At 37.4% G+C, this 144179-nt stretch overlaps 1 protein-coding gene across 1 annotated transcript; it reads right to left on the reverse strand.

Moving 5' to 3' along the window:
- Nucleotides 1-3345: 3345 nt before the first annotated feature.
- On the reverse strand, nucleotides 3346-116282 carry LOC131435606 (putative RNA exonuclease pqe-1). The gene is made up of 4 exons (XM_058603669.1): nucleotides 115458-116282; nucleotides 7907-8216; nucleotides 4754-7841; nucleotides 3346-4689 (listed from the first exon to the last, which is right to left on the reverse strand). The coding sequence occupies exons 1-4, from the start codon at nucleotides 115473-115475 to the stop codon at nucleotides 4293-4295; spliced, it is 3813 nt and encodes a 1270-aa protein (XP_058459652.1). The 5' UTR covers nucleotides 115476-116282; the 3' UTR covers nucleotides 3346-4292.
- Nucleotides 116283-144179: the final 27897 nt, after the last annotated feature.

The raw sequence follows: 144179 nt of genomic DNA on the forward strand, positions 1-144179 counted from the left end.
ATTTCGCCGAAAGCCATTTCGCCGAAAACCGTCTCGCCGAAAGCCATTTCGACGAAAGGGTTATTTCGCCGAATGACATTTCGCCGAATGCCACTTCGCCGAAAGGGTCATTTCGCCGAATCCTGAAATCGTCTTGAAATCGTAATTAGAATTGATTTAAATTGAAGATGATAGCGTTACCGCCCGTTTTGTTAACTTACAATTGTACTGCTTGAATAATGATTGATTGTTGTACTCTTGAATAAAGATTGATTCATGAACCTCAAAAAGTAGTTCCCAAGAAAACTTGTTGACTATTAGCTACTAAGCATCAAAGCAATTGCATAGTTGTATCTACCAGGCAAATGTAGGTGGTATTTTCCGTTTATTAAGTGAAAATGAAAAAATATCTAATGCGGCTACGCGAAACGACTTTCGGCGAAATGGCTTTCGGCTATATGACCCGCTCCCGTTTTAAGCACCATTCCTCACGCGCGAAAAAGTTTATTGATTAGGAGAAAATATATTCAGAAAAAAAGTGCTCTTTCCTTTCACATCTCCAACAAAAGTTACAAAAAAAACCTCATTTACGAAATGTTCATCTGTTTGAAAGTCAGCAAAACTTTACCGGTGAATAGCCTGTTATCTGCCGCGCAGTCCGAGCGGCGTGCGTCGGGGGTTGGAGGGGTGTTTCTTTTTTTCACAATTAGAAAATAATAATTTTTTTTCCTCTGTTCTTCTTCAAAATCAAAATAATCGATTTCACATTTATCGTCGGACGTTGTTTGTTAGAAACTCAAAATCTTCAGAATGTTGAACGATTTATTATTACACAAGAAACAGGACGAAATATTCGTTAATATGGCCGGTAAGGTAACGGATGTAATTTGACCACTCTAATATATATTTGGTCCGGTGTACACTCAGACAAAAAAAAACTAGCAATTTTCATTATGTTTTTGGGCACAAGGAATCGGTAAGCTTTTCATTGATTTGCCTAAAGAATTTACCAGAATTATATTTAAAGAGCATCATATTTTGTTCATTAGGTAGCCTGCAAAATGAAGAAAATAACAGCAATAATGTACATCATCACTTCGAAAGTTTAATATCACATTGACGTTGCGTTTGCCCTAATTTTTCATTACGGACAATTCGAATTCGGGCCACTACTGAAGGCTGCGATAAACTCGCTTTCATATGATGTCTCCAACTTTTTTTATATCTGAATCTGTGATTATTTATTGTTATAATATTTGTTGTTTTAATGTACTTGTAGTAAAAGTACCTTTAAGAATATCCAGGCAAATCGCAGCACAAGTCAATTTTATGAATATCATCAGTCCATTTATCTGCGTGTACATATTCCTAAATGTAATCAAAATGAGATACATCGTGTCTCAAAGTTGTAAAGATTATTCCATTCTTTAACATATTAAGTGTGTATACTTTATTTTGACTACAACAAAAGATATGAGCGTCAGACCAAAATACCTCCGTAACCCTCCCATTATTATGCATTCAAATAATATTTGAACAAGTTAAGGAAACTATCTGAACTTTCAACGCATATCGGTGAAGGGTAAGAAAATTAAGACAGAGTTTAGTACTACATTGTCGACAGTGAACTAAGTTTAAACATAGAATTTCTTTAGAAATGTTTAAAATTAGATTAGGTTAGTATTCAAGCGACGAACCTTTTTGAAATAACAATGAGTACCATTTTAGTAGTTTTAAGCATGTTCCAGAAAATATAGCGTAAGACATTCCCAAGTAGCAAACATTGTTCTTGCATTGTATTTCTTCACTCTTCTCGCAACGATTGTGTGATTGAAAAAGCGCAGTTTGCTTATATGATGTGCAACAAGTTTCTTGTTTTATATGTTTCATAGCAGTAATATTTGTTAAGTAGAAACCGAAAATGAAACTGCTCAAATGAACTTATTGTAGAATCAGTTAAATAAACCGATGTGGAACTTAATCCTTTGAGGTTTTTGATTTGGTTTCACAAGCAGTAATATTAATGATTTTCACATTTGTTACAAAAACTTGAAAAATTATTTGTCAAACATACATGACTTGAATAACCGATCTGTAGCTATTGTGAAACATGCCAATTTTCACAAGTTTTAATTGCTACTTGGGTTGACATTTTACTGTAAACGACAGACTTCAGTAAGCTTCTCATTGTATAGCTTGTTCAACGCTTCATCTTTTTGTTAATGTTACACAATAAAATTTTCCAGTTATCCTTGAAAAGGGTCTACACCAAAGACCGAGACGACGGACAATGACATTCGCTTGTATCATAACCAGAACCGATAAGTGTCACTTATTTTCAATGAATGAATACAACACAACAGCCTTATCTTCGTTTGTTTACTGTCTTACTCGTAAATGATTGCATTAAAAACAAACGAAGAGAGACAAAGCATTCCGATCATTTACTTCAACAAAAGAGAGTACCAAAATCAACGTCACTCGTTTTTCTAGGACAAGACGAAACCAAAACATCGTCTACATGGCAATTTAGTAGAATTTCAATTTCAGCAGAACAACGTCGAAAAATTGTGTACAAATGGTGCACAGAACGCGGACTGTCACTGAGAAAGATAGCAAAAATGGAAGGAGTAAGTGGAAAAGCCGTGCGAAATGCATTCAGGAAGTTCGGTGGGGATAACATCTTTGATTACAAATCCTTGCCGGGACCACAATATTATACGGTGCGAGAAGGGCAAGTGTTAACCCAGTCCGAGATATCGATTGAAGTCGAAAAATTTGGTAAGAAAGCTATGGTCTGGCAAGCAATTTGTAGCTGCGGTAAGATTTCGAAACCCTTCATCACCACTGCTTCAATGAACAGCGAAATATACATCAAGGAATGTTTACAAAAACAATTTCTACCCATGATTCAAAGCCACAAGGATCCTGTTGTCTTCTGGCCAGATTTTGCCTCTTGCCACTACTCGAAATCAATGGTAGAATGGTATACGGTAGAATGGTATACTACATGAATCCACCAAATTGCCCACAACTTCGACCGATTGAGGAATTTTGGGCACTTTGAATGTTTTTTTAATGGTTGCCTATAACACAGAGACAGCCTTTTTCAGAGAAATTTTTATTTAATGTTGTTCGAGTTTTATAGAATAAGGTTTCAGGCTTAAGTCCCCCATATGCAGTAACTGTTTCGCACGTTTTCAATTTTTCATTTTTCTCTTTTCATCAGTCTGTATTTCGTTGAGCTTTGACAAAAAAAACTGAATTGAGTACACGGTGATCGTACGTCAGAAAGCAATTGGGAACAGATAATATCAGTTCACAATTATATTTTTTGGTGATTAATTATACGAATTGAAAAAACGATTTAGTTTTTGCTACAAGTTAAATTTATTTCTATAGAAAGAGTTCGGCTGTAACAGAACTAACGAACGAAAGAAAAAAACTAGATTTTACTCGGCACTGCTAATGTCATATTGTGGCTACGTAAATTATAACACTAGTTTAGAAATAATTAATAATTTACAACGCTTCCGAAAATGCGGTGTTTTGTTTAGTCGAACCTGCTCAGCGCGTTTTAACAACATATAATTTAATTTATTTAAATAATTCGTCACGTATGATCATTACATTCTCGCTAAGAAGTAATTCTGGAAAAATTACTTCTACGGAAAAAGATTTGAATCTGCCAAATATTTGGGTTCGTTATATTTTCTTTTTTCTTCAACTACATTGTAAGGAAAATACTGTAACCGCGCCATCCGTTACGGTTTCAGACTACGATCTACTGACTTTAGTGGTCACTTGCAACTCTACCTAAGCTTGAGTTCAGAACTCTTGGTTCGCTCCTTTCGGACGTTCTAAAAACCTAATTCTTACCAGGCTACCGGGTAGAATGTCGTTTGTTATATGTCACTTATTTTCACCGGCCCCGTATTTCATGGATTCTCCATTCGAACACGCACGAACACGTGCTCTATATGGGCAGTAGAGTTTTCAATATGTACAGAAATACCTACAATTGCTATACTATTAATCTATCTGAAAAGTGTCCTGTTTTGTTTTTACTTATGTGCAGACATTTTCGCTGAGCGAAGTCGGTTTATGGTACGCTTGTCGAAATCGTTTTGAAAGAAATACTGTAGAGATTCAAATGGTCTTCTGATCGCATCCAGCAGAAGCTTCAACTTATTCGCACTCGTACTTCACACGCACACACATGCACACATCATCATCACTTTTAGTAGAAATTTGAACTATGTAGAAGACTTGATCGATTTCTCATTCGCTCATTCTCGTACGCTCCTGGCCTCCTAATTCTTGATACTGCTGTAACCGGAATTGATCTGCACACTTCGGTACTTGCTATTGATCGGATACACGTAAATGGGTTTCTGGTCAAACTTGACGACGGTTTCGTAATGTTCCGACTGTTCGGCAAGCCCATCTTCGTCTTCCAGCGAACTGAAGTCCTGTGCGCTAGTATACGAGTCCTCATCCTGGTCGGTGTTTTCGGTTGGACGCGCACTACCGGCTGTTTCCATTTGCTCCACGATTCCACTGTCAACGATGGGCATATCGTCCAGATCGTGGGTTTTGGCATTTTCTTCGGCCACCTTGACGAACGCCAACGACAGTTCACCGTTTAGATGGGTTACGCCTTTGGTCGCAATGTCGTACATGAAGATCTCCTGGTCGTCGTTCTCGTTTCTACGGAAGGAAAAATCAAATGTTAATATGATTAAGCTGAAGTCTTAAGTCTACTCATACTCACTTTGTAACTAGTAGGACAACACTCTGGAGATCGACATCGGTTTTACCTTCACGCTCCAACCACCGCTTGAAGTTATCCGTCGACGGTTTCTTGATCAACTGTTTTAACGCCTCGTCGGCAATGAACTTGATCTTGTTCGAGTCCGAGAGTGCATCCCGCTCGTACCGGGACTGTTGTTCGTCCTCCGTTTCACGTCGTTCCTGCTCCGCTTCGGCATTGATCACAAAACTATTGTTTGGCAGCATATTTTCTACCGGTGCCAGAACTACCACACTGGAAATGCGTCTACCACGCAGTTCGGGTGCATCCGGAATTGGAAATTGAGCTCCGTTGATCTTCAGCGGTAGATATCGGTTATACGCCGGTTCAGACTCGTTGGCCACATCTACCGACGGCAGAATGGTGGAGTCTTGCTTAATGTACCGATCGGTAACGTTCTTCTGGCTGGATGAATCAAACCGCACCACTTTCAGATCGACATTTTGCTTTTCCGGCATGGTCACTAATGTTGGCTCATCCGTGTTCTGTTGCCCATATTCTTCCTGATCTTCAAGTACATACTTTACTCGTTTGTCTTTTACGTCGTAATTTTTGGAGATGAACTTCTCAGCTATTTTGTCACCGTTGGGTTTCAGTACGGACACCACATTGCTTGAACTGGCCAGCTGGGATGCTCCACCGGAACTGAAGAAGTTAGCCAGATGCTCTGGGGGCAGATTCTCCAGATTCGTTCCTCCGATCTTGTCGTAATCGAGCACACTGATGTCTGCATTTTCCAGTATTCCGGACGATAGCAGATGCTGCCGAATGTCATCTGGGACCTCGTCAGGTAGATCTAGTAGGGCTTTCTGCTTCTTATCGGAAGTAATGGGGACTACCGTTGTAGTTGGAGCAGGTTGCTGAGTGGATGTGGTTCGTGCCGTTGTTGGTTGGATTGGTGTGTTTTGATAGGAGGCAGTCGTGCGGGTTCCGAAATGAGGCAGAGTTTGCGATCGAATATTGTTTTGTTGTTGGAACTGCGGCTGTTGGGTTCTTGGTGTGGTCTGGAATGTCGGTGAATAAACGTTCGGGGTGGAACGAGTTGGACCTCCGTTCCAGACGAAGGATGACTGTTGTTGTTGCTGTGGTTGAGGCTGGGGCTGAGGTTGCGGTTGCGGTTGCGGTTGCGGCTGTGGTTGTGGTTGCGGTTGCGGTTGCGGTCTCGACTGCTGTGATTGCTGAGCATAGTTAGTGCGAGGGGAGACATTGATGAAATGCGACACATGATTTGCCAATCGCAAGTTGTTGTTCAAGGGCTCCGAATTTGGAATGATTTGCGGTACTGCATTACTCACATACTGCTGTGGAGTCGGCAATGGCGGATGTGGGTAATTTTTCTGGGAATTACTTTCAACCTGTGGAGCGACCGAGTGACTGATCAGTTCCTGCGATGGGAGAATTTTGTATGCCGGTCCTTGCGCGAATTGGTGGTTCGGGCTGGAGACAAAGTTAAGTTTCGTTTGACCCTCTGTTTTAACGTGTTCGGTAATGTGACTTTCATACTTGGGAACACTTTGCACCAGCTCACCACCAAGTGGAAGAATGCTCTGCAGATTGTTCTGATGTTCTAACGCACCACTCGGTTGATCGGGAGTACGAGTGGTACCGAGATTGGGAGCGGCCTGCTGAACCAGACCTCCCTGAACGGGCCGAGGAATTTCAACAAAGTTTCCACGGTTGGCGAGAGGGCGTTTGTTTTCAGGGAAGCGCGGTTGCTGTTGTTGTTGATGTTGATGTTGTTGCTGCTGTTGTTGGTGTTGTTGCTGGTGCTGTGGTTGATATGGAGGAAGCGTTTGTTGCTGCGCTGGAGACGGGATGGGTTGGATCGAAGGTCTGGGAACCAGATGGGTTTGTTGGTGTTTGTAGAAACTGTTGAAGGGTTGATTAAACTGATTCGGCTGAGAAGCTTGGGTATACTGTTGTCTTAGCGGAGGTTGATTGTTGATATTGTGCAGTGGGATTGGGATAGGTTTTGGTTGAGTATGCTGCTGAAAGTCTGGTTGAGGTTGTCTAAGCTGTTGTGCTGAAGGAAAGTATTGCTGTTGCTGTAGCTGTTGAGGCTGTGGTTGAGGTTGTGGTTGTGGTTGCGGTGGTGGTGGCGGTGGTAGAGGAGGAGCCGCGAAATGAGCTTGTGATCGAGCCGGTTGCTGGGCGAAATGTTGGTTTTGTTGATGTGTTGTTCGATATTGTGACTGTGGTTGCACGTAGTTGTTGCGTGTTTGATCGAACTGTTGGAAACGGTGCGGTGGATTTTGAAACTGCTGATATTGAAAGTGTGGTTGGGAACGATATTGGGATTGAGATGTCGGTTGTCCAAAGTTTTGAACAAAATTTTGCTGTGGCTGAGGTGGTTGCTGCTGGTATTGAGGTTGAGAAGCAAACGGAGCTGCCGTTGGGAAGGACCGTTGTTGAACGAACTGTTGATGCTGTTGATAGAATTGATCGGCTTTTTGTTGACTAGTTTGATGGTACTGGTATTGATGCTGCTGTGCTGGAGGAGCAGACTGGAACTGATTATGTGCCTGCGGTTGAGGTGAATGTTGTCCTTGCGGAAGTGCTACCACTGGTTGCGCAACGCTCTCACTTTCAGACTCCGACAGTTGGTGGCCACTCTGATGCTTGTCCTCAACACCAAATGATATCCGGATCCCGCTATTACTGTGATATTTTTCCGAGTCAGGATTGATAATCGCTCTCAATGTGGTAGTCTTCTGCGGTGGCCCAGGTGTAACTACGATCGGTTCTTCATGCAAAGAGCTCAGATCCTCTTCCTCTTCACTCTCATCTGGTAGAGGTTTCAGAGCAGGAACAGGAGTATCCAGCACAATTCCATGCTTATCATCTTTGTGGTATTTCACGTAAAATACTTGCACTTCTTCCTTTTTCTTAGGAATCGGACTCGCTGCTTGATGTTCATAAGGAGCCGATTCGTTACTTTCCTTTATGATAATCTCGATAATTGGTTCCGGTGCATCGACGTAAACGGGCTGATGATGGTGAGGCCCCGATTGGAAGCTATTGACGGAATTGGAAATATCACTATCGAATCCTGTGAATAAAAAACAAACCAATATATCACATTCATGTTAATCAAAACCGAAAAAACAGCCCTACCATGATAGTGATGGGCTGGCGAGGGACCAACAAGCGACTGTGGGTGATGAATATAGTTGCTGGTTTGATAATAGGGTCCCGGATCTTGGTAGGCATTGGAAATTCTGCGATCTGCCCGATACGGAGCTGTTTGGTAATAATTGTAACCATGGGTTCCCAACTCCAAATTACGTTTGCCCCGATTATCTGGGTCGGAAGCCACCGGAACGGTTTTCTCAGTAGTTTCTTCCTTCTTAGGGGAAGCTTCGGTTACCTCGGTAGTGTCGTTTTTCGCTTCCACACTGTGATGCAAAGCCAGCAAGGCAATCAACTGTAAAGGAAAATAGGAGAAAAAAAAACCTTGATAGCTGATCAAATCAAAGCAAACCGAATGTTTGGACCAAAATGAAAATCAGATAAAAACACATGATCCGCTCTAATGACAGTTATCTTCCCATCTTCAATCGATCGAAGTAGCTCGTAAAGAGCCCCCCCCCGCTACCGAAAAAGCATTACATTTAAATGGGAGGAAATTTCAGTTTATCTATTTTATTAATGGCACTACAACTAACACATCGGATCATTAGATAAGCCCGGTGGTGACTCGGTAGGATCGGATGCCGGACCGCCATGATCCATTATTTCATCGGTGGATTTTCCTTCGCACACGCGGACCAATTAGATTGACTGTCGACTGTCGAATGTCGCGCCGTTAAAACATCTGCTGCAACCCCGTGTCATCAAACGAATTGACAGCCCGAAGGGTTCAACGCCTTCGGGGGCATTTAAGTCTCTTCCGATCTGAATCTCAAGCTCGGGTGCGTTTCGTTTCTGCTGGTGCGCGGAGAATGTGTGATTTTAGACAATGGCTTCGGCTGCCGATGGTTAAACGCAAGTTGCTACGGTTTTTATTGCTCTTTCTTGCTCTTTTTTTTCCATGCATGTTGTTGCCATCGAAGATGCGCACAATTTGATTCGAGTGTGTTACGTTGGAAAGGGGTTTGATTCCGGTGGTTTGGCAAATTGGGTTTAATTGCATTTTTGTGCATTCAAATGCGTGTGAATGTGCGATGTATTACCAAAGATAAACTCAAGTTTACTAGGTACTATACAAGCCAATGAAAAATTTTTGATCACATATCCGCTGAACCTTTCGCAAATATTGATTGGTAGACCCCTCAACCCTTAAGGTTCAATGATATTAATAGTATATATGGGGAACTTGTTTGGTATTTATAAATTTTCGATTTTTAACGATATCAAACTAACTAGAGATTATAAGAAGAGAAAGAATATGAAAATTATAGAGCCATAGTACTCAAGGAAGAGCAAGGATGTGAAGAATAAAGTGCGGAAAAGTGAGACGTGACAAGGGTCATTTAAGTAAGCAGAAGGCTTCTCGCATCTAAACTTTTACCTTCTACCAGAGGAGTCGAACTTAGGCATCTTAGCGATACGAGTCATCCGAGTCTCTGATATGTCAGAAAGTAAAGGCAAAGGTCGTTTGCCATTTACCCTTTTACCATTTTGCCGGTTCGGATAGTAAATGGCAAACGACCTTTGCCTTTACTTTCTGACATATCAGAGACTCGGATGACTCGTATCGCTAAGATACCTAAGTTCGACTCCTCTGGTAGAAGGTAAAAGTTTAGATGCGAGAAGCCTTCTGCTTACTTAAATGACCCTTGTCACGTCTCACTTTTCCGCACTTTATTCTTCACATCCTTGCTCTTCCTTGAGTACTATGGCTCTATAATTTTCATATTCTTTCTCTTCTTATAATCTCTAGTTAGTTTGATATCGTTAAAAACCGAAAAAAGTAAAAATTACTGACTGACCAGAAGTCATAAATAAAAAAGCAAAAAGGTATTTATAAAGCATTAAAAATTTGGTTGTGAATAACATCGTGTCTGTGTTTTGCATAATAAAAAGCATTATTCGAACAACATTTTGTAATTTTTCCGAAGACGCTTCTTAGAAATCATGATTTGCGGTGTCCACTGTTGTATCTCAGTAAATTGAATATTAAAGAACTTTTTGATATTTTTTTTCCATTGAATTCGTATTCGTTTGTACTTCTGCAGGCAAACAATTTTCACTCTCCTTTTCCCTTTCTTATTAATTTGTGTGTTAGAATAAGTGTGTCATGACTACGTCTTATTTTAGCACTCGCCCCAGGCGCAAGATTTTTAGGGAGGTGGCAAACCAAACCTCGAGACTGTTTTTTTTTGCTCACTAAACCAACGATGGGGACGGCAAATCTTATTTTGTCCCGGGCGCCAAATTTCCTCGGTACGCCACTGTAAAGAAATGAAACCTTGTACAATTCACATAATATATTAGCTTTTGAGAACAATTGTAGATATTCAGAAGTGTGAAGTTTTATTTGTATTCACGTCATTCAGTTATGTCTCTGACATTACCCACCCACGTTTTAGTATGCGATTCGACTGGTAATAAGGAGTGTATCGATAAGTAGTTAGCAACATTCAAACAGTTATTACTCTGAAATGGCTTAATTTTTTGCAGCGTGTTTTGCGGTGAAATGTTTGTTTACATGTCAATAACAGCTGCACAATCGATTGGTTTCGGTACGGTTTATCGTTTCAATGATGAGTCGAATTGATCCGGAAACGCGAAAGAAAATTCGTGGTGTCACGTACAACGAAATTGCAAAACGGGTGAAAGTTCACCACACCAGTGTCAAACATATTATCGAGAAGTTCGGTAAGACCTTCTCAATGAAGGATTTGCCCCGATCCGGTAGGAAAACGGGTCCCAGCCAGCCCGGCCGGGACTTAAAAGTGGTTGAGTACATCAGGAAAAACCGTATAACCGGATTCTACAGAATAAAGACGGATGCATTCTGATCGACGACGAAACCTACGCCAAGGAAGACTCTCGAGCGCTGCTCGGACCGCAATATTATACGAAATTGGTGTACCAGGACCTAGACGACGCTGACACCACGGTGGCGATGGAAAAGTTTGGGCAGAAGGTGTTGGTCTAGCAAGCAATTTGTACCTGTGGTTTGCGGTCGTCGATTTTCTTCACGAAGGGCACAATTAATGCCAAGTTGTACGAGGAAGAATGTTTGAAGAAGAGAATGCTGCCACTGTATAGAAAGCATAAGGCTCCTCCTCTCTTCTGGCTGGATTTAGCTTCAGCCCACTACGCCAACTCCGTTCAACAGTGGTTGTCAAAAAATAATGTACAATTCGTGGAAAAGGTCATCAACCCACCGAACTGCCCGGATCTTCGGCCAATTGAAAGGTATTGGGCAATTGTCAAGCGGCACTTTTGGAAGGAAGGTACAGTGTCCCAAAACATGCAGGAGTTAAAAAAAACTGGACAGCTGCCACCAGGAATGTTAAGTCTAAACTACGAGCGTTTCACAGAAACTAGGATTTTCTTCAATATAATCAGTGAAATGCATAAAAATGTAATTTCTCTACAATATATCGAAAACTGATGTCAAAATATGTTTATTTTTTCGCTTTTTTATTCAATAATCAATGTTGCTAACCACTTTTTGATACTCCTTATGATAACAATTTTTCTACGAAGCAAACTTTAGAATAAACGAAATCAAGAAATAGGAAAATTATTCTTTAATTTTATTTTTAAATTTAAAACGACACAATTTACAATTTTGAATCGAACTAATGTCCTGGAGGTTTACTTTTCGCTTAAATTTCTATATCCATTTTAAATTTGCCGTGTTTCACGTCGTCATTATTATGTGTTATTATGCCGAAGATCTTCTTACAGTATTTCAAGCTTTTCTTACATTATAATGAATTCAGCTCACAATAGTAATTGTTACCGATAGTTTCTTTTAGTGAATACTTTATCAGCTACTCCAGAATAATTCTCTCCAGCATTTGAACATCAGCCAGATGAAAAACTCTTTTGACTTCATCGTTATTGTATTTAAGTCGCAAGGAACAAATATGACAACCACAGAAGTATTCTAATATCAAAATTTCATCTGGTGAAGAATGTGTTTAAATGTCGACTACATTTTGTGCATGACCTAATGAAAAACAAATTTTTTCTGTTTATTACAGCAACTCGCTTCTATCACGAGACGATTCACAGAGCGTGCACAAGAAAGTTTTAGCATTCAGCGAAGATTTTATGGCTATTCGTGCTTAAAAACAATACTTGTTGTTATAAAGTTTACGTCTGTATAGTTCAAATACAATTGCATTTTTATCAAGATATTATGAAAATATTTGGAAACAGAGGTTACTGTTTTCGAGTTATTTATCGATATACACGAATCCCGTACTGCATTTTGATAGTTTCTTTCACTCAAATATTGACATGTATCAAATATTGAAACATATGAGCGATTGTATGATTTGTGTTACGATTATATTGATGTAATAATTTCTTCTAGGTCAAGACTCAAACTTACTAATGACTTGGAATGGCGTCCTACTTCCTGGAATACAAACGTAATCATCAGTGACCAAATAATTATTTCCTAGACTGCAAAGAAATTAACGGTCCTTTTCAAGACCCCAAAAGTAACACAAAGAACCTTTTTAGAAAACTATCTTAAACTGCCACTCTAGTTCCCAGAATACAAACGCAATCTTCTAAAACCGAATGGTCCTTTTCAGGACTACAAAATCTATGCCAATCTCGCGTCTGTGTCTCTGACAATACCTGCTCCAAGATTTTTGATAAGTAAAGGGTGCACGGACTAAAATTGCATCACTTTGAAATAGCTGTAGCCTTTGGTTATTTTCAATTAGAATTGTGTGAAGGTGAATGTATTATGTGATGTGTTCAAGGTGTAATGTTTACATTGTGTAAGTGACAGTAGTACACTCAAAATAAAAATCATGTTATAGTTACGTGAAAAGTTATGTGAATATTTTCCACCCCACTTTTCACGTAGGTTTTAATGGACTGGCATTTAGAAGCTGTTTAATGCATATTGCAGTAAAAGTTACGTGTTTCATAAGTAAAATGTAATGTACTGTTCATATCACATTTATCTATCAGTGCATACCAAATTTAGATACCAGAGAATTACTATTTTATATATTGGTTGAAGTCAAAAGGAAGATTCTATAAAATGAAAAATACCATGAAAAATAAAACATTTATTTCAGAAAATTAGCATAGAATTTCAATGGCTGAAAATAAACTAATTCATTACATTAAACAGCAACTACTAACGTCGTGGGATCTCGAATCGACAAGCCTTCAGAAAGCGATTTTGTTGTCACTGCCATCCAACCGAAGCCGGAATCGAAATCCGAGAACTTTTACTACAGTACCGATGCAGGTTAGGGTCGCATTACATGGATCCAGTGTCTCTAGCTTCATGCTGATTTTGAACTCGTTTTGCGGTGGACACTTTCATACTGAAATGGTCCGGTCGATATAGTAAAAAATTGTAATTAACTAACACTTCTCGCGAATATTTGCACTACTTACACTTTAAGGGCCACTGTTCGCCATTTTTAAATCGAGTTTTTCACACCGGAAATTCACGTAGATTGTTTAACGTTTGGTCAATTGACGTAAACCTTATGTCATGACTTTATTCATTTTCGGAGATGTTCGTATAACATTCATTTTCGTATATTTAATTTGAAACCATTTTACGTGATTTTTCAAGTGAATCGAGCGTGATTTTTTATTTAAGTGTAGTTTTGCAGTCGTTGTGAAGATGGAGTCGGAAAAACACCAGCGTCGTAAAACAATTTTGCGCATGGACCTTCAAAATCCGGATCTCTCTCATCGTGTCATCGACAACAAGCTGAGAATTGCACAGTCTACGGTATCTCGTGTTTTAAATCGTAATTGGAATAGGATTAGGAAGGTCTAGTCACTGGAAGGAGATTCCTCATCAAATGTTCCGGTCATCAACTAAAACAACACGCACAACATAATAGTAATACGGCAGGTTCGAAAAATTTTGTTCACTTTTACATCGCCATGTACGTATAAAACATGCTTTTAATTTTTTTTACTCCCTGTAATTCCGGAACCGAAAGTTGGATCCTATGCAATTGTAAAACATTTCATTTGAACCTAAAACAATAGACTAAAGCGGTTCGTTACTAAAACCAGATCATTGTTGTAGGGACTTTAACAAAAAATCACTATTTTCATATTTCTATTCTTATTTTTCAAGATGTTTCACCCTGACGTATATGGCGAACATCTGGTGTTGTAATAGGAAATGGAAAAAAATCGTCTCATCTCAAATTTTCACTTGGAGGACACACTCACCTTCAATCGATGAGTTGAAAACTTTGGAACATGTAGATCAATATAAAAGTGCAACGAAAAATCGATATAACCGGGACGGCACGAAATATAAATTTAAAAATGTATTGGTGGAACCGTGCTCTAAACACTATGTAGTTACGCTATTTATATAGCACTACTTCTCCGTGAGATTTTGATGCATTTGTAGCGAGGTGAACAGAGTCCGACGCTATTGGGGGAAGCATTTTGAAAACAAGTTTAAATTTTTGAAGTAAATAATGACACTTATTTTTTTCTGAATAAAAAACTTGTATTTTTTATACAGTGAATTTAGTTGACAGGTTATGTTTAGAAAATTATGAAATCTTAACTGCAATGAAACATGAAGTATTGAAAACTCAGGCGTTACAATAAACAAAAATAAACTGGATTGATAATGGCTTCAGTACCATGCTTTTTATCCAATACACCGGGTTGTTTATTCGGGTTTATGAAGAAGTCTCGCGAAAACAAAACCCGATTACACTCGATGTACATTTGCCAAAACATAACATAGATACAAACAAACACTTCGAAACGAGGAGCATCATTTGGCTCCACCGCCGAAGAGAAGAAAAGAAAAGTGCTTCAACTGTAATGATCATTATCGGCGACGCGGCGAAAGTGATGTAATGAACCGGCGTCACCGGCGACGTACGCCGCATACCACCTCGCGTCTGCTCGCCCGTAAATGTATTATCTGCTGCTCGGAGAAATAGTAAACAAAACAAAACAATGCAATACAACATATGAAATTTTGCAACACTCACAGAGCAAGATTTTTGGATTAGTATATCGACAACGATCCGTTTTTCTTGGTGGGGTCTTTCGAGTGAACACCTCGCTGAACTTGCAACCTGGTGTTGCGTGATCCGAGCACTTGAAATGGACAACAGGTAAGTAGGTCCTATAGGTCGACCGAGGCCGATTCGGTTTTTGTTTTTTTTGTTCATCATTACAAACAGGTGAGGTATTCCATGTCAGATGGTTATGGCGTCAATTTTTACAGAACGAAACTCCACAGATAACAGATATTATACACTTGCAGATGTCGCCACAATCGATACTATTTGGGGTGCTGCAATCACTACGGGTCAAATTTTTGTGTTTTGTGTAGGTTAAAATCGTCAGTTTAATTAGATTCTGTTTCGATTGGATTCACATGTGATTTAAACGACATGGGAATAAAATGCTTGCTTCACACTCGTCACATACTTATAATCGTGTGCAAAGTGTTGAAATCGTTGTAGTTTAAAGTTTCTGTAGCAGACAGGAGAACTTGCCGTTAACGTTCTTGAACAAAATGGAACGTTTCGTAAGATTGAGGCGTGAAGTCGAGAAGATGGCAGTAGTGAAGCCCGTTTTTCGAACCTATAGAAATTTTTAATTTACACTATATTTTGTAAAGTTTTATTCGAAAAAATATAACAAATCAACTTCAGAATCTCTGGTTGTGATATAAAATAAAAAATAATGTGTAGTAATTTCATATACTTAAGGGGGCACTCTATAAAATGGTAGAAAACCGGAACATTTCTTTAGGAGCGTTTGTAGATATTCGTTCGAGGATAAGAGAAACAATTTTTATGATTCAAGTTGATTTGAAAATAGTCGACTTTCCGGAACCACCTATCGTACTAGGAGAACCACCTATCGTACGGACAGCTAAAATCGGACGTTTACGATGGGCTGGGCATGTCATAAGGATGTCGGACGACAGCCCAGTGAAAATGGTTCTTGAATCTAATCCGACTGGTACAAGAAGAACAGGAGCGCAGCGAGCAAGGTGGATCGATCAAGTGGAGGGTGATCTCAGAAGCATCCGTGCCTTGAGTGGCTGGCGACGAGCAGCCATGGACCGAATTATGTGGAGACGTATTCTTGATACAGCAAAGGACACCACAGGCCTATAGCTGTTAGGTAAGGGTAAGTTCAGTTAGCTGTTATGCCCTGATATATTCGCCGCGCATGTTTGCAAATCAAAACTTCCAGGTTCGGTACCAGTCGCGTAGCTGCGTGACTTTTTATGGCAAGTCAAATCGCCTAAAAGTATGCAATTTCGTATTGCTTCTCGAAATCTAGCTGAACCGATTGTCACAAACTTAGATTAAAATGAAATGGTCTGGTCTGAATGAAATGATCTTATGGTCTAATAGCCTGCTATTGAATATTATTCCGATCCGATCTCCGGTTCCAGAAATACAAAGTGATATGAACCGAAAAAAGTGAATAAATATAGTCACTCACTTTTCTCAGAGATGACTGAACAAATTTTCACAAACTTAGATTCAAACATCTGATCTGATCTGATAGTGTGATAAGTTGTTATCAAATTTCATACTGATACGACTTCCGGTTATGGAATTACACAGTAATATGTGCAAATTTATGAGAAAATGCGCACTCAATTTTATAGGAAATTTGTTAATTTTCACAAACTTAAACGCAAATAAAAAATCTTGAAATTCTTTAAAAGTTTTCCGAATTCGAACAGGATCCTACTTCCGGTTTCGGTATTCCAGCGCGATAGGCGAAAATTTTCAATTTCATGAGTATTTTTACACAATTTATAGTGAAGCGAGGTGTAATATTTTTATAATATCAGGTGTACAACTTTGCTTCCGCCGTTTTCCGATAGGTGGCTGTACCGGCTGAGGCTGGTTAAAATACATAGATGATAATGCCTTTAAAGTGAGTGTGTACAGTGCCTAACGAATTGTCATCGCCGTTTCAGTGACAGTTGGTCTTGTTTTCGTATTATTCACGCTCGAAAATGTCTGTTTATGTGCCCAATTCTCGCCATTTGCTGGAAGTTTTACTTTCCTGTTACAATTCGTAAAAAATGCAGCTAAAGCGCATCGAATGCTCTCAGAAACTTTCAGTGATGCTGCTCTGAGTAAAAGAACGTGTCGCTGTGGCTTCATGGATAGCGTTAAAAGAGGATTCCGAATAGTAGTGAAGAAAAGCTCTAAAACCCGAGCTCGCTTTGATTTCTCAGCGATGGGCTAACCGTTTTTAACAAATTGTGATTTAAATTAAACCTCTCGTTGTCTCACAAGCTACTGTACAATTTCATCCGGATCTGAATTCCTGTTCTGGAATAACAGGTCAATGAGTGCTGAAAGTTTCAGACCGTCATATAAAATGACGAAGTAAAACCTGTACGCATCGTTACGTATTGGTACGGAAAAAGAAAACACCGCCGCCTTTGCGAACAATGTACACAGCGTACTTTGAGCGATTTTATACACGCTATGAAGAAAACCGGAAACCTACGTCGTTTGGAAAAACTACAAGGATCAGCCCCTGGGGTTGTTCGAGCCATTAATATGGAACAAGGTAACCAAAATTTCTAATGATCGATATTTTCAATTAATCGTCACACTTTTGAATCCTCAGATGCACGAGAGTCTGCTTAGATTGATCTTTATTAGGAACCAACACCGAACACGCGAACCCAGAATATAGACTCTAAGACTATTCGCAACGCGGTGATGGATATCTGTTCTAAAATGACATACTGTTGTATAATTTAAAACTGTCAAAAATAAAACTCGAGCTTGACCATCTCAACGGAAAGATTTAAAATCTGTTTTATATATTTCTGTAAATGTATTGGTGTTGTGTCTATTCACTTCACTGTTTCAAATCAGAAACAAACAAACTAAATTAATGATTTCGAAAAAGATATGCATATTTTTACAGATCATAGTGAGCTGGAGTGCTTCTAAATGAAACTGTATTATTCAGTGCAGAACATTTAACGCTTACATTAATAATTTCTGAAATGTCATTCGACGCTTTGACATCTCGTCTCTCAGATTTCGTAACAGACGCTCACGCAAAAAAAAATTAAAAGTGTTCTATTCGTGTTTCAAATATTCATTAATTTAAAACAATTTCGTCGAGCAGTTTTAAATCTGTTTCAAATTTGTACTCGAAAAATAGAACTAAATCTCAGCGTCGTGATTGACATGTTTCAGTTGTAGATCTAAAGTAGATCAGTCCATATGAAATAAAACAGTGTTGCGAACAACCTAATAGTCGTGATTTGTATTTGTTTTGTAGCCGACGAAATTACATCGATAGCGCAAATGTATGCAATTATATGTTTGTACGTAAGCATACGGATATCGATATTTAAGCTTCTCTTCGCCAAGCTTGTGTTCAAGTTTTGTACGCAAGCAGTTATTTTTATAGCGTTTCTCTACCATTACTATCCTTCTGCGATTTTGGTTGAAGCGATAAACTTTATCTCATCATCAATCGAGTTCATCCTATATAAATTAGGAATTAATCTTATGCACTTAAAATTTACCCTGGGGTAGTTGTCATTTTCTCAGGTGAAACGACATAACATGAAATTTCATCCGATCTTGCATGACACAAGATCACAGCATACCAGTTAAAGCTTCAAATCGTTTTATGGCACTTGCTGTCTAGCAACCCAGTGAAATTTGTAGACCCGCATAAGTCCGATCATCGGTCCGATTATCGGACCGATTGAGCACGATATAGGGCCGATCGTAGCGCTTCAATCGGCCCGTCATCGGACAATTCTGCACCATTTGCATCAACCGCGCTGACCTAAAAAAGCTTTATGTTTACATTATGTATCGCTAGAGAAACAGAGCGAAGGAATATCAAACAAGACATTTTTGAGCCGACGTCTTCCCGATAGGGTGAGAAAGATTGTTAAACATTTGTATCGATCATAGAGGCTTTAACCTTAAGGTAATTCGCCTGTTAGGCCCAGAAAAACTCTGGCCCTAAATTCGGGGTTTGAAATCCAACCCCGATATATTCCATCCCCCGAGTATCAGACATCCGCTCTCTGCTTTGATATATCTTCATTCTTTTGTTCTACCGATGCACTATGTAAGCTCGAAACGCAATCAAAAGCTTCCGTGCACGATGCGTCCGATGTTCGGATTTACTGGGAACAACCTACCTCTAGCATACTACGCGTAGGACTGAAACGTTAGCTATAATTTTGCTTCTATTTATAGATTCGCGTGCTTCCAACAGCTTCGCTTTTGATTCGATTGACCAATCAGAGCGATGCTTTCCCTTTGATATATCGCTTACTCCTTCAAAACCGTCGACTATGGCAGGGAAATCCGGTATGCCGGCGATTTTTTGCAGACAAAATAGGACACTACTAGCTTTTCATCAACATTTCAATGATATATAATTGAAAATACATGGCTATGTACATTCAAATCAACACGTAGAAATAATCTTAAATCTTAGTCACTTTACGGAAGTGTAGCAAAATCAATGGATTGAAGTTTAACTGAAAAGATATGCGGTGGAATCTCATGCTTCGCGATGTATATGAATCAGTCAATAATTTTTAAAATTGCTAAAGATAAAGAGAGAAATATTATTGTCCATATAACTTGATTTTTTTATAGAGCAGTAACAGAAGTACAGGTTTTCGTTTAATTGGTTCAATCGAAATAGTGCATGAAGTTCAAATCAACCTGCTTTAATTCAAATAAAATCTTTGTCTCCATAATTTACATTTAAATCGAATATTTTTCCTTGTCGTCATACAATAACTAAGTACGAAACTAGCAAAGCAGATTATAAAACTATTTCAACTTGTAGGCCTGACTATTTGATTGCCACTTTTTACGACTTTAACGATTTGCAGGTTCCGGCTCTGGAAATAAATTAACAAAAACTCCAACAAGGAACTTGCATTGATTTCTCATGAACATTTAATAAGAAAGGCATCATTACACTACTAGATGGATTAAAGCAGGTTTTTTAATCGCGTTGTAATGACGCGGTGGGGCAAATCCGAATGATTTTTGAATACTTTTTTATTATGAAATTATTCATTTATCAAATATAAATTATGCCTTTTTTTTCAGTACAATCATGAACAAAAGGCTCCAGAACGTAATGAAAACATTATTCATCAAGCAGTTGCTGCGATGCAAATGGCAATGCCTTTACGTACTTAAAACGGATGACTGATTAATTATTTAGCTATTTTCACTTTTTTCTATTCCATTGTCCTCTAAAACCATTCAATAATGTAATGTTCATTTATTTATTATTGCAAAACCACTAAATTTAGGAATATTTGTACTAAATTGATCAAAAAATCATGACGGTTGGATTTACCCCATCATTTTTCAAAATAGTAAAACTGATTTATTTCGTAAGCGCTTGTATCTCAAAATTTTTAAAACGTTTGAATAAAATGCAGAATCGTATATACAGCATATATTTATATATGTTATACAACAACGACTTGATCCGATGTAAAACAAGCATTTCATAGTCAAAACCGTTGACAATGTCGGATTTGTCCAATTTTACCCTGATATTTATGAAAATATGAGCGATATGAGAAAGGCATAATTACATCACTAGGTGTATCAATACAAGTTTTTATTTGATCGATACTTTTTGTTACAACAACTGATTCAATGGAGTTTCACATTCTCAACACACAACAGGTTCATTGTTAAAATGTGACGATACTATGTTTCAAACTTTTGTATCGATAATTAAGTAAAAGAAAAAAAACCGCAAAGAGAAATTTCTTCTTCCAAAAATTAACAACCATTATCTTATTTAGATTAGGTTTATACTGAACTATAGTAACTGATCATCATAATTTGTTTTGATTGAAGTCAAGAAAAACCTATCGAAGTTTATGTTATGTTCTAAATAAATATGAAACATTATGTAAAATTGCAGATTATCGAAAGCCCAATACATTATTTCCAAATTTTATTCCATTTACGTCGCCATTGTGGAATCAGGAAACTGAAAATTTTACTCAGCTGTCAAGTTGTCCATGGGAAACACTGAACTCAAGGATGGAAAATTGAAAATACAAACCTATGTATCACGTGTTCAGATTCAAATTTAATGAAACATACAGCCGATGTGGACGTTGACCTCATCGATATATGTACGCCCTCACATTCCAATCCGTTGTAATCTGTATCAACTGAATCATCTAATAAAAATGGATGGAATTATCACGATAGAACATCTCCACCGAAAGGAAAACATGGTTGCTGGTTTTATTTCTAAACGTCCGAGTGTGTTACCAATATACGCAATAAAATCGTACCGTGTTCTGAATCATCTCTAGACTTTCAGGAGGATCTCTAAAGAGAAGAGAACATATAATGTCTTAATTGCTTCCTTCTTTTGCTTCATCGATATTTTCGTTTGAATCTCTTTCTCCCGTTGTTAGTCTCTTTTAAGCGGGATTTGGTCGAAACTTCTGAAGTGTTGCATTGACAGTTATGTTGATACTCGTAGACTCATTTACATTCCACACCGGTTCTGACCAGATCTTGCAGATTGTCGGGAACTATTGGATGATAAGGCAAAAAAACGAAACGTCGATTGAGCTGTTAATTAAATTCTACATTAATCCCAGACAACCAATGGGAAATGGGAAGAGAAACGATCAAAACTTTGTTGAAGTGGCTTCGAGTTCCGCTGAACTTGCCCGGTCGAACTGGTCCGATCGATTGAATTATCGAAATAGTTTAGTCATGCTCGTTCGATCGACTTTAACGGGAACGGACGGAGCCGTCCAGAAGAAGTTAAAACAACTCCGTTCGTTATTCTACACGGAACTTTCACTTTCGTAACACGTCTGTCTGTCGGTTTGCCCATTCAGTTCTACTCTGTCTACTAGTTCATTCGCCGCCGGGCACACAACGGAGCGGGTTCCTTGAGGTGGGCCGTCCACAATGACGTGATTAATAGTCCTCAGAAGTCGACATCGCTTAAACGCAGCGATGAACTCGATCGAACTGCTGAGTAGTAGGAAGATTTCAGAGGTGTTTGCTGTTGGCTGCCCGATTACCCGACGACTTGCCAGTTTTATGGGAGAACCTGTATGTTCGATGGGCCTGTCATACTTAATATAGCACGTGCTTGCCTCCACTGTATTATGGAATTTAAATATTTATTTATGACATATTATGTCATCGAGGTGACCAACCGTTAATCGGCTCAGACGATTCGTTAGGCACATATTACTAACTTTCACTTGGTATGATGTTATGTTTGGGATGCGACATAACGCACCGTCGATTGCATTCTTATGTTTTACCTTTTTTTATAAATATAAAAAATAGGTATAGAATTCGCTCAAAGTTTAGAAAAAATTTTTGAATGTCATATACCAATCGATTCAGCTCGACGAACTGAGAAAATGTCCATGTGTGTGTGTCTGCATGTGTGTTGTCAACTAAGAGGTCGAGATCTCAGAGATGGCTGGACCGATTTTGATCAAACTAGTCGCAAATGAAAGGTCTCCCCGTCACCCTGAACGCTATTGAATGGTTTTGAGATAGGATGTTTACTTTTTGAGTTATTCGAAGTTTTATGTCAAAATTTTCAGTTTTTTGACAGTATCTGTCACAATTGACATTGATATCTGAATATATTTTCAGACTTAGATTCCGCACGGTAGTAGCTATCCAACAAGCCATAGATTGTTAAAATCTGTCCATTTTTAACGGAGATATTGAAATTTTTTTTTCAAGCGGCTTTTTCCCCTATTCCAGCAGTGGAAGTTTTGAGCGCTGTCTGGCAAAGAAAGGCTTGGGAGCAACATAAAACACGATTTTTTATACTGTTACATACATTCGTTTCAAAGTACCCAAAAGATTGTGTACAGCATGATGTTTTGCCTCGAACCGATTTTAGCACGGTTCGTTTTTGGCAACATAATCGTTCGAAAATGCCATATGTAAACTAGATGATAGCAGAATTTTCGAGTTGAAAGCAATTCCATAATTATATTGATTAAAACTACTTACAGCAATAAATGCTGGAAGAACATTACACCCATGTACCATTCGAATCAGTTCGTCGAAATCAGCAAATGTGTGTGTGACAAATAATTTCACTCAATTTTTTTCGGAGATGACTCAACCGTTTTCTACAAACTCAGATTCATATGAAAAGTCGTATGCTCCCAAACAAGGTCCGTGAATTATGTTTGCATCCGACTTGCGGTTCCGGAACTACAGAATGATATGTGAAACGAAATTAAAATTGTGTAACTCATTTCTCTCGTAGATGGCTAAACCGATCTAAGATTCAAATGAAAACTTTTTAGATCCTATGAAACATCTTGCTTTTCAGTCAGATCCAACTTCCGGTTTAGAGGATACAGGGATATTAGTATAAAAATGTCCATTTCATATAAATTAATCAGGTTTATCGGGTTCGCAGATTTGGATAGTCGATAACCAAATGAACTTATCTCAGTTTTAACGGTATTCAGTTTTCGATTCGGATTTAATTCGCACTATGATTTTTAAAAGATGACTACACTGATTTTCAAACATTTTGAAACTTAAGTAAACTATATAGCTACTTAGGTGAATTTATCTGACTTCGGCTACACCGATTTTCGGATTCCGGTTCCAGTATCGAATCGTTTCTAAAAGCTCAATCGTTTTCTCAAAAAATTTAAATCGACAAAGACAAAATTAATCAATTTTATCCAATTCTGACTTCCGATTCTGGAATTACAGGATGATGAATTTTTAAAATTCAAACCGGTATAGAAGATGACAATCTCGAAAAGCTTTAAAGTTGGACTCAAAACTATTGCAATTTATTCGTCATATGACCATACGAGTCGGTTTGGGTTATTGGGTTTGGGTTAGGTTAAATTACCGTAAACTCTAAAGTGAAACTTAGTTCGACATCTCACGGAATGTTCAATCGATTGTCACACGTTTAAATTTAAATTCTGATTTTCAGCTACGACATTACAGGGTAATGGGTGATTGAAATCTCAAATAGCCGCTTAAAACGACGATCATTAAAATAATGTAATGAGAACAAAAACACCGAAGAATATTCATGCAAAATACACATGCGGATTGATAAAAAAGGTATCATCTCACTGCTAGGTGGATTAATCACGTTTTTTATTATTCATATACTTATTTATATTCGTTTAGTATCTCACATTGGATATTGAATTTAGACTCAATACCGAATTAAACTGAATTGATTCAGTTTGCTGGCCGGGGATAGTCCGGACATGGGGTTAAACCGGACAGCTAAAATGTCATCTAAGACAGCGAATATTGCGATCCATGGTTGACTTTGTAAACGCGCTTACATGTGACAGATGACTCTAAGTCAATCCAGTTTGGCGTCAATCGTGTTCGTGTCAAAAAGTGTACGTTCCTCACTGAATTTTTTTTTAATTTTCAAATTTTGGGGGTATATTTAATTCCTGTGCATTGTAATGACGGGCTGGTTAGTGCTTTAAAATGTTTATTTCATGCTGAATTCAGTGTTTATGAAGTTCTTCAGATTATGTGGAAAATAAAAATATTATTTCGTCTCGAAAATGAATTGTCGGTTCTGAACTAAACCGCACAAAAAAGTGAGAAAGAGAAAAAGAAGGAACTCTTAAATTATACAAGATTAAAAAGCCGATGCAAAAACCTTGAAACTTTATAATCTGGTTTAGCCCCATAGGGAGTTCGGTTTCTCAATTTTAGAATTTGGATTGGCTCCTTCATGGTGACTTGGTACAAAAACTAATGCATGTTTTTCCATATCACAAATTGGGAATTGTAGTTAAAAGTTGAAGCTTCACAACTGGTTAGATAAATTGGCTAAATACCTGGGTTGTAATGGGAATTTTATTTCTACAAGAAGTGTTCGGTTTCGTCCCGTAGCTTCTGAAATTTTGGGTTCTTCTGTTGGTCACCTCATCGCAACTTTTTACGGAAACTAATGCATTTTTTTTCAAATTACATTTTGGAAACTGTAGTTGAAGGTTGAATCTACCCAACGGCTTAGATAACTTGGATAAACACCTTATAGTAATGGATGCTTTTTTCAGATTCCCAAAAGTGTCCGACTTGGCCCTGGTCTCCCCTACTATATATTCGTCAAGCTATGTGTGCCGATTGAATATATCAACAATAGCGGGTCTCAATTTGATGTTAACCACATGTCGATGAGTCATATGGATAAGGCATACCAGCGAGAAAAATTTGAGTAATACTAGTAAAAACTACATGTTTCTACACATATTCACTGAAATTCCGGAATTGACAGTCAGATATTGATCAAGTTCAATTGCGTTCTATGCTCGTAAACCTAATACATTTCGAATATCATATTAGTATGTTGGTATTCATTAGTTAATCTAAGCACTGTTTTTATCAAGCGAGTTTCTATTATAAATTACATAAAATAAAATACATTTATTCTGTATAACTATTATATTATAACTATTTCAGGTTTGCTTGTATCAGTTCATCACTTTTATTCAATATCATATAGTTGGCTATTGGTTGAACTCATGGAAGAGAAAACAGTCTAACGAAAAATAAAATTTAAATTGGAACCCCAATGAACTTAATGAAATCATAAAGAGGTTTCATGTAAGAAATGTGTCCTCCCCACGAGCATTTTGAATCAAAACAAACCCCGAGGAATTTGAAAGTCAAAATCTGTTCTTCCCATCATATGATGCTGAAGCTGCGCGGGATCATGCTTTCTTGAAAAGACGACCAGCTCTGTTTTCTCCGTAGAGAATTCGATACCCAGATGAACAGCACAAACAGACAAGTTATCTAAGGTATATTGCAATGGTTTTTGCAGATCAATAGCTTTGGTCCAGTAACTGAAACCACGCCATCATCTGCCAATTGTCTTAGTGTACATGGGGTTACTAGACAGCTGTCAATGTCATTCACGTAAAAATTATACAGGAGCAGACTGAGGCTTGAGCCTTGTGGAAGACTCATGTAGCTAATTCTGAATGTTACCAAATCGGCATGTGAAAAATGCATGCGTTTCTCTGACAAAAGGTTGTGCAAATAATTATTTATAACCGGTGGAAGTCCATGTTGGTGGAGCTTGTCTGAAAGAACATCAATGGAAACTGAATCAAATGCTCCTTTAATGTCTAAAAATACAGATGCCATTTGTTGCTTTTGAGCGAGGGCAATTTGGATGTCAGACGAAAGTAATGCAAGGCAGTCATTCGTCCCTTTATTTCTACGGAAGCCAAACTGAGTATCTGACAACAACCCGTTCGTCTCGACCCAAGTGTCGAGACGTCGTAGAATAATTTTTTCGAACAATTTTCTGATGCAGGACAACATCGCAATGGGTCTATATGAGTTGTGATTGGAAGCTGGTTTCCCCGGCTTTTGAATGGCGATAACTTTCACTTGCCTCCAGTCAGGTGGAACAATATTTTGCTCAAGAAACTTGTTAAACAATTCCAACAAACGTCTTTTTGCGAGGTTGGGCAGATTCTTCACCAAGTTGAATTTAATTCTGTCCAACCCAGGAGCGTTATTGTTACAAGACATGAGTGCTATGGAAAAATCCATCATTGAAAAGGGGCTATCAATGGAACCATTATTTGGAAAAGATTCCCTTATAATGCTATGCGTAGGAACAGAATCTGGACAAACTTTCCTCGCAAAATCAAATATCCATCGGTTCGAGTATTCCTCACTCTCATTTCCTACGTTACGATTCCTCATTCGTCTGGCCGTATTCCAAAGAGTGCTCATTGAGGTTTCTCTTGACAAACCTTCGACAAAATGTCTCCAATAGCTACATTTCTTGGCCCGAAGTATGCTCATGTACTTGGTTTCTAAAGTCAAGAAATTTTCAAAATTCTGAGGAGTTCCTCCTCCTCGTTTTAAAAACGTCTTGAAAGCATTTTGTTTCGCGTGCTTAGCATCTGAGCACTCTTTGTCCCACCAAGGGTTTGGAGGCCTTCTGTTAGACGATGGACCAAGAAATCGTTTGGTTTGGGCTTGTTCTGCGGCCTCCAGAATCGAACAAACGAGTGGGGGGAGCTCTTCCATTGAGTGCAAGGTACTTGAGATACTACTTTGGTATTTAATCCAGTCAACATTTTTATGTAGTGCCAGTGTTTTGCCCTGACAGTTGATCAATGAAACGGTTTTATGAAGTTTGGTTTGCACGCTTGCTGCTCTGAAAAGAAAACGGGTGCAAAATAGTTGCCCGAGAATCGCCCCGAAAGTGCATTTTTTTCGTGCGGTGCAAATCAATGAAACACAGTGCACCTGTTTTGATTGCCCGACTGCACGAAAAGTGCACGAATCGAGCAAAACGCTCCACGAGTGTTCTCAATGAAAAACGACATTAGTTTATCGAAATTTTTTTAGTCATCTCTGACGAGAACATTACAGACTTTACAGATCAAAAGCAATAAGTTTACTCATGGTAACTGTTGGAACCCGCCCTCCACATGGTAGCCATCTTGAATGATGTCGGGAGAATCACTCGATTTAAGGACGTACGACTTACCACCTCAAGCTTCAGCAATCGCGACTGTAATGCCCCGCCGAAAGGGAATAGGATACGCTGCGTGTTTGTGCGCAGTGCGCCCAGTGCTGTTCGCAGCTGTCACCTGCGAGGGGAAAGACATTTCTCGTCTTGAGCCGTGTGTACACCACCACAGTAACCTTCCTTTTCGAAGTAGTTGCTCTCGAAGTATTTAGACCAGAACTCACATTCTTGTTGAATTGTGCCCTTTTTTTCTAATAGGTGTAGCTAGGAAACCATTTTATCTACAAAAATGGTATCGAAGAATAAGTTCTAAGAAATCTATGAAACAATTTAGAACAACACATAATTTTCAATCGGACTCCGCAGTAAATGTTTTAAAAAAGGTTTTTTCTCACAAATCTAAGAATTTTACTTAATCTAACACTTCTCCACAAGGCCACGATCGTTGTTGAACTTATACTGAACATTTGGCCGTTGGTCCGATTGCTGTCCTCGGTGCTTGGTGCGTGGAGTGTGCTGATCTGATGTTCAGGTTGTCACATAATTATATACTGATAAAAGGTCGAAAAAGTTTTCAAGATGTTTTTTTTATTCTTTTTTTCAAACTTTAACTTCAAATCGACATTTGATAAAAAATTGATTAGTATAAATAAAAAAGTAAACAATGAATATAGGAGATACGCTCCAAAGTCCGAACATGAGGGGTATAACGCAAACAACGTTCAAAAGGTCGCGTAGCCCAACCTTTAGAAGGCCTTAAGACAAATTGTTGTGCGCTAGATGCAAATTTGTGGTCTAGGACGAGGAAAGTAAATTGTGCAGCACCTAACGAATGGAGTCAAACAACAGGCCCGAGGATTCACTTTAGTTAAAAAAAAAGGATCCGTAGATATTTTCTTCTGTTGACCGATTTACACACATTCCTGTTCGACCAGTTTTTACACGTGACACCCTAATGACAATTACACTTATGAAATTAATGACAAATTACACAATTAAAGCACGCATGTTTCTAAGCTATTCTAGCTGCTGAGAAAACCTTCCGATGGAAGCAACACATTAACAACATCCCATAAAAAGTATTCGTCCAATAAATCACGAATCACTGACGATCCTAATCTTCAAAGCTCGGGAGCAGTCCACCGAAACGAGTGAAACAATATTGAATCAAAAGCCGTCCGCCCTCTTGTCATAATAAAACGTTCGATCTCCGTGCTATGAGAATAACTGGCTGATTGATAGCATGTCCAGCAACAAGGCTAGATCATTAAAACCATGATCAATAAAGCAGTTATTTTTCATTTCTCTCTCTCTCTCTCTCTGTTTCTGACGACCGTTCAGTGCAATACCAACCAACCGAGTGCAGCTTCCAATCGACCGTTAAGTGGAAATGAGGAAAGTCGTCTCAATGGTGGTATTGTTTGATGATTGGCAACTTTGACCCCCCCCTATTCGGTTCGATCGATTTTCGGTTCAAGGACCCCAACAACGTGCAGCGATCGTGTAGAACATTACTTTCATTTTTTTGGTTTTGTTTATTGGGGGTTTGATTGATGTTCAAAGTTTTACAAGGCCCATTCTCAGTGAATATGATGAATCATGAGTTTTGACTAGACTTTTTGTTTCGGATTTCGGACCCATTGTACCGAGAGCATCTGTTTCGGCTAGACTATTCTAGTTCTGGAGTTTTGCCTTGCAGTCTACATAAAGCGATCTTCCTTGGTTCTCACGCTGCTTCGATTATCTACTCTTATGTGTAATGAGTAGTGAAAATCATTAGGTAAGTTTTACGAAGCTTCATTCGTTTCCAAAATTAAAATTGTACTAGATCTTTATCGTAATAATTATGACTTTTTGTACGTAAATGTTATGGATTCGACAACATATGAAAGATCATCTGAACGGTTGACTGCAAAAATCGGATAGGTGCAACTTGGGTTGGGAAAACCGTTCAAGTATTCTTGAATTAAAAACCGGATTGAAATTTAATCTATTCTTCCGAGGAAAATTTGTTAATATAGTTTTTTTTTTGTCGACTGTCGCATGAATAACAGTGAAATCAAAAAATGACACAGTTTCAGTAGCCAGAACAAATTGGCTCAAAGAGATCGGTCTCCTAATTATCGGAAGATTTGTGCCTTGTATTCAATGGATTCCAATTTTCGACGTGAATACGTTTTACTTCACTATGGGACACCTTTTCAACTTAACTTTGTACAGGAATGGGTAGAACTTACTCGCGAATACCTATTGTTGTATTCAACCATAAATGTCAGTATGTAAACATAGAATACTTTGAGAAAAAACAAACCGATTTCTAACCCTGTAGATTTCCCACTGTACGGAGAAACTAACAGCGCTTCTATTGGGAAAGCTACTGTGGTTGTGTGCCTACTTTATACGTTTATTTTAGGAGCATTTAAGCATCCATTTCTCACCAGACGGCGCTTCTGCTGACACAGACTGTTCAATGAAATTTCTATTACACCGGGGAATCTAGATGTTTATTTTAACACACTAACATATTTTTTCTTCCTTATCATAAAAAATATGGTCAGCATTTTATGATAAAATTTTCAGTACAAATAACTCAAAATTGAAATTTTCTAAACTATTTGGTATGAACGAGCATCAATGACAAAATAAGGCGCGTAAAATTTCAACCGCATGAACTGAACGAATCTTCGCACAAAATGTGCAAAACTGACACATAGAAATATACAATATTTCCAGTGATTGGTGATTTATACGCTAGTAAAACAGACACTAAGGGTGAACCCAGAGAGAAAGCGACACGCGATGACAGATCGCACGGAGTCGCGCGGCAGAACCACAAACGAATTTCCAGACATGACAGTCACGATCTTTTTTTGGCGCACATCTACGGTCCTCCGTGAAACTGGCACCAATGGTGATAAATTGGTTGCACTGCTGAGTTCCCATCATACATTAATAATGCAAATGTCAAACCGTGAGAACCCTTTCGATTCGGTAGCTCATTTGTATATATTGAGATTTTATGGCACACTTTGGTTGAAATGATAACAATGCAATTAATCTCGCGCTCCACCAAGCGGTGAGTGCGGTCATTTCAGAAGGTACCGGGAACGAACCACATTTTTCAAAAATATTTATAAGCACGTACATGTCTTCATTATTTATCTTTGGCAGAACTCCGTCCACTCAAGTTCAGCAGAAAAATGACAAGTATGTCAGAGTGAACTCGATGCGTTGCGAAGCGACCACTGACCGATCGCATCGCACTCACTCTGACATAGATACATTTTTCTGCTGAATTTGAATTACATAGCTACGCTTATTTAACTTTAGTAGAAAAATGACATTTATGTAAGAGCGAAATATCATCATCTCAATTAGCAGTAACAAAGGCATTGCTAATTCAGTTAATATTCCATATGATTTGACAAAAAATGTTGACTGTATTAAATACCAAAGTAGTATCTCAAGTACTTTGAACTCAATGGAAGAGCTCTCCCCACTTGAAGAATATGACTTGCTCGTTTGTTCGATTCTGGAGGCCGCAGAATAAGCCCAAACCAAACGATTTCTTGGTGTTCATCATAGGTTCATCGTTTGAATTGAAAAATTGCAAGTCGCCTCACACTAAACAGATTTATACAAATTTCGCTCCTAGATGCTGGAAACGCATACAGAGCAACCTTTTCAGTTCTTTTCACTGTGGAACACGTTTTTAACGGACATTTTTCATCATTTTTCAATTTTTAATTTGCAAACGCAAAACAAAACAAACACATGGCAGCTGTCAAAGATTCGTCGGCAGTTCATTTGTCATCGTGTAAAACCTAATTGCTGAACTAAAGGGCTGCGGCCAGTGTGTTTTAGGGCGTTTTCTCTGATTTTCTTAAAACCGGTGACTAATATAAAAAACCAACTGACAATCTCTAAGAAAAAAATAGTTTAGATTATCCGGTGAAAATTTCAGAATGATTCATCGACATTAGCTGTCGGGAAAGTCTTTTTTCTGAAGGAAGAATTGCTTAGCTGAAAACGCCGTCTTTCAACTTGTTCATTGAATATCTCGCCCTCAAAAGAATGGATCAAAAAGCTATCCTTACAATGTCTAGATAATTTAGTTTAAATGCGATTAGTGCATGAAAACATATATGTTATTGCGATAAAAATTGAGTGAATGTTATTTTTGTGAAGGTAAGTCCATTTCTTGGCGGCACCATGTTTTCTGCTCTTGTAGCCTGGTAACTTTATTGGATTCCATGTGATGTAGTCAAACTTGTAACCGAAAATATCAAAACATTCTTGGCCACTCGGCCACATCGAGAGTTATTTTGCACATTTGCAAGGGAGCATTGAGGGAAATGTAATACGCAGAGTGAGCCACGTGGTTATACACGACCTACTGGCCTCAGCCCTTAAATGAACGGAGCTCTGTCGCGCGACTCTTTGCGAGCTGTCAAATTTCGTATCGCTTCACTTCGCATTGCAGTCGCTTTCTTTTTGGCTTCACTCCAAGCATGCATGGTTATAAACCGTGAGTATTTTTAATTGACTAATATGAGGGAGACACATTTGTGCATATTGTACGAGACAGTTAATTTAGTCATTCAATTTATAAACAAAATACCCTTTCCAATGATTTTTTCGCCTATTGGGAATTTGTTCATTTTATGTTACAGATTAAAACTTTCACCTAGCCAATTCCAACTTTACATCATTTTATAAAAGAACTGAGTAATAATCAAACAAGATCTTTTATATAATAAGTTACAACTGGTTTGTAAGATGTTCACTGAAAATATCTAGTTTGTGAAGTGCATCACGTATAAGTATATATAAGTGAATAATTTTTAATCATTTTTCATGAATTTTTAAAGGAATTTTAGCTTTTTTTCGTCCACGCTTGGCGTGTTGATATTAATAATTTATATTTAAGAATTCTTAAAATCAAAGATTATGGCTATCGGTTCATGGATTTTTTTTTTTTGTTTCAAATCGCTATACAGTTGTATTCTCGTGACAGATTTGACATGTAAGTTTTTGAAATCGATGTCATATTAATTTCTAACTAACAATTGGAAATTCTAGTTGGCTGAAAACGAAACGTTGTGGATTTTTCAATTTATGGATGAATTTTAACATTGCACTTTTGATTTTATCAACCTTGTCCCTGTAATTTTTTGCTCTCGTGTGTTCCGCCTTATAATTGTACCGTTACAATTATGCAAGTGACGCATTCAAAGCAAAATTCACACGTGTGATTATCGATATTGAGGAAATATATGTTTGGAAAAAGAATGTCAGTTTTATCCGTATTCACGCCATCCAGTTATGACCCCAGCATTACTCTCTTGCCTTGTCACTTATTTCGTCGATCTTCTTGTCTCCTTTTTCTAGATTGATTCTCGTAAACAAAAAATCGCTGTTCTTGGGTTGTTGACAATTTTCTTACCTGAAAATAAAGAAAACAAAATTCAAACGTAAATATTAATGTTTCATACTTTCAGAATCTTGAATACACATTTTCTTTACTCTACAGAGCTATAAATAAGGTTTGAATCATTTTTCCAATAATCATGTTCCACGAATCGTTGCAAAACTTTTACAAAATCAGCATCTTCTTGAGGAGAAGGAAGACGACCTCTCAGAACTTCGATTTTCTAAAAAGTCAGAAAGTATTAGAATCGTCAAAAAGCATTAACTTTACGTCTGCTTAGCGATATGTGTCGAACACTTAGATGGTGTCAGTAGTTCAACATAAACCGCTAATGCACTGATCAGTCGAAGACGAAACATGAAAAAATGTTCGTTTTTCACAAGCCGGTTTCCGTGCAGTACTAAAACCCCTAGAACCACAGTACTAAAACCCCTAATATCTCTTGATGTACAGAGAACTGTCACTAAATTTCGTGCTCTCGAGACTACAGAAAAGACATGGCACTTCTATGCAAATTTGCAAATGGCATCAATTTTATGTCTGCTTAGCGGTTTACGTTGAATTATTAGGTGGCGTTAGCAGTTCAACACAAATTGCCAATGTACTTATGAGTCGAAGACGAAACGTAAATATAAAAACCGCTACCATTTCCATGTTAGGGCGATTCAATAAATCGAGAATATGTCTTGCTTTACTATGTGGCGTATTTTCAAAATTCGCCCTGTTGAAGAATGGGTAGAATTTAATCGTGAATATATCTAGTTGTACTTAACGCATAAATATAATTCTTTCTCCATGCCATAGAAAATATGGTCATCAATTTATTATCAAATTTTGAACAGTGTAAGATAACCATAAGTGACTCAAAAATTTTGTTTTCCTAAATTTTTGTAAAACTCACGCTTGCTTGACTTTTTCGTACGAGCAGCAACTGCAGCAAAAACAGACCTTCTCAATGGCGAGCAGTCGGCTTCAGTTACCAGCAGCATCAACAGATTATTAGTAATCGCATTAAGTTTCTGAGTATATTTATTTTAAGCTTCTGAATATTTTTGGAACTTACTTCTTGATTAGATTTCGGAATTGAATTTATTTCCTTAATTTAAGCTTGGAATTCGAATCCAGAGTTCTGATTCAGAAATTAAATTTCAATTAAATTTATAAAACGAAATTCAACATCAGAATTTTGGAAAAAAATACTCATAGATCTGAGTTTGGGAACAATATTTTATATCTGAATTTCGAACCCGAATTTTAGAACTGACTCTTAAACCAGAATTTAATTATTGTACCTGTATTCCTAATTCAATTCGGATTCGGAAAATGAGTTTATTTCCAGAATCCTAGAAATTTTTGCCCGCGTTGGCGGTTCAATGCATAGCGCACTGGTCTTTCAAGCCAGTTGTCGTATGTTCGAGCCCCGACCTGAAAGGATTCTTGGTGTCAGTAGGAGCGTAGTACTAGCCATGCATGCAATCTGCTCTGCACGCTATAAATTTTCTGCGAAGCCTGTTGAAACAGTAAGGCCAAATTCCACAAAAGGAATGTAATGTCGAGACTTTGATTTGCTTTCAGAACGCTGGAACTTAATTCATGAACTGAATTCTTGATCTGGATTTCTAACCAAAACTTTGCTTTCTGAGCATGTCCCAAGTTGCACTCCATGAATTCAATTGCAGTTCCTAAATCCTGGTCCTGCATTGAGGTTTTGGTGCAGATAAAAAAATGATGACAAAAAGTATTCAACAGTAGTATACATCGGATAAGTTTTACAAATATGTTCTTTTTAGGACCATTAGAATATTCCAAACGAACGCAAAGATTACAAAGTGTTCCTGTAAATCAACAAAAAACATTGTTGTATTTTTCACTCATTTATTCCTTCGTGGCACAATATGTTCGTGGTTAATCAGTCGAACTTTAGTGTTTACTTTTTGAGTTATGCATAGTGTCATGTCAAAATTATCAGCTCTTTGACGGTTTCTGTCGCAATTGACACAAATACACTTTTTTCTAGAAGTTATTCGTTTGGTTCAAATAATATTTCCGAGTAGATTTCATAATTAATGACGAGTTACCTAAGATGATGTTTAAGTAATAAGAGGAATATGTTTTAATAAATTCAAATCGTTGTGACTATGTTAGAATTAAATTAGGATAAGAATTTTATGTAAAAGTGATGCTACGGCGAAGAAAAACTTATGTAAGCTGCCTTAAGAAATAAACGTATTTATGGAAAAAAAAAAACAAATACACTTTTTGAAAAAAAGCGACACAAGAACGAAACAATATATGTTGTGCTCTGTGAATCAATATCATTTGAACTTTTGTTAACATATCGATAGCCTCACGACGAAAGGGCCTAACTGCAAATGACAGTTTCTCTTTGTTTACTTTTTCTTTCACGATTTACCAGATTGATTTTATATTTGACACCTTACTCTTCGCAAAAATTTCAAGTTAAAATCACCAGCTTTCGATTTTCATTTGACACTTTCAAGAAATTGCAGTAATAGCTCCGTAATAATCAAAAGAGAAAGTAAAAACGTGCTTAATCCACCTAGCAGTGAGATGATACCTTTTTTATCAATCCGCATGGGTTTTTACATGAATATTCTTCGGTGTTTTAGTTTTTGTGACATTATTTTGATGACCGTTATTTTAAGCGGCAATTTGAGATTTTAAACACTCATTACACTGTAACGTCGAAACTGCAAATCGGATCAAATTAAACTCTAAACGTGTGACAATCGATTGAACATTCCATGAGATGTCGTAGTAAGTTCCACTTTAGAGTTAACGGTTATTTAAGGTACTTCCAGAGCCGGAATTCAGGAGCCATAACCCAAAACGATTCGTATGGTCATAAGTTGATACGAAGAATAAATTGCAATAGTTTTGAGGCCAACTTTGAAGCTTTTTGAGATTGTCATCTTCTATATGAATTGTTTGAATTTTAAAAATTCATCATCCTGTAATTCTAGAATCGGAATTCAGAATTGGATAAAATTCAATAATTTTGTATGGGACCATAGGTTTAATTTAATTTGAATTTTTGATTTTGAAATTCGATTTGGTTTTTTTTATTTAGTTATCGACTATCCAAATCTGCAAACCCGATAAACCTGATTAATTTATGTGAAATAGACATTTTTATACTAATCACCCTGTATCCCCTAAACCGGAAGTTGGATCGGACTGAAAAGCAAGATATTTTATAGAATCTTAAAACTTTCATTTAAATCTCCGATGATTCTTAGATTTCATTTGAATCTTAGATCGGTTCAGCCATCAACGAGAAAAATGAGTTACACAATTCTAATTTCGTTTCACATATCATCCTATAGTTCCGGAACCAGAAGTCGGATTCAAATACAATTCAGGAACCTTGTTTGGGAGCATACGATATTTCATATTCATATTCATATGAATCTGAGTTTGTAGAAAAGAAATTTTCCGAGAAAATTAGGTGAAATTATTTGTCACACACGCATTTGCTGATCTCGACGAACTGATTCGAATGGTATATGGGTGTTATGTTCTTCCAGCATTTATTGCTGTAAGTAGTTGAAATCAATATAATTATGGAATTGCTATCAACTCGAAAAATGCTGCCATCATCTAGTTTACATATGTCGTATTCGAACGATTATGTTGCCAAAAACGAACCGTGCTAAAATCGGTTAAAGGTAAAAAGTAATGAAAAAAGATGCTGTACACAGTCTTTTTGGTACTAAGAAACAATTGTATGCATAAAATAAAAAATCGTGTTCCACGTTGCTCCCAGCGCTGAAAACTCCTACTCCTAGGGGGAAAAGTCGCTTATCGAAAAATGTCGATATCTCCGTTGAAAATGAACGGATTTCAACAATCGATGGCTTGTTGGATAGGTATTACCGTGCGGCATCTTTGAATAACTCAAAAAGTAAACATCCAATCTCAAAACCATTCAATAACGTGTTGGATGACGGGAAGACCTTTTATTGGTGACTAGTTTGATTAAAATCGGTCCAGCCATCTCTGAGATCTTGACCTTTGTTGACACACACACATACACACACACACACACACACACACACACACACACACACACACACACACACACACACACACACACACACACACACACACACACACACACACGAAGTAGTAGTTTCTACACTGAAGTTCGACTGATTGACCAGGTCTGCCTACAAATCTGCAGATTCCGTGCTGCAGACATTTTTGCCAACGTTTTGAAACTCGAGTTTCTCGCAGCCTTTCGTCAAAATTTACAGACTTAAAATTGTCGCGATTTTTTTTTTGCTCGCAAAGCCAGTTTTGTGTATCATACTTTATAAAAAAAAATTGAAGCCCGCAGACATTTTTCGGATTTACAGACTATTGCAACCATGTCTGAAGATATTTGATTTTTTTTGCTGCCATCTCTGAACAATACCATTTATTAACGTTCTCGCTGATGAGGAGCCCTTTCTTTTGCGGCTAGTTGATCAAAATCCGCCCTACGACCTCTTTGTTAACAACACACATACGCTATACTGACATTCCAACCCTTACAAAAGGCGTGTACCGCCTGAATGATGAAATAGAATAATTTCTCCGAAACAAATAATTAGTTGTTCTTATTTTCAAACAGTTTTGTTTACTTTTGTACAGACTATATTAGAATAATAGAAGTAACTGTGGATCACGTTGCTCTGAGATTTTGTCAATATCAGTATCTAAACTTTTACAACATTTGACTACGTCCTCTCATTTTTCTTACTTTGCCATAAACCCTCCACAGCCGATCCACAAAAGTGTTTTCCCATTTCGTGGTGGTTCCATTACCTGATTCTCATTCGTTGGCCCGACTGGCCATGAGCGGGCTCATATTGGAGTGAGAAATAGAGTTGCAATTCAATTTTCATCGTAATTAGCGCTGAATAAAACGCCCATAGTACAGTGGCCGATTGATCCAAACCTCGCCATGCCACGCCACGCCACGGACACGCCAATGAAAAGCAGAAAACTTTTCTCATGTGGGCAGATGGCATTCGGCATTCGGCCGGTTTTCTAGGTAAAAGCAAATAAAGTGGCGGCTAGTTTGAATGGCCCCTGCAGAGCCCCACATGTTCTAATTGGTGGTAATCCATTCGACCCCGTAATATAACCCCAGTGGGGCTTCGTGTTTGAATGGTATGAATATTAAATTACACGAAAAACGCGAGATGGGTTTTATTTGTTTGAGAACCATCGATGCGTTTTATGTTTTTGAGTTAGATTCCCACGATAGAACATGGTAAAAACTACCAAACCCAGAAGAAACGATTAAATGGACGGAGAGATCTATGTAGATATATGACAACACAAAACATGACTTGAAATAATTACTTTGCGCTGGTAAATTGCAATCAATATTCAACAGGTCACCCAAAACATCACCGCACCTTTAAAAGCCAGTTTCTCATCGAATGTTTCAATAAATTACACAGTTTTATCGTATTCTGAGTACTTCAAACTTTCCATGTCTTGATGTTTCAAGCATACAATATTCAAACTTTGACTGCCATGTGGCAGCACATTTCCATGTTCGATTCAGCTCAAATTTAACATAGACTTTTTTAGGGATGCAAAATCTATTAGCAACTACCTACTTTTGAGTAACCTCCAGCCATTACCCTATGTGCAAACTTTTCTGCTATCGATTTTGCTGTTATCGTCAAAAATTTCTGAAATTTATCTATAGTTGTAAATAGCTTGTTGTTTATATTGAGAGATTACTCTCTTCACGAAAGTGCAACACCACTCGATAGACCCAACTCCGGTCAGTTAGGTGGATTCGCTTCTTTCGGTACATCATGGACTCTATTCGCTTTATACCATTCCAAAACATCTTTGGCGTAGTGACAAGATTCCAAATCAGGCCAGAATAGCAAGAGAGCGTCATAGCTTCGTAGGAATGGTAACAATCGCTTCTTCAGGCATTGTTACCGCTATATTTCCTTGTTTATCGTTCCGGTAGTAATGAAGCTTTGGCTTGCTCGACCACAGCTGTGTATTGCTTGTCAAACAAAATATTTTTTTTGGGAAACTTGACCATATTTTTAGTCTTGAAATTCTCCTATACATGGTAGTTTAAAAACCTAAGTCCTCCAGCACATAAGTTTCGTTGTCCATTGTCACGCAGAAAAACTTTGTCAAATATTCACGATACAACTTGCAAGCCCGGGTTTTATACTTCACATTCTGTTTATGACTACGGTTCGGTTCAGTTTTCACCTTGAACGACTTGTCAGCGTTGAAAGTATGCACAAAAATTGAAGGCAGTTTCTGGTCTCTTCTTCACTATTTGCTTTACCTTTGCGTCCTTCTGGTGGTTCCTGAGATCCGTTTTTGTTCCGCTCCCAGCCTTCCTGGCTGTTGTCGAATGTGTATCAAAAGATTTAAGATTGTTAAGGACAGTGCTTGCAGAAAAACCAAGCTTTTCCGCAAGTTTTCTCACTGACAGATCCGGATTTTCATTGCCGCCTCAAACAATTGTGTTTCGCACTCGCTCTTCTTTCGACGCCATCTTCGATCTAAAAGCTTTTTGCCTTTCTCATATAGAAAGGCTATGCAATCACTGTGAAAATCGACTTTTTCACCGAGGCCCGGAGGGCCGAATGTTATATACCATTCGACTCAGCTCGACGAACTGAGCAAATGTCTGTGTGTGTGTGTGTGTGTGTGTGTGTGTATGTGTGTGTGTATGTAACAAAAATATGCACTCACTTTTCTCCGAGATGGCTGAACCGATTTTCACAAACAAAGATTCAAATGAAAGCTCTCATAGTCCCATAGCCTGCTATTGAATTTCATTCCGATCCGACTTCCGGTTCCGGAGATATAGGATGATATGTATTTTGCTATTGAATTTCATTTGAATGTGACTTCCGGTTCCGGAGTTATATGATAATATGTGAAAATTTGAGTAAAAGTTTACACTCAATTATCTCTGGAACAACTCAACCGATTTTCGTAAACTAAGATTCAAATGAAAGGTCTTATAATATCCTAAAAATTTGTAGAACATTTTATCTGGATCCAACTTCTGGTTCCGGAACTAAAGCGTGACAAGTGGAAAATTATCAATTTTATTAGTATTTTTCCACGAACGATGGTTAAAAACAGGTACAAATCCCATAAAACTGTCCGATAAATTTTTCTAGTTTGCAGAGCTTGATAGTTTGTGGGCATCAAAACTTAATTCGGCACTACTGGTCCCCTCTTTTCCTGTTCCGAGAGTACCGAAAGTGGAGAAGAAAAACTCCTAAAACTAAATTCACTTCGATTTCTCTGCGATGCTTGAACCGATTTTCACAAATCTTGATTTGAATTAAAGTTCATACTGTCTTTAAACCTACTGTGAAATTTCATCCGAATCCGACTTCCGGTTCCGCAGTTACAGGGTGATAAGCGTCAAAGTTTTCAAATCGCCATATAGATTGACAATATGTACAACACCGAAAGAAGAAGAAAACACAAAACGAACAAGGCGTGCTTTGTTCTATTTCATACACGTTGTGTAGTGATGGCAATAATAATAATAATAATAATAATAATAATAATAATAATAATAATAATAATAATAATAATAATAATAATAATAATAATAATAATAATAATAATAATAATAATAATAATAATAATCCTACTACATGTTTTGTGCTTTTTTTTTTCATAAATACGTTTATTTCTTAAGGCAGTTTACATAAGTTTTTCTTCGCCGTAGCAACATAGTCACAACGTTTTGAATTTATTAAAACATATTCTCTTATAGCTTGAATATCATCTTAGGTAACTCGTCATTAATTATGAAATCTACTCGGAAATATTATTTGAACCAAACGATTACCTTCTATAAATTATAAAATAAGCTGTTTTTTTTTGACATTTTGTTGATAATTTCATAAACCGTTTCGAGTTTGTTTGTATCATTACATAATTTTTATTCTAATTTAGCTATTGGATGAACTCATGGACGCAGCTGGGATCAGAGCTAAGTCTTAAAAGGGGCCTTTATTAAATTGAAACTCCAATTTTCTTTATGAAATGATAAATAAGTTTCATGTATGAAAGGTCACGACAAGCAAGAATGTCTCGAACTGGGATATTGGATAGTCTACCTTGGGTACGCAAAGAATTTATTAGTTGAGATCTGACATCACGATACTCCACGCATGTCCAAACGACATGATCAATATCCCGATAACCTTCTCCGCAAGCACAATGATTAGTCTCGGAGAGCCCAATTCGAAGGAGATGTGCATCTAACGTGTAGTGATTGGACATGAGTCTGGACATCACACGAATGAAATCCCTACTCACATCCAGTCCCCTGAACCATGCCTTTGTCGATATATTCGGAATAATTGAGTGCATCCACCGACCCAGATCATCTCTATCCCAAGAAGCTTGCCAGCTGGCAAGTGTTCTTTGCCGAGACGAGCTATAGAATTCGTTGAAAGCAATCGGTCGCTCATAAATTTCACCCTCAATAGCACCACGTTTGGCTAAAATATCGGCTCTTTCATTGCCAGGAATGGAGCAATGAGCCGGGACCCAGACTATAGTGATTAGATAATTATTGTTCAATATGTCGTTCAGGCACTGTTTTATTTTGCCCAGGAAAAACGGTTCAGTCTTGCCAGTCATGTTTGAGCGAATGGCTTCAATTGCACTCAGACTATCTGTGAAGAGGAAATAATGGTTTGGAGATAATGTGACGATTACACTCAAACTATAATGAACTGCTGCTAGCTCTGCTATATAAACAGATGCAGGTTCTTGAAGCCTAAATGAGGCCGAAACATTATTGTTGAACATACCAAACCCTGTCGCTTCTTCAATTCGCGATCCGTCCGTGTAAAACATTTTCTCAGAGTCAATATGCCTGAACTTACTTGAAAATATTTTTGGGATTTCCGTCGAGCGTAGATGATCCGGGATTCCACGCACATGTTTTGTGCTGCTGATTCATGCTGTTTAGCTTGACTTACATATGCAGAAGTAACAGAAACGCAGGTTCGTTCCGTTTGTTAGAATTCGTTTAATTGGTTTAATCGAAATAGAGCATGAGATAGTAAGTATAGGTTTAACTACGTTCAAAACTGTTCCAATTTGTAGGTCATATTTGTTGGTAACAATCGAACCAACTTCGGCTGTTCCGTTTATCTGAATCCGGTTTCGGAAGAATTGGATCCGAATAAATTATCCTATTTCTATTCAATAAACAGTTGGCATGAGAAAGGCATCATTACACCACTAGGTGGATTAAAATAGGTTTTTCTTTCATGAGATATATTTATTAGGGCACACTGCGGCTCTATGATGCCAAAGGCATTTTCTAATAATAAGGATTGTGTAGGTGCTGGCCTCTAATGTTTTACTGGTGACGTTACTACTCAATGGTAGTGGCCGTATGCTTGTCCGTATGGGTCCACGGAAGACACCCCCGAGTCAAAGACCCGGCCGGTGGCCCGCGTGCTAGTTATTGACAGGAGTGGTCCTCCGTTCTTGGGATCAGCCAGGTGACGTGAGAATGTATTTAAAATTGCCGCATCCTTCTGGGGGACCGCGGAAATCACCCCCAGGCTGCGAAGACCCGGCGGGTGGTCCGCATGTTAGTCATCGATTGGAGCGGCTTTCCGTGGCGATGATGGTGATGTTGCCGAATAGTATGAAGAAAAAAAAATAGAGAAGTAATTGTTGAGGAAAACGGATTGTTAAAGGGGGGTATGGAAACGAAATAACTAATAACGATAAATATTTAGTTAGTTGACATCGAGATGGTGAAGAGACTGGGGAAAGGGGAGCGAAAAGTTAGTAACAGCAAAAAGATCTTGTTAGTATCGATAAAGATGGTAGACAGACGGGGGATTGGGAGAATCGGGCGGATGTTAGTGTCGAACCTATAGGTGAAGAGTATTCTTAGTCTCGAAAAGAGTAAGGAAAACTTTCTATGCCAAATACAACGGATCACACTTGTATATTAATATGTTTAAGGTATTGGCAAATAAGAAGCATATAGGAACTATCCCGACTCGCCAACACATCCCGGAACCTCAGGCGGCCTACCTCGAGCCCTGACGGATTCCAGAAGCTCCGACCTGGCGTCACTATACTATACGCACAACCACACGACATGCTCGATGTCCTGATAACCATCGCCACAGGTGCAGAGCCCGCTCTCCACGATCCCAATACGCCGGAGATGTGAGTTGAAAGTGTAGTGATTTGACATGAGCCGCGACATAACACGAATGAAATCGCGACTTACGTTCATCCCCCTGATCCAAGGATTCGTCGATACCTTAGGGATAATGGAGTGTAGCCATCGTCCCAGTTTGTCATTCGTCCATGAAGTTTGCCAACATTCGAGAGTTTTCTGACGAGAAATACTGAAAAATTCATTGAAGCAGATTGGTCTTTCATAAATATCACCTTCTAATGCGCCCACCTTAGCCAGTGAGTCAGCCTTTTCATTGCCGGGAATGGAACAATGCGAAGGGACCCAGACTAACGATATAGAATAAGACCGTTCAGATAAAGTTCTCAAATGTTCCCGTATTTTCCCCAGGAAATATGGGGGATACTTTCCTGGCTTCATTGCCCGGAGAGCTTCTATTAAGCTTAGACTGTCCGTCACAATGAAGTAATGGTCTTTGGGCAAGGTTTCAATGATCTCGAGGGTGTACTGAATAGCAGCTAATTCTGCGACGTAAACTGAAACCGGATCACTGAGTTTGTAAAAAGCGGTGATGTTTTGATTGAAGATGCCGAAGCCTGTGGACCTGTTGATGTTTGATCCGTCAGTGTAAAACACCTTTTCACAGTTGACTGTTCTAAATTTATTATAAAAAATATTTGAGGCCACTCGAGGGCGTACGTGATCCGGAATTCCATGAATCTCTTCTTTCATGGATGTGTCGAAAAACACAGTAGAATTAGAAGTATCCAAGAAATGCGCACGGTTGGAAACAAACGAAGAGGGGGACGGGTATAGCGTGATGGGATAGTCGATGCCTATCACCCAGCCCACCTGGGTTCGATTCCCAACCCCGCACATAGGGTCAGAAAAATTTTCTGGTCCGAAGAGGCGAATGACCTTAAAGTGTTAAAACCTCTATAATTGAAACAAAAAAAAAACAAACGAAGAAGGATTAATATTTTGAGCCATGTAATCAAAATACAAGGACATAAAACGGGTCTGAGAATTGAGCTCGACCAGCCTTTCGAAGTTTTCAATCACCATCGGATTCAAGATATCGCATCGGATAAGCAATCGATATGAGAGATCCCAGAATCGATTTTTCAACGGTAAGACGCCCGCGAGCACTTCGAGACTCATCGTGTGAGTCGACTGCATGCAACCTAAGGCAATACGCAAACAACGATACTGAATTCTTTCCAGTTTAATGAAATGGGTGTTCGCGGCGGATCGGAAGCAGAAGCATCCATATTCCATTACGGACAATATCGTTGTTTGGTAAAGCCTGATCAGGTCTCGTGGGTGGGCACCCCACCATGTACCGGTTATTGTACGAAGAAAATTGATTCTCTGCTGGCATTTTTGTTTCAGATACCTAATGTGACATCCCCAGGTGCCTTTGGAGTCGAACCACACCCCGAGATATTTAAATGTGAAGACCTGAGCTATGGTTTCACTCCCTAGTTGAAGCTGTAATTGTGCTGGTTCTTGCTTCTTTGAAAATACAACCAGCTCAGTTTTCTCCGTAGAGAACTCGATACCCATTTGAAGAGCCCATGTCGACAAGTTGTCGAGGGTATCTTGCAATGGTCCTTGGAGATCGGCAGCTTTGGGTCCTATAATAGACACAACGCTGTCGTCGGCAAGTTGTCTTAGCGTGCAAGATGTGTTGATACATTCATCAATACTGTTTACGTAAAAATTGTATAAAAGGGGGCTTAAGCATGAGCCCTGAGGAAGACCCATGTAACTGAATCGTATTGTCATCAAATCACCATGAGCGAAATACATGTATTTCTCGGACAATAGATTGTACAAAAAGTTATTCACAATTGGTGAAAGACCATGCTGATGCAACTTCTCAGATAGGATGTTTACGGAAACTGAGTCAAAAGCCCCCTTGATGTCTAGGAAAACTTACGAGCAAATGCCATTTGAATTTCGGTTGAGAGCAACGTCAAACGATCGTTCGTTCCTTTGCCTCTGCGGAAACCAAATTGTGTATCTGAAAGTAAGCCATTAGGTTCGACCCAATTGTCTAGACGAAACAGAATAATTTTTTCGAACAATTTTCGGATACAGGAAAGCATAGCAATCGGTCGATACGAATTGTGATCGGAGGCTGGTTTCCCTGATTTTTGAATGGCAATAACTCGTACTTGTCTCCAGTCCTGTGGGACAATATTATCCTCAAGAAGCCTATTGAATAAATTGAACAAGCGTCTTTTGGCAGAGTCAGGCAAATTTTTCAACAAATTGAATTTGATTTTGTCTAACCCCGGAGCTTTATTGTTACACGACAAAAGTCAACAAAGACAAAAGTGAGAACTCTACCATTGAAAAAGGTGTTTCGTTTCTGTTTGATGAGGCGACGCGTATAATCGTTTATTCCGGAACAGAATCTGGACATCGAAATCGAATATCCAGCGGTTAGAATATTCCTCGCTTTCGTTCGTGGTGTTTTTGTTGCGCATTCGTCGAGGTGTGTTCCAAAGAGTGCTCATCGATGTTTCTTTTGTTAATCCGTCAACAAACCGGCGCCAGTAACCGCGTTTTTTTGCTTTGATTAAGTTCTTCATTTGCTTGTCTATGGTTGCGTAATTACAATAACTATCAGGTGTTCCATTGGTTCTAAACTGTTTAAACGCGGAGGTTCTTTCTTTTCCACGTGCAGTCCAACCGTAGTGATGTCGAGCAAAGGGATAAGTCCAGCGCACTTGGTCTTGCTGGTGGTGCAGGAATTCGTGTCATTTCTCCCGTATTCAAGATTGTCATATTGAAGTTGTCGCAAATATCATGGATCATAGCTGATCTGTTATCATCGTGAAGACAGCCCCATCCCGTACCGTGTGAGTTAAAGTCTCCTAAAACCAACGTCGGTGCAGGAAGGAGCTCTACGATATCACTGAACCGCCGATGCCCTACCGAGGCTCTTGGGGGAATATAGATGGAAGCAATGCAAAGGTCCTTGCCTTTGATTGTAACATGACATGCGACAACTTCAATACCTGGTATCGAGAGGAGGTTAATGCGATAAAAAGAATAGCACTTTTTGATCCCCAAATTACTCCTCCATAGGGATCATCTCGATCCAAGCGAATAATGTTAAAATCGAGGAAGTTTAAGGATATTTCAGATCTTAGCCAAGTTTCGCACAATGCAAATACGTCACATTTCAGATTATTTACTAGAAATTTAAAAGAATCTATTTTTGGAATGATACTTCTGAAATTCCACTGTAAAACAGTGATTAGATCCGTGACATCGGTGGATGATTTAGCCATCGAAGGATACAATCGCTGAGAGAAGGGGCCAATTTGCAGTCAACTGCTTTAAATATGTTTTTACTGTTGGCATGAAAGCAATTAAAATGCTTTTAAGAGGTTCAGAAATATTGAAAGTTGTAAAAATCCAGTCCACAACATCAGAGAACTTGATAAGCTCAGCACCTAGCTGATTCTCTGGTAGATTTTCAGGGATGCTTGGGGATTTTGTAGTCCCGGGAAGTCGTGGGAATTCCATCTCGGAATTGAGTTTTCCGAGACCAGGAGCTTTTTGCTTCGGTAGTTTGTCACGATTCCCGTTAGCTGTAACTTTCCGAAGCCCTTCGGAAGACATCTTCGAACCCTTACTAGGGAGCTTATGAGAGGATTTGTTTATTCTTTTTCTACAGCTATGAGGGACCGCCGAAGATGAACCTTCTAAAGGGTCGTCAGATTCACTCTCGTCAATTGACAAGCAGGCATATGGATTTGTTGTCTGTTTAGGAGGGGTGGCACTTTTAAGCATATCTGCAAATGAACGCTTGGAGTGTTCTTTCAGAGAACGCTTCATCCTATCTCCGCGCAGTTTGTATGCGGAACATGCCATTAGGTCATGCGAACCCTCCTTACAGTAGAGACACTTTTCAGCATTTTTACCGCAAGAGCCATCCGCATGAGCCTCTCCACAGTTAGCACAACGTGGCTTATTGCTGCAATGGGTAGATGAATGCCCAAATTGTTTGCAATTGGTGCAATTCATTACACGAGGTACAAAAAGACGAATAGGCAGACGAACCCGGTCCAAGAGAATGTAATTAGGCAAAGCCGATCCGGCGAAGGTCACACGATAAGAGTTTGATTGGGGATAAGACTTTGTTCCATCCCCTGCGATCGATACTGAATGCAATCGCTTGCAATCCAGTATCTTGACGTTTTTAAGTGAGGGGTCCTTAAAACAACCCGCCCCGTACTTAAGAATGTCCTCGCAAGTCAAACTCGGATCGGTGACCACACCGTCGATTCCTACTTCGCGAGCTGGCACGTAGACGCGGTACTCCAGCGTAAAAGGATCCTTTTGAACAAGCTCATTAGCCTGTTTTGAGTTGGTAAACAAGACCCTGAGCTTGTCTGGCCGTATTCTATCAATACTTTTTATGGTATTGTATCGCGAAGTCAGGTCTCGCGATATTTTTAGAATATTCAATTTTTTTTCGTTTGACTTGGTCCGGAAATAGACCGCATATGACCCGGCCGGAAGTGCGAGTCCATCAGGATAGTTTTTAATTCGAGTCTTGATGTTTTTGGAAGCAGTTTCCATTTCAATATCGGGATGAGGGGGGTCCATTTCAAGACGATTTACCATGTCACGGAATTGTATCCGTGCAGATACGGAAAAGGATCGTTTGGGGACAAAATATTATAGTAAATTGAAAGACGAAAGGGATTGAAGAAAATAATACTCAGCTTATAATCCTAAAACAAGAGCAGCCACCAAGGTCTGACCTTCGTGGACCGGTGAATCACCGCTTCGATATTGTGCAAAAAACCTCCGTGAGGAAAAAGCACACACCGACTAACACCGTTTTCACTAACTTATAACTTATAACAAGTCTATTTGGTTATTGAAACTGTTCACTAATTCAAATAATAACGATAGAAATCTTATTTTCAATTTTCTGTAATTAAAACGGAAAAATGACAAGCGAAAATTTTTCCCGTCCGTTCTAGAGCACAGACTGCTACGATTGATCTAAAAGCTTGTAGTATAACCAAAAATCGATTTCACACAATCAACAGACATACGTTCAACACCCTGCGAAATATTTCACGTGTTGATAAGGTATTTAAGGGTGTCCAGATTTTGTCACGGACAAGCCTTAGCTCAAAAATATATACCGTTACTAGGAAGATCAATTTTATGCCTAAAGTTGACTTTTTATACTGCATTGACTTTGAGTCGACTGATCCCAACTTTGGTGATGTGTTGCTCGACCAAACCATGTAAAGGTTCACAGGAACAATAGAAAGTCGGATGGAATAGTATTTGGTGAATGCGACTGTTTGAGTTTGATAATAATTTATTTATTCGCCTTTCTCATAATCGCTAATATGAGAAATTAATGCAAATTCCTTTTCATTTTACAAAAAGTTCAAGAACAAATTTCTCGCTTTTATGTGACTTCAATATACATAGAACTTCGGATGCCTTCAAATGCTCAAAAGCATCGACTGGAACTTTTGGCAATCTGAAACTACGATTGAAGAATAATTGGAACTATGAACCATTAAGAAGCAGAAGCTAGAAAAATTCACTCCGAAACATAAAGTCAAAGTTCGAAAGTTGTACGATGCTTGCGAACTGTATAAATCATAGACAAAGAAACCTACGTGAAATAAAATTACGTAGAATACAACATTATACGGTACATGAGTAATGAACCAATCCGAGACATCGATTTAAGTCGTAAATTTTAATAGAAAAAGAGATGGTCTGGCAAGTTATTTGTGGCTGTGGTAAGATTTCGCAACCCTTCATCACAACTGCTTCGATGAACTGCGAAATATACCTCAAGGAATATTTACTAAAACGACTTTAATCCATGGTTCGAAGCCAAACTGATCCTACCGATTTTTGTGCAGATCTTGCGTCTGGAAATTACTCGAATTCAAAAGTAAAATGGTATCCCAACAAATAATGTTGCTTTTTCCTAAAGACATGAATCAACAAAAATTTCCAGTTAATTCGAGGAATTGTAGAACTTCGAGAATTGACGAAAGTACATCTTGAGAAACAATTTCCTGATTTTCATCTGGATCCGACTTCCAGTTTCTGGAGTTATACGGTAACCGGCCTAACAAAAACCGTAAAAAAAAATCTAATTTAAACTCAAAGCTACAAAAATTGATAGCGATTATCAGTAAGCAGTTAATCAAACTGATTTTGGCTATCCTGGTTCCCGGTCTTCGATTAACGACGGGAGATAATAGTCATATGCTCAAAATTGGATCTTATTCACTTTTCTCAGAGATTACAGAGTCGATATTCCCAATCTTAGGATCTTATGGTCCTACCAAAAATTACTGCATATTTTCGGAGTCAACGAACGTTTAAATTTTAACCGTCGTTTAGAGTACGATGGCAAAATCGTATTTAATCTTCAAATAAAAACTAGTAGAGTTTGTATGTCATGTTAGTTAGTGGCCGTAAGAATTGACTTCAATTATACCGTTTCTCGGGTTCCGGTGCTGGAAGTACATATAATAGTGAACCCACGTAGTTTTCTTAAGGATGACCTACGCTACGTCTCTTTGAAAAGTCGTGGAGAAACATTTGGAATAGAATACCACAATATTATAAAGGGTGATTTTTTAAGAGCTTGAGAACTTTTTTAAACAATAAAACGCATAAAATTTGCAAAATCTCATCGGTTCTTTATTTTAAACGTTAGATTGGTACATGACATTTACTTTTTGAAGATAATTTCATTTAAATGTTGACCGCGGCTGCGTCTTAGGTGGTCCATTCGGAAAGTCCAATTTTGGGCAACTTTTTCGAGCATTTCGGCCGGAATAGCCCGAATTTCTTCGGAAATGTTGTCTTCCAAAGCTGGAATAGTTACTGGCTTATTTCTGTAGACTTTAGACTTGACGTAGCCCCACAAAAAATAGTCTAAAGGCGTCAAATCGCATGATCTTGGTGGCCAACTTACCGGTCCATTTCTTGAGATGAATTGTTCTCCGAAGTTTTCCCTCAAAATGGCCATAGAATCGCGAGCTGTGTGGCATGTAGCGCCATCTTGTTGAAACCACATGTCAACCAAGTTCAGTTCTTCCATTTTTGGCAACAAAAAGTTTGTTAGCATCGAACGATAGCGATCGCCATTCACTGTAACGTTGCGTCCAACAGCATCTTTGAAAAAATACGGTCCAATGATTCCACCAGCGTACAAACCACACCAAACAGTGCATTTTTCGGGATGCATGGGCAGTTCTTGAACGGCTTCTGGTTGCTCTTCACTCCAAATGCGGCAATTTTGCTTATTTACGTAGCCATTCAACCAGAAATGAGCCTCATCGCTGAACAAAATTTGTCGATAAAAAAGCGGATTTTCCGAATGGACCACCTAAGACGCAGCCGCGGTCAACATTTAAATGAAATTATCTTCAAAAAGTAAATGTCATGTACCAATCTAACGTTTAAAATAAAGAACCGATGAGATTTTGCAAATTTTATGCGTTTTATTGTTTAAAAAAGTTCTCAAGCTCTTAAAAAATCACCCTTTATATGAAAATGGCATCATCACACCACTAGGTGGACTAAAACAGGTTTTTTTTGTGATGGTATAGAATATTTTTGTATGCGACCATAAGAACTTTTATTTCATTCTAAGTTTGTGAGAATCGGGTCAGCCATCTTTGAGAGAAGTTGGGGCACTTGTTTTCAGATTATTTTGCACATTTAACCACATATTTCCGGAACCGTAAATCAGATTAACAAATATTATTCAGGAATTTTGTATGGGAGACTATTCATTTGAATCTAAGTTTGTGAAAATCAGTCCCCGAGAAAAGTTAGTGCAAAAAAACATTACATACACATATACACACACAAACATTTTACGTGCTCGACAACCTGAGTCGAATGGTACATAAAACTCGGCCTACCGGGCCCTTTCTATATGAGAAAGGCAAAAACATTTTAAATTAATGGAGGTGCTTCTCCACAACCTGTAACGAATTCGTCTCGGCATAAATACGACAATTTTACTTGTTCACCACGCCGTCCAGGTGGAAGTGTGCTTCCTCGCTCATCATTATGTCGGTAACACAAATCTCACCACTGCCTAGCATTTCGAGCATCTTGTTCGGGAACGGTAAACGATCTCCATGATCTGGCGGTGTAAACTGCTGGGTGGCCCGAAGGTTTTCTTTTAGTAGCAGATTCTGTTTTTACAAAACATTCAACCACTGCTTCACAGTGTTACGCTAAGCCATCGACATTTTCGGCATTAATTTAAAATGTTTTTTTTAACCCACGAATAGTTGTAACGTACGACTGATTTTTCAAAAACGAGTTATAAATAAAAACGTAGTGAGCGACACTCCATTGCTCCATGATGGAAAACTACTAGACGAAAATAATCCTTCATTTTTCTGCTTTCCGATGCCGCGTTCGGTTTCTCCCTCTCTTTGGTTGGTTCCAGTGTAACCGGAGAACAAATTGTGTCAGGTTCCTGCACGCAACCCTGTATATCGAAACATTCATATTAATATTTCATAATATTCAACTCACAGCAGTTGGAACAAAACGATGAGATTAAACTTAAACAGCTCATGTAACGACATCTACTTTGTAAGATTGGCGAAGAAGGGAAAGCAAAAGCTGCATCGAAAACAAGCAGCTTAAGCTCCTAACTGAACCCAGTTACCCCTAATGTTAGCGATTCGTACGAAGTTGCAACCCATTTAGCTGCCGACAGGCGTGCACAAGATGATATTATATGTTACAATATGTAAACCGTGCTAAACCGTAGCATCCAAACCGTACCAAAGTTACGGCGGGCTAGGTTATTCCGCATACCAATTCTACCGGCACGCGCAGCTGCCAATCTCACAAACCAAGCCACCGCCAACCCAATCTAAGTCAGACAGATGCGCTGTTTGTTTACTTGTCTTCTTGCCGCGTCGCGCTCACCCACCGTCAGCTGATCGCGTGAGATGCTGCTGCAAATGATGATGGATGCTCGTGACCACTAGATCCCCTCCTTCTCCTCCCGGGTCCACCGTTTCAATCAACCGGTTGCATCAGCCAATCGTGCGGTTGAGATGAGCTGTGCACTTCTCTTGCTGTGTGGCGTTTTGTGCTACCATCTTCAGCAGAAGAAAACGATCAAATGGGGAAGTGTTTCACGGCACGGGTTTTTAGTGGTGGTTTTCAATCATCAATGCGGCCAATGCGAACAAAACGGGGTCTGCTGCTGCACTGGGGCAATCGGCGGGCGGGCTCAGGCTTCGATCCGAGGCTGTTTGCATTGATGACGCCCGGACCAACAACGTTTGTTTACTATTATGAACATAAGTTCCCGCTTTTATGAGGTAACCGATATTTACTCGGGTATGGCTAGTCGGAAACAGTACTTACTCAATGTTGAGTATAAAGTGGGCGAAAGGCTTTCTAATCGCAAGCTGAACCGAAAAATGTGTGAAATATTTGAATTTTTTTTTCGATGAGAACCATAAGTCAGTGCGATAATCAATTGTTTTCCTTATATCATAGAAAAATAATTCCCGTCACTTTGAAAGGATGCTGAGTAAGCGAAACAAATTTTATGTTTACATCAAATAGATTCAAAGATTACAAAAAGTCAGATTGCAGATTGGCAATGAAAGATGATTGTTCTAGCCATCAAAAAATACGGACTAAAGTCGCCTGCAAATTGATTGTTTTGTTTTCCTAAAGTAACCTGCAGACACACGACAGCAGGGGCGGTAAGTTTCATGAAAAAAAGGGGGGGGGGGCTCAAAAAATTATTACTAATTTCAAAATATGTTTGTAGAGTTTTGTATTTATGTAACTTTTTGTACCTTCTTTTCGACAATAATAAAAACACAACTTTACAGTTTCCCTTGAAAAAGGCCATTAAAAAGGACCGAAACGTCGGGCAATTTAAGAATTAAATCGTTTGCCTAAGGATTTGGGACTGAGAAAGCCGTCAATACTTATATAAAATTATGACTACAGATCATTAAATCTCACAATATATAAAACATTTTTCTAAAAGGAACGGAGAGGTTAGAACAAATAAAAATCAACCAAGTAAGCAAATTTAGTTTCTCTTCCGAATGTTTTGACACAACCACAAACATTTTCCGTACTATTCCACTAATAACCAACATTCGAGAGTAGTAAGGGATAGCACATTTCACCTTGTAGTAAATTAGTCTGAAAATTGTTCTAACTTAGTTAAGAAATACAAACGATTTTCGTCTCCGTAACGGGGATAACAGAAAAAAAAGTGTTATCTCTTAAGATATTTCTAGCAAATTTTCCGATATTTATTCCAGCCAGCGACTAACACCATTAACACTCCGAATACCAAGGGGGTAAAAATATGGGAACGCTAATTTTGACTGACTATGTCTTAGCCATTTTTGGACCGATTTCAAAACTCTTTTACCATTAGAAAGATAAATTCATTCGAAATAAAACTTATTTAAAACGATGGAAAACCGAATATTCTATTCAAAGTTATTAGAAAAAGTTCCTAAACTAAAGTCTGTTCAAAAAAAGTAGGAACGCTCATGATTCATGCAAAGTGTCAAACAGGTTTAAATTTATTTTAATTTTAAAATTTCTGTGAAATATCTAATTTTTGGATTTTCTTAAGTAAATTTGAAACTTTTTTTCCCGTACATTATAGCTGGTATCAAATTCAATCGATTGGTGTACAAAAATGCTTAGCTGTATTTGGCATTCTTCGAATATTTCTAATATTCTAAAATTTCTAAGAAAACATCAAATTTTTTGAGACATTTCCAGTAAAGTTGAATTTGATTTCTTCTAAAACATATAGCTGATGTCAAATGCTATCTATTGGTATATAAAAATGCATATGTCGTCGCTTTGAATTTAAAGATATGTCGAAAATACGAAGTTTTCGATGATTTATGCTTGGACTTTTGGTTACGTTTTTGATCATAATATTCATTAATAAATGTAATTGAAAAATTTTCTGTTCCATTTATGTTGCAATAGACGTTTCTGTCTAATGATAAACAAATTTTAAAAATCGGACTTCTAATAGCTGAGATATGACCAGCCAAAGTAAGCGTTCCCACTTTTTTTCAACAGGCTTTAGTTGGAACTTTTTCTAATAATTTTGAATATAATATTCGGTGTTCCATGATTTCAAATGTATTTTATTCCGAATGAATTTATCTTTCTAATGGTAAAAAAAGTTTTGAAATGGCTAAGATATAGTCAGTCAAAATGAGCGTTTCCACTTTTCATGATACCCTTGGTAGTCCACGTAACCTTTTACCCTCTTGGTATTAGGAGTGTTAAATAAGATAACAAGCGGTAATAAATACACTCTCCTACTCAGTGGTTGAGCGAAAAATAGGTATAAAGCGAGAAGACTAGTGTTTGTTGGACAGAGAAGATGTTTGGATGTAAGGCATCGGTCGGGTGACGGCCAGGATGTAGACCATGCTCGATGTACGTTCTACTATGTCTGACTGGCATTTTAGAGTGACTTTAACAAGATTCAACGTGGCGAAATGGTAGCGCGTATGCACGGAATGCATAAGAACGCAGTTTCGAGTCCTGTCTCTGAGCGTATCTTTTTCCAATAAATCATCTTTTCTGTTAGTTTTTCATTCATTTGGCTTCTCCAATATATGTTTCCGCTCAGTCATTGCAAAAACTGAACTTAGTTTATGGTGGCTTAACGTCAAACCAACTAAAATTAATAAATCGTTAAAAAAATTAGACGACACGTTTAAATTAAAATATTCGTCAAATTCATTAAACCGTAGGCAAATGGATCTGAATGGTTCATTCTGACCATATAATGTGTTACGAGTTTCCAATAACAGAAAAAATCGATGTCGAAGAGGTCTCATGGGGGTATACAAATTAAGCCGTTCGAGTAAAACAGGGCAGTCTATACTACCCATAAGTTTCGCAGCAAATGATGCTTGAGTATATGTCTCCTCAATTCTAAAGGTTCAAGATGTAATAAACGGCAACGGTCCTCGTAAGGTGGTAGCTACGTTGCATCAAACCAAGGTAAAAACCGCAATACGTATCTCACGAATTTTCGTTGAATTACCTCAATTCTGGTAAACCAATGTGCAAAGAACTCAAAAAGAACGGAGAGAGAAGAGTGGTTCTTAGACATAAGGGAAAACATGAAACCATATGTTGATGATACATAAACAGGAATTTAATGTAAAAAACTCAAAATACTTCTCCAACCATATTGTTTACCTGTTCAAACGTGCGCTTGGTGCGATGAATTCGGTTGTGTGTTGGAAACGTTGTTGTTCTCTTTTCGGTCTCCCGTACACGTGAAATTGAAAGAAGCACGCTGTGTGGTTCGTTCGCAAAAGCGGTGGTGTTTTCTTCTTCCGTACATCAGCAAGTAGCGGTTTTGCATCATCATGTTGTTCGTTCATTTTGTATGGAAATCGGATCAGAATGTAAATGCACAGTATCTTATAAGACAAGAAGAGCTTTAATTTGAATTTTTGAAAATCGTTCGATAGTTGCTGAGCAATCGAATTGATTTCCGTTTTTTGAAGCTTTTCCGGGGACTAGTGATCTCAAAGTAGGTTTATATATCCTTCAACTATAGATCTGCCAACTATATGAATTTACCAGTAAATTTTATAAAAGTTGGCACTTCGTTTCGCCATCACTTGTGACACAATACTCATGAATTTGAAAATGTTCCACTTATTGCGCTATAATACCGGAACCGGAGGTCAGATCTGAATCTTTTCGAGGACTGTTTAAATGCTTCCGTGACCTTACATTTGAATCTTAGTTTGTCACAATCGGTTGAGGAATTTTCGAGAAAATTTAGAGCCAATTTTTTTTCTCAATTCGCGTATATTATCTTGTAATACCGGAACCGGAATTCGGATAAAGATGAAATTCAATAGCAAGCTATGAAAGCATCTGTAATCTCGACGAACTAAGACTAAGACGAACTATATTACACTCGGTTCTAAAGTATGTTTTCGCATCGTTCCTATATGAGAAAAAGCAAAAAAAACTTAAAACTAAAAGTGACTGCAGCGAATTAAAACGAGAATAATTGAATCACAAATTTTCTTCTACTCCAACATAAAGTCGTTACAAATGGAATGTCTCGACATTTCACATTTTTGGGCTTTATGAACTGCATCGTATCTAGAATCAGGTCACCTGTAAAATACACAAATATTTTGCGTGTAGATTAGCGACAAATAACAAGATGGAGGCCGCAACAACGTCGAAAAGAGATGCCATCTATTTAAAACGTAACCCCCTACTTTTCCGTATGATGGCGGATGCTGTGCATAGGATGTTGACGAAGCTTGATTGCGTGCTACTGGATGATAATACAAGGTGAAGACTCCAATCACACAAATTATCAGGAAAACGCGTCCCTTGAGCCAGTTTGTTCTGAATTTTTATACGGCAATTGGAAGAAAAAAGGTGGCGGAGATTTTCAAAATTATCAAGTTTCGAAGTTCGCTACCACACGCTTAAAAATAGTTACTCAAACATGAGTAGAATCTCACTCATCTACAGAAAAAGTGGAACAACTCTAGTTTAGAGTAACTCCTTAGTTACTCAAATTTGAGTTCTTCCACTGGAAACGATGTTTGGGAAAAATCTACTCATTTACTGAGTAATGCTTTATATATACATGAGCCAAAAATTGAGTAATGAGTTCTACTCAAATTTTGAGAGGAATTTTATTTCACATATATAAAATTTGCGTAAAAATGAGCATATTGTATTAATCATTATCTTTGATGGTGACTGTTCAATTTTTGACGTTTCCATGTATCATTTGAAAATGAGTAACTAGAACTCAAACTCTGAGTAACTTTTTATAAGCGTGCATTGAATTAAGCTGTCTAAGTTCGAATACCATCTTTTTCTGAGGCCTGGAGAGTGCACATTTACATCGTATCCAAAACTATCAACTAGGAAATTCATATTGTGATAAACCGTTAGTTGCTATGCATCTAACAATACTTTTATTTCGTTCTGTTTCGGTTGGTTTTGGCATCTTGCCATTGCATTAAGAAGGCCATAGAGTGGAATGCCAAGAACATCGCCAACGACCAATAGAGTAATATTTGGCCATCGTCAAACGGCAACCTCAAGAAGACACGAAAGCCAAGCTACCAATCAGAAGCAGTTCAAGGCAGACCAAGGAGACTGGACCCACCTTGGCGGAAGGAATCAAACGAAAAGTCCGATAATCGGATTTACTAAATTCGACGCAGTTTTCTTCATTATGTATGCATTGAATTTGAAAAGCAAACATGGTTCCTGTTTGACCAATATTTGATCGTAACACCATTCTAATAGATTCGAATTTAAGCCTTTATACGAGGATTATTTTACTAACGAAAAATACCCGAAAGTTCAAATAATCAAATACAAAACGATTGACAATTGTTCGTGTTAGCGATACAAACGATTGACAATTGCTTACAGTCGAGACAACAGAAAACAATACAATACAGATATACGAACAATAGTGTTTATGAAACGAGCAAATATGAAAATCAATTTTTATTGATTTCAAGCGCTGCGAAGTTGAACTAGCAGCAAATGAAATTGATTTTTTTCTAAAAGAACGAGTGCATTTAGACGTAAAATATGGCTTAGTGCAAATGATGTTTTAACGTGAACGAGATACAACTGCCATAGAAGTGTGTGTATCTGAGCTTTCTTCGCAGATAAACGAGAATTGCATTCTAGAAAATATGGAGAATTTCCTTCCATCGAACTGGCGATTGTGGCGGATTTTCCTCGGTATCCAGAATGACGTGCGAGTGGTACGTATATGACTACAAAATGCAATTCCATCTTACATGATTTTGGGCCAGGGCGGGAGGCATCCTTGTAAATCACTGGTAAACTACGAGAGTCAGCTGATTATATGTCAGTTTTGTGAACAACCTGCTCACTGCGGTAAACCATGCACTAAAACTGCGAAAAAAAAACTTCAACCGAAGATAAGGACAACCGTTCAGTTACGGTAACAAGTGAAATCAGTACTCCTGAGTCATCTAACGAAAATAGCAATGTGGATATCGAACAACAGACCTCATCGTCCCAAACCATAGTGAAACAAGGAAAACCAGAAAAAACTAACACAGATTCCAACAAAATTCTCTTCCCCGAGAAAACGAAATCTAGTATGAAAAATATATATGAAATTTCGGTTCAGTTAAATTTGAGGATCTTGAGCCATATCAAATAAATGAATAAAATGTTTAATTTCCAATACACATAATTTTATTTATTTTTTTCCGTAAACCAAAAAAAGTCCTATAACTGTTCTACCAAAGTTCAATCAACCTTACGGGATCAATTCTGGCAAATACATTTATCAACAGTCTATTGCGTTCTGTCCACCTTCGAAACCATATCGCTTATCTTAATTACCTGGCACCCATCGTTGTCGTCATTATGTTTTTTTTCGTCACTAATATATAATCAGCATGAATCAAGTTCAACCGACCGCAATAGCTCAAACCATAGGAATAGATAAAACCAAAAACCGCGGTTAAAAGTAAAAGTAGCCGCCGTGGAGCAGCCCGCGAGCTCACATTTATTCCAGCATCCCACCAACCGAGAGAAGAAGACCAAGGAAAATGAGATAATGAAACGGAATTTCAGTATGGTCATGTGTTTTATCTACTTAATTTCGATTATGTCAGCATATGATTTAGGCTCAGTCCTAACTAAGTGTGTTAAATTAAACGAGTGCGAAGCCAGATAAACTAATTTACTTTATGCGCAAGAAGTGTGCAACTTTTTACAACCCGATCTAATATGAACTCAAAGAGGTATTTTGCACAGTTTAAAATATTCAAAATGTACAAAAACGACAGAGTTACACAACCTCACGAAATTGTTGCAGCTGCGTGACAGCTTTGATATGAAAGTACAAACCAAATTATTTGCTCGTGCACCCCTACCTCCTCCCCGCGAACCCAACCAGGAATGCATTCAGAAACATTCGACACCAGACAGACAGTGGCACAACAAAGAGGATGGATTAGCCCATAACGGAGCTACCCGTTCCGAATGGCTTTAATAGACATGTCAAACCAGAAACGGGAACCAGAGGTCCTAATCAACTTGCACTTTCATTCAGAGCTGGTATCACAACCGAACATTCCTTTCGCCGCGAAGTTTTTCAGATATGGTGCAACAGCAACAGCAACTTGGGAAAAGCCCAACCCACCCGACTGTACACCAAAGGCGGCAGATGAATGCGGATTTTGATCAAGTGTGTGGGAACTTTAGTTGCAGGGGGGAGGAGCTGCGGTTTCAAGCAAAACGCCTCATTCGACAATGTTTGTCCAATTTACATAATATGGTCATGATATTCCAATATAATGAATTACCCCACCAATTATTACCATATAAACGGCCAGACGCAAAAGAATGTCGGATCCTCATGACGATTCGGCGGTTGATTTCGATCTTAATGTATCTTTGTAGACTGGACAGCACGGAACGTTTGTTACGAGCTTTGAAACGGTATTCAGCGGGTAATTTATGTCCATTTGGATTTGGTCCGATCTTATCGAGTTGTCTCAATGTTTCTTCCTCTTAAAGCTGGCAACAGGCACGGTGAGGAACTAACGGTTTTTTATTGTCCTGCCGGCATGGTGTAATTCTATATTTTGGAGATAAAAAAAACTTTTTTCGTTTCTCGTTACATAAACCGTAGTACAGATTTATTGCTGGAGGGGTGCTAGCGACAATTTTATGGCTATTGATGGTGCCAACGCTGAACAAGCTATCTTTCTCTCTCTCTCTCTCTCTTGTTTGACATAGACTTGACAGCCGATGCCACAATCGAAGTACACAAAACACTTTGGAAGATAAAGGGTGGAACGGTAAAAAAGCATTAATCGTATTCGCCAAGTTCATCGTTTCATCATGTTTAGTATCGTACCTTAAAAACAATTCTTTAATTTATCTCTCAAATGCTTGTTTTACTCCGCTTATCATTAATTGTAGAGCATATTAATAATTGTTGCAAACGATCAGTAGCTGAAGGACGCAATCGCTCTTTTTTTAAGCAAACCTCCCTCTGCAAACGTCCCGCAGCAGAACTGCTTACTCTGCGGATTGATGCAATACTGAAACAACCTTTGTGAAGGGATACCTTTTACGTGATTTCATTGCGCGGATTTCCGAAGCCGCGCGAATTTCTGAAACTACGCTGTTTTCATACTCCAATTTCCTAAGTTACACGGATTTCTGAAGTTATGGGTTTTATGCGAATTTCCGAAGCTACGCGGTTTTTTTTTCTTTGGATGGTGCAAGATTTTCTTTTCCACGAGGATTTTCAAGTTTTCCGTTTTTTACGAAGTAACGCGGTTTTCAACTGGATTTCACGTTTTTTTTCGGATTTCTGAAGATACAAGGTATTTTATGCGAATATCCGAAGTTTTCTTTTTCTCGAGTGTTTCCGAATTTTTGCGTCTCTTTTTCCGTGGATTTCCAATGATGCGTTTTTTACACAATTTACAAAGCTACGTAGTTTTTAGAAGCTCAGATTTTCAGTTTCAGTTATTTTTTCCATCCGAAGTTACGAATTTTCGATGTTACGTGTTTTTTATCACGAGGATTTTCGAAGTTTCGCGTTTTTTTTACTCGGATTTCCGAAGTTACACAGTTTTTTCTAAGGTTACGCACTTTGTTTTTCACGCGGATCTCCGCAATCGCGTGAAATTTTTTACGCAGAATTCTGAAGTCTTCAGTGCAGCTGATAAAGTTTATTAGCTTTTCTACAAATTACATTTTGAGAGTCATAAATCTATCTGGAAAGTTCAATCGAAAGAATATTCTTTTCTAGTTAAACAGAGGCGCTATTCGAAGCGGGGAATTTTTCAGATATACATTTTTAATTCAGTAACATATGCGAAAACAATATTATACTTCATTTTTATTTATTGAAAATTAGACACTTTCTATTAACTAACGCTCATCGAAACGGTTTTCACCGAAATAAACCTCACTTCTCCGGAGCCGAATATCGATTCTGTCATCTCCGAGAAAGTTGAGCTTAAGTAAAATAACACGAGAGGTCTGCCCTTTCTATAGAGAAAGGCAAAAATACAAATTTCCAGACGAACGAAAAGAACATTACACTCTTAGAAAAAATTGACGTAAATTCAAGCATGCCTTAATTTCTTGGGTGATGACAGAGTATTACATTTTTAAACATGTAAAAATAAATATTGTTTACGTTTCGATGTCAACTTCAGCAAACTATAGCTGTGAAGTTAATGACATGACTCATTGCTTTGAGATGAAAATTTAAGTAAATTGCAACCAAATATATTATATATCAATATGGATCACTTTAACGAATTCAATACAAATCGTAAAAAATATCACAGTAACACCATCTCTTGACGGAAAAGGCTATTAGTTCAGTCATGTTTAATAGTCTGCGTTTAGCGTGCACCTAGAAGTGAAATGTCAAAAATAATTGAACATGATGCCCACATAGAGGTGTGAACATTTTCATATTTAAATGTGTTTTTTTCTGACGAAAGCAAATATCGCCTATAAATAATGTAGAATTAGGCTCTTTAAGACCTATCGTCTTCACTTTCAAGAGTTATGAAGTAGTATTTAACTTTGCTCATGAATGTTATGAATAGTGCTGAAAAGAGGAATCCTTTAGGCTGTGAAGACAATGTTTGGCAGATCACTTCTGATATATAGAACAAAGTTAAAATGAAATGAACGGTGTATTACGAGTCCCAAAATTCGGCAAATAGAAAGTTTATCAAGCACTGAAAAAAATGTTAATAAATAGTATGATAAGTGCAATACAGTAAGCAAAAGAACAAGTTATACTTATTACTTTTACTTCAATTGATCGCTCTCGTTAAGGTGAATCACGATTTATTCATATACTAAATTGTTTTGTTTTAAAGCATTTATTTAATTATTAAACAACCTGATATTGTTTATTTATATCACCGTAAAAGTAATTTTTCAAATCAAGAAATTGTATTACATAATTCGGAAATGTTGGTAAAATTCTGGAACTAACATTAAGATTCATTTGTTTAGTTCTGCGTGCACATTTCACACATATTTATATAAATAGGGATTTTTATAAAAACAAAATGTTCTCATCCGAATTAGTATCAGATTGCAATTCTAAACCGTATTTACAGCTTATTTTTTCATGTAAAGTATATCGAGATATATTCCATATATTTGGAGTTGTTTAGATCAGTGTACTAATTTGGAAAACTGTCATATGTGCATTAAAAAAATTGTAGTGTATTAGTAACCTTTTTCACCACCGAACTTTACTGAGATGGCCCTCGTGAATCGCAAGAGTTATCCATATTGATATATAGTATGTTTGTTACAACTCTCCTTTTATGTGCATCTACAGAGACGTAAATTTACATGATTTTTTCTAAGCATGTACGATTATTATGACATATAAGTTACTAATTCGGGGGTAATTTTTGTGCTTCTAACAAAATCAGATTTTGCTAAAAAAAAAATTACACCGTGGTATGGCTTAAGAAATGCTTATAGAACAAATTTTTCTATTAACATATTTCAAATAAATATTTTGATCACTCTAAACGGATACCGAAAACTGCATGTTACAGTTCTTTTTTAAAATGAAACTCCAGATTATTGCACGAGAAATTTTAAGAAAATTTGACAAGCATATTTTCGCTATTAAATATTATTTTTTGAAGTTTGTTTACAAAAGTTGTTTGTATTCAACTGGCACATCTTTTGATGTAAAAGATCATTAGGGTGGTGCATGTTTAGATTTAAATCTGGATTCTAACTTTCTTAATTGAATTTAAAAATTGTTGCACTTCACATGAGCCCTGAGAGACACTCATAGGACTCATTAGAAACCATCGTTTTACTGAAGGTAATATGTTGTTTATGTTTTGACGTTAAAGAGGTATATGACTTTTTCGATTTTTTTTGAGTCAATTCAAACATTAATTCAAATGAGTTAAAAAATAACACCCTCCCAGATTTCTCTTTAAACTTTCCTTATATACATTACGTATGAGATAAGTCTTTATCGATCTGGTATTTGTTGAATATTTATTTTAAATGGTTGACTAGTTTTGACGAAAAAGCAATCATAACTTTTGAATGGTAGCTTATATTGAAAAGCTTAGTTGAGCAAAATTGTGCGCAATAATTAACTCGACACATCTTCGGAAGACTATTTTCTCGTTCACATTTCTTGTTCACAAAAAAGTTGATTCTTTGAGAGCCACCCTACTTTTACTCCGAAAAATTTATGTGACTAGATCAAATGAAGATGTAGTAAAATTTCAGCGAGTTAAGATGGTTTCTTCAGCGAAATTTCCTACAATTTCGCTGTGAAGTGCAATAATTTTTAAATTCAATAAGGAAAGTTAGAATTCAGATTTAAATCCAAACATGGATCATCCTAATGATCTTTTACATCAAAAGATGAGCCAGTTGAATAAAAACAACTTTTGTGAAGACACAAACTACAAAAAAATAATATTTAATAGCGAAAATATTTTTGTTTCGTTGATTTCCTGTTTCGGACCACTATAGTTGTAGACAATAAAATTTTTCAAAGATAATCTAGATAATTACGTAAATTTAGCTATGTATGTTGTATATTTTTGTACGAGGGACTACGTCTTTTTTCATATACTGACCTGAAGGCATTTTTTCATTTTATCCTGTGTAATTGAATTTTTGGTTTTAATCTCGAGATTAAATAAACAGTGAATTTATGTAAAGGATTTGTAATTAACACAAAGAGACTAAAGCAGAGATGGCGCTCGTAGTAAACCAGTAACCACGTCTTTCTAGAGTACTAACCTTTGCTTGAAACGGGTCAAAATTTTAAGTCGATCCGACCATAAACAGCTGAGTTATCGAGGTTGGAGTAAAGTCGTTTTGTAGTTTGTTTAAAAAATGGAAAAAACCGAGTTTCGTGTTTTGATAAAACATTGTTTTTTAATGGGTAAAAACACCGTGCAAGCGAAACAATGGATTGAAAAATGTTATCCGGACTCTTGTCCATCAAAATCAACGATTTGTCGGTGGTTCGCCGAGTTTGAACGTGGTCGTACCGACACAAATGACGCGGAACGCTCGGGTAGATCTGTGGAAGCCGTTACACCGGAAAATGTGAGTGAAGTGACAACAATTATAATGAAAGATCGTAAAGTGAAGCTCCGTGAGATTGCTGAGATGACACAATATCATATGGAAGTGTATTTACTTTCCTTCATGAAAAATTGAGCATGAAAAAGGTTTTTTTCCAAGTAGGTGCCGCGATTGCTTTCGATGGAACAAAATGCACCCTGCCACAAGTCGATGAAAACAATGGCGAAATTGAACGAATTGAGCTTTGATCTGCTTCCCCACCCCCCATACTCGCCAGATTTATCCCCCAGTGACTACTGGCTCTTTGCTGATCTTAAAAAAATGCTCCAGGGAAAATGATTTGGCTCAAATGAGGAGGTCATCGCTGAAGCTGAAGCTTATTTTGAAGCGAAAGATAAATTTTTTTATAAACATGGTATTGAAAAATTGGAAAAACATTGGAACCATTGTATCACCCTAAAAGGTGATTATGTTGATGAATAAAAAAAAAATTTGCAAAAACTACAAGGATCAGCCGCATGGGGTTGTTCGAGCCATTGATGTGGAACAAGGCAACCAAAATTTCTAATGATCGACATTTTAAATTAATCGTCAGACTTTTGAATCCGCAAATGCACGAGAGTCTGCTTAGATTGATCTTAATTAGGAACCAACACCGGACACGCGAACCCAGAATATTGACTCTATTTGTCTTGATTTGTATTTGTTTTATAGCCGACGAAATTACATCAATAGCCCAAATGTATGCAATTATATGTTTGTACACGCTTGCGAACGGATATCGATATTTAAGCTTCTCTTCGCCAAGCTTGTGTTCAAGTTTTGTATGCAAACAGTTATTTTTATAGCGTTTCTATACCATTACTACCATTCTGCGATTTCGGTTGAAGCGATAAACTTTTTCTCATTATCAATCGAGTGCATCTTATATAAATTAGAAATTCATCTTATGCACTCAAAATTTACCCTGGGGTAGTTGTCAATTCCTCAGGCGAAACGACATTACATGGAATTTCAACCGAACTTGCATGACAAAAGATCAGAGCATACCAATAAAAGCTTCAAATCGTTTTATGGCACTTCTTGTCTTGCCGTATAGCAACAACCTACGTCTGGCATGCTACATGTAGGACTGAAACGTTAGCTATAATTTCACTTCTATTTATAGCTTCGCGTGCTTCCAACAGCTTCGCTTTTGCATCGATTGACCAATCAGAGCGATGCTTTCCCTTTGATATATCGCTTACTCCTTCAAAACCGTCGACTATGGCAGGGAAATCCGGTATGCCGGAGATTTTTTTGCAGACAAATAGGACACTGCTAGCTATTAATCAACATTTCAATGATATACAATTAAAAATACATGGCTATGAACATTCAAATCAATACGTAGAAATATTTCCAATCAAATGGTGACATAATATTAAGAATTGATACAAAATTGACTGAGATGTAATTGTTCAAAACCTGACCACATTTCTACGTGTATTTTTCTTGAGTTTCTAGTTTGCACCCCTATATAGAAAACAAAAATGTGTTCCACATTAAAAAAAATTTGTTTCCATTATTAGTCTCGGGACTTATTGATTCATGTGTTAGTAGGTGTTAGAATATTACCATTATCAATTTCAATCGAATTCACGTCAGTCCGATTATGGCTCTGACATTATCAAATGACTGTCACTTTTGGTTCCGGAGATATACTGGTATAAGTGGCGTAACCGACAAAACGCATTGTTTTTTACCGCTCAATTTTCTCAGAGGATGATTTAGCCGATTTAAACAAGTCTAGGTCGTCTGAAGGCTACTATTGAATTGTGTATGAAATTTGAAAATCAAATGAGGAAAATTGTCACTTCCGGTTATGATGATATAATAATATAAGTGACGTAACCGACTTACCGCACATTTTTCACCGGCAGAATTTTCTTGAAAATGACTCAACGAATTTAGATAAACTTTGGCTATTATAACGAACATTTCCGGTTCAAGAGATGTAATCTTATGTATTAACGTAGCCAACAAATTCCAGTGTTTTTAATGCAAGTTTCTCGATAATGAAAGAATCGACTTCGAAAGACATGCACTCGTTTGAAAGCTACTGTTAAGTTATTTGATAAGCTCACAATACTAATGGCTGAGGATAGAATCTTACAAATGTTTTGATGCGACAATTTGAATGGCAAGGGGTGGATATTTTTTCAATTTTGCATAATTTTCACCAGAGATGAAACTATGTTCCGCGTGTGTAAAAAAAAAATAAAAGAGCATTTCGATACACTAAGCTTGAGTCGGTACAACGTTCAACAGTCGCTGTAAGATAATGTAGTCTTTTTCTGATCGAATAATAAGAAACAACATCAGGTCGTCTGCAGAAATAAGCTTACATACTAATCTTCAATTGAATCGATTCGCTCTCTGTATTAGTTAGTAAGTTAGTATATAAGTTCCTTTTCCCCATTACACAATACAAGTAGGTTTAGAATTTTCCCTACACAAAAATCTCAGAATTGCGAAAGCAAATGATGTTCTCATGGTAACAACCAAATCATATATATAAAAGCTGAAAAGTCACCACTTGTGGCTGAACACCCAATTTAAATCCTAATAATTTAATTTTAACTCATATTCCAATAAATAGTTATTTAAAAAAAAGCTTACATACTGGTGACAGTACAAAACAAATGTCAAAGCAGAACAAAGTGAATAGCGTACATCCTAGGTTGCTACCTTGAGGCACACCCGGACTTCCGGTGAAATCCTCAACGAGTGAACACGTCGTATCGTGTTAGTGCGGTGAAAATTCGAGTATTTCGCGAGAAAGAAAGGATTTTCATCCGTACTTCGGTGACTCCACGTTGTCACATAGCGAGGGTTTCACTTGTAGTCCAGTGAAAAGAAAGTCTAACTGGCAATATAGCTAAATCGCTGTGCCATCAATCGGCGTCATCTCAAGTGAGGCCACCAGTGAAGAAGAAGAAGAAGAAGAAAACGAAGAATAAGAAGAGGCACCCGCTTTTCATAACACGTCATAAACTAACTTGGTTTGGCACAGATTTGAGTCCATTTTGGTAAAGTCAGTAAAATATTTTGTATTCTTGTTAGTATTTTGTATTATCTTTGTGAAACCCACACATGTGTGTGACAGTAAGTGGCAGCGGAATGCAATATATTAGACCACACCTCTGTGCCAATCGGCACTACTGACATTTTTCGATGAAAAGTAAATTTGTGACCGAGAACAATTTTCGATAATATTTCTTATTTGATACTGATCTAGTTACTTTCCAGGCATGCAACAATGGCAGCTGCAGCTACAATGGTTTGATCAGGATACTCAGTATACGAACACAAAAATCTATATTTATAAAAAATGGATGTAAGTTTGTATGTTTGTAACGCCATAACTTCGAAACTACTGAACGGATTGCCACCAAACTGGGCACAGGTACATCTTGCAATTCAGAGATGGTTTAAGGAGTATTTTTATAGGGGAGGGAGCGTAGCAAGTATCATAAACAAGGGGGGGGGGGTCAGGGAAAAATTCATATAACCTAACGAGAATCGATACGTTTTAAAGACCATAGAAACATTTTGCATTTCTTAGATATGACTATGCAGGGGGTGGATGTAGCAAATTCCTTTAAAACGGGGGGTGTAATGTTTAAAACGGCATAACTCCGAAACTACTGACCGGATTGCCACCAAATTTGGCACAGATATTTTTTGCTCTTCTGAGAAGGTCATAAGGGTATTTTAATGGGGGAGAGAGCGTAGTAAGGGTCTTTACCAGGAGGGGGGGCATGGAAAAGTTTGACTAATTTGACGAGAATTGATACTTTTTAAGACCATAGAAACATTTTGCATATATTACATATAATTATATGGGGGGTGGATGATGCAAGTGCCTTTAAAAAGGAGGGTGTAATATTTGTAATGACATAACTCCGGAATTACTGAACGAATTGCTATCAAACTTGGCACATGTACTTCTAGCTCTTCAGAGATGCTATTTTTATAGGAGAGGGAGCGTAGCAAGTGTCACTAACAAGGAGGGGTCATGAAAAAATTCATATAACTTGACGAAAATCGAATGCAGTTGTGATGATATACACCCTTTCGTTATAAAATAATCATTATCCGATGTAAAATTTTGAGCGATTACGTGGAAATAATGATGTCATAAAATTTTTAATAAAGAGAGAGAGGAAGTAGTAAGTGTTTAGCCATGGAAGCCAAAGATATTGTAGATCGAATGTGACGAGAAAGTACTGAAGTACGTTACAAGCACATATACAAACTCGGAGGTTACTCAGAAGGTATTTATAGAGAGAAAGGTGTTCTAACAAAATGTTTCAAATATAAAACTGACCCAATTTGAGGACAATACCGTGAAAATAATGATTATTGTTAGATCTGAGATGGGACACTGTTCATTCGTAATCTGAACATGAACGAAACATTTTCGAGCAACACCGGGTAATTCAGCTAGTAAAATATAAGAAAAAAGAGCAAACATCGAAAATATGTCAAATTAATTCATAAACAAGCAACGAAAAAATCCCTCCGGATATTACAAAAGGATCGAACACTGCAGAAAAGTTGTAAAAGTGAACGATGAACAACCGAAAACGAGACAACAAACCCAAAACAATCGCAATCAACTTCGGTTCACTCATCGAAAAACCGATTTATTTCACAAGATCGCCAAGCGATGGCATTTTATACCGCAAAGAAGGCGTAACTATTGTAATCATCAATGAGTTTGGAAAATTGTAAAATTGAAATTCAGAACATGGTTTTGAAGTACATCGATTTTGCACCTGACCGTCGAACGCACCGCCACTATAAATTACACAAGCGGCAAATAGGTGCACTCTGGCACCGCACCGCATCTAAAAGTCACGCCGAATACATAATCGGCCACCATCATTGCCGGTGTCGGCAGCAGCCGGTTTCCATTTTTCCAACGAAAGTTGCATCCATCGTTGAACGGTCGAATCATTTAAGTTCATTTTATTTTCGCTGACTTGCAGCTTGCAGTGTATTCTTCTGCACCCCGGCCGGGTTATTCCTCCGAACTGGTCTTGGTTCGCTGTTTCTGTGTGTGAAAATTGTAGACCATGCGAGGAGCCTACAGATAGTCAACATGATGATGAAAATTTACGGGTCTCCAATTGGAATCGGACTCCACAACGCCGGTAACCCAAGTGGTCCGATATCAACAAGTCAATGGATGCTTGCAGTAAATTATGCCAACTGCAAGATGCAACTTTTACTTTTCTGTCGGTTGCAGGCATTAGTTAACGACTGTGCAAATGTGTTGGTCATCGCATTGCGACATTTAGTACCGAAGACAAGACCGATGGAGAATCAAGTGTTCGGTGTTTTGTAACAGAACATTACAATAGTTCTATGTCATAGGGGCAGTAATTAGATTACAAAATCAGCCGTTCACTTTTCCGTGGTTTTTGCAAATGAAGAAGTTGTGATTCTGACATTAGACTAGACTCTAGAGCGCCAATTGAAAGCAGACCATTAGAAAGACACACAGATATACTTGACAAGGTTTGATACCTTTACTCAATTGGAGCGTGAGTATTTTTGAAACAATCATATCTACGAATGAAACTTCTTTGGATTTTCTTTTAGGTTATCTCGAAAATCTGCATGTATCGCATCTTGTGAGTAACTTTAATTAACATCTGGTTACCAATGCCGACAGTAACAGGGCTGAAACGAATCCATGGCAAGATGTTAGATATTATAAACAGTGGTTCAAAACAGTATTTGATCTTGAACGATTTCTAAATAACTAAAAACAACCATTCTTAACGGAAACAAATGGCATCAAATAAAAAATGGGGAAATCTAAAATCTAACAAAATTTCTTATAAACTGGTCGGCTATGGCTGTTTGGATTCGGAAACTCGGAAATCATAAGACTGTAAAAAATTTGTTATAATTCACCTAGTGGTGTTATGATACCTTCCTCATATTATTCATAGCATCATAAATATTACTGCGGAATTCGCAAAAACAACTGTTCATTGAATAGAAACAGGAAAGTTTGTACGGACTTAATCTAACAAAAGTATCTAACTATCCACAACAAATTTGGGAATTCCGTATGAAACTGTAACACTTTTTCTTTGAATTTATTTATTTATTTATTTATTTATTTATTTATTTATTTATTTATTTATAAGTTTGTGAAAATCGATTTGGTAATCCTGAAGAAAAATGAGTGAGATCATTTTTGAAGTTTTTGGTCACTATTTCAAATACTTCCGAAACTGGATTCAGATGAACGGAATAGCCGAAGTTGGTTCGTTTGCCAATTCGTTATGTCAAGCTAAACATCATGAATCAGCAGCATAAAACATGTAAAGACTGTCCCAGAAAGTATGGACGCAACCAAAAACCGCAGTCATTTCGCAATGGTTCAGAATCTGTCAATTTTTATGGGTGCGTCCTGTTGTTTACACTCTTCTCTAACCACTTGTGCAATTGTTTATTCGTTTTTATTCGTTTGTTTCAAAATGCGTGGACTTTCAGCAGAACAACGTCGAAAAATTGTGTACAAATGGTGCACAGAACGCGGACTGTCACTGAGAAAGATAGAAAAAATGGAAGCAGTAAGTGAAAAAGACGTGCGAAATGCAATCAGGAAGTTCGGTGTGGATAACACCTTTGAGGATAAACCGAAAACGGGTCGAAAAAAAGGTCCTGCTAACCCTTAGTTGAATGAACGTATACTGAAGGCGTTCGAGCAAAAGAAGGAGGTTTCAGTTCGGGATGTGGCCAAAAAACTGGGCACTTCGAAGTCAAATGTTCTTCGTGCTAAAGAACGTTTGAATCTTCGAACCTATAAGAAGCAGAAACAACCAAAACGTAGTCGGAAACAAGAAGCATCGATCAGGCCGAGGGTTCGAAAGCTGTACAGTACGATTCTTGCTGGAAATTTGAACTGCATAACCATGGAGGACGAAACCTACGTAAAACTCGATTACAAATCCTTGCCGGGACCACAATATTATACGGCGCGAGAAGGGCAAGTGTTAAACCAGTCCGAGACATCGATTGAAGTCGAAAAATTTGGTAAGAAGGCTATAGTCTGGCAAGCAATTTGTAGCTGCGGTAGGATTTCGAATCCCTTCATCACCACTGCTTCAATGAACAGCGAAATATACATCAAGGAATGTTTACAAAAACGACTTCTACCCATGATTCGAAGCCACAAGGATCCTGTTATCTTCTGGCCAGATCTTGCTTCTTGCCACTACTTGAAATCGATGGTAGAATGGTATACTACCAAAAATGTCACTTTCGTCCCAAATGACATGAATCCAACAAATTGCCCACAACTTCGACCAATTAAGGAATTTTGGGCATTAACGAAGGCACATCTTAGGAAACATGTCTCGGCAGCCGAAACCATTCAACAGTTCGAAAAAGATTGGAAAAAAGTGTGTCAAAACTTGTCGCCAAGAAGTCTGTACGGAATTTAATGAGGAACGTTCGCAAGAAGGTGCGCCAGCTAGTCTACAATGGCTAAGTAGCAAATGTTGAGAACCATATTCTGTTGTTGTAGTCTAATATTATCAGTATATCGAATAAAATTTGAATATCTAACACTTGTGAATTATTTACAGCGAAATCAAAGTGCGTCCATACTGTCTTTCTGAGACAGTCTTCAGTAGGATTATTATTATTATTGTTATAATTGACATCGCTACACTATCGGAACGGTATTACTGCACTACCGGCTGTGAAAATGGCACTTACATTTAAAATTTCGAAGTATGTTTATTTTTTCAAATAAATTCCAATTCATTGATATTCTTTTATTTTTCGGACGCATTTATCATAAAATAGCTACAATTTTTTATCAACCGCAGTACCGTTGTTTGCCAAAATCACACACTAGTAGCAGACATCCGTAGCCGTTTCGTTTTCTTTATAGCGTATACGAAATAGAACATCGCATCGTTTGTATTATGTTTTCTGTTTGCACGTACTGGTCTTGTACATATTGTCATTTTATATGACGGTTTGAAAAATTTGAAAAACTCATCGCACTGTAACTCCGGAACAGGAAGTCGGATCAAATCGAAATTTCACAGTAGCTTTTGAGACAATGTGATTTGTGAAAATCGGTTCAAGCATAGTTGAGTTCTATTTTTATTTAAAAGATATTTTATTCAGGCCTATTTGCGTATAAGCTTTACGTGGCCGATTGAGCTGAGTTTTTAAATAACAATTTTTTTGTATTGGATCTCGTTATCACCCTTTTTCTAGGGGCAGAGGAGCTCCCATTTCCCTTCTGCGAGGATTGAGAGGCAGTTATCGCTGAGTTCTATTTTTGGAGTTTTTCTTCGCTACTTTCGATGCTTCCGGAACAGGAAAAGGGGGAACAGTAGTGCCGAATTACGTTTATATGCCCACAAACTAACAGATTCTGCAAACTAGAAGAATTTAACAGAGAGTTTTATCGGATTTGTACCTGTTTTTGACCATCGTTCGTGAAAAAATACTCATGAAATTGGTAATTGCCACTTATCACGCTTTAGTTCTGGAACCGGAAGTCGAATCCGGATAAAATATTTTAGGAAATTATTGGACCTTTCATTTGAACATAAATTTGTCAAAATCGGTTAAGCCGTTTCCGAGAAAATTGAGCGCACATTTTTCCCCTAATTTTCATATATTACCGTGTAACTTCGAAACCGGAAGTCGGACCCAAATGAAGTTCAATAGCAGGCTATGGGACCATAAGACTTTTCATTTGAATCTTAGTTTGTGAAAATCGGTTCAGCTATCTCTGAAGTGAGTGCGTATTTTTGTTACATACATACACACATACACACAGACATGTGCTTAGTTCGTCGAACTAGTACATGTTCGAATGGTATATGACATTCGGGCCTCTGGGTCTCGCTTAAAAAGTCGGTTTGGACAGCCTTTCTATATGAGAAAAGCAACAACATTTTATGAAATTCATTATAACTGATTGGAATCGTCAGCTTACAAAGTTGTAGTATATTTTTATGAACAGCCAAATTTTTACTACTCGTATTGTCTATGAGAACTACCATACGTCTAAGTACTGAAGAATTTTCAAGGAGTTGCATTGATCAATTATAAGAGCATTTTGGTTATAAATTGAATGAATTTAACGTCTCACTCATATTAGTCAATTAAAAATATTCATTAGTTTTGATTCAACGTAGCTGAGTTATCCCAAATTGAAGATTAATCACAAGACATAGCTTCAGAACAGTTCTCTACCGAGTCCTCATTTTGCTTTATAACCTCAAGAATATGATCTTATAGTTGTATTCAGTAGTTTTTCGCGGAGCTCAGATTTTAAGAGCATTGCAATGCCGAGTTCTTTGCTTTTCATATCTTAATATATCCAAAACAACTACTTCTAGAAAAAGAGTCATTTTGAGATAAATTATTGAATTTTGTCCGTCTGTTTCTATTTCTAGAGTGACTATCTTCCGGGACCTAAAGTTTGAAAAATGATTAAAAATAACTTGTTTTCTGTTTTTATTCACACTAATCAAATTAACATCAAGTTCCAAATAAAACTATTTTGTTTTTAAATCAAAGAGAAGATTTCGTTTTAATTCTAGTTGTCCGGCTTATTTTCTAATTCATGAAAAATAATTCGACTTTTGTTTTCAGTGCATATTTTTTTAATTTCTTCCGTGCAATTCGTACAAAATTAACAGTTGCCAAGGTAAAATAATCAGAAGAGCCTCTTCTTAAACCACCTAGTGAAGTGATAATGCCTTTCTCTTATCATTCAAGCAGACTCATTATGACATATTTTCATCATTATTATGTCGCAAAAATGAATAAAAAAGGATTGAAATAACACCAAATTTGTTTTATTCTAAATTTATTCTGTCCAAATTATGTCGCGAAAGAGTCTTATCTCTAGTGAATTGATATAAACGAAATACCAACTCTGGATGAATTTGGCTAGCCATCTTTCTGTCTATTCCAATTATAACAATTAGACAATGTAATAAAACAGTTGATGATAGCCTCAAATTCTAAACAAACCAATTTGATAATAGGAAATATGATTTTAATTAAACGGTTCGATCCACATCGTCTATTATTTGACGAGAGATGTGAATTTTCATAAGAGAAATTGCCACGTCAATTAAAAACTCATCGTAGCACAACGTAAGCTCAGACAACCGTCTAATCAAAATCATATCTGCACGCCTCCCCTAATTGGTAGCATTTTTGGACCCGGGTTTGTTAAAGGTTGTCAATTCGCCGCTTTGCCGCGCCGCAGTCATCTGAAAAATTGAATCTTTTCAAGTGTTTCATAACAAAACCATTAAATTACTCTGATATCTCAATTTAACACTAAATTAGTGATGCAGCTTTTATTACAATCTTTTTCCCTCCCGGACACTAAGTGGCATTTTATGCAACTGCTCCGGATCAAACTCATGTTTTCATACACGACGATTAGATCAATGGTCTCACACATGGTTCCGACCCGTATCCACCTCAAATCGATCGGTTGGTCGGTCGGTCGTTCATTAGAGTTTCCCGAGGTCCGATCCGACATCAAATCAAACGACTGGTTTCCCCTTTCAGCGGTTAACGAAGCCACAAAACGCCGCCAATCCAAAGGCTTGTTAGGGAAAATGTTTGACGGCCAACATGTCGCCCAACGCGCCCTATCGAAACCGATGACCGTCCGCGAAGTAACCGGTAGCCGGTTAGGGTTGCGATAGGCGGAAGTATTTCGCGATGACCGCTTAAGGAAAGCAGCAAAACCGTTGCGACGGTAACCGGGTGTCGTGAGCACCGTTTCACCTTTGCTTTGCGGTAAGCGACGGCGACGCGGACGAACATAGTTTGGTAGCGGATTGGTTTTGTTTTTCTTCTCGGATACCAGTTTTCAATTTTCTGCTTGCGTTCCATAGTTTCAAGTCAAAAATAAAGAGTGTTTATGAGATGGGATTTTAATTTGACCCGTCGTTGCTAGTGAAGTGATTTTTTTTCTTGCTCTGAACCATAACAGCTGAATTTTCTTGTATGTAAGTGTCGTAATTGTAAAATGTACCAAGCCATAAACATTTGGATGGCATGGCATGTCTTATAAGAAAGAGGATATGTAGTAGATTTGAAACACAGACCTCGTCATTCCAAAATAGAAATATGCATTGGTCATATTTTTATTAGGTATTACAGTTACAGGTTACAGTTCAGTAATTTACGGTATAAGTCAATATTTATCTACATCTACACTGTCGCAGAAACATAAAAACCAGGAGAAAATATTAGCTATGGTCTGTTCTTATTCTTCCTTCTGGTTGGTGTCACCTAACTTGAGATGAAACCAATTGCTGGCATAGCAACTTAGGCTATATTGCCAGTTAATTTTTGCTATAGTCCAATGGACTTTATATTCAAAAAAAACTAACAGTGAAAACTTCGCTGCGCTGAAGCATAGAGTCGTCAAAGTACGAAAAAAAAATCTTTCTGTTACAGAAACCTATATTTCTGCCCACTCAAAATTATGTTCCATACACTGTTCATGCTCGCAATTCAGTCCCATTACAATGTTCACTATTTTTGTGTTAGCTTACCGAAAAAGCCTCTTTCACAGTACTTTCGGATGTTTAAAAAACAACTGCGGTTTTTTAACGAGTGTTGCCGTATATACAAAATACTCGTTTATCAATCTCATTCAGTGAAAAATGAAATATTCGTACTGTAAAGGATGATACGATAAAAAATTAATACGATTTTTTAAAGCGATCTTAGCAAAAACTTTTGTGATCACCAGGATCGTCATACTACTGTTCGTTTGTGAAATTTACTCTTCAGTTGATGGAATAAGCGCTCCGCTGAAATTTGTGCTACTCACAATGAAATAAAACCTATTTTAATCCACCTAGTGGTGCAATGATGCATTCCTCATATTATTCATTTTCGCCTATAAGGAGTGTATCGAAAAGTAGTTAGCAACTTTGATTATCGAATAAAAAAGCGAAAAAATAAAACATATTTTGATATCAGTTTTCGATATATTGTAGAAAAATTACATTTTATGCATTTCACTGATTATATTGAAAAAAATCCTAGTTTCTGTGAAACGCTCGCACTTTGGACTTGATATTCTTCATTAAATTCTGCACAGTTACTTTTGTGACTTTCCTGGTGGCAGCTGTCCAGTTTTTTTTTAACTCCTGCATGTATTGGGACACTGTACCTTCCTTCCGAAAGTGCCGCTTGACAATTGCCCAATACCTTTCAATTACCCGAAGATCCGATCAGTTCGGTGGTTTGATGTCCTTTTCCACGAATTGTACATCATTTTTTGACAACCACTGTAGGACGGATTTGACGTAGTGGGCTGAAGCCAAATCCTGCTAGAAGAGGGGAGGAACCCTTTGCTTTCTGTACAGTGCCAGCATTCTCTTCTTCAAACATTCTTCCTCGTACACCTTGGCGTTAATTGTGCCCTTCGTGAAGAAAATCGACGACCGCAAACCACAGGTACAAATTGCTTGCCAGACCAAAACCTTCTGCCCAAACTTTTCCATCGCCACTGTGGTGTCAGCGTCGTCCAGGTCCTGGTACATCGATTTCGTATAATATTGCGGTCCGGGCAGCGCTCGAGAGTCTTCCTTGGCGTAGGTTTCGTAGGTTTATTCTGTAGAATCCGGTTATACAGTTTTCGCGCTCTTGTTTTGGCCTAAACTTGCTGTACCAGGGACTTTTTCGACACCTTCTGTTTCTTGTACGTTTTCAGGGAGTTCCGAACTTTGATCCGTTGAATCATCCCGATGCTGGTGTTGAACTGCTTGTCCAAATCTCTCGTCGACGCCGATGGGTTTTTCCTGATGTACTCAACCACCGGGCTGGCTGGGACCCGTTTTCCTACCGGATGGGGGCAAATCTTTCTTGTAAATGGTTTTACCGAACTTCTCGATAATATTTTCGACACTGGTGTGGGGCTCCTTCACCCGTTTTGCAATTTCGTTGTACGTGACACCACTTTCTGAGCACCAAGTGTGCAGAATTTTCTTTCGCGTTTCCGGATCAATTCGACTCATCATTGAAACGATAAACCGTACCGAAACCAATCGATTGCGCAGCTGCTATCGACATGTAAACAAACATGTCACCGCAAAACACGCTGCAAAAAATTAAGCTATTTCAGAGTAACAACTGTTTGAATGTTGCTAACTACTTATCGATACACTCCTTATATTACAGCAGAACTTCCCTGAAACGCTACAACTTTAGAAAAGTTAGAAAGTTTAGAAAAGAATTTTTAAGATTTCTGTTGCATAATATTACTACAATGATATACAACATTTGAATTTTAGTTAGTGAAAATCTACTCAATGATATGTGAAAAAGTGAAGTGAGCCCCATTTTATCACATTTGATTTCTCTTGTCGGTACTTCTGGAACCGAAAGCTGGATATCTGCATAGTGCCATTCGGTACTTTCAGCCATGTACTAATAAGACCTACACATTTTTTTACGATTCTCTATGATGATTTGAATTTTGGAAAAAAATGTACCAGTAGTAGGACTTGGATAAAATTCAGCAAATCATTTATGGGACTATCAATGGTTTATTGGGTTACAGACTTTCATGGTCTGTAAACTAAAGAAATTCACTAGCAAATATAAAGAGGTAGCTTAGGTGTTTGATCCGAATGAACATCAGAACATTAGAATATTCATATGGCATCTTAAAAACTTCCATCTCATGTGCATTATTTTCACATTTTTGGTGCATATCACTCTGTAATTCCGGAACTTTATATGAGACCATAAAAGCAAAGTCCTGGCATTACATTCCTTTTGTGGAATTTGGCCTTCTGTTTCAACAGACTTCGCAGCCGATTCTTAGTGTACAGAATCAATACATGGCTAGTACTATGGATCCTACTGACACTAAGAATCCTTCCAGGTCGGGGCTCGAACATACGACAACTGGCTTGTAAGACCAGCGTCCTATGCATTGAACCGCCAACCCGGGAGAGAGTCTTATGAGACCATAAGACCTTTTAATTTAATATAAGTTTGTGAAAATCGGTTTGCATCTCCGAGAAAAGTAACCGACATTATTTTCACATTTTTGGTGCATATCACTCTGTAATTCCGGAGCCGGAAGCTGAACGGAAATCAAATTCCGGAACATTGTATGGGACTATGAGACCTTTCATTTGAACCTAAGATTGTAAAAATCAGTTCAGCCATCTTCGAGAAATGTGAGTGACATTATTTGTCACACACACGCATACACACACAGACATTTCCACATCTCGTCGAGCTGAGTCGAATGACATTCGGCCCTCCGGGACTCGGTTTAAAGTTATTGTATAGCCGGTTTTCGCAGTGATTGTATAGCCTTTCTATATGAGAAAGGCAAAACAAGAAGAAATGCAATAAATAAATAGAACAAGAAGGAAATCTATTGTTCTTGTATGTGTCTTTTTTTACGCGGTGTTTTGTATGCGGTTTATTTTACGCGGATCTCCAAAGTTACGCGGATCTCCGAAGTTACGCGGATCTCCGAAGTTACGCGGAAAACTACGATTTTTCACGAAAAAATCTGTAGCTGTAAAGCCTCCCCAAAGTAACAAACACGAAAACGTTGGGGTCTGGTTTTTTATATGTAGAAAGTGTGTGCAAAATTTGAAAAAAAAAATGCAGTAGTTTTTGAATGACGATGGATACGGACTTTCAAAACCTGCTTTCAAGAAAAAGGCGTTTGAAGTTTTTGCATTTCTCATATAGAAAGGTTATACAATCACTGTGAAAACCGACTTTCGAACCGAGGCCCGGAAGGCCGAATGTCATATACCATTCGACTCAGTTCGACGAACTGAGTAAATGTCTGTGTGTGTATGTGTGTGAGTATGTGACAAATAATGTCACTCGATTTTCTCAGAAATGGCGTGACCAATTTCCACAAACTTGAATTCAAACGAAAGGTCTTATGGTTTTATCCCGATCCGACTTCCGGTTCCGGAATTACAAGTCATTATGTGCAAACCGATGAGAAAATTCGCACTCAATTTTCTCGGAAATTCCTTAACCGATTTCCACAAGCTAAGAAGCAAATAAAAGGTCTTAAAATTCTCAAAAAAGCCCACAAAAAGTCCAGATCCAACTTCCGGTTCCGGTATTACAGTGCGATTAGTGAACATTTTCAATTTCATGAGTATTTTTTCACAAGCGGTGAGTATTTTTTCACAACTAGGTGCACATTTTTATAAAACTTACTGCTAAATTCATCTAGTTGGAAGATCTTGTTAATTATTGAGTATATAAAACTAATTTGCGACTACTAGTCCCCGGTTTCAGCATCCGAAAGCACCGATAATAGTGAAGAAAATCTCCAAAAAACGGAACTTAATTCGATTTCTCAGCAACGGTTGAACCGATTTTTACGAATCATGACTTAAATTAAAACTCTTTTTTGTCTTTGCTGTGCAATTTCACCCGGATCCGACGTCTGGTTCCGAAATTATAGGGCGATGAATGCCAAACATTCAAATCGTCATGACGTTGCATGACGTCATGACGTCATGACGTCAATGACGATGCAAAACTAGTACGCGACGGTACGTGCGGCTTTGCTCCGTTCGCAGCGTTCTTCGTTCAATTTCGTATAGCGTACTGGGTTGCCACATTAAAATTTATATTTTTCAAGTGAAAAAAAAATGTAAATTTTCTGATTCTTCTATTCAATTTGTATTTACTTGTTAGTGTTATAACGATGCTTTTCTATAACAGTACATTTATTGCCTTTCTCATATAGAAAGTTTATGCAATCACTGGAAAAATTTACTAGTGAGAATTGGCTCATAGGGCTAAGTATTCTATATCATTCGACACAGTCAAGCAGAGCAATGTATGTGTCTGTTCGTTTATGTGTAAGAGTATGTGTCAAATAATGTCACTCATAAAATAAAAACTCTCGTAGTCCCGTAGTAGGTAACTATTGAATTTCATCATGCTTTCATAGGGTAAAGTGTGTTTCACATTGCACCCCGTCATTTAGAGCGGCGATGCAAAAATAGGGTAAAATTCTTCTAGATTTGGCTCAATACTGATTCAATTTGTAGGCTATATTAGTTACTTACTAAACGAACCGACTTCGGATATACTGGTTCCAAGTTCCCGGTTCAAGAAGTACCGGAAATAGTGGTAAAAAAGTTAAAAAGAGATTCACCCAACTTTCTCAGAGATGATTTGATCGATTTTCACAAACTTAGGCTCAAATAAAAGTTCCTATAGTCTCATAAGATGCTGTTTAATTTCATCTGGGTCCGACTTCCGGTTCCAGATCTATAGGCGAAGTGTGTTCAATCTTTTAGTGCGACGATGCAAAATAAAGTAAAATTATTATCAACTTGACATAACTGTTTATAAGTTGAAAAGGTTATCTTAGTTTATACCCAAAGAAAGTTTCTTATTTTATTCAAGATAGAAAACAACATTTCTTGACAGAATCTTCCAGTGAAATTTTTGGAAATATAAGTAATATGAGAAAGGCATCATTACACCACTAGGTGGATTAAGACAGGTTTTTCAAGAATATTTTGTCAAGTTTTTAAGTCAATCGAAAAAGAAATCTTGGGCCCGTGCGCCGAGTTCTTACTTCTTCGCAGTATGAGATAGGCAAAGATAAAGGCCCATAACTTGCTGAGTTTTGTTCCGATAGGCTTGAAAGGCTATAGCAGGATAAGCATGTGAAATCTGCCCCCAAAAGGGAATTCATATTGTTATACCACATTCGAAAGGTCATAGACTGTAAACTATTTTCTCAAAGTTTCAACCCTTTAACTGCCATATTGACGGAGCTAGGGTGGTTCTATTGATTTTTATTTTATTTGATTTTTGAAGAAACTGCTTCTCCGAAAAATTTGAAAAAAATCAGGCATGTTTAAGGCATTATGGGGATGCTTTACAATTTTTTTCAAAATTTTTGAAGATGTATTTCTTTTATTAAAAAATACTAGAAAATTTTGAAACATATTTTTTCCCTCTTAGAATTTTTGCACCACCCTGGATTTTTTAGTGATAAATAAAGAATTTTTGGACATGTTAAAATGGTATGTTTTCATATTTTTTAAAAATGTGGACGACCAAATATTTAATTTTTTCTAAAAAATCAATAACAGTCGACCATGCGTTCCCATCAAATTCTGAGAGAAGGAAACGCATGGTGCTTTATCTTAGCAGTTTCTAGTAGTAGTCGACCATGCGTTCCCATAAAGTTCTCTTAAAAGGGAAACGCATGGTGCTTTGTTCTAGTAGTTTATGATGCAACTCAAGTGCAGGGCTTAGAAATCAAAGTAACGAAAAGAAGGAAATGAGTATCAACCTTTGCATAATACATACACGATCATACTTCGGGTACAACCTAGAAAGCTACAAAGCGAGAACTTACTGGTATGTGGTTTATATATGAATGGTAGTAATATATGAACGTCGCGAGTATCACACATATGCAGTTCGGTTACGGCAGTCAAGAACTAGAGCGAGTGACTGTATATAATTCGATGATTCGATAGTGTTTCATGAAATGGTCAAATCGTTTTGCGCTGTTGGGTCTCGTACAACGCGGTTTTCTTTTTGCCAGCTCTGTACATTTCACTAAATACATAGCGAGTTGAAACAGCAGTGAATTTAATTTTTTCGTTTTTATATTGGTGTCAAACAAAAGTGACCACTGATGAAGGTTGGAATCGATTTCTTAGAATTGTTTTTCCATAAATACGTTTATTTCTTAAGGCAATTTACATAAGTTGTTCTTCGCCGTAGCATCACTTTTACATAGAATTCTTATCCTAATATAATACTAATATAGTCACAACAATGTGAGTTTAATAAAGCACATTCCTCTTATTTTTTAAATATCATATTATTTAAACCAAACGATGAACTGCTATAAATTTTAAAATAAGCTGAAATTTTTATACATTTTGTGGTTGATTTCATAACCCACTTGGAGTTTTTTTTATCAGCACATCATTTTTAATAAAATTTTGCTATTGGATGAACTAATGGACGCAGTAGGAGTCAGAACTAAGACTCAAAAGGGTCCATTATTAAATTGAAACTTCAATTGTCTTTATGAAATGATTAAGAAGTTTCATGTAAGAAAGGTCACGAAAAAATTTCGGAAAATTATTGACTGTATTTTTCATTTAAATAGGAAATGGGATAAAAATGTTATAAAAATACATTGCTGTTTCAATGCACACATTTTCTCTCTGATTCTTTTCGTTTATTCTATAGAATTATCATCGTCACTTGGTAGCTGTTCTGATTTAAGCATTTCTGACAATATTTTCGCCGGTCTCACAATTCTGGATAAAAACCGAGCATAAGGAAAGGTAGTGAATAATGTCGGCCTCGTGTGAACAGCAACCAACAGTTCTATTGCCAATAACGCATTCACAGCAACGGCGCTGGGTTCCCAAATATTCAGTCGAATTTGTAGTGTACTCGATATAGTACTTGTAAGCTTTTAAAAAATGAGACTTATTACTGGCCCGAATAGCTTTTTTGTGATCTGTGTGTCTCAATTGGGTCATCTCGTGATAAAGCTTTAAATCCAAAATTACTTGGCAGAACATCCTTTTCAAAAGCTTCTGTTCCAGAGCTACTATATTCCGATACTTGTTGCACTCGTTCCAATCCAAGGATTGATAATATTATCTTATTAGAACTTCCCGTTCGCAATTTGAACAAAAATACGAATAAATCTTTCTCATTTACACTAGCATATCACGAAGCTCAATGATATTTGACCATATTAAACCTGTAAAAACCTGGAAGCGTTCCTCTGAGAGTGAAAATCACTTACTGAGTTAATTATGTATTCTCAGATATTTTCTGGAAAATATCTTTCTACACAATATACCCAAAAATTAAAGAGATCGATTCAGCGAATCAAGTTTTTTAATAGACATGGTCGATAAATGCTTGATTTGAAATTATGCTAAGGTTATAACTCAAAAATGAAAAATAACGCATCACTATTTTTTATATTTGTTGTTGTTTCAAATTTTAGAATAAATAAAAAAATATACAGCGCTCTCAGTCTACAAACCATGAAAACCATCATAAAGATATTCGATTGACGTTTTCAAACACAAAACTCCCACTTTATCTTTATTATACATTTTTCCAGAAAACTGTGCACATCCCTCGATAACATATCTTTATGATAACTTTTGACACAGTAATGAAATTTTCATTCTTTCTTTCATTATTCTTTCTTTACATCCATCAGCAACACGTAAAAAACTGACACTCGCTCTAGTTCTTGACTGCCATAACCGAATTTCATATGTGTGATACTCGCGACGTTCATATATTACTACCATTCATATATAAACCACATACCAGTAAGTTCTCGCTTTGTAGCTTTCTAGGTTGTACCCGAAGTATGATCGTGTATGTATTATGCAAAGGTTGATACTCATTTCCTTCTTTTCGTTACTTTGATTTCTAAGCCTTGCGCTTGAGTTGCATCATAAACTACTAGAACAAAGCACCATGCGTTTCCCTTTTAAGAGAACTTTATGGGAACGCATGGTCGACTACTACTAGAAACTGCTAAGATAAAGCACCATGCGTTTCCTTCTCTCAGAATTCGATGGGCATGGTCGACTGTTATTAATATTTTAGAAAAAATTAAATATTTTGGTCGTCCACATTTTTAAAAAATATGGAAACATACCACTTTAACATGTCCAAAAATTCTTTATTTATCACTAAAAAATCCAGGGTGGTGCAAAAATTGGAAGAGGGAAAAAATATGTTTCAAAATTTTCTAGTATTTTTTAATAAAAGAAATACATCTTCAAAAATTTTGAAAAAAATTGTAAAGCATCCTCATAATGCCTTAAACATGCCTGGATTTTTTCAAATTTTTCGGAGAAGCAGTTTCTTCAAAAATCAAATAAAATAAAAATCAATGAACCACCCTAGTTCCGTCAATATGGCAGTTAAAGGGTTGAAACTTTGAGAAAATAGTTTACAGTCTATGACCTTTCGAATGTGGTATAACAATATGAATTCCCTTTGGGGGCAGATTTTACATGCTTATCCTGCTATAGCCTTTCACATTATATTCTTGAAATGTTTCACTATAAGAAAATATTAAGAAAAACCCTACCCGCCCCTTGAGTGAATCGAGCTTGGCTCAAGCCTGTTGATCGAGAAACAAAAGAGAATATAATTGAGAATAAAAATATTAAGTAATAGTAGTAAGTTGAATAACGACCTTATTATCCACTATTCAGAGTCAGCCGATTGCCATCGCACAGCCCACGTGCGCACGAATCCTGATGCAGGCTAATCATCGGATACAGCAAAGCGACACTGAGAGCGAATAATCAAATTATTTACGGTTTCAATCAGTGAAAGTTAACAACGGGTAAAATTAATACCTCCCCAACGCAAACATTCGTTAAGATGGATAAAATTACACACGACAAACTGGTTCCCAAACTGTAATCAACATCGAACACCAATTTCTGATGGGCCTGATTATCGTCAGAGTCGGTGGAATCATGACAGGGAAATCGCGGGCCGCCTCGTAGCGATAATATAGTACCTTTTGACAGTCTGGAGACCGAATGTTGTTTGTTGCGAAAAAGAAAAAAAAAACAAAACTAGTCATCAGTGGAATGTACGTATAATTTGAAACACCTTATCGGGCAGCCGCAACTGCCGTCGGGCCTTCCGAGGATTTTTCGAAAGGCAAAACCATATGACGGTTTAATTTTTGTACTCTTATTCAGCTGACATCAGCATCAATTTTTCTAAGGTGTGCTATACTTTCGGTAATCCAGCGACCGACAGCTAAGCGATGCCGACAATGAATTTTCATAATAACTACCGAAATCTCCGGTACCGACCGAAAACGACAGTGAAAGGCCGTGGTGACGGTGGCGGCGGCGACGGCACTGGTGGGCACAGCAACAGGTTGTTTTTCTGCAAATTCGGAAGACACCTCGAGCTCCGGTGGCGAAAGCGTCCCTCGCAAAACTTAATGCAATTAACTTGCAATCAGCGTCGCTTTGTGTGGTGTAAGAAGGGTTTATCCAACAACGTGATTTTTTCGCTCACCTAACATCATACATTTGTCGACGCAACAACGCGCTGCCTTTTCCTTTCGACTACTTCACCGGGTGGTCACCGGAGGTTTCTTTTGCTCGATCCATTCGATTCCACACACAATCCACGTTCCGTTCCATTTCGAGCCTCATCGCGTGCTTGTGCTTGGCGGTGATTTGCCGCGGTGGGACACACATAGATTTGAATACGCGGGGCTGGTTCGCCACATCGGAGGATTCGGTGGCAACCGGAGTCAGTAGCCGTAATCGATCGAGCTCGATCGTCCCTCGTAGGTGTGTTGACATTTCTAAACGTCCGTGCATGCATTGTTATACAATATGAACCGGTGATTTTCGTCGGATGATATGCGTAATTACAGCTTTCGGAAGCAATAGTATTAGCGGGGCACGAAGGGAATTTTTTATTGCTTACCGATTTTGTGAGCTTTGAGGTGAGCTCTGGAATTCCGTTACAATATAATTGGAGATGCTTACCTGTAAATAAATAAATTGAAAAATCATTAGAAATCTAATCAGTCCAAGCAAAGTTAAAAGAGGCTAAAGTATACGAATATGAACCCCTAAGAGGATGTGAAATATGATTCCATTTCAACAACTTATTTTTTAGTTTCAAAAAAGTACTTTGTTTTACAGATGTCCTGAGAGAAAATAATTAGCATTTGATGGGTTGCTCATCTACAACGTTTACCAAAAACAGTACATTTTGCAAAAAAAAAACAATAAAATACAGTTCATTGACATTGAAACACCTCTTCTCAAATCACCTAGTGGTATGATAATGCCTTTCTCTTGCCTTAAATAGTCTCATTAAAATATTTGTGAGATTCTATCCTCGGCCCTTAATATTGTGAGCGTATCAAATGGCCTAATAGTAGCTTTCAATCAAGCCTAAGATTTTCTAAATCCTTTATTTCATCTCCGAAAATTTATGTTGCATTGAAAAACGCTGGCATTTGTCGGTTACGTAACATCAAATATGTTATATATCAATATGGATCACTTTAACGAATCCAATACAAATCGAAAAAGACATCACAGTAACATCATCTCGTGACGAAAAAGGTTATTAGTTCAGTCATGTTTAACAGTTTGCGTTTAGCGTGCACCCAGAAGTGAAATGTCAAAAATAATTGAGCATGATGCCCACATAGAGGTGTGAACTTTTTTATATTTTAGTGTGTGTGTTTTTTCTGACGAAAGTCAATATCGCCTATAAATAATGTAGAATCACGCTTTTCTGGACCTATCGACTTCACTTTTAAGAGCTATAAAGAAGAATTCAACTTTGCTCATGAATATTATGCTGGAATCTTCACGAAACCTGTGAGGGCGATCTTTGGCAGATAACTTCTGATGTATGGAATATATCAACAAAATTAAAATGGAATGAATGTGTATTACAAGTTACTTCGGTTGCGATATTTTTTTCATTGCCTTCGTGACATTGCATTTTAATTAACTGCACATTCACTTTTTTCTCAGGGAAAGTTAAAATTAAGGAAAGGAAAGGTATTTATATCACTGGAAGCGTAATCATTATCACTAATTGTAATACTAAATTCGGAATTGTTGGTAAAATTCTGAAATTAGCATTAAGATTAATTTGTTTAGTAGAGCGTTTACATTTCACACATGTGTTTACAATTTTTTTTCGTGCAGTGTGTATCGATAAATATTCCATGTATTTGGGGCTGTTTGATTCAGTGTACTGATTGAGGAGTGCTGTTAGTCGGTTACGTAACTTATACTATTATATCTTTAAAAAGCGGAAGTGATAATAAGATATTTCTCTTGAAAAAGACCATAACCAGTGGTCGAAACCTCGGGTAGTAGTCACTCGAAAAAAAATGCTCAACCATCTCTGAGAAAGTTAAGCGAAAGAAACACAAGGCATTTTGTCGATTACGTCACTTATGCCATAATATTTCCGAAACCAGAAATCACAGCCATTTGAACTTCAAACTTGACCAACAATTCAATAGTAGCTTTCGAACGAATCTAAGCGTTTTAAAATCGACCAAACCATCTCTGAGATAATAGAGCGGGTAAAAAAACGACGCATTTGTTGCTTACTTCGCCTATACCATTAGATATCCGGAAACGGAAGTGACAGCATTCTAACTTAATCCACAATCAGATAGTAGCTTTCAAACGAGTCTAGGAATGTTAAAGCCATCGCTAAGAAAATTAGGCGGTACAAATCAACGCGTTTTGTCGCTTACTTCGCTTATACCATTAGATATCCGGAACCGGAAGTGACAGCAATTTGATTTTAAATCTGGATCCACAGCTCAGACGTAGCTTTCAAACAAGTCTAGGCTAAATAAAATCGGCTCAGTCATCTCTAAGGAAATCGAGGGGTAAAAAAACAACGCACATCGTCTGTTATGTTACTTTCCGGAATAAAAAATTAAACCATTTGATCTTAAAATTTGATCCACAATTCAACAGTAGTTTCTAAATGAGCGTAGCCGTGTTAAAATCTGCTCAGCCATCTTAGAGAAAATTCAGAGATAAAAAACAACGCGTTTTGTTGCTTATGTCACTTACACCATTGAGTATCTGAAACCGAAAGTGACAGCATTTGATCTTCGAACTTGATGCATAATTAAGTAGTAATTTCCAAACGAGTCAGGGGCGTGTTGAAATCAATTCAGCTATCTCTTAGAAAATTCAAAGGTAAACAAATAACGCGTTTTTGTCGCTTACGTCACTTATACCGTCAGATATCCGGAACCGGAAGTGAACCATTAAATCTTAGAAATCGGAAGTGACAGCCATTTAGTCTTTAAAATTGATCCACAATTCAATAGTTGATCAGTTGATTTCAAACGAGGCTTGTTAAAATTGGCTCAGCCATCTCTGTGGAAATAGAGCTGTAAAAAACAAAGCATTCTGTCTGTTACGTCACTTATATCATTATGTTTCCGGAATCAGAAATTACAGCCATTTGATCGTAAAACTTGATCCACAACTCAACCGTAGCTTTCACACATTACATGCGTTACTTTTTTTGTAAGCTATGGGCATTACGAAGCGTTACATGCGTTACTTTATTGTGAGTCATTGATTTTACGAAGCATTACATGCGTTACGTTATAAGTTACTTTTTGTGAGTCACAGGCGTTACGAAACGTTAGGCGTTATTTTTTGCAAGCTATAGGCGTTACGACACGCGTAGCTTTTTTTAAACATAAGCGTCACGAAGCTTTAGATGCGTTATTTTTTAAAGTTATAGACGTTACGAAACGTTATATGCGTGCAGTAGTACGTCACTCGAAAAAAAACTTCTCAGTCATCTCTGAGAAAATTAAGCGATAGAAACACGAGGTATTTTGTCGATTACGTCACTTATACCATAATATTTCCGAAACCAGAAATCACACAAACCATTTGAATTTCAAACTTCATCAACAATTCAATAGTAGCTTCCCAACGAATCTAAGCGTTTTAAATCCGACCAAGCTACCTCTGAGAAAATTGAGCGGGGAAAAAACGACGCGTTTTGTCGCTTACTTCGCTTATACCATTAGATATCCGGAACCAAAGCTAGCTTTCAAATGAGCCTAGACTTGACTTGGCTCAGCCAACTTTGAGAATATTAAGCGGTAAGAAAACAACGCGTTTTGTCACTTACGTCACTTAGACCATTATATCTTTGGAACCAGAAGAGACAGCCTTTGATCATCAAACTAGATCTACAATTCAACAATAGCTTTCCAACAAGCGTATGCGTGTTAAAATCAGTTCGGCCGTTTCTGAGAAAATTGAGCGCAAGCGTTTTGTTGCTTACGTCACTTAGATCATTATGTTTCCTGAACCAGATATCACAGACATTTATCTTCGAACTTGATCCACAAGTAGCTTTCGAACGAACCTTAGCATGCTAAAATCAGTAAAACCAACTCTGAGAACATTGCACGGTAAAAACAACGCTTTTTGTCGCTTACGTCACTCATACGATTATACTTTTGAAACTGGAAGTAACCGCCGTTTGGTATGCGAAATTTATCCACAATTCAATAGTAGCTTTTAAACAAGCCAAAACTTGGTGAAATCGACTAGGCCATCTCTTAGAAAATTGGGCGGAATCAGAAATCACAGCCATTTGATTTTCGAACTTGAATCACAATCGAATAGTAGCTTTTGATGTACACAAAACAGTCGAAAACAAATTCTGGAAAAAAAATGCCAACATGATATTAAGCTATTAGCGCAAATTGGTGGTACATAAATGAATCAATAAAAATAAATTCAATATTTACAAATGTATCTAGACTGTTTTTCGATAATAACCAAACTTTTCTCGTTTTTTGCCTTTCCCTGTATAAAGCTTATAGAAATGCAGGAAAACCCAACTTTTGATCGAAGTTCCGGAGACCCTTAGTGTTAAATATTCAAAATTTACACTACTTTTATTTATTGCTTAGAATCGTGTACAGGTAGTCCGCTTCCAAAACATTCTGTCTGAACCAATTAATGTAACTTCTGGCGTACCTCAGGGTTCTCACTTAGGGCCTCTCCTTTTCATTTTACATATAAACGACATTTCCTTCATACTCAAAAATCTGAAAGTGCTTATATATGCAGACGACATGAAACTATTCATGGAAATTAAAAATATCAACGACGCTGTAATATTCCAGAACGAAATCAATCTATTCCACATTTGGTGCTGCAAAAGTCTACTCCAACTCAATGTAAAAAATGTAACTCAATAACTTTCAGTAGGAAAAATGAAACTATATCTACAAACATACATCTAGGAAATCAACTTGTAGAAAAATGTAAAATTGTAAGAGATTTAGGCGTAATCTTAGACTCCAAGCTCACTTTTGTGGAACACTACAATACCATAATCAATAAAGCTAATAGCATGCTGGGCTTTATTAAACGCTTCAGTCATAACTTTCTGGACCCATACACAATTAAATTATTATACACTACATATGTCAGACCTATTTTGGAATATTGCAGCCTAGTATGGAATCTATACTATATTAATCACGAAGAACGCATCGAATCTATTCAAAAACAATTTCTTCTATATGCACTTCGTAAATTAAACTGGACAGCATTTCCTCTACCATCATATGAAGCACGTTGCATGCTCATCAATATACAAACACTTAAAGAACGCCGCGACTTTGCAATGCTTTATTTTATCAGCGACATTATTTCTCAACGCATTCAATCAGCTCCATTATTATCGCAATTAAATTTTTATATACCTAGCCGTCAACTACGTTCCAGGAAATTATTTTTAGAAAAACAAGCTAGAACAAATTATGCAAAATACAGTCCAGTCAATCGAATAATGCGCCATTACAATCAATACTGCGAACATCTTGACCTTACTATGTCAAAAAATCAAATCAAATCTCAGCTTTGTCGTAGAAATAATGCGTAGTATGTAAGTGAACATTGTAAACAATTCATATGTAGTCTACATTTGCTTGACGAAATAAATAAATATCGTACAATATCGTTATTTTCGGATCGGATATGATAAAAACAATGTTTGGTGTTATTCCGAAATCCAAGATGCTGAGAAATACATATGGAGCAATTTTAATTGAAGGCCAATTAGTCCTAATCTGGTGCTATGATAATAATAAAATAAAAGAATGATTAGCTTATTTCAATTTATATTCGATTATTTACGAATGAACGGATTCTTACGAACAACTATCGCTCTAGTTTAGTGTTTCTCGGCAAGGATGGCTTTTATCGTATCAAAGAACGCTCACTGGCAACTCTTCAACGATTGAATCAGTACCATCAAAGAGAGACGGATATCATCTCAGCAACAAAGAACCGGCATGGTTCATTTAACATAGAATGGACAGCAGTGCGAGAGTGATTTTCTCTCGATGACCCGTCTGAGCATCACGAGTTAGCACGCTGCTGTGGGGATCCTCTCTGAAGCAACAAATGGTCGCTTATTCTCGTTTCGCGATACGATTCTATACAGGCAGTTGATAATTGCGATAGAATCATTTTACTATTGCCGCTTTTTCTAACTATGTACATGTAGGGTAAAGTGTTATAATATGCCCCCCTTAAGAAACAATTGAGATATTTCTAAATGTACTGATTTATTTTCTTCGAGAATGTATGTATTTCTTTGCAATACGTCTGAGGAACATAATTTTCAATGATTTCGGAAGAAGTGATGAGAATTGATTGATACAAACACATTTTCCAAAACGACCACATTCTCAGTTTTTTCGCTTGCCGTTGGTATAATGCCCCAGCAACCGTATAATATGCCTCACAACAAATCAGTGGTATGCATCACAAGAATGATTCAATATACCCCTTGAAATGTCGGCATAGAAGAAAAGTAGAATATATTCTTTGCATCAGAGATCAATTGCATAATCAATTAATTACAATTGGAAACCAACAGTTTTTATCCTCCCAACGCTACTTTTTAGTTTTAATAACCATTATAAATCTTTAAAACAATATTTTAACTCGAAGCATACTATTGAATCGAAGGTGGGGCATAATGTCCATAGATTGATTGTTATGAGAAAATTCGTATATCAAAGAAATGGCTTCGTTTCTCTAGATATTTATACTGTAAATAGAGACATTAGCACTGCTGAAAGTTAATTACTAAGTTGCAACCGGCCATTAGAGGTTTTACACGATTAAAATGCTTGTTTAGTCGAAGCAAAACCTTACATCGAAAAGCTATCTAATGATATTTTTAGTTTTTTCATATTTTCCAGCAAACCACAACTGCCAAAATTGCATACCAGAAAGATCTTACGAAAAGATAACATTAGAAATAAAACTTTTGTTTAGAAAAGTCTTGAATACTTAAAAAAGGATGGGGGGCGTTTTGACCAGCAGGGACGCTTTATAACACTTTCCCCTAACCTTTGTATAAGTTGGGTCTATGAAAACGTCTGTGAATGTTACACACGAGGGTTTTGAAATATTGCAACCTAGTATGAGAATCATCAAGTTGAATCATCGATTCGATTTTTTGCGATAATTGTCAACTTGCGATTCTCTCTTGGGAAATTCCACACAGCAACGATCATTATCAGACTGTACATTTTTTTAAGGGTGTGAAATACTCAGAGTATGAAGTGGAGCGAAGAAATGTAGCAAAATTCTCTCAAGGTTCATGCATTGAGAGACTCGAGTTCTTGTAGCATCTTCTATCGGATTGAAAATGTTGTATACAATATAGATAGCAATATAGCAGCTTCTGTCAAATTTTCGGCAATCATCAACACTGTTTCTCGGTTTGACTAAGCTTACCCCTTTTCAACAGAGTTTAGATACTTTTTTGAAACATATTATGCAAAGTGCACTTTTACAACAGAATATACACGTCCAGAAAGTTTCGAAGCGGATGCGTCTCTGTGTTGATGTGAAGGTCGATGATCACGACGCTGACTGCTGCGTAATCTATCAATTACCAACGGAATAATTAACAAACCGGTATGTCAGCCTAACAGTTTCAAACAAGTCCGTCATTTCACTTGTGCATATCCTTATAAAACGCTTAATCCTGTTATAAAGGTCATGGAGAAAAATCCGCTTTTTACAACCGCATACAATTTGCTACTGGCAAACATGCGTTCTATCCATCAGCAGCTGTGCCCACGGCAAACCGGACCGGTACGAAGGCCTCAAGCAGCTGCTGAAGAAATGGTGCCTCTGGCGGTGTAAAGCCGTGCGATTTCCGGATTTTCCGCCTTGTTTTATACATTTCATCCGTTCGCCCCGGCGATCAAGCATTCAACATGCCTCCCCAGGCAGGTTTATTATTATCTTATCATCGCGGACATGTCTATGATTGGTACCCCTCCCTCCACCCAGTTTCCTCGCGTTGATTGTGGCAATCAAATGCTCTTTTAGAGCTCAGCAAAGAAAAACTAAAACCATACACCATCTCAATTCAATTATTCTCTTTATGAATTGAATTATGTCATATAACCGTGTGAACTTTTGGGGAAATGAGCATGTACTAGTGCGCGCCGTTACTCCGTAATTACCGGGTTTCTGTGCGCACCTGATGGACCACAAATCTCGGTTCAGCCGTTGAATGCCAACGAGTGAAAGGTCAGTTTTTTTTTTCGAATCAAAGAGCCAATCATAGATTGTTGGCGTTTAGTTTCATTTTTTGAAAGACCTGTTATGATTTCAAAAGTATGTTATTATTGTCGGCAAAAAAACAGTTTTTGTGCTAAGTGTACCAATGCTAGATACACTTAGCTTCGAAATGAATGTTCTGAAAAGTCAATAAGTCATACTTTAGTATAAATGCACCGTTACAATTCTGGAAGCGAAGCAGTAATTCAAAATTACAAGATTCACACAATCAATAACTAATACGCACGATTATCCGCCTTTTTATATCATTATTCGACAGACCTAGCGCATTCAAGAAAAATACATTTTATGTTAGGTAATTGGTTCTTTTTAGAACCAGTGCTTTTTAGAACCAGTGCTGGTAATCAACTTCCATGAAGAAATTCATAACGTGACCGTTTTCATCTCGATACTGTTCTACACTAAAAAAAATTAAATTTGCAGGTGACGTAATTCCTCATACGATGTAATTCATAAAGACCTAATTTGTTAAATGACGGAAGATTTCATTTGTAATGACTTAATGTTAGATGAGCTTGAATTTCACTGGTTTCGACTGTAACTTGCGTTCTGCTAGCAGGTGCGAATGTATGAATTTAAATGCACCTTTTACCAGCCAAGCAGATGCATGCTTCTGTGGCTCAGTCGATTAACAGGCATACTTGCGATACAATGATTCTCGGTTCAAGTCGCGACGGTTGCTATTAGTGTTTTTTTTTATTTCGATGAATTTCATGTCATTAAGTCTTAGACACAATATTAAATGTTCTTTGACGTAAATTTGCGTGAACTGCGACGCTCCATTTATGTCCATCTAATAAGATGTAAAATCACAGGGTTTTTAAAGTGTGTATGAAATAGCGAAATTTTCGAATTGCTGCCATGGAGGCGATCAAAAATCGTAGCTTTAAGTTTGTAGAAGCACCTGTAGGGCTGTTAACAAATGCAAAAGACAAACTTTCATATTTTATTTGGATGAAAAGAAAAATCAATATTGATAAGAAATTACTAAATTTGAACATTTTCAAGTTGCATAGTGTTGTCAACAAACTAAAATTGTCAAATTCAATTTGAACTGCTTTAAGCACTGATGAGCCGAAGGCGAAACGCGAAGAAATAGAAACTACAATGAACTAACTTTTGTAATGATCAATAGTTACTAGTTTCAAGTATTTTCAAGATGCGTAGGGCTGCCCACCAAATAAAATTGACTAATTCTGCAAAACTTCCATATATTATTTGGATGAAAGGAGAAAGCACTATTGTTGTAAAATCTCTATATTCAATTTTTTTAAAATGCATAGGGTCGATTAACTACCTAAATTGACAAATTTGATGAAAAGGAAAGTCGATAGTCATCACAAAACACAGCAATTCCATGACAAAATAATATACAATCTCTTAGAAATTCGTAATATTCGATACTATTGTTCTCTATCGAATAGATTGGACCAGTATTTTTTTAAATACGAAAGTGTTTCAAAAAATTGATTTTTTCGATAGTTCATAATTTTTTTTTTAATTCTCGTTACCACTAAACCGAATATTTCAATTCATGCTTGAAAATTTTATCTACCCTATGCACCTTGAAAAGGCTAAATTAAAGTAATTTTCTAATAACTCCCTGTTTCAATCAAATAATATTTAAAACTTATTTCAAAAGTAGTTTATTTTTACTGGTTGACAACCCCAAGCACATTAAAATTGTATAAATTTTAAATTTTTAAACCTATTTTGACTCCTTCTTTCTAGTGCTGGAAACGATCCCTTCACTGGTTAACTGTTGTTTTGCCTTTCTCATATAGAAAAACTATACAATCACTGTGAAAAAGCGACTTTTGTGTCATACATCATTCGACTAAATTCGTCGAGATCACAAAATGTCTGTGTGTATGTATATATAAATGTATGTGTGCATGTGACAAATAATGTCACTCAATTTTCTCAGAGATGGCTAAACTGATTTTCATAAACTCAGATTCAAATAGAAGGTCTTATGGTTCCATGCATCGCTATTGAATTTTATCCCGATCCGACTTCCGGTTCCGGAATTACTGGGTTATATGCACCAAAAAAATGATAAAAAATGTCACTCACTTTTCTCAGAGATGGCGTGACCGTTTTTCACAAACTTAGATTTAAAAAAAAAAGGTCTTATGGTCTCATAGGTCGTTATTGAATTGGCAGACCTTGTTAGTTAGTCGATATATAAATGTACTTTGGGTCTATTAGTCCCCGGCTTCCATTTCCGAAAGCACCGGTAATAATAAAGAAAAGCTACAAAAACGGAACTCACTTCGATTTCTCAGCAACGGTTAAACCGATTTTCACATAGCATGATTCGAATAGCTTTTATTGTCTTGAAAGTTACTGTGCAGTTTCATCCAGATCCGACTTCCGGTTCGGAAATGAGATGGCGATGAGTGTCAAAACTTTCCATCTGTCATGCAAAATAATGCAAAACCGGTACGTGCTGGTCCAGAAGAAGAAAACATCACTACCTAGCAGGATGCGTGTAAGGTTGCCGCATTTAAACTTGACATAACTGTTTACAAATTAAAAAGGTTATCGTAGTTTATACCCAAAGAAAGTTTTGATTTTGTTTGAAAGAAAAAATCATGAGAGAATCTTCTAGTAATGTTTTGAGAAAGGCATCATTACACCACTAGGTGGATTAAAAAACGTTTTTTAGATCTATATCAAAGTCCCTCTTATTTCAATACACATTTGTCATTTTAATTAGTTTTCACACATAATGTTACAAGCAAAAATTTCCTTCTTCAAATTATCATCAACAAGTTTTTTTTTATATCCGTAACATTAGTTTAATTAAGGAGTGTATCGAAAATAAGCTATCCACATACATTTGTGTTGTACGCATGTATTTGTGATGGTTTTTATGATCAGATCACAGCATGCTGTGCGTTTGGCTGTCAGCTTTCGTTTGTTTACTTATTTGTGCGGTTTAAATTCTGCGTTTTCAAAATGTCGCGTATTGAAAAGGAAGTGAATATTAAGGTTCTGGACACATGGCTAAGTGAGAAGGGTATCACTATGCGAAAATTGACGAAGCGATTTGGAATTTATCTTGCCAGTGTTAAAACCATCATTAATAAGTTTGGGGAACACTATTCTACCTACCAGGAAGAACCGGTTCCTTTAACCCGAAACTGGACCAGAAAGTAGTATCTCTAATCATGAAGAACAAATCAATGTCAATGCGTGATTTGGTCAAAAAAGGAGGAACGAGTGTCGCAATGATCCAGCGTATCAAGAGGCGAAATCACCTAAAGACCTACAAGAAGCAGAAAATCTCGAAATAAAGTGTCGAACAGAAGAAGCGAGCAGTAACAAAGGCCCGGAAATTGTATTCGCGTCTTTTGCAGTGTCCGGATGCGTGCAATTTGATGGACGATGAGACTTATGTAAAAGAGGACTCAAAAACCCTTCCAGGTCCACAATACATTACTGTCGTCGTTGGGGAGGATGTGAGCGATGCGGGCAGGTCGATTCAAGTGGAGAAACGGTACTGGTATGGCAAGCAATATGTTCCTGTGGTTTGAAGTCAACCATTTTTTACACTACCGGAACTATCTATCGATCTGAGTGTCTCCAGAAGAGATTGCTGCCTTTGTATAAGAAGCATAGTACACCTCCACTATTTTGACCGGATTTAGCGTCGGCTCACTATGCCAAAACCACTCTCAATTGGCTTGCGGAAAAGGGTAAAAATTTCGTTGAGAAAAATGTCAATCCTCCATATTGCTCTCGGTTTCGACCGATCGAACGTTACTGGGTAATCGTGAAGAGGGTCTTCAAGAACGCTGGTAAGGCAGCTGGGAACATGCAGGAGTTCAAAAAATTTGGGCTCAAGCGTCCAAAAAATGCAATACAGCACTTGTCCGGAACTTGATGAAGAGCGTTCGATCAAAAGTTTGAAAATTCATGAAGAAATAACTTAAATATCATCCGGTTTTCATTATGCTCAAGTTTAACCTCGGACAATAAAGGATCAATTTTTAGTTTGAATAAAATATCGTTTTTTATCATAATTTGAAAGAAAAAATTGTGGATAGCTTATTTTCGATACACTCCTTATATTGTTGATATTTATGTATATTTCAATAAAACTACAAGGTTTCGAATATTACAAGAAGGAGCGTGTTAAATGCTAATGAAGTAACCATTGTGGTAAATCTAGTAGCACTGGTTTCTTTCCGCTATATGTCAAAATAACGCTGTTAAGTGTGTGTGCTTCATCGGCTGTGCACAGAAATGCCAGATATTTTCATCGAAAATCTGCTAAATCTGCTCTATTTGTTTTTACTAAAAAATGAATCAGTTCAAATCGGTTTAAAATTAAAAAATGTTTATCAGTGTTCATCATTAAATATTTACACAAAAGATGTCTATTTTAACATCTGATTTGTCCATTGAATAATGAAAGTCTAACTTTTTACTTCTAACTTTTTATGACCCTTTAAAAATCTGTATTAAATTTTGAAAATCTGTATAAAATTTGTACTCTGATTCAAATCAGTATGCGAACGCAAAAATCTATACAATAAAGTTGAATCTATATAAATGGCATCTCTGGTTCTGCATTTGGTTTTAGAAGAGCTAATATTTTATTTTTTTTTAAAGTTCTCCAAATTAACTGCACAGTAAAATTTTAAATTTGAAACGAAAGGTAACAAAAACGGTTCAAAAAATTTTAAACGTTGAAATGATTCCGAGCTGCTTCTAAAAATATCGTGTGTTGTCTCATAGTTGACATTAGCCCCTTTTTAAGAAGAATTCCCACATTTTGAACCTAAGAGTGTAATAGTGCAATATTTTGGTTTTGATTGCTGTCGCAATTGTTAATTTATGGGATGAATAAAGGACCAACGATAAGATGAATAAAAAACCTTTGAGATGAAATTAGAAGCACAGTAGTGAACATAGCAGAAGTGATTTTAGCTGATTTTTGAATATTATTTCAAATTCCATGGAAATTAAGCAGAAATATGAAAGAATCGTAGTGATTTTAATGGCCTAATCAGGGTTTCAACGTCCTTACAAATGAGATGAAATAGGGAGCCTTTACCCTATTTATTCCACAGGGCGAAAATGAAACGAAGAATGACTCGGATGAAAGAGTAAGAAGCCAGTCAGGCCAGGTCTTAAGTCAAAGTCAAAGTCTTGGCATTACATTCCTTTTGTGGAATTTGGCCTTTCTGTTTCAACAGACTTCGCAGCCGATTTTTAGTGTACAGAATCATTGCATGGCTAGTACTATGGATCCTACTGACACTAAGAATCCTTCCAGGTCGGGGCTCGAACATACGACAACTGGCTTGTAAGACCAGCGTCCTATGCATTGAACCGCCAACCCGGGACAGGTCTTGTCTTAGGTATTAACCTTATACGTACAAGTTCGAAAAAAATCTTGCGATTTTACATTTTATAAAATGCACATAAATGGAGTGTCGCATTTTACGCAATTTTACATTCAATAACATGTAAAATTAGGTTATTGGCGACTGCGAATTGAACCGAAAATCATTAGATCACGAAGCATGAAACTGAAAATTGGTACAATTAAAATAATAAAACTATTTCTTCATAAACTTTTTCAAAATTTAATAACATAACTAAAATATAATCAACTCTCGAAATTGTACATTTTAAAACTAAAACCAACATGAGTGTGCAATTGATTTAGCGATTAAGCTAAAACCAATCGGTTTATGTAACGAAAAAAAATGATAATACGATTTGCTTTTGATCTCAAATTTCGTATTTATAATTTTAGAAGAATCCATAATTCACTCACAGTAACGCCCCTCAACCAGCCAACCGCACCAGCCACCATCACAAACCGAACGCACCGAACAACAGACGCACTTCCGACTCGACAGCAAGTGGCCCCTCGTTTGTCTAGGTCTAATTGTTATTTGGCTTTTGGGTGCTAAGCGCACTCCGTACCACTTACATTCACCACCGACAATCATCTCATCATCGCAGTCTAGGCTCGACTTCCTCCCGCCTCCACGAGCTGTCACTGCACCATGATAATTGTAATGGTTGTTCAGAGGCCGAAGAAAAACAAAGATTATGTAAATCATCAAGAAATTTCCCGCGCTCTCGATGGAGCTTAGCTCTTTTTTTTTGTTTCTAAGCAAATTGCTTCAGGAAATTCGCACTGATGAGTTTGCGCCGTTTTTTTTTCTTTTTTTCTAGCTGCTCGGTGAGGCCTAACTTTGAACAAACAAGACAATATATGGGGAGATTTTCCCGGTGGCCCGATGATGACCACCAGCAATGGCATCAATACTGCTCCGAGCGATTGATGAACGATGACCGGTGGGCCATAAATTTAGCCCATCGGTTTGGGGTCAATCGACGATACGACATTCATCATTGGTTGCATATATGTTGGTACAGTGTTTTACAGTGCCAATGTCGAGGGATTGAGATTCAATCAAAATCTTGCATTTTAGAGGAGGTAAACAAGACTACTCTTTCTCCTCGTCCATTCCTTGGTTTATATTCATAGCAAAATGTAATTCCCAAACCCCATGGAGAACAATAATTGCATCATACTATTAACCACTTTCATATTGTGCAACTCCAGATTGTACTCGAAATTACAGGTTCCCTAAGAGTTGTATGACCATAAGCTCATGTGCTTCCACCCACTCGTTCCTTTACGTACGTACGTACTTTCCATCTGCAGTCATCTCTTCTGGTCTCACCAACAAACGATCCGAATATCGTTACCGCTTAACGGAATCGTTAACCTTATCCATAGTTCGATCAAAACAACCCGATCCGATCGAAGTGGATGCATCGTGCACGCGTAGTCTTTGGATTGCTTCCGGAATCGGAATCGATTACCCGTTCGACGAAGGAAATTGGTTCCCATGTGCAGAGCCAAAGTCAGCCGGCGCCGCACAATCGTGGTTCGATGGGTATCATTTGCTTCGATCGAGCAACGGACCCATTAGGATGGATGCTAATTAACTACGTACAACTGGGCAGACAACACCACACGGCAATAGTGCTCGTAAAAGGTCTACTTTGGTGTTGGTTAGGGAGCTGCTCGTGATGGTACTTCCTAAAATCAGTGCCTAGATATAGTAGCTACAAATGTTGGGAAAAAAGATAAAACTGAGATAGATACATCACCAGGAACGCATTTGCTTGTAGATTCAAATGTAACTATGTTCAAAGCATATATGAATGAGGGAATCAAATGGATATACCGACATCTACGATTTTATCATTCAATGATAAATTGAAAATCAGATACAAAATTAATCATATATAACAATACGTATAGCAGTTGATTAAACGAATTTTACGTCAAATTTTATTCGCAATTGATTGATTCGGTCTACTGACGGACCACGGGTTTGGCATCGTAGCGCTGCAGGAGGTGTGTTGGACAGGATCTATGGTGCGAACGTTGAGAGGTAACCATACCATCTACCAGAGCTGCAGAAATACACGCAAGTTAGGAACAGTTTTCCTCGTGAACCAAAGAATGTACAATATCAAGGGCCGTTCCTTCAACTTTAGCATAAGCAACGTGCACAGTCCTAACTCCGGAAGAACTTATGATGACAAGGACGCATTCTACACGCAGCTCGAACGCGAGTGCGACTGATTCATAGGAGATCTAAACGCTCGGGTAGGCTAGGAGGAGGAGTTCAGACCAACGATTGGAAAGTTCAGTGCCTAGCCACACAGCCCAATCAGAAGAAAATATTCAATGCATACCTTATTATGCTCTTGTCTCTGACTAGCAAAAAACTTTAAAGTGGTATTCGTGAGTTTGAATTAAAAATTAAAATAAACAATGATAGTAAAATGAACTAGCATGTTTAAAATAACAAAACAGTTAGATGATTTTTGAATTTGATTTCTGTTCATTTCAAGCTAGATCATGATTGTTACAAAGCAATTTCTCCCTTCAACATCAACAATAATCTCTATTAATTAAACCAGGGCATTTTCTTTCGCCCGCGGATAAAGTTTGTACGCGTTTTATAAGCAAAATTTTATAATTAAGAATATTTTTAAAAATTGCCTAGAATCACATAACAAATTTGATGCAGGATCGCTATCTTGACCGGACTGATGAAGCACCTAACCGTTGGATATTATAAAAATTGAAAAACCTTGAAACTCCTAGATCTTGAAAAATTCATAATTAAAAATAATAGTTTTTTCAAGAATTTTAAAACGAATACAAATCGAGATAAATGTAGTATCAAAAATTGCCTTGTAAATTAGTTTGAAAGAAATCATTTTATTCTTAAAAACAAACAAAAATGTATGATTTCAACAAACAAAAGCGTTAGTTGAAATAACTAAATTTAAGGTAATTTATTTCAACTAAAAAGTTTGTGAATTTAAAGCGTAACATTTCTTAACTTACCTAAAGTTTAATTAGAAATTGACAGGAACGCACAAGTGAAATATTTGTTTTCTTTTTTTATCAAAATGTCGCTTGAAACAAACTAACCCGCTGAGTAAAACTGATTATCATATTTTGTAGCTTCAAGTAGCAATGTTTTCTATATAAAACCAGATTTTCTTTTGTCACTATTTTAACAAAAAAAATCGTTGCGAGAAACCAAAATTTGATTATAATTACAATTTTTTTTCTCTGCGTGTATGATATTAACATAGTTTGCTATTACTATATATTCGGGAGCCTCCCTTATCGTTGTACCTGGAGGTCACCATAGCAAACGGAATTGCAAATCGACCACATTCCAATTGATGAACGGCACTGTTTCAAAATTATCGACGTCAGGACCTATCGTAGCGATAACATCGACTTTGACAACTCTCCGTCATCAACAATGCACGGCACCAGCTACTGCCACGATACAAGCAACCAGAGATGCCAGATATATTCATATAAAATCTGTATTACTCTGAATAAAAAATCTGTATATATCTGTATTCACCAGCTCCCTGCTAGGAAGTCATGTAACTTTGGTCAGCATCCTTCTGCAAAGATTAAAAAAAATAATGAAGAAGAGCTAACAAAAAATTGGATATCACTACTTTTTTTCAGTACCCTTCACCATACTCCCTCACAAATTATCGATCAGAATATCATCACTACTAAGACTAAACTAAGACTACTCGATTTGAAATGCTCTATTGTTTGTTTACCATATTCTGAGCGCTCTGATTGCCCACCAATTGCCCCAGATGTCAGCTACGATAGCACATGCTGGAGCGCCTCAGCCTTATAACCGGGCTGGTATTCACAATCAAATCGAAATCCATCAACAATCGGAATTAACATAACATATTTTCTATTGCATATACTTTCAAAATGTTGACTTCGTAAGCTCACGTTTAGCTTACTCGATTTAAATGTGTCTAAGTTTCAACTATTATTATCGTTATATTTCAGGGCTGATAATCAAATACCAACTTAATTTTGATATTTTCTGATCATCATCTTTAGGATTCGCCCATTGATTATGACACTTCTATCTCGCCACTGCTACCAAAGAGAACTCAGTCCAAAAAGTTTAATTTATTTTTTCCTACTTTTTGTGAAATCTGCATACATCTGTATTGAATTTAAAAAATCTGTATAAAATCTGTATTCTGTAAGAAATCTGTATGCGCATGTAAAAATCTGTATTATACTGATAAATCTGTATATATGGCATCTCTGCAAGCAAGGGCGACTGACGCAGATCACTACTGATAATGAGATCATTGATCTCGTACATAAAAAAATCATTACTGATATCATCACATCTGATCTGATCTAAAAATGATTTCGATTTTTTTATGATCATGATCATGTCAAGTCGAGATCAGTAAAGATCTAAATTCTAAAAAAATCACTACTGATTCGATCGGAAATGATTGATGTAGAAAATCGTTTCTGATGTGATTAAGTAAAAGAGCACAGAGGGGCGAATAAATTAGAGAAATTAATCAATTTTATATTATATGAGTACTGAAAGATGAAGCCTTCAAATGGTTGAACTAAAATTATGCATTGAAATTTTTAGTCAATTTATATGAGTTTGGGTGCACCAATCGCTGGGAATTTTTTATTAGCAGAAGTGGATCATAAACCGTTATCAGTGTTTGGTTTTGATTGCCCTCGATACAGCGATTGAGAAAAATCGTAGCCGCTTTACTAGAAGTATGGCAGAAAGAATAAAATAACTGCAATGAGTTTATTCGATCGGTCGCATCGGAGTTCCATACTTCGTGATGTATTTGAAATTTATTCAGCAATACCGTCAATAACAACAGTAAATAATATTAACATATATGCTGTGATTTATAAAAATTATAATGGTAAGTAAAACATGTTCAACCACAAAGCATGTTATACATCTGATTAATTTACCCTATTTAGCTTGAATATCAAACACAGAAATAACAGGAGTACAGGATTTTGCTACGTCAAATCAAACGCGCCATTCAAATACTGCGTCTACAGTGTGTTTGAAACTGCCTACCCTTCACTCCTGCAACTTCTATACATCAAATTCATGTCAAAAACTCGTTTTATTGGGTTCGATCAAAATACAGGCTTATAAAAAGTTATTCAGAATTTGAGTACTAGTTTCAAATGATGCATGGAAACGTCGAAAATTGAGTAGTTACCATCAATGATAATGAGTAAGTCGTACTCTAAATTTTAGTTTAACGTAAGAACTCGTTTTTAGGTTACTATTCGAGAGATCACTCTAAAAGTTGTAATAACCATTTGTGTGATATCAACAGGTGCATTTTTTTTTAGTGGGATCGCGTGTTTTTTATTAGCTGTTCATCTGTATCTGTTGCCGGAATGATAATCTGTAACCGGAATGATAAACGGTGCTCTTGGTTGTGCCATCGACGCAGCTATTGTGTCCAGGAGTGCTTCGTATTGTGCATTGTGAATGGAAACGAATATGCTCAAGTGTGTCATTTATGAGGAATAAGCGTCTGATTGGTCTGAATGGAGTCTGAGTATTGCTAATATATGTGAGGCATAAATCTCCAAATAGCTAGAGGAACGTGCTACTTGAGCCAATTAGTTCTGATTCTGATAGAAATCAATTCTAAACGTAATAATAAACAAACAGTAGAGTTATTTTAAGTATTGAGAGTCAATTACTTAATATTTTAGGACTATATTTACAGATAAAAATATTTTGTGAATTTACATCTATTTACATGCACATATTTGGAGCAAGCAATTGAATATAAAGTTACTCTACAATTATGTACATTTCAATATAGTTTAATCACAAAAGTAAGCGTCAATGGACAAATACAGACCTATTCTTTGAAAATTCTATGTAATCCAATTTAACTTTGCATCGATGATGGTTATCAATCAAACTTTCGATTCAACTCATGTCTACTCCATACTCCAAAAAAATTTGAATTTTACAGGTGACTTAATCCCTCATACGATGTAATTCATAAAGACCTAATTTGTCAAATGACGGAAAATTTTATTTGTAATGACTTAATGTTAGATTAGCTTGAATTTTACTGGTTTCGACTGTAACTTGCGTTCTGCTAGCAGGTGCGACTGTATGAATTTAAATGCAATAATGGTTGATAAAAATTTTAAGTGCGTTTGAAAGAATAAACGAATGTCATTGAATTCAAATTTATTTGAAAAAAAGGTAGTGCAGTAATACTGTGCCGGTAGTAAAGCCTATATGGATTTACTCTTGCAGAAATTATTGCGAAAGAAAGATTTACCTTCTATTAGTAATCCTGCAAAATAGGAACCTCTAATTTAACATGCGAAAGACAATGGATATAGAAGGGTGTCGTAAAACTTTTAATTTTTAATTTTAAAATCAACATTCATAAAATTTCCATCAAACATTGGTGAAAAATTGATCAAAACTGATATTTCTTCTGAAAGGTCAAGCTTAACATTCATTTGAGAATAAACTATGTATTAAGAATATGTTTTCATGTATACGGATAGACTCGGATGAAAAGCCGAATATGAATGAAGACTGATTTTCGAAAAAAGGAGTTGTATTTCTTCATCAGTACCAGCTTCAGAACATTGTAAATCGAAAACTTTTAAATTATACAAACAAGTTGTCCAAGAAAAAGTTTTAGAAAAAATTGAATGTTTTTGCTCGTGTCGGCGGATCTATGCGTGGGACGCTAATCTTACAAGGCAGTTGTCGTATGTTCGAGCATCGATCGGGAAGGATTCTTGGTGTCAGTTGGATTGTAGCACTAGTCATGCTATGGTTCTATAGGCTGAGGATTAGCTGCGGAGTCTGCTGGAACAGAATGGTCAAATTCCACAAAAGGAATGTAACACCTTGACTTTGTATTGATCTTCTATTTACATCTAAAATGCCAATAAAACTGTTCGATGCGAAAAAACGATATTTTAGCCAAACGTGGTGCTATTGAGCGTGAAATTTATGAGAGACCGATTGATTTCAACGAATTCGCCTCGCCAAAGAACACTTACCAGCTGGCAAGCTTCTTGGGATAAAGATGATCTGGGTCGGTGGATGCACTCAATTATTCCTAAAATATCGACAAAGGGGACTAGATGTGAGTAGGAACTCCATTCGTGTGATGTCCAGACTCATGTCCAATCACTACACGTTGGATGCACATCTCCTTCGAATTGGACTTTCCGAGACTAATCATTGTGCTTGTGGCGAAGGTTATCGCGATATTGATCATGTCGTTTAGGCATGCGTGGAGTATCGTGATGTCAGATCTCAACTAATAATTTCCTTGCGTACCCAAGGTAGACTATCCAATGTCCCAGTTCGCGACATTCTTGCTTGTCGTGACGTTCCTTACATGAAACTTCTTTATTATTTCATTAAATCCATTGGAGTTCCAATTTAAATTTTATTTCATGTTAGACTGTTTTCTCTTCCATGAGTTCAACCAATAGCGAGCTATCTTACATTGAATAAAAATGATGAACTGATACAAATAGTTATAAGATGATGTACAAAATGAATTTATTTTATTTAATGTAATTTATAATAACAAATCGCTTGATAAAAACAGTCTTTAGATTAACTAATGAATACTAACATACTAATATCATATTCGAAATGTATTAGGTTTAAAGTACTATGTATTGTGGATGCCACGGCGAAGAAAAACTTATATATATTGCCTATGAAATAAACGTATTTATGGAAAAAAGTGACGTTTCTTCTTAGTACTCCCGTTTCGAATGTCGACTCGACATTCTGAATGTAAATTTTTGAGAACAGTGAAATCTTGTTAGAAGTAAAGACCACCAAAAAGATCACCAATTGCACGATTTGCGTATGCTTTATTCCGGAATCATAATCATTAAATACGTAATATGAAAAATCTTATGAAGTGGATATTTGGACGTACTCCAAGTAAATAGTTTTAGGTTGGATCTAAAAAACGCGTCAACATGAAAGACAAACTATTCAGTCCAACAAAAAACTGAATACCCCAGCCAGTAACGGCATGAACGAATTTCACTCTTATTTCCACTGGCTACCATATGGCAAACGCTTGCAAACCAACGACAAAAATTCCAAACAATCCGGCTGTGATCTAATCAGCAAAATATGGACCGCAATTCCACTAATATTTCAACCCTAATTAGCCTCGGAGAAAAGTCCACCCGGGTCGTCCGTAATAGTCCGGCGGATCGGCTAAAAGCACACACGTTCAATCACCCCGCGGAGCTCTGGCGGATGGCGTAAGACAATCGAACGCAAATATTATTAGAAAAGCGACCTGGCGTGTCGTCGCGTACCGGGTCCCCAAATGCAAACCTCGATTTCACCTGCAGGGCATCCTCTTATTGGTATTATGTTTGCCTCTTCACGGTTGCTCATATTTCCGTTTCTCAGCTGCACACATCGACGGACGAAATCTTCGGTTCGATTTTAGGTCCGCGTTGGTCACATCGAGTGGAGACAAAAATTTGAGATCTGCCTGCCTGCTAATCCAACACAACCTGACGAAAGCTGTGTTGTGTTGTGATCATTTCACCGATTGCCAACTGAGAGGTTAGACGAAAAAAGTTCACAGCAGAGTGCTTGTCGCCCGGCAGCCTCGGATCTCTGATCGCAACTTCTGATGTGAACCGAAGCACTGAAGAAAAAAAAATTTTGACAACAGTTTGGTCAGCGTTGCCACTCTACATTGGAATCTCCAATTTAAATATTTGTTTAACGAATTGATGAGGCTTGCGTTGAACACGTTGATGCGTCTGCTGGGGTTTCGCTTTCTATGAACTGCGGGAGTGTGCGAGGGTAGTGAAGTGGCGAAAGATGGCTTTGGGCCGAATTTCGAAGCATGTTACGAAGGCGTTGAAGATCAATATTATGACCCGAATGGTTGTACTGTGAGTGGGCTAACATAGCAGTTATTTTTGGTAAAAATAGTGGTATTTTCTCACATCCATAATAAACGATTTTTTTTCTTATGAACTGTTCAAGTGTGAAGAAACCACTTTTCGACTTCTCAATGTGGGAGTTCGAACTATTTTTAATATTTTAAATTTGATCAGTATCTAGAAATGAAAACAAATTGATAAAATTACCTGCGAATACAACTATGTAGTGAAAACCCCAAACTCCTATGCGGAAGAAATACCAATTAATCTCTTCTTCATATGAAATCACATGAAGAGGTAGCCTAATTGATTAGAAGAACCGAGCATGCTATGCTTTACTCGTCCGCCACAACATTCAATTAAACGCATCTGACAGGGAAAAACACACACACCACATCACAAGTCTATCTTCACTTTCTGCTTGCCTTCAGATGCTGATTTGAGTTTTCGTTTCTTTTTGCTGCCCATTTTTAATTGGCAAGACAATTTCCCCGGATGATAGTCAGCTACGGCTTCGAGCTCCGTCTCTGCGGTAACATTTTCGCGAGTTTTACTGTTTTTCTAATCTGTTCTCATTGTTAGATGCTTATCAAATCAATGAAGTCTGGCAACAATCAAACAACCGTTTTCGACAAATAATGTTTCCAGATTAACCGTTCTGTTTCGACCGGATTGTTGCCATGCAAGACTGGCGGAACCGTATTTGATCGAATCGACATGTCCATTACCTTCTCTGTTTTTTTTTGTAAATTTTTGATGAATAGTATCTTTCGCGCTTGTAACAAGCAAATTTTCATCTCTTAAAATTAAAATAACATCATCTTTATCTCATAATACGTTTGTTGACGAAATATGTTTACTTGATCAAAGGATATCTCCTTTCTCCGCTGAACTCAACAACCCCGGGCGCATAGTTTTAAGGGGGGCGGCAAACCAATCCTTGAGTCTTTTTTTTGCTCGCTCAAGGCATCTTTCCGGAAATGGAGTTCTGCTTTTTTTGCTCACTAAATAAACGATAGGGGCGGCAAATCTTATTTTGCCCCGGACTTCAAATTTCCTCGGTACGCCACTGTCGAGCACAATATATGTCGGAATGGTGGAAGAAAAATTAACGATATTTGCTATCCGAAAAACAAAAATTGATAAGCCTTACTGTGCAAAATAGGTTTCTGTTGAGTCTGCATAGTTTTGGCTGCCTAATAAATATTTAGGCCAGTGTGAGTAACGGGTGGCAACTAAAATTTTGGAATTTTTTCGAGGCCTGTATGCCTAGCAACAAACGAGCTCTGAGAAAAATAAGAGTGTGTATGTGTTAGCTCTCTCTCTCTCTCTCTCCTCTTTCTGCTAGTATTTTCTGTTTTGTTTGTGCTTGCTCAGTTTTGCTCAAAATGCCGTCGAAACAACAAGTAATTCGCGAGCGAGTTTTACAGTTCTACAAACTGCACAGAAATCCCGGCAAAAAGTATACGGTACAACATTTTAAAAGCGAAAATGTTGCGGCTTCGACTCTTTATCATATCCTAAAATCCCCAACAACTGCTCGCAAGCAAGGTAGTGGGAGACCAGTCAAAATTATGGACGAAAAAGGACTTCGTTCTCTTTCTCGTGCCTTAAACAACAAGGATTCACTGAGCCAACGGGATGCCGCAAAAAAAAATTCAACTGTTCTCACCAGTAAATCTGTAAAACGTTGAAAAGAGTCGGAATAAAGTTCCGAAAGAAGACACGAGCCCCGGAATATACTGACGCACAGATTTCAACGCTAAAGTCCCAATGCCGCAGGTTGATTAAAAATTATTCCGAAAAAAGTTTTGTTTTGGACGACGAAAGTTATTTTCCTCTTTCGAAGACGCAGATTCCTGGAAACGATCGATACTATTCAACGGATAGTTCTGTTGCACCTCCGAACATAAAATATAAGTTTAAACATAAGTTTGAATAGAAAGTGATGCTGTACATTGCCATTTCCGAGAAAGGCATTTCTAAGCCATGGTTCAAGCCATCTGGGTTGGCAATCAATCAAAATGTGTACCAGAACGAATGTTTGTAGAAAGTTTTGATCTAGTTTTTTAACAATATGTGTTTTGGCCGGATAAAGCGTCATCGCATTGCGCCAAAACACACAATCGTTCCTGAATACCCATTCGATCCCATTTGTAAACCACAACCCGATAAATCTACCTCAGTGTCCCCTAATCGAAGATTTCTTCGGGGTTTTGAGCTCCTTGGTGTACAAAAATAACTGGAGAGCCACGAACTGCTAACAGTTGATTGGTAGAATCAAGAGATGCATTCGCAAAGTTGACATGAAGGCCATACAACGCTCCTGTTCCGACATCAAACGGAAGCTTCGCCGAACATCCGATTACGGGCTGTTTTCAAATGTTCACTAATTTTTTTTCAACAATGAACAATGTATCTTTAACTTCAATAAATCAGATCTTCTCCAAGTATGTTTGTCTGTTTTTGACAGCTTGAGAAAGAAATTCCAAAATTTTAGTTGCCAACCGTTAGTTTTCTTCATTTTTAGAAAAACAACGATATGAAATTCAAGTTATACGAAAAAGTTGTGCAAGATTTGTCTGTTTGCAATGAGCACAAAACGTGCAAACATGAGAATATTATCATAAATATTGAGGAAACACAACATTACATACGCAATGGAAACAACAGACTCAATCAGGAAACTTGTGTTCGGTTTTCATCTTACTGAAATAATGAACAGATCTGACATCACTTCTGAAGGAAAAGTTAAGTTCATCAAAGTTACTCCCAAATTTGGCTTTCACACAACGAATTTTTATTGAAATAGTGACAAATGAAAATCGGGTTTAATATAACAAATATTGCTACTTTAAACTACAAAACATGAAATTTCTTTTTACTCAGGGGATTTGTTTGTTTCGGTCAATATTTTGATAAAAAAAAACAAACATTTTACTTGTGTGTCCCTGTCAATTTCTTGACAAACGATTTCACAGTAAATTCAATTTGAAAAATGTATTTTAAATTAACGAACTCTAGTTAAAGATTTAAATTTAAAAATTTTTTAGTTGAAATGATTGAACTTTAATTTAGTTTTTACAACGAACACTCTTGTTTGTTATAATCATACATTTTTGTTTGTTTTGAGGAATGAAATGATTTTTCCAAACTAATTTGTAAAGTAATTTTTGTAAAGTAGCTATTTTCATTTCGATATATATTCGTTTTATAATTCTTAAAAACCAAGCTTTTTTCTCTCTGAAATATTCACATGTTAATGTTTCCAGTTATTTAAATAATATAATATAAATTAATGTGCCACTTGAGTCAATTAGTTGTGATTTCTGATTCTGTCAAGAAATCGGAAATAATAAAGCTATCTTTGCCGAAATTTCAGTAAATTATCGCCGTTCATTTTCGGCATATTTTTCGCCGTTATCTAAATTATGTTTTAAGTGTACATGAACTATGTCGGAAAATTTGTTATTTTTGACACCACGGTCAAACGGTCTTAGAAACCGTTAAGGGAAGAGTAAGGGATGTACAGTTTCGGAAAATCGTTTTTGCCTTTCTCTATAGAAAGGTATTAGAATTGCTGGAAAAACCGACTTTCGAACGGAGCCTCGGAGACCCATAGTGTTATATACCATTCGACTCAGTTCGTCGAGATCGGAAAATGTCTGTGTGTGTGTGTGTGTGTGTGTGTGTGTGTGTGTGTGTATGTATGTGTGTGTGTATGTATGTGCACTTTTCGAAGATATTTGAACGCGCTCAATTTTCTCAGAGATGGCTGAACCGATTTGAACAAACTTGGGCTCGTTTGAAAGCTACTGTCGGGCCATTGATCAAGTTCGACGATCAAATGGCTGTGACTTTTGGTTCCGGAGATATGATTGTATAAGTGACGTAACCGACAAAAAGCGTTGTATTTGAACGCGCTCAAATTTCTCAGAGATGGCTGAACCGATTTTAACAAACTCGGGCTCGTTTGAAAGCTACTGTCGGGCCGTTGATCAGGTTCGAAGAACAAATGGTTGTGACTTTTGGTTCCAGATATATGATGGTATAAATGACGTAACCGACAAAACACGTTGATTTTTACCGCTCTTATATATATAAGGGTGCCAAAATTTTGGGATCAACTCTATTTTCGTAAAGTTCTAGTGCTCAAAAGTTTAAGCACCTCGAAAAAAGCCTTCATGCAAAATTTGACCTAAATCGGACATGCTTAAGGGGTGCTGCCCGGTGGTAAAGGTTTGACAATTTTCGATCTTGAAAAAGCACCATAGGGGGGAGTACATGAAATGTCCAAAATCGAAAATTTTTTTCGATGCCGAAACTCTTCAAACTGCATGAATCATCGAAATTTAGTGTCATCTCAAAAAAAAATTTTTTTTGAAAATATCAACTTTCTGGGACTTAGAAAAATTTTCATATTTTTTCTAAGTCCCAAAAAGTCGACTTTTTCAAAAAATTTTTTTTTCGAGATGACACTAAATTTCGATGTTTCATGCAGTTTTAAGAGTTTCGGCATCGAAAAAAATTTTCGATTTTGGACATTTCATGTACTCCCCCCTATGGTGCTTTTTCAAGATCGAAAATTGTCAAACCTTTACCACCGGGCAGCACCCCTTAAGCATGTCCGATTTAGGTCAAATTTTGCATGAAGGCTTTTTTCGAGGTGCTTAAACTGACGTTTCATGCAATTCTAAGCCTTTTGGCATCAAAAATTTTTTTTCGATTTCGAAAATTTCATGTACTCCCCCCTATGGTGATTTTTCAAGATATATGAAAATTCCACTAAGTGGACTAAGAAGGCTTTTTTTTAGATTAGCATCACTGATTACAAATAGGCAACGCAAATGTCAAGCACTAATTTGGAAAAATGATGCTGACTGTGTGACATAAACACTGAAGCATGCTTTTGTGAAATACTCGAATCAATCTGAATCAATTAGTTTCGAAATTAGTATCTGAAATTATTTAATAAAATTATGAAATACATTTTCATGAGACTGTTATGAAAGAAGAGAAAGGCATTATCACACCACTAGGTGGATTAAGAAGGGTTTTTACATTTTCTTGTAGTTTAACGTTTCAAAAATATTGTGTCAAAATTTCAAATCAATTGAATGATTTTGTGTAAGTTACCGAAAACATTTTTTTTTCTCTCTCTTTGAGAAGAAAAAAATTAACGCGTTTTTCTGAATACCAATTTTTCGAAGTCCTGAACATGATCCTGCAAAATCTACTGAACAGATTCTTTTTAAACTTGAAACATACTATCTTGGTATAAAATGCCTCCCCCCTACGATTTTGAAAATTTTCCATTGTCATATTATGCTAGTTTTTCACCTCAAAATTGGCGGATAATGTGGCATAAGATCGCGTTTCATGCTTAAACATGACACGAACTGTTAAAAAATCAAAATAATAACTTGAGAACGACGGAGGGGAAAGAAATAACTCGTACTTTAAGTAAATTTAAGAACATTTTTGATTTTAGATAATTCTACGCCGAGTTATCGTGTTCACCGCACAACGTGGTTCTCAAAAAAGGTTTTGGGTTACCGCCTTATTTTTCAATATTAATATTCGGAAATTCATCTAAATATTATTTAAATTAAATGCTTTAAAATGTAAAAAACCTGTTTTAATCCACCTAGTGGTGTAATGATGCCTTTCTTATATCAATCATACTGTCATATATAATACTGTGGTATTCTTCAAAATAATTTTCTTCGATTCTTAAAAGAATAACCGAAATCGGTTTGTTTGACCGTCTACTGCTAAAAACTATCAATTGGAAAAGATTTGAGGTCGATTTAGAAATTTTTTTAAGGTTTTTCCCCATTTTAAGTGATGGTATACAATTTTTAACACACTTTACCCGGTGTCGGTAGAATTTTTTTCCGGATCTGGAAATTCAGGAATTACACATGGGACCACAGGACCTTTCATTTGTGAAAATCGGTTGTGCCATCTATGAGAAAAGTTAGAACAAATATTTTCTTTTTTTTTTGCATCATCAAAGGAACTTCATTTGCACACCGGAAGTCGAATCCAAATAATATTCAGGAATTTTTTATGGGACCTCAAGACCTTTCATTTGAATCTAAGTTTGTAAAAATCGGTTCAGCCATCTCCGAGAAAAGTTAGTGCAAAAAAACGTTACACACACACACACACACACACACACACACACACACACACACACACACACACACACACACACACACACACACACACACACACACTCATTTTGCGTACTCGACGAACTGAGTCGAATGGTATATGACCTCCGGGCCTCGGCTCAAAAGTCGATTTTCACAGTGATTGCATAACCTTTCTATATGAGAAAGGCAAAAAAGTTTGAAAAAATTTGCCTAAGCTGTTTCTCCGCAAAAAATTACAAAAAAAGTGTTTTTGATTCAAATTATCCCTTACTCCCCACTTAGTGTAAACAATTTTTGTACGGGCTAATCACTTGATTAAGGTGCAATTTACAGTACAGAAAAAACAGTCATTTTCGAAAAATGTAAAAGCAGTTTTCTTCACTGACATTGATCGCAAATAATGAACAAAATATTAGTTCATTTACTACATTTTAGTAAACAGTACGAACAGTCAGTGCTGTGAAATCTTCGCGAAAATTTATCTAGTGATAGCGAAGAAAACTACTTCAGCGTGTTTCCAATAATTTTTCATATGATATTGCTTATTTTCCTAAGATATTGTCCCTCTATAGGATTAGCCATACGAAACCCGAAACAAATTTACCCGTTTTGATTTTTTTCATTTATTTGCAAATTTATCAAATTTTCTCTAAAAAGAGTTTTGTTCAAAACAAAAAAGTATTTTTTGTTCAAAACTGTAATGAAAACTAACACCTTGCCCGCAACCCTGCAATTTATGGAATCCAGATAAAAAAAAACATTTACAAAATTATAATAGGTAACAATTTTCATATTTACTAACTAACAATAAAATTTAACATATATCATAGATAGATATAGTTTTGATAGAGCTCTGTTATGATATGCTGATCGAATAAGAAACTTAATGGTAAATTAATTTTTGGCAGAGTACATATAATGGATCTTAAATCATTCGAATTCTATTGCTTTTAAACAATTTATCTAACAATATCCAAGCTAGTACTAAAAACACAAACTTTCAAATCTGTACACAGAAGAAGGATCTAAATGGCATTCCGTAATACGCGTATTTATGTGTCATAACGTTATAACTTCTGAAAGTGAAAGTTCTGTGACTTTTCCAAAGGTGTAGAAACATTAAAAAAAATAATATGGTAGAATACGATGGTACAAAAAAGTGAATTATTTCCAAGTTTCGAAAAATCAGAACGAATATTTGAATCAGAGACACAAATATTTTTGCTGAGAATCTAATATCTTTTACAAACTCTTCACGTGGCATAATCTGCCAATCCTCCAAATACGCAAGAAACCGGTCAATTCCAATATCTCTTCCTGTGAACTACTTACCACGATGTACAGCTTCATCCTGCTATCCGTCCCGAACTCGGCCGTCTGTCCGTCCGTCAGTCAGTCAGAAAGTGAGAGTAAATTGTTTCACACTGTCGTATCCACGAATACCGTTACGCGGAAGCACTTTGATGCAATGATTCACCCTTTCGAGTCAAAGTTATCACGTGAACAACGGCGAGGAATTGACACTTTTCTTCCAAAATTCGCAAATCTTCACGATTCAACCGGTAAGTATGTCACTCAATATTCGCACCGAACTACCACTGACTTGTATTCCGACCCGATCAATCACTCATGTTTTGTGTGATGCAGCTCCTTCCCACGGGTTTCACTATTGTCGATTGCTTGGATGCCAAATTTCACACGTCAAACCTTCAATTTGTAATGATTTATCACCATTTATGTCGGGACACTGTTGGGTGTACTTGTTACTTTGTTACCTTTCTCTCCAAGCACAACACTTTCGGAAGACTCGTACCCGGTTATCTTAGCCACTTCATCTCGTTTACCTCGCGACGCTCGTACAGAGTGCCAGCTATCTGGGCACGAAAGGGCACTTGCTTCCACTCGAATCGGTTACCTGCTGAGAGGTACTTTCAAAAATTTCACTGGTCCTACGGAAAACTTTCCCACAAGATTGAAAATATTTTACCACGATACTGCAAAATATCACTTGCGAATTATCGCATCGGTTCCGAGAGCCAGCGATGAGCGCCAATAAGAACAAAGTATGCTTTGCGCTTTGATCGATTGAATTTAACCGGTGTCCACGTCCAACCTAACCGTCCAATCTGCGCCAAAACGTCTACCTTGTCGGACCGTTTGAGGCCTACTGAATTTCTGCTACATTAGTTAAACAAATTTTTATAAACTTCAAGCGGCCTTGCAGACTCCTTCAGAAAAAAAACGGCTCACTCTCGCTCTCAGTCTTCCGCGCGCAGGCAACCTCGTGCTTTTGTGGGCTCCACTCTCACTTTCATTCTCCGAAGAGCGCACACATTCACTTTCAACCGGCTGCGCTTGCGTCATATCATGTGACGCGAAGGCTCCCGAGGTGTCGGTGTCGATGGTTTGGTCAGTGCACGAAGCGTCTGCTCGACGAAAGCTCCGCCGGGCACCTGTCCGGGAGAGCCGCTCTGCCGAAGCTTTCCTCGTAGCCTCAGCAAAGCTTCTTGCGAGAGAAGAGAGGCCCAGTGATGCGAACGGTACCGGTAAAGTACATTTCTTTCCCTACATTCTACACACTCTGAGTGCTACCGCCTGCTACAACGGATGGTAGATACATTTACTCTAGAGAGTGTACCAGCGACGATGAGAACGGTGAAGGTAAAAATATATTTTGTTCTGCTTCATTCTACTCTTTCTTAGGTTTACAGCACTCTACAGTAGGCTGGGCGATACATTTGCTCAAAGCTACCGCCGCTTTTAAAAATGTAATATAGCTTTCTACCGCCGTCGAAAAAAAGTATTCTACCGCTGTACTTTACATTGTTCGCTCAAAATGGTAGCGCACGTGTTTACGTTGAACGTTAACAAATGATTATTATTTAATATATAAACATTATGTGTTGACGATTTTTTTTTATTTCTCAAGACCAGATTATATTTTATTTAAATAGTAGATCGTTTGATATGCTTGATAATCTTCCCGAATGGTGTAATGAATTATTTGTTCTCAAGACCCTTTTTAAATGAAGAATTCAATGCTTTGCTGCGTTGAAACGTACTGATTAGATTTTAGCAGATGAAAAAGTAAACAAAGAGAAACAATTTACTTTTGTGACCTTATGAAATGGTTACGTCGACTTGTCAATTTTTTCCCTTCATTAGCAGTGAATGTTGTTGTTCCTGAAATCGTATTTTTTCCAAATCGATTCGTGATCGTGAAAAATGACTGATTCATCGAAAATAAAGCGTTTTTATCGGGACATAGCCAATGATTGTTATAAGTGTGAAGATGATTATATAATTTGTAACATCGATTCTACTCAAATCTGCACGTACAAAAAATTAAGAAGTAGTTATGATCCCGGAAATTTTGTTAAGCATTTACGAAATGTGCATCCGGAAAAGGCTCTGGAATACGGACTACTGAAGCAAGGATATGCACCAGAAAAGAAAAGGAAAATTCTTAAAACATCAATAGCACTCGACAGACAAGCTGTGGTTGAATCTTTGGTAAAAATGGTATCACTTCATCACTTGCCCCTATGCGCCGTTGAATGGGAAGGTTTTCGAGAACTGCTAGATCCAATTTGCGAAGCACTTAAATTTAAAATCAATCGAGACAATATCTCTTGTCATATTGAACAATGCGCAACAAATATTAGGGAAAAAATTGCAGCTGAAATGCAAGGTCGATTAATATGCATTAAAGTCGACTCTGCGACCCGATGTGGCCGTCATGTAGTGGGCATAAATACGCAATTTAATAAAGATGATACTGTGATTATTAGAACCCTATTATTTTATTTTTTGCCAAAGTAGTATAAGCATATAAATGATTTGTTTTGTAGCAATGATGGAAGTTAAATGTCGCCAGACTGGTAAATTCCTAAAGTCAAAAATCGATGATGTACTGAAGATGTACGGAGTCGCACAAATCATTCCTATTGTGTATTTCGATGAAGTTTGAGCTTTCCATACAAAAAACATCACTTGTTCGAAATGCAGAATCACATTTTTACATTCAATCAAAACATTTCGAAATGCGGAAAATGGAAATTTTTCACTCAATCTAAAAACTTTAATTCGATCTAAATACCAAAAAAAAAATTATATTTATATTCATTTATATAACGGTTAAAATTATTTCACACCGGAGAACGATTAAATTATTATTTCCGAACGAAGGGCCCTTCTATTTGATTCGAAGACTGCGAGAAGCGATCTAACCATCTCAAAGATATCGATGTTAGATTCATTTGAAATCTTTTGTGACCATTACTTTTTAGGCTTCCCGAATAGGTAAACGGTAACCAGTATAGCCGAGTTCAGTTTACTTGTCCAACCAACAAGCCCTTAAATCATTCATTGACTAGTCACACGTGCGAAGTCATCTTCAAAATAATGAACGAAATAGGCAATGTGCAGCGCCTACCGTAAAGTACATTTTCTATCGCACTCATGTACACTTTTCTACAACGGCAAAGTACTTTTTTCTACCGCCACGAGCTACTTTTTTTGTGGTACAGTAGCGCGAACAAGGAGGCAGTAAAATGTGGAAAAATATAATTTCTACCTACTTCGAACGGCTATGATTCCAGCCGTAGTTTTTTACGCGATACTGCTTCGCACGGCTACTGTAATAGAATTTTAGTTTGGATGCATCAACGCGGTACAGTAAGAAAAATAAAAAAATGTAGATGTGGGTAAGCAGACTACAGTAATAAAAATGGGAGGCAGTTTGCATCCTTGGAAGAGACCAGTGCGAGTCGGTGGAGCGAAATGAGAAGATGAAACGAAGATGTTTTCACAAACTGTAACAGCACTAAAATGTTACCGTATCCGTCCGGCTCTTTCTGCGAAATTTGTTGATCTAGTGACATTTGTTGAATGGCACATTAAGGCAAATGATTTCATCTGTCAAGGTTTGATATTCGATACTTTAATACTTTGAGCCTGTAGGCGAATTCGACCGCCTGTGGAGAATGTGGCATTGATAGATTTTGAAGAAATATATACGAATATTTTTCTGACAGTTGACAAATCGAAACAAATAGTGAAATTTTAAATGTCGCATGGAATAATGCCATTCCGAAAAAAAACATCCATGCATTCAAGGATTTCGACGGGAATAGCTGTTCGATTAAAACTAGATATATAATTTAAATGAAAATTCAAAGTAGCAGGAAAGTAGTTGAGCTAATACACAGACAAAATATTTTGCAGGCTTTTTTAAGAATTATAAAATAATCTGAAACCAACTTTTAATCCACCTAGTGGTGTAATGATGCCTTTCTCATATTTAAAAAATATCACTAGAAGATTCTGTGAAGAAGTTTTACCCTTTTTTGCATCCTTGCTCTAAATGACGGTGTGAAGTTCAATAGCAACTTATGGGACTACGAGATTTGTTATTTTATGAGTTACATTAACACAAACTCACACACACATACACCCGCTGACCTCTGGGCCAATTTTCACTAGTCAATTTTCAAGCGATTGCATAGATTTTCTATATGAGCAGTCACGTACCCAGAGGGGGGGCCCAAGGGGCCCGGGCCCCTCCCGAAATCAAAAACAGACATATAATTATTTAAAAGGTCTAAGACATGTGTTGCAGAAATAACAAGCCAGTAAACGCAAAGAAACGTAACACAATAACAGTTCCAGTGTAAAAGTTTAAAGTGTCTGTTAAAAACACCCGTAAAGGGCACACCGAGAATTAGGTACATAAGCAATCTTCAGTAACATTATTTTTTTTATCTTTGGGCCCCTCCCGAAATGAAATCCTGGGTACGGGCCTGTATATGAGAAAGGCAATAAGGCAATACTTTTATAGAAAAGCAGCGTTATCATGATCTTGTAATAACACCCACAAGTAGGTACAAATTGAATAAAAGAATTAGTAATTTACATTTTCTTCACCTGAAAAATATAAATTTCAATGTGGCAACCTTGCACGCTAAACGAAATTGAACAAAGCACGCTGCGAACGAAGCAAAGCTGCACGTACCGTCGCGTACTAGTTTTGCATCGTCGTTTTCAATTACGATTTGAAGGTTTTGACACTCATCGCCCTATAATTTCGGAACCGGAAGTCGGATCTGGATGCAATTGCACAGTATCCTTCAAGACAATAAGAGCTTTAATTTGAATCATGATTCGTGAAAACTTGTTTAACCGTTGCTGAGAAATCGAAGCGAGTTCTGTTTTTGGAAATTTTCTTCCCTATTATCGGTGCTTTTGGAAGCGGAAACCGAAGACTAGTAGTCCCAAAGTAGTTATATATATTCACTAACTAACAACATCTGTAAACTAGATGAATTCGCTATCGCTTGTGAAAAAATACTCATGAAATTGAAAATTTTCACTAATCGCACTGTAATACCGGAACCGGAAGTCGGATCTGGATTAACATTTTAGGGCCTTTTTGAAAAAATTGAAGACCTTTCATTTGCTTCTTAGTTTGTGAAAATCGGTCCAAAAATTCCGAGAAAATTGAGTGCGCATTTTGACTAAATTTGCACATATTGCCTTGTAATTCCGGAACCGGAAGTAGGATCCAAATGCAACTCAGAAAAATTGTATGAGCTCATAAGACCTCTAAGAATCTATGTTTGTGAAAATCAGTTCAGCCATCTCTGAGAAACGTGTGTGACTTTTTTTTATTTTTGGTGCATATCATCCTGTAATTCCGGAACCGGAAGTCGGATCCAGATGAAACTCAGAAACTTTATATAGGACCTTAAGACCTTTCATTTGAATCTAAGTTTGTGAAAATCGGTACAGCCATATCTGAGAGACACACAAACACACACACACACATATATATATATATATATATATATATATATATATATATATATATATATATATATATATATATATATATATATATATATATATATATATATATATATATATATATATATATATATATATATATATATATATATTGTGATCTCGACGAACTGAGTCGAATAGTATATGAAACTCGGCCTCGATTGTAAAGTCGGTTTTCACAGTGATTGCATTGCCCTTCTATATGAGAAAGGCAAACTTTCTATATGAGAAAGGCAAAAACTCATCCGTTTTCTAGATTTTTAGACATGTAATCCAAACAAATTAGATTTTTGTTGAATTGTTACTCGAAATCTATTATTCGTGCGAAAATATTGTCTAAAAAGATTATTGTAAATCAATAACAAAACAGTTAGTAGATTTTCAAATTTATTCTGTGTTAATTTTAAGCAATAATATGTGTTGGTTCATCAACAATATTACCTAATAAAACCAGAGTGACGACTGTTCGTTTGGAATGACAACTTTGTTCCAAATAAGCAAACAATCTAAACCGTCTAAAAAAAGAAAAGAAAGGTTGATATTATTAGCAATCTCTATTTTCATCTCGATTCATTTTTTTTTCACCGGGGACGCGGACGTGATGGGTGAGTCAACGGTTTTCACGCATCCCACCTTGGTTCGATTCCTAACCTCGAAATTTGTTTTGTCTTTATATCAAGAAAAAAATTGATTAATTTTATCAATGATCAATGAATATTTATATAATGGTACAATAAAGTTTATTGTTCGAACGAACCGTATTAGTTTTGTTTTTATAAACCAGAGCAATGTTTTCACCCGTGAATGAATAAAAAAGTTTGTATGCGTTTTATATGTGGTATTATAAAATAATCTGATTATTTCTCTTTCTTGGAACTTTTCAATGATTCGTATCCAGAAATTTCAGCGGGAACTATTAATTTCCATACGTATGAAAATATGTTATGATAATTACTAGAAAAATTTTGGCTATAAAGTCGTTTGTTGGAAATTATCCATTTTATAATTGTTTTAAAATCTAAGAGACCGGGTCTGAACGGGACAACACGCGCCAGTGGTCAATTGGGTATATTGGGGCGAGAGAGCGTGAGAGGAATTCATGCGAAGAGAATGTGGTTCGCTCGCACCAGCTTCTTCAACCACAAGCACACATTCAAATTCTGTCTAATCGACACTGAGAGAAGAGCGCTTTCCTTTATGTGCGTTATTCGTCGGCTGCATCTCCAGTGTAGACATGAAACTTACACGCTGGTGTATCACTCTAGTGAAATAACATCATTGGTGGTGTCGCACATTTTATGCTACCGATTTCTGTACCTGTCTACCACATTTTGCTAACGGATTTCACTAACAGTAAGTTTCTATGCTAATTTTAGGATGGTAAACAGGAATATAATGGAATTATCTATGCATTTTTACGCATATTGTATGCATTTGCCATAGTTTTCAAAAGAAGTCCCGGGCAAATAGATACACTAACATTTATTTTCGCATGTCATGGTTTTTCGTGATTGTCGTAGCTTTTATAGGAGAAGCAATAGGAAGGGAAAACCCTGTTTTAATCCACCTTTTGCAAGTGGTGACAGCGATACGTGCTATAGCAGCAAGGACACGCCAGCACTACGAGCGAGGATTTCGGAATTGAGGATGTTGGGCGAAGTTGTATTAGTATGGTGAGTCTCCATTATTTTACTTATTCTTTTTGTTGTTTTGATTATTTGTCTAACTCCATTACCCACAATCCATCAACTGGTAAACGAACTTTTTCTCATGCCTACAGCGGGTTTCTAGAACAGTTATATATATTCCGTTGTTGAGCCATTTGGCAAGCAATAAATTTGTTCAAGTTTCCCTGAAAACTGCGGACGAATAGATTACGCTCACAGTTGATTTGTTTACGTTTTGACCACGGTCAATACGAGCGCATGTGTTGAAGAAAAAAGAGAAAAAAAAACAACACCGCGATAATACTTACAAAAGTGGCCACACTAGCATAAAGGCCTAAGAAGTTTTTTTTCCCCTTCGTTGAAGAGACACGAATATCACGACCAGCGGAACAGTTAGCACTGGTGTAATGATTGTAAGGTCAAGGTGACCATCCGAAACCAACGCATATGAGCGAAGGAATCGGCAATCTGACGCATCATTTTGCAAATAAGCAAAGGTAGCCGTCTGACATAACAAAACAAGTCAGCGAGCTAGGCACCAAGAGTGCATGCCACGAAGTAGATATTCAAATTTGGTGAAGAACCAACCCGTATGGGCGGAGCCTATAGCAAAACCTGCACATGAAACTATTAAATCTTCACTCATTACAGCAATCTTCCACTCAATTCTTTAAATGTCTTCAGAAATCTAATATATCCCATTTTTAAACAATATTTCTTACTTGACCTTGAGGTCACTTGATTCTTTTAAGGCCAATAGGGCGAAATTGAACCATAATACAAAATTATAATGCGAACCATTTGTGTAATTTCGACGAACTACCTCAAGCCTCACAATGCACACATATTTTTATGCATACTGTATCATACTCCGCTACTGAACTAGCTACTAACTTGTCTACGGGCCGACGCCCGAGACTAACGGATATTTTCCGCGCACTCTGAGACTGAACTGCTCGATAACTCTTCCCAACTATGGGTTTTTGAGCTCCTAGCATTTTCTTTCGGGTGAAGCCCGAAGATTTTAGTACAAGCCGAGCTTGTGATTTCAAGTAGGAAGTTCATCCGATTTTCTCCCGAAGTTCTACCGAAAGCCGGAACCACTGTCGCTAGGCCAGAGGCAGTGTCCGTAAAAAATATAACTTTGTTTTTACAACATTGCCGCGCTGACTAAAACTGTGCACGCTTCAATAACTCAAAAATGTGCACGCTTCAATAACAAATTTTATACTTGAAGGTTGCAGCTACGCTGATATGAGAGTTTCCTTCACAATTTCCTATTTTTTTTACAATACTAGCCAATTCGAAGGAAAATTTGCTAAGGGCGCTGCACACCTAGTGGTGTAATGATGCCTTTTTCATATCAATCATACTATCATATATAATACTGTGGTATTCTTCACAATAATTTTCTTCGATTTTAAAAAGCATAACCGAAATCGGTTTGTTTGACCGTCTACTGATAAAAACTATCAATTGGAAAATATTTGAGGTCGATTTAGAAAATTGTTTAAGGTTTTTCCCCATTTTCTGTGATGGTATACAATTTTTAACACACTTTACCCTATATTACCGGATCCGGAAGTCGGATCCGCATGAAATTTAGGAATCACGTATGGGACCATACGACCGTTCATTTGAACCTAAGTTTGTGAAAATCGGTCGAGCCATCTATGAGAAAAGTTAGAACACACAATTTTCATTTTTTTGCACATTTTACCCCATAACTCCCGAACCGGAGGTCGGATCCAAATAATATTCAGGAAATTTTTATGGGACCTCAAGACCTTTCATTTGAATTTAAGTTTGTGGAAATCGGTTCAGCCATCTATGAAAAAAGTTAGTGCGCTTATTTTCACAATTTTTTGCACATTTTACCCCATAATTCCGGAACCGGAAGTCGGATCCAAATAATATTCAGGAATTTTGTATAGGACTACAATACCTTTCATTTGAATCTAAGTTTGTGAAAATCGGTTCAGCCATCTCCGAGAAAAGCTAGTGTTTTCACAGTGATTCCATAACCTTTCTATATGAGAAAGGCAAAAAGGAGAAAATAGAATAGTCATTCAACTTGTAGAAAAATACTAAATTTGTCAAAAATAATCCTATCGTATCTTTCACACATCTTTCACAAAAATGATTCGTAAACATGTACAAAAAGGACCCCATAGACAACTGCAATGGATGGCGTCACTGAGGCACCATATTTTAGTTTATTTTAGTTCAAAAAGTTGTTTTCGAGAGCTGCGGACTAGATTTTCCGTTTTGCCCCATCCACTTACCAGTTTACCCCACGGTGGGGCAAAATTGTAAAAAAATATACTTGGAAAAAATGGTTATAACATGAATGTTTCGAGATGAAATCACAATCATAGAAAAGAGCTTACCCTGCAAAATGAATGTGTGACAATTTAACACCCGAAAAATAAATGCAAAAAAATTTACCAATTTTTATGAAGAAATTTTTCCCAGTTCCAGGCACTAACCTTCAAAATTACATGCAACTTATTCTAATTTTCGAATTAGCTCTCCTAATTTACCCCCTAAAAGCTTTGCAAATACCTGGAAATTGTCATAACTATGATTTTTTTAGTCAAATGTATATCAAATGTTGGTCCCGAAGACAAGTTCAAAATTAAAACATCGGAAAAAAGTTGAAAATATTTTTATTTTGAATAAACAGCTTTCGGTAAATTTTTCAATTTTTGGAAAAGTAATTAACTTTTCAGCTAAAATAAATGATATTACATAATAAAAATCAACGTATATTTTTTAAAGGTGACCGCTTGATTTTCTTCAACTTCTTCGTGTGAGTAAAATTTACAGTTTGTGAGATACAATGATTCGTTTAGTGTGTGTGTGTATGTAACGTTTTTTTGCACTAACTTTTCTCGGAGATTGCTGAACCGATTTCACATTCTTGTGGTCTCATACAAATTTCTTGAATATTATTTGTATCCGACTTCCGGTTCCGGGGTTATGGGATAAAATGTGCAAAAATCTATGAAAATATGTGTTCTAACTTTTCTCATAGATAGCGCGACTGATTTTTACAAACTTAGGTTCAAATGGTTCACAGTACTATATATGATAGTATGATTGATATGAGAAAGGCATCATTACACAACTAGGTGGATTAAAACAGGTTTTCAGTTAGTGAACACGAGCATAACGTGATAGACGAGACTATCGGTTTTCAGAAGTAAATCGGCAAGTAAATTAGCGAAATTAATAAATTTGCCTAATATGAGTAAAAAAAAGATGCCTTCAAACGGTTTAACTTAAGTTATGCACTGACAATTCTAGTCAATGTATATGATGAGTTTGGGTGCACCAATCGCTTGGAATTATGGATTTTTTAACTTTCGGAAATCTTATGATAGGTAGTAAGCATATGTGGAATATAAACCACACAAAGAATGAAAGAATTTCAAAAAGTTTGTTTGGTCGGTCGCATCGAAATTTCATACTTCTTGATGTAGTTAAAATTCATTCAGCAATACCATGTTGGCGGAGTAATATCAATAAAACCAGCAAATAACATTAGCTTATATGTTGTGATTATCAGTAATTACAATGATAAGAAAAACATGTTCAATCATAAAGCATGTCATGCAGCTGATTAATTTACCCTGTTTAGCTTGAATATCATACACAGAGGTAACCGCCCGGGTAGTAGTGATTTGCAAACCAATTATTAAAACCAAACATCGCAATGGTAGAAAATAACATTATTTAGTTTGAAATAAGAGTTAAAATATCAAAAATCATTTCAAAGTTTGCATTAGAAAATAGCAATAAAATATAAAATTCTACCATTGTAACTTCGAAGCAAGAGCAACATTTATAGAAGACGAATTTTTCAGTAATTGGATTTTCTAGCTTTGAGAATAGTATATCATAAGAATTTCTCTTATCTTATTCTGATGCAGTATATTCAATTGTATTTCATTTGAAAAAGGAACCACTGGATCAATTGTGCTTAAAGAAAATGGTATGCCTCATCAATAACAAAATAAGACATAATAACAAATCTTGATGCTAAATAGATATTGTCTAATCTATCAAGAAGATTCCTTCGATGAAATATCCAAAAAAATATAAAGTATTGTTATGACAGCACAGGAACAACAATACAAGATATGATGGTAAAATTTGTTATTATTTGAATATTTGTTTACTATTCACATCTACCCTGGAAGAGTGCAGGTTTTGCTACGGCAATTCAAACGCCACTTCCAAACGCAGCGCGTGCTGTGTGCTCAAACCCTGTGCTCCTGTTACTTCCATACATTAAATTCATGTCAAAAAGCGTTTTTTTAATTTAATCAAAATAGTGCATCATCATCAGCATCAACCAGCTGGAAGTAAAACAAAGTCTTTTGTTGCTCTAATCACTATGTGGTGTGAAATATTTTTTTAAACTAATTTTGCATTGAGCATTGCTATTGCGAAGAGAATACAGTCAAATTAACAATATCAATGTAATTACGATCCAAACTTATTATTTCCATGAAACTTTCATCTAGCATTTATTTCCCTTAAGCTAGTATTCATTTCATTGCGAATAAAACAACGGTTGAGAAATCGAACACGGGATGCATCAAACAAGAATATATGTTGAAACTACGTAAACCGTGCCGTAACGAAACCGGTATTTTTCCCAACTCTGTTGATAAGAAGTGTTAAAAAAGCTTTCTCCAAAGATACAAAATTGACAATATTCCATGATTTTGGAAAAGTCTCATTGACACACGTTATCCTTAGTTTCTGTAGGATTGCTATCTTGGCTTCGCTTATGTGACAACGCCTCATCAATTATCCAGGAATCAGGAATCAGAACAAATTGGATCAAATGGCACGTTCCCCTTGATATTTAGAGATTTGTGCCCTTTCGGCGAAATGACCCTTTCGGCTTATATCTTTTTAGATTTTTTCGATATAAAAAAACTGGAAATGCCATTGAGCTGCTTTTCGATGTAAGGTTTTGCTTCGACTAAACAAGCATTTTAACCGTGTAAAATGTCTTATGGTCGGTTGCTACTTAGTAATTAACTTTTAGCAGTGCTAATGTTTCTATTTACAGTATAAAAAATCCAAAGAAACCAAGCCATTTCATTGATATACGAATTTTCTCATAACAGTCACTCAACGGACATTATGCCCCACCTTCGATTCAACAGTATGCTTCAAGTTAAAATATTGTTACAAAGATTTATAACGGCTATTAAAACAAAATAAAGCGTTGAGAGGATAAAAAATATTGATTTCCAATAGTAATTAATTAATTATGCAATTAATTTCTGAAGCAAATAATATCTTCTTTATCTGCTTTTCTTCTGTATCGACATTTCAAGGAGCATATTGCATCATTGTTGTGATACATACCACTGATTTGTTGTAAGGCATATTATACGGTTGCTGGAGCATTATACCTACGGCAAGCGAAAAAAATGAGAATGTGTTCGTTTTGGAAAATGTGTTTCTATCAATCAATTCTCATTACTTCTAACGAAATCATTAAAAATTACGTTTTTCAGGATTATTGCAAAAAAATACCTACATTTTCGAAGAAAATATGTCAGTATAGTTAGAAATATATCAATGTTTTCTTAAGGGGGGCATATTATAACACTTTACCCTAGCTAATAAAATCAACAAATTTTCTTGGGAACTCCGTTGCAAGGTTTATGAATCAATCTTTATTCAATAGTACAATAATCAATCTTTATTCAAGAAGTACGTCAAAAATCGGGCGTAAACGCTATCATCTTTCACTTGTCTTTATTTTAAATCAATTCCAATGACGATATTAAGACAGTTATAGGATTCGATGAAATGGCTTTCTGAGAAACGGCTTTCTACGAAATAAATGGTTTGCGTTTAGCATGGGGAACTGGCATCACTGGAGAAGAAAACACAGTGCTTCTGTGTTACTCTAATAAAAAGTGTTTTTTTCAGTGATTTTGGAAAGTTCTAGTGAAATAAGTAGTTTAATTGTTGATTTTCAGTGATGGTGAAGTCGTGCTGAATGAAGTTGAGGGTGCGACTGGCGTGGTTGGAAGGATATATTTTACCACACAGGAATGACTGCCGCCATACAAGGGAGTATTTTTTCTAGTGATAGATTTCTAAAGGGCTACGAAATGTATCCCTAAAGGGCTGTCATGCCAGATCTCTCTCAAACAGCGCTGCCAGTAATATCAATTTGTCTTTGTGTTATTTCCAGTAGTTTTTTTGTGGAATTATTTTTTATTTGTAGCTAATATTTTCCACTTGTTATAGCTTAGATTAAAACGACATTTATTCTGCCGTGTGTTGTCCAATCATGCATATTCCGGACAACAAGCACGTAGTCGTGATGGACGCAAACGTGTTGATACTCGAAGGGGATGAGAACTAATGCGTTGTCGGATATGCCCCCATCACCTCATTTGGTATTTTCTAATCTTCTTTGTTACTCTCAGTGTTTATTTTTAGCTTTGTTATTCTACGGTTCGCGTTTTTAGCGAATTTACTGACGTAGGCAAGAAAGAAGATATTTTTTCGGTAAAAGATACAAAGTCTACCGAAACAGTTAGAAAATTTAAAAAATCAAAAATTCATAAAACAAGTTCTACAGATTGAATCTTTCATATGAGTTGTAATTCAAATTGCGTTGAATATTTTAATCCTCCCTTTCATTCCTGAAACATTGGCCGATTCTTCAAATTCATCACAGGTAAAAAGTAGGAAGATGCATTTCTTTCTGGACAGGCCAGTTTTCAGACTCTGTCCTAGGGATTCATAACCTAACATAAAGCACGTGAATTATGTTCGAACAATAGGTAATATTTAGCGTTTGAAATATTCGTTTGGGAAAGCAGACTCGACGTGATTCAGGATCGCGTTTGGAATGGGCGCTCGTCTAAATGTGCGATGTCTACATGTTACACTTATTTCTAAAAAATTCGCGAAAGGTAGATGTATAAATGAGTGACTGCATACTCGACAGCCGTCTGTCCGGAGTTTTGTCGATTTCGGAGATTGACTGTTTCGTGCATTATATTGCCAGCACAAAGTAACACTTAAAATGATAACACTTTAAAACATTCTTGGTAGCCGGCTACCCAGAGCAATAAACACATGATAACATTATTAAAACATTTACTAACAAAGTATCCTCTCCTGTGATGCATGTGGGAATGCAGAGGATTCCTCGGTTCTTAGTAGCAACATGCATCGAACTAACAATCCTTCCCCTCCCAAGTAGATCTGCATTCGGACGTGGCCGGCGTCGGTATTGATCAGCATGCATGGTTCAATACAGTTTGCACAGTGTGAAACAATGTGTTATTCCCAAACATGTTACTTCAAAAAATCATTTTGCAATCTCAATTGGTCCAGATCAATAACGGAGTAGCAACACACGGGCGGTCTCTAATGCTAAAAAAAATGCTAATGCTAAATAAATGGTTTGCGTTTAGCATGCACCAGAATCTAAATGTCAAAACTGATTGTGAATGACGCTCACTTAGCGGTTTGAGCTTTTCTATATTTTAAGTGCTATTATTATTTCATCTAAAAGAAATTAAATATCGCCTATAAACAATACGACAACAACGCATTCAAAATTCTACGCATAATTAGAACTAAACTTATCGTTTTCACATTCACAAGTTATGAAGTGATGTTCAACTTTGCTGAAATTTAAAGGACTTGATATTGTGTATTTACACCACTAGAATCGAAAATCATTATCATAGTAAACCTGAATACAAGTGGTTTGATTTTTAAAAACAAGAAATTGTACTACTTCATTCGGAAATGTCGGAAAAATTCTGGATGAATTCGTTTAGTTCTGCGTTTACATTTGAAGTTTCACATAGATTGAACATAAATTTCACATAGATTTATATTAATAGAGATTTTTATATAACAATGTGTTCTCTCAAGAATTAGTAAAAGATAGTTCTCTAAACCGTATTTACAGCTTATGTTATGCTTATGCTTATGTACAAATATGGGTGTACTACCAAAATGTTCGTGGCTTGAGGACAAAAATCGACGAAATTTTCTTGACAACAGCTGATTGTAATTTTGACATAATCATTTTAACTGAGACTGGACTCGACGACCGTATCAACTCCCAGCAGCTGTTTGGGAACTCCTTCAACGTCTTCCGCTGCGATCGCAGCTCAGCAAATAGTGAGAAATCAACATTTGGTGGCGTATTAATTGCCATCTCACAAAAATATGCCAGCTCTATCATCGAAACGCGGAATGGACACTCTATTGAACAAGTGTGTGCTAGCGCTACCGTACGTGGAATAAAATTGTTTCTATGCGGTATATACATTCCTCCTGATAAAAGCAAAAACGTCGATTTGATAGATGCACACGTTTCAACTGTTTCTGAGCTGTGCAGTAAAGGTTCTGCTAATGATATTATTTTAGTGTGCGGCGATTTCAACCAGCCCCGGATTGTATGGAATCAACGGCATGAGGAAGAACATTTCATCTGTTCCTCTTTGCTACCCGCTGCAAGTACGGCACTGATCGATGGAATGGATTATTTGAATCTTTGTCAAGCGAATCAACAAAGAAACCATCTCGGGCGAGTACTCGATCTAATTTTTTGCTCTTCAGAGCGTCAATTAGTCGTTGAGCGTAGTGTTGCTCCTCTGTTACCCGTCGACCCGCATCATCCGCCTCTAGTTGTTTCGGTGCCAGTTGACTGTGTGAACAATTCACGGCAATCGGAGCCTATTCATGAATCGAGGATGTTAAATTATCGTAAAACTAATTTTACTGCTTTACTAGAACATTTGCGGAATGTTGATTGGACATATTTACAAGGGATCGATAATGTTAATGAAATGGCAAGCGTTTTCTGCGATGCGTTACTTCAATGGTTTAGCTCAAATTTACCATTCGTTAAACGGCCCATCAATCCTCCTTGGTCCACAGTAAGGTTGCGTGAATTAAAACGGGTTCGCAATGTTTGGCAGCGTAAACATCGTCGATGGCATAGCTCTGAAACACTACGAATGTTCAAAAGTTCTAGTGAAAACTATCGTAGGTTGAATGCGGGGTTATACAAAGCCTACGTTATGCGGGTACAAACTGATCTTCGCCGGAATCCCAAAAATTTTTGGAATTTTGTGAATTCTAAACGTAAATCTTCATCAGTTCCTTCATCTGTTTGTTACTGATATCGAAGCTAAGGTTGCAGCGTTGGATGTTCCTGAGAACTTAGTGCACATCGACACTTTCGATATTACTCCTGATATGGTTGTTGCAGCGGCAAAGAAATTGAAACGTTCATTCTCGATCGGGCCTGATGGTATACCAGCAGCAGTCTACAGCAACTGTGCAACTGTTTTAGCCGTTCCTCTCTGCTTGATATTCAACAGATCATTTGAGGAAGGAATCTTCCCGACAATTTGGAAGCAGTCTTATATGTTTCCCGTGTACAAAACCGGTGATCGTAATAATGTAAGGAATTACCGTGGTATAACGAATTTGTCTGCTGCATCAAAACTCTTCGAAATAATAGTGAGCAATGAGTTGTTCTCTCGTACAAAACATTACATCTCAGTTGATCAACACGGCTTTATGCCCGGGCGTTCGGTCAGTACTAATCTTCTGGATTTTACCTCGACCTGTATTTCACGTTTGGAGGAAAAAGTACAAATTGATGCCGTATATACTGATCTAAAAGCGGCATTCGATCGAATTGATCACCGTATTCTTTTGTGCAAGTTATCGCGTCTGGGCGCAACACAAAAGTTCATTGACTGGCTTTGCTCTTACTTAAGTGGTAGAGTCTTACGAGTCAAGCTTGATTCCTGTATGTCATCCTCGTTCTCGAACATATCTGGTGTACCTCAAGGCAGCAACTTGGGTCCACTTCTGTTCTCGCTGTTTTTTAATGACGCTATTTTGCTGCTCGATAGTGGCTGCAAATTAGTTTACGCCGACGATTTGAAACTTTACCTTGAGGTACGCTCTATTGACGACTGCGTGCGTCTTCAAAAGCTTCTGGATGAATTTGTTACCTGGTGTCGAAGGAACTGGCTTATCGTCAGCATAGCAAAATGTCAGGTCATAACATACCACCGAATTTTGAATCCATTACTTTTTGACTATAAAATTGACGGACAAACGCTTCAAAGAGTTGATCGTGTTAATGACCTTGGTGTTTTGTTGGATTCCAAACTAACTTTTAATTTACATCGTTCCACATTAATTACAAAAGCGACTCGACAATTAGGATTTATTGCTAGGATCGGACGTGATTTCAAGGATCCATATTGTTTGAAGGCATTATACTGCTCGCTAGTTCGGCCTATACTTGAAAATGCTAGCATAGTTTGGAGTCCGTATCAACTAGCTTGGAGTTTACGAATTGAACGTGTGCAGAAAAGATTTGTTCGATTCGCTCTAAGGAATCTACCCTGGCAAAATCCGCTAGATCTTCCACCGTATCCCGATCGCTGCCGTCTGATTGGTTTGGACACACTGGAACGGCGCAGAAAAATTCAGCAAGCAATTATTGTTGCGAAAATAGTAAACGGCGATATTGACTCTTCGAAGCTTTTATCGAGTCTTGATTTCCGTGCTTCACAACGATCGCTACGTTCTACTGGTTTACTTCAACCGAGATTTCACCGAACGACGTTTGGATTCTATGAACCGATAACAGCATGCATCAGAACATTTGGGACTGTTGAACATCTCTTCGATTTCGGCGAACCTACACATAAATTTGCGCAGAAAGTGTTACGTTCCACTATTTTATAACTTGACTACATTATATTCATTAAGACCTTTTATTGTCGGATGAATTAGAGAAAAATAAAATAAATAAAAATGTTTTCGTAGAGAGCATATGGAGAAAAGTGGTGGTGCATTAGTAACCTTTTTTGCCTTCACAGTGTTACTGTGATGTCATCCGTGAATCACAAGAGTGATACATATTTATATGTAATATAATTAGTTTAACAGTAATTTGTATTTTTAATTAAGAAACTATGTTTCTTTGGATAGTTTTGAATGACGTAACCAACAAATCGCACTTTTTCTTTAAATTCAAATATATTATTACTAATACTTTTGGTTCCGCGAATGTTACCAGACAAGCGACGAAAGGGTTGAAATTCACTTTTACGTATTACTCGATCAATCTGGATGGACCTGAATGAAACAATTTTTTTATAGACTATTTGTTTCTCTAGAGATTGATCGACCAATAAAATCGACGTCAACATTTCAAAAGGGCCTAAAAACAATTAACAGATTCTCTTTGTTTACTTTCTCTTTCGACTATATCTGCGTTATTATACAAACGTTCGTTACATATTTGGTACTGTTGGAAACATGGGGATATTGTCTTTCATTCTACACGAATACTTTGTAGGTACACGTGAAAATTAAGGAGATATTCACAAAAGAAAAAGTAAACAAAGAGAAACTCTAATTGGTTTATGTGCCCTTATGAAATGTTGACATCGAAATAGTTTTAACTTACAATCTCTGGTTTCGCTTCAGTTCGAGATTTACCACAAACTGTGAATTGATTTAAGTTACTTGCGTAACTTTTACTACATCCATGTGTTGTAAATCTGTTTAATTTTATTAACGATCCCATCCGACTGATTGATCGGCGGTTGTCTTATGCCTAAATCGAGAGATGATTTTTCTCAGCTCGTGCGTTCAGATAAAATTTCACAATTTGCGCGGTCGCCTGGAATGCCACGAGATCTACTGCCGGCAGCTGCTAAGATCTTACACCAGTTGGGTCCAATCACCAGATAGGTTACACGAGTGTGAAGATCGTCGTCGAAAGCTGATTTGAATTATTGAAAGCGACCGGGCAGGTTTTCGATTTTCTACGAATGAGATTTGAACATTTTCGCTACTGCTGCCGCGGTATTTGGATAAAGAAACATACATACTAACTGAACGGGTGTGTGTTGTAAAATACACATTTCGAGTTATCTCGCAATCGGTCAGATTTCGATTTGATTAGATACGCATTTTGCGAATAATAAACAGTTAGACGGTTCCAGTTCCACGAGATATTTCAAGCTCTCTTGCCAAATAGCAGCCTTTTACTTTGTAATAAGATACTTCATTTAAAACAGCTGCCTTCGAAAGCTATTCATTTTTTCTATCGTTCTACGAACTCCTGAATAGCATGTGAGAAGACCATTTTTAAAATTATTAACGTGCGGCTCAGAAAATGCGCGCGACATCAATGAAAGCAAGTGATAGTCGGAAGGAGTACAGTCTGGGGAGTACGGCGGATGGGTCAAAAGTTCTCACCCAAGTACAGATACGTCGTTATTTTTTGGCCGCATTCGCTGTGTGTCGTGCTGCAGAATGACTTTCTCATGGCTTGTAGAGAATCTTGGTCACGTTTCAAATAAATCTTGATTCAATTACCACATTTACTGTCGGTAGCGATTAATATTTACTAATTTAGTTTCTCCTGGTTGAAGGAGCTCGCAGTACAAGGCACCGTTATGATTCCATCAAATGCTCAACATGGATTTTTTTTTCTTAAGCGCAGTTGATGTCGAGAATCTCAAAATTAATCCCTTTTTCATTATTCGTCACGATACGGTGAAAAAAACTCTTTGTTTCATCCTGTGAAAAAAATAATTTCACTCACCGTTAATCGTGATTTCTACTGTCTATTATACAGCTCAAGAGGAACCAATTTCCCACCATCTGTATATTTTCCATGCCGTGTAGATGATTAGCAATAGCTTGGCGGCTGACGTTTAATCTCTCAGCCGTTTGTTTTTGAGATTGTTGTATTGGGTATTATCGTCGTTCAACAATCCTTGAAATTCGGCAGCTGATACCTGAAGGCATTGTGTTCACAATTATGTATAAACATTTGACCACGAGAAAGTTCTTTTCATAATGGGTGCCGCGTTTACTCACAGTCGATCGAAAACAACAAAGTGTTGATGATTCAGTGTTTTGTCATGCGAACAGGTAATGATTCAGTCGTCGGTGTAGCAGGCTTCGATATGAGGCAATGGCTGTAACATGGATCCATCACTTCACTCCGGAATCAAAACGATCATCATCCGAGTGGACTGCATTCCGTGAACTACGTCCGGAGCATCCAAAGGCACACCAATCAGCTGTGGTGCTTACGGCTCCAGTATTTTGGGATGCACATAGTATAATTGTCATCGACTATCTTGAGAAAGAAAAAAACAATCAATAACGAATACAATAGCGTTATTAGGTAGTTTGAATGGAAAAATCAAGGAATGTAAAAAAACATTGTTTCACCAAGATCTTGCACCGATTCTCAAGTCGATGGTAACAATGGTTAAGTAGAATGAATTGTATTGATTCAGTCGTCGGTGTAGCAGGCTTCGATATGAGGCAATGGCTGTAACATGGATCCATCACTTCACTCCGGAATCAAAACGATCATCATCCGAGTGGACTGCATTCCGTGAACTACGTCCGGAGCATCCAAAGGCACACCAATCAGCTGTGGTGCTTACGGCTCCAGTATTTTGGGATGCACATAGTATAATTGTCATCGACTATCTTGAGAAAGAAAAAAACAATCAATAACGAATACAATAGCGTTATTAGGTAGTTTGAATGGAAAAATCAAGGAATGTAAAAAAACATTGTTTCACCAAGATCTTGCACCGATTCTCAAGTCGATGGTAACAATGGTTAAGTAGAATGAATTGTACTTCGAATTACTTCCTCATCCACCGTGTAATCTAGCTCAGGCGCCCAGTGACTACTGACTATTCGCAAATCTAGCATGAAAAAGCAATGGCTAAATATTAAGTCTATTTAGAGGAAAAAGACCAATTCTTCTACAACCATCGTAAAATTAAAACCTGTTTTAATCCACCTAGTGGTGTAATGATGCCTTTCTCATATCAATCATACTATCATATATAATACTGCGATTCTTGAAAGAATAACCGAAATCGGTTTGTTTAACCGTCTACTGATAAAAACTATCAATTGGAAAAGATTTGAGGTCGATTTAGAGAATGTTTTAAGGTTTTTCCCCATTTTCAGTGATGGTATACAATTGTTAACCCACTTTACCCTATATTTCCGGATCCGGAAGTCGGATCCGCATGAAAACGTATGGGACCACAGGACCTTTCATTTGAATCTAAGTTTGTGAAAATCGGTCGCGCCATCTATGAGAAAAGTTAGAACACATATTTTCTTTTTTTGCACATTTTACCCCATAACTCCCGAACCGAAAGTCGGATCCAGATAATATTCAGGAATTTTGTATGGGACTTCAAGACCTTTCATTTGAACCTAAGTTTGTGAAAATCGGTTCAGCCATCACTGAGAAAAGTTAGTGGACTTATTTTCACTATTTTTTTCACATTTTACCCCATAATTCCGAAACCGGAAGTCGGATCCAAATAATATTCAGGAATTTTGTATAGAACCACAAGACCTTTCATTTGAATCTAAGTTTGTGAAATTCGGTCGCGCTATCTATGAGAAAAGTTAGAACACATATTTTCTTTATTTTGCACATTTTACCCCATAACTCCCGAACCGAAAGTCGGATCCAAATAATTTCAGGAATTTTGTATGGGATCACAAGACCTTTCATTTGAATCTAAGTTTGTAAAAATCGGTTCAGCCATCTCCGAGAAAAGTTAGTGCAAAAAAACGTTACATACACACATACGCACATACACACACACACACATACACACACAGACATTTTGCGTACTCGACGAACTGAGTCGAATGGTATATGACACTCGGCCCTCCGGGCCTCGGTTCAAAAGTCGGTTTTCACAGTGATTGCATAACCTTTCTATATGAGAAAGGCAAAAAGCGTTAGAATGATTGTATTGCTCTTGAAGGAGATTACATTGATGAAAAAGAAACGATATCCGAAAGGATAAAACGGACCCCCGATGCAACCGCTTGCTTTTCTCAGAAGTTACCAATTTTTTCCCTAAAATGTTAATGAAACTGAAAGTCCGTCCTGACAATAGATTACTATAAAATTTTGGTAGTGATATTTCAATCATGTCTGGGAAACTAAGCAAAAACCAATTATGTCTCTGTTATATGTAATTTTTAATGTTCGCTCCATAATAATTCTCCAGAGTGAGGAAGACGATTTTAATTAAGCAATCAGGGAACATCTTTGTCAATGCTTCGTTTTTCTAAAATGAGTACTAATACAGACGATATATTTGCAACTGTGTGGTCAAATCGTAAAAGTTAGCGTCCTATGTTTTAAGGGCAAAATGCTTAAGAAGTCACTTACAAAAATTGTGTCGGGGAACGGGTATAGCGTGATGGGTAAGTCGATGCCTTTCACGCTGCCCACCTGGGTTCGATTCCCAACCCCGCACATTGGGTCAGAAAACTTTTCTAGCCCCAAAAAGGTGAATGACCACAATGTTAAAATCAAAACAAAAAAAAATGTGTATAGGTTATCAATTTAATGGATAATAGTGAACAATCTTCCATCTGGCGAATATTTCGTCCACAAAAAAGCTAAAACTTTCTTTATGTAAGAAAATAAAGCTATATGTGGGAGCCTGTTTTCCCGTTGTTGTCATGAGTTTTGCTCTGTTGTTTTGATACATTCCTACCTCTATGGTCAAATAATTGTGACTTCGCATAATTTAAAATGTACAGTTCTCATGTTTCCAATTTGCAAGGGTTTTGAAAAATAAGATATTACATGTATTTTTCAATGAATTCAGCGACTATTTGTTTTTGTATTTGTGATTATGAGAAATAATGGTGATGGAAGGTAGTCATGAACAGAGCTGCTAGATGTCACTATCAACTAGCACGACGAAGATTGGAAAGTTTATGTCACTGGACTGCTGCCAACCAGGCTCTACCAATCATCATATATTGAGTGACTAAGAGAGGATCTGTCATAACTTAAATTCTCTTGATATTACACTCACCAGAACGCTCATTGATTGCCGATGCGATTGATATTATCTTCATTTCTCCTGTCACTGCTTGATTATGATGTGACTAAATATAAATCTAGCAGCATAAACATTGAATTAAATTCATTTACACCAATGAACTCCGAAGTCCGATGACTTTTTGCAAAGAACAATTAACTTTATCAATTTATGTTAAGTTAGTACTCTAATGGATTTTTTTTACTTCAACAGGGAATAGGAGAATGAGAGAGAAAACAAAAAAAGTCGTCTGTCTGTCTGAGTATACTTCTACTTGGTCATAGAACTATTAAGTATCTCATTTGACAGACACGATGCCCGTACCGATTACAGTTGACGATAATTTTAGTCAGTCTGTCAAAATCATTTGACATGACTGACAATTTTCAGCTCTGGTCATGAATGTAACTCTCACGTGTTATTCTCATTAGTTAAGTCGTAAAAACACTTTACTATGGGGTACGTTTTGCCCGATTTCCCTCCAAAAGGTCATGTTGCTGGTGATACGAACTGACTTCGACTGTACCGGTTCCAGTAACTCAGTTCCGGAAGTACCGGAAATACTTGGTTGGTAAACGACTAGATAATGCGCAATTCAGGCCCCAATGTGGTTCTTAGCCTCTTGTCCAGTAACTCCTATCCCTACCTCCCCACGGTGTCGGCTGGAGTACGAGTAACCATAGGAAATATCGGGTAACCAACTCCGGTGGGACCTTGGTCGTATGCTGACAGGGAAGGGGGCGGCTCGAAACAGCGTCTGTTCTCCATGTTAGGAGCGGCTGATTACCGTCCTTGTGTCAGTGTGGGACTCTAAACAGTGCTGACACGATGGCCCTCCGGCGAGACAGGAGGTTGGTGAAGGCCTAACAAGCCGCCCGGAAAACACTTGTTACGAGTAATCAGGATATAAATACGACTCGGAATAATCGGCAAAGACCTACGCGACGAAATAAGGACTACGTTGGAAGCTTGGCACATGGAACTGCAAATCGCTTGGCTTCCCAGGATACGACCGAACGCTGCATGATGAGCTTCAAATCCGCTGCTTCGATGTCGTAACACTGCAGGAACTTTGTTGGAGGGGACAGAAGGTGTGGAAAAGTGGGCATCGAGCGGCTACATCCTACCAGAGCTGCGGCACAACCAACGTTCTAGGAACGGGATTAGTAGTGTTGGGCAAGATGCGCCAGCGCATGATTGGGTGGCAGTCAATCAGTGATAGAATGTGCGTATTGAAGATCAAGGGCCGTTTCTTCAATTACAGCATCATCAACGTGCACTGCCCACATGAGACGAGACTCGATGACGAGAAGGAAGCATTCTACGCGCAGCTGGAACAAACCTACGACAGCTGCCCACGGCGGAATGTAAAACTCGTCATAGGCGACATGAATGCTCAGGTAGGCCGGGAGGCAATGTACAGACCCGTGATCGGGCTGGAGAGCCTACACGCGGTAACAAACGACAACGGTCAACGATGCGTAAACTTTGCAGCCTCCCGAGAAATGGTTGTTCGAAGCACCTTCTTCCCCGGAAAGATATCCACAAAGCCACCTGGAGATCACCTGATCAACATACGGAAAATCAAATCGACCACGTTCTCATCGACGGGCGATTCTTCTCCGACGTCATCAATGTCCGCACCTACCGCAGTGCCAATATTGATGCTGACCACTACCTTGTCGCGGTTTGTAAGCGCTCAAAAATATCGACGGTGCACAATACTCGTCGCACAGGAACGCCGGGACTCTATCTCGAGCAGCTACGTAGCATTCGTACTGCAGAGGAATACGCGAAACAACTGGAGCTAGTGCTACTAACGGAAGAGCAGCTTGGCGCGGCGACTTTTGAAGATGGCTAGAGGAACATAAGGTCCGCCGTGAGTAGCACTGCTGCAACCGTTCTAGGTACGAGGTTATCGAATCGAGGAAATGACTGGTTTGACGGCGAATGTCAGCAGTTGGTCGAAGAGAAGAATGCAGCAAGGGCGAAGATGCTGCAACACCGCACGAGAGCGAACAAGGAACGATACAGACAGGCGCGGAACAGACAGAACACGGTTTACCGGAGGGAAAAGCGCCACCAGGAAGACCAAGATCGCGAAGCGATGGAACAGCTGTATCGCGCAAATGAAACACGGAAATTCTATGAGAAGTTGAACCGCTCACGTAGAGGCTTCACGCCACAGGCCGAAATGTGCAGAGATAACAGTGGTAACCTTCTCACGAACGAACGTGAGGTGATCGACAGGTGAAAGCAGTACTATGACGAGCATCTGAATGGCGAAGCACAAGATACAGAGTACGGTACAGGAATCAATCTGGTTGCACGCTCAGCCGACGACAGATTCCCAGCCCCTGATCTGTCGGAGATAAGTGAGGAGATCGGCAAGCTGAGGAACAACAAAGCCGCGGGCAATGACCAGTTGCCAGGCGAGCTGCTCAAACATGGAGGAGAGGCGCTGGCAAGAGCGCTGCACTGGATGATTTCTAGGATTTGGGAGGAGGAGATTCTACCGCAGGAATGGATGGATGGAGTGGTATGTCCCGTCTACAAAAAGGGCGATAAGCTAGACTGTTGCAATTACCGCTCAATCACATTGCTGAACGCCGCCTACAAGGAACTCTCCCGAATCCTTTGCCGTCGTCTATCACCAATAGCTAAGGAATTCGTAGGGCCGCACCAAGCGTGATTTACTGGAGCCCGCGCCACTACGGATCACATATTCGCGATAAGACAAGTACTCCAGAAGTGTCGTGAATACAACGTACCCACGCATCACCTATTCATTGACGTCAAAGCGGCATACGACACAATCGATCGAGAACAGCTATGGTAGATTATGCACGAATACGGTTTCCCGGATAAACTGACGCGATTGGTCAAAGCAACGATGGATACAGTGATGTGCTACGTTCGAGTATCTGGGACGCTCTCGAGTCCCTTCGAATCTCGGAGAGGGCTACGGCAAGGTGATGGACTCTCTTGTATCTTGTTCAATATTGCCTTGGACGGTGTGATTCGAAGAAAGAGGATAGACACGAGTGGCACGATCTTCCGAAAGTCCGTACAACTTTTTGGTTTCGCTGACGATATTGATATTGTAACGTGTAACCTTGAGAAGATGACGGAAACCTACATCGAACTGAAAGCTGAAGCTAGGCGTATCGGACCATAACCATAAATGCGTCGAAAACAAAATACATGAGAGCAAAAGGCTCTAGAGAAGAAACACCACGCCTCCCACCATGAATATTGATAGACGGTGACGATATCGAGGTGGTTAACGAGTTTGTGTATTTGGACTCACTGGTGACCGCCGAAAATGACACCAGCAGAGAAATACAGAGACGTATTTTGGCAGGGAATCGAGCGTACTTTGGACTCAAAAAAACTCTTCGATCGAGAAAAGTACGCCACCGCACGAAATTGACCACCTACAAAACGCTCATAAGACCGGTTGTTCTCTATGGCCACGAAACCTGGACTATGCTGGCAGAGGACCAACGCGCCCTCAGTGTTTTCGAAAGAAAGGTACTGAGGACCATCTATGCGGAGTGCAGATGGAAGACGGAACGTGGAGACGGCGTATGAATCACGAATTGCAACAGCTGCTAGGAGAACCACCTATCGTACGGACAGCTAAAATCGGACGTCTACGATGGGCTGGGCATGTCACAAGGATGTCGGACGACAGCCCAGTGAAAATGGTTCTTGAATCTAATCCGACTGATACAAGAAAAAGAGGAGCGCAGCGAGCAAGGTGGATCGATCAAGATCCATTTTAACGGAGATATCTACATTTTTGTGTAAGCGATTTTTTCCCCTATTCCAGCAGTAGGAGTTTTGTGCATTCTATAACAAAGCAATGCTTGGGAGCAACGTGAAATATGATTTTTTATACTGTTACATACAATTTTTTCTAAGTACCAAAAAGGCTGTTTACAAAATCCTTTTTCATTACTTTTTGCCTTGGACCAATTTTAGCACGGTTCGTTTTTGGCAACATAATCGTTCGAATATAACATATGTAATCTAGATGATGGCAGCATTTCAGGAGTTGATAACAAACCCATGATTATATTGATTTAAACTATTTACAGCAATAAATGCTGGAAGAATATAACACCCATGTACCATTCAAATCAGTTCGTCGAGATAAGCAAATGCTTGTGTGACAAATAATTTCACTCAATTTTCTCGGAAAATTTCTTTTCTACAAACTCAGATTCATATGAAAAGTCGTATGGTTCCAAACAGGGTTCCTGAATTATGTTTGGATCCGACGTCTGGTTCCGGAACTAGAAGATGATATGTGAAACGAAATTAAAATTGTGTAACTCTTTTTTCTCGTAGATGCCTGAACCGATCTAAGATTTGAATGAAATCTAAGAATCATCTAAGATTCAAATGAAAAGTTTTAAGATTCTATAAAACATCTTGCTTTTCAATCCGATCTAACTTCCGGCTTAGGGGATACAGGGTGATTAGTATAAAAATGTCTATTTCACATAAATTAATCAGGTTTATCGGGTTTGCAGGTTTGTATAGTAGATAACCAAATATACTTATTTCAGTTTTAGTGATATCCAGTTTTCGATTCGGATTTAATTCGTACTACGATTTCTCAAAGATGTCTACACTGATTTTCAAACATTTTGAAACAAATGTAAATCATACAGCTACTCAGGTGAATTTGTCTGACTTCGGCTACACCGATTTTCGAATTCCGGTACCAGTATCGAATCGTTTCTCAAAGCTCAATTGTTTTCACAAAAAAAAAACAAATCGACCAAGACAAAATTTATAAATTTTATTAAATTCCGATTTCCGATTCTGGAATTATAGAATGATGAATTTTTTGAATTCAAACCGATATAGAAGATGACAATCCCGAATAGCCTTAAATTTGTACGCAAAACTATTGCAATTCATTCGTCATATAACCATACTAATCGGGTTGGGTTATGCTGGTTCCTGAATACCGGCTCTGGAAGTACCTTAAATAACCGTAAACTCTAAAGTGGAACTTACTTCGACATGACATGTGGAATGTTCATACGATTATCACACGTTTAGAATTGAATTCGATCCGATTTGCAGTTTACACTTTACAAAGTAATAAGTGATTAAAATCTCAAATTGCCGCTTAAAACTACTGACATTAATTTAATGTCATGAGAACTAAAACACCGAAGAAAAACACATGCGGATTGATAAAAGAAAGATAAAATTCCGAAAATACAGGGAGTAAAATTTCAAACTGTCATTTAGACCGTTGCTGCAGAGAACGAAAAAAAATCTTTTAATTTTTGCTCAAAACTATTTCGATTTTTTCGCTCAAACAAACCTTCCTGTAACAATTCAATGTGCAATTTTTCAAGAATTTTCTGAGAATACGAGTAATATAAGAAAGGTATCGTTCAGAATAATTTGACTACTCTTGAGCTTGAGCTTTAGTGGCCAAAAAATGTTCAACCGCAAATGAAAAATGTGCCATCAATCGTATTATCGCGCGATCCTCACGGTGCGCCGAAAGCAGTTTCTCCTTCGTCCCTTCGGCAGTTACGAGATATTCGATAATC

Source organism: Malaya genurostris, chromosome 3 (genome assembly GCF_030247185.1).
Source record: "Malaya genurostris strain Urasoe2022 chromosome 3, Malgen_1.1, whole genome shotgun sequence".
Taxonomy (NCBI): domain Eukaryota; kingdom Metazoa; phylum Arthropoda; class Insecta; order Diptera; family Culicidae; genus Malaya; species Malaya genurostris.

Bases quoted from the DNA above. Each gene is read 5' to 3' on its own strand.
- LOC131435606 (XM_058603669.1), bottom strand. The intron at 7,842-7,906 runs GTAGGGCTGTTT...TTTTATTCACAG, and splicing joins GCCAGCCCATCACTATCATG to GATTCGATAGTGATATTTCC. The intron at 4,690-4,753 runs GTGAGTATGAGT...TTCCTTCCGTAG, and splicing joins GTTGTCCTACTAGTTACAAA to AAACGAGAACGACGACCAGG.